The following is a 144,179-nucleotide window of genomic DNA, read 5'->3' on the forward strand; positions in this document are numbered from 1 at the left end:
GCATCATCATAGATGAGCATCTGTCGTTTCAACAGCAAGTAAGTAACAGAAGTAAAGTTAATGCCAAGGTCAATGCATTTCGCCGTTGTCGCCACCTTCTCAGTGCTAGAGCCAAGCGAACTTTCTATCTTGCATTTGTCCAATCTACCCTGGAGTACGCGAGCAATGCGTACGTGCACTGCCTGCGACAGACCACCTATAACGCTCTTATTAGCATCGCGAATTGGGCGATCCGCACTGTCTTTGGCTTCCCTCCCTCTGCCTCCATCCAACCCATCTTAGCTAGACAGCACCTAACACCGTTAAATATTCGCTATGCTGCCAACCTCTATGTGTTTCTACATAGATGCATAAATGCTCGTGCTAGTCCCCTGCTTTGCCGACTTTTCACTCCTCGTGCTGTCTCATCCCGCACTGCTAGAATTACCCGTTCTCAGGAATTGCTCGGCCTGGTACTGCCCCATGCCAGATTGTATTTTGGCTATCACTCTGTATCTTATCTTGGAGCTGACCGATGGAACGCCCTCCCTGCCGCGATTCGCACCACATCCCTACCTGCTGCATTTCGCTCCGCTATCTTCACGTGGCTAGGGCACCCTGTAAGAAGACCATAGGTCTGTGGGGACTGCCCTAGTAAAATATGAATAAATAATAATAATAATAATAATTTGAAACTCGAAATGTTGAGCCATAAATAAATGTGGAAGAGAAAAAGACATATGGATACGAGTTAAGAGTAACTCTCAATCAATGTAACATGCATCCGAGTTTCAAATTGCACACCTGATGAGCCGTCACGAACCATACGGCGAAACGTACGTCGTGTGAAACAACTTGTTTTGTAGTCAACTAGTCCATCACAATGTCATGCATGAGGAGTACTGTAGGAGTTTGACTTTCGGCTTGTACAATTCGTTTTCGCAAAGCTTCCCTTTCTTTACTTATCTTTGATATTTATGACCCACCCAAGTTGGGTGGTGTGCTGCTTTGCTGCTTCGAATTGTAGTTAGACCGCTTTGTCAACCATCGTACTGGTCTCGTCATCGTCCAGTAACAATCGACATTCTTTGTTCCGTTGGGACTGTATCTTTTGCTCGTTTTCGTTGCGCTTGCCTTCCCCTCTTTGGTCTTTCCATAACCTTGAACCTTCCAAGTTGGAAGGCTGTCGGTTAGCGCTACGGAGATGTGTTGAAGCTAGGTGTCAGGACGTCGAATGTTTCGGTACTCTGTCAGTTTTGTGCCTAGTTATTGCACTTTCTGACTGTATATAGTATCATGTTACAGTGATGGAGAGTTACTCTTAACTCGTATCCATATGTCTTTTTCTCTTCCACAATAATAATAATGTTATTATTTGTAAGAAAGGGTTTGCTCCCCACACCACACTTCGTATTATTATTACTGTATTATTATTATTATTATTATTCAAAGGATCAGTCGGGGAAGTGAACTGCCTGAAAAGAGAAAAAAACGCCAGACCCACCAGGACTCGAACCTGGGACCCTGCTTGTCATGAGCAATGCTCTAACCACTGAGCTATGGGACCAGGCTGAACCTAGAAGGCGCTGACAAGTTTTTCACTCCAAAGGCAGCTCACAACACGTGCCACACATACTGATGGCACTTGGGTCTTTTTCCCTCCCCCAGGGGACCAACCACGGTCAGTTTCTGGAAACTACCAGAGGTGAAAGAAAGTGATTAAATTTGGAAAGGATTGGGAGAACTTCAAATTCAAAGGATCAGTCGGGGAAGTGAACTGCCTGAAAAGAGAAAAAAACGCCAGACCCACCAGGACTCGAACCTGGGACCCTGCTTGTCATGAGCAATGCTCTAACCACTGAGCTATGGGACCAGGCTGAACCTAGAAGGCGCTGACAAGTTTTTCACTCCAAAGGCAGCTCACAACACGTGCCACACATACTGATGGCACTTGGGTCTTTTTCCCTCCCCCAGGGGACCAACCACGGTCAGGTTCTGGAAACTACCAGAGGTGAAAGAAAGTGATTAAATTTGGAAAGGATTGGGAGAACTTCAAATTCAAAGGATCAGTCGGGGAAGTGAACTGCCTGAAAAGAGAAAAAAACGCCGTTTTTTCTCTTTTCAGGCAGTTCACTTCCCCGACTGATCCTTTGAATTTGAAGTTCTCCCAATCCTTTCCAAATTCAATCACTTTCTTTCACCTCTGGTAGTTTCCAGAAACTGACCGTGGTTGGTCCCCTGGGGGAGGGAAAAAGACCCAAGTGCCATCAGTATGTGTGGCACGTGTTGTGAGCTACCTTTGGAGTGAAAAACTTGTCAGCGCCTTCTAGGTTCAGCCTGGTCCCATAGCTCAGTGGTTAGAGCATTGCTCATGACAAGCAGGGTCCCAGGTTCGAGTCCTGGTGGGTCTGGCGTTTTTTTTTCTCTTTTCAGGCAGTTCACTTCCCCGACTGATCCTTTGAATTTGAAGTTCTCCCAATCCTTTCCAAATTAATATTATTATTATTATTATTCACTAGTTTGAGGGAAAGAGACAAACGGAAAAAGTCTGAAGAAAAAATTGACTGTCACCACCAGGACTCGAACCAGGGACCCTCGCTTGTAGCTAGGGATGCTCTAACCACTGAGCTATGGTGTAGTCGTCATCCCAGCAGAGACTGTTCAACAATTTTTTCAGACTTCGTAACTCACACTTCCTGTGAATCCACACAGGCGGGTGGGACGCAGCCCTCACTGTACCCACACACTTCACGTACACTCTAGCACGCGGGGAGCCCTAAGTCATTATCATTTATTATTATTATTATTATTTGAAACTAGGATGTTGAGCCATAAATAAATGTAGAAGAGAAAAGGACATATGGATAAGAGTTAAGAGTAACTCTCCATCACTGTAATATGATTCTATATACAGTCAGAAAGTGCAATAACTAGGCACAATACTGACAGAGTACTGAAACATTCGACGTCCTGACACCTAGCTTCAACACATCTCCGTAGCGCTAACCGACAGCCTTCCAACTTGGAAGGTTCAAGGTTATGGAATGACCAAAAAGGGGAAGGCAAGCGCAACGAAAACGAGCAAAAGCTACAGTCCCAACGGAACAAAGAATGTCGATTGTTACTTGAAGATGGAGATGTGTTGAAGCTAGGTGTCAGGACGTCGAATGTTTCAGTACTCTGTCAGTATTGTGCCTAGTTATTGCACTTTCTGACTGTATATAGTATCATGTTACAGTGATGGAGAGTTACTCTTAACTCGTATACATATGTCCTTTTCTCTTCGACATTATTATGATTATTATTATAAAACTGGTTTTGAGGGAAAGAGACAAACGGGAAAAGTCTGAAGAAAATATTGACTGTCACCACCAGGACTCGAACCTGGGACCCTCGCTTGTAGCCAGCGATGCTCTAACAACTGAGCTATGGTGTAGTCGTCATCCAAGCAGAGACCATTCAACGTTTTCTTCAGACTTCGTAACTCACACTTCCTGTGAATCCACACAGGCGGGTGGGGCGCAGCCCTCACTGTACCCACACACTTCACGTACAAACTAGCACGCGGGGAGCCCCAGGTCATAAAATAATGACTGGTTTTGAGGGAAAGAGACAAACGGGAAACGTCTGAAGAAAAAATTGACTGTCACCACCAGGACTCGAACCTGGGACCCTCCCTTGTAGCCAGCGATGCTCTAACCACTGAGCTATGGTGTAGTCGTCATCCAAGCAGAGACCATTCAACGTTTTCTTCAGACTTCGTAACTCACACTTCCTGTGAATCCACACAGGCGGGTGGGACGCAGCCCTCACTGTACCCACACACTTCACGTACAGACTAGCGCGCGGGGAGCCCCAGGTCATAAATAATTAACTGGTTTTGAGGGAAAGAGACAAACGGGAAAAGTCTGAAGAAAAATTATAATTATTATTATTGTAGAAGAGAAAAGGACATATCGATACGAGTTAAGAGTAACTCTCCATCACTGTAACATGATACTATATACAGTCAGAAAGTGCAATACTAGGCACAAAACTGACAGAGTCCTGAAACATTCAACGTCCTGACACCTAGCTTCAACACATCTCCGTAGCGCTAACCGACAGCCTTCCAACTTGGAAGGTTCAAGGTTATGGAATGACCAAAAAGGGGAAGGCAAGCGCAACGAAAACGAGCAAAAGCTACAGTCCCAACGGAACAAAGAATGTCGATTGTTACTTGAAGATGGAGATGTGTTGATGCTAGGTGTCAGGACGTCGAATGTTTCAGTACTCTGTCAGTTTTGTGCCTAGCTATTGCACTTTCTGACTGTATAGTATCATGTTACAGTGATGGAGAGTTACTCTTAACTCGTATACATATGTCCTTTTCTCTTCGACATTATTATTATTATTATTAGTATTATTGTAAAAGAGAAAAGGACATATGGATACGAGTTTAGAGTAACTCTCCATCACTGTAACATGATACTATATACAGTCAGAAAGTGCAATAACTAGGCACAAAACTGACAGAGTACTGAGACATTCGACGTCCTGACACCTAACTTTAACACATCTCCGTAGCGCTAACCGACAGCCTTCCAACTTGGAAGGTTCAAGGTTATGGAAAGACCAAAGAGGGGAAGGCACGCGCAACGAAAACGAGCAAAAGCTACAGTCCCAATGGAACAAAGAATGTCGATTGTTACTGGACGATGACGAGACCAGTACGATATTTGACAAAACGGTCTAACTACAATTCGAAGCAGCAAAGCAGCACACCACCCAACTTGGGTGGGTCATAAATATCAAAGATAAGTAAAGAAAGGGAAGCTTTGCGAGAACGAATTGTACAAGCCGAAAGCCAAACTCCTACAGTACTCCTCATGCATGACATTGTGATGGACTAGTTGACTACAAAACAAGTTGTTTCACACGACGTACGTTTCGCCGTATGGTTCGTGACGGCTCATCAGGTGTGCAATTTGAAACTCGGATGTTGAGCCATAAATAAATGTAAAAGAGAAAAGGACATATGGATACGAGTTTAGAGTAACTCTCCATCACTGTAACATGATACTATATACAGTCAGAAAGTGCAATAACTAGGCACAAAACTGACAGAGTACTGAGACATTCGACGTCCTGACACCTAACTTTAACACATCTCCGTAGCGCTAACCGACAGCCTTCCAACTTGGAAGGTTCAAGGTTATGGAAAGACCAAAGAGGGGAAGGCACGCGCAACGAAAACGAGCAAAAGCTACAGTCCCAATGGAACAAAGAATGTCGATTGTTACTAGTGATGGAGAGTTACTCTAAACTCGTATCCATATGTCCTTTTCTCTTTTACATTTATTTATGGCTCAACATCCGAGTTTCAAATTATTATTATTATTATTATTATTAACTGGTTTTGAGGGAAAGAGACAAACGGGAAAAGTCTGAAGAAAAAGTTGACTGTCACCACCAGGACTCGAACCAGGGACCCTCGCTTGTAGCCAGCGATGCTCTAACCACTGAGCTATGGTGTAGTCGTCATCCAAGCAGAGACCATTCAACGTTTTCTTCAGACTTCGTAACTCACATTTCCTGTGAATCCACACAGGCGGGTGGGACGCAGCCCTCACTGTACCCACACACTTCACGTACAAACTAGCACGCGGGGAGCCCCAGGTCATAAAATATTAACTGGTTTTGAGGGAAAGAGACAAACGGGAAACGTCTGAAGAAAAAATTGACTGTCACCACCAGGACTCGAACCTGGGACCCTCGCTTGTAGCCAGCGATGCTCTAACCACTGAGCTATGGTGTAGTCGTCATCCAAGCAGAGACCATTCAACGTTTTCTTCAGACTTCGTAACTCACACTTCCTGTGAATCCACACAGGCCAGTGGGGCGCAGCCCTCACTGTACCCACACACTTCACGTACAAACTAGCACGCGGGGAGCCCCAGGTCATAAAATATTAACTGGTTTTGAGGGAAAGAGACAAACGGGAAACGTCTGAAGAAAAAATTGACTGTCACCACCAGGACTCGAACCTGGGACCCTCGCTTGTAGCCAGCGATGCTCTAACCACTGAGCTATGGTGTAGTCGAAATCCAAGCAGAGACCATTCAACGTTTTCTTCAGACTTCGTAACTCACACTTCCTGTGAATCCACACAGGCCAGTGGGGCGCAGCCCTCACTGTACCCACACACTTCACGTACAAACTAGCACGCGGGGAGCCCCAGGTCATAAAATAATGACTGGTTTTGAGGGAAAGAGACAAACGGGAAACGTCTGAAGAAAAAATTGACTGTCACCACCAAGACTCGAACCTGGGACCCTCCCTTGTAGCCAGCGATGCTCTAACCACTGAGCTATGGTGTAGTCGTCATCCAAGCAGAGACCATTCAACGTTTTCTTCAGACTTCGTAACTCACACTTCCTGTGAATCCACACAGGCGGGTGGGACGCAGCCCTCACTGTACCCACACACTTCACGTACAGACTAGCGCGCGGGGAGCCCCAGGTCATAAATAATTAACTGGTTTTGAGGGAAAGAGACAAACGGGAAAAGTCTGAAGAAAAATTATAATTATTATTATTGTAGAAGAGAAAAGGACATATCGATACGAGTTAAGAGTAACTCTCCATCACTGTAACATGATACTATATACAGTCAGAAAGTGCAATACTAGGCACAAAACTGACAGAGTCCTGAAACATTCAACGTCCTGACACCTAGCTTCAACACATCTCCGGAGCGCTAACCGACAGCCTTCCAACTTGGAAGGTTCATAGTTATGGAAAGACCAAAGAGGGGAAGGCAAGCGCAACGAAAATGAGCAAAAGCTACAGTCCCAACGGAACAAAGAATGTCAATTGTTACTGGACGATGACGAGACCAGTACGATATTTGACAAAGCGGTCTAACTACAATTCGAAGCAGCAAAGCAGCACACCACCCAACTTGGGTGGGTCATAAATATCAAAGATAAATAAAGAAAGGGAAGCTTTGCGAAAACGAATTGTACAAGCCGAAAGCCAATCTCCTACAGTACTACTCATGCATGACATTGTGATGGACTAGTTGACTACAAAACAAGTTGTTTCACACGACGTACGTTTTTCGTTGCGCTTGCCTTCCCCTCTTTGGTCTTTCCATAACCTTGAACCTTCCAAGTTGGAAGGCTGTCGGTTAGCGCTACGGAGATGTGTTGAAGCTAGGTGTCAGGACGTTGAATGTTTCAGTACTCTGTCAGTTTTGTGCCTAGTATTACACTTTCTGACTGTATATAGTATCATGTTACAGTGCTGGAGAGTTACTAATAACTCGTATCGATATGTCCTTTTCTCTTCTACATTTATTTATGGCTCAACATCCGAGTTTCAAATTATTATTATTATTATTATTACGAAGTTGTGGTTGCGACTTCGGCGATGATTTGTAAGAAAAGGGTTGCTCCCCACACCGGAGCTCGCGCTATTCCGCCGACTTTACTTGACACTTGACTGACTCACGACTGCCATCCAGAGCACACGAGAAGTCCATCGAACCTTCGACTCGGAAAACCTGCAAGAAAGCACCACTCCCTGCTCAATACACAGTGTTTCGGGGAATTCACCCCTCATCAGTTGAGCTTGAGTAGGCTGAGGAAGATTGTGCCTGAAGATTACCACTTATATAGTGCTCTCCAGGCACAAACATCACCAGGGATACAATCTTACAGAGACGCTCCGTTTCCAGCGCGACAAACACCTTGTGAACACCAGATAGCAGCGTGAGTCAGTGTCGCTCCTGGACGGTGAGACAGACGTCGAGGACCCTCCGTCATTCGCAACGCTGTCACCTCCAAACCAACTAGTCGCAAGCCCGCGCTGGGCACAACAGTACGAAGTAGTGGTTGCGACTTCGGCGATGATTTGTAAGAAAAGGGTTGCTCCCCACACCGGAGCTCGCGCTATTCCGCCGACTTTACTTGACACTTGACTGACTCACGACTGCCATCCAGAGCACACGAGAAGTCCATCGAACCTTCGACTCGGAAAACCTGCAAGAAAGCACCACTCCCTGCTCAATACACAGTGTTTCGGGGAATTCACCCCTCATCAGTTGAGCTTGAGTAGGCTGAGGAAGATTGTGCCTGAATATTACCACTTATATAGTGCTCTCCAGGCACAAACATCACCAGGGATACAAACTTACAGAGACGCTCCGTTTCCAGCGCGACAAACACCTTGTGAACACCAGATAGCAGCGTGAGTCAGTGTCGCTCCTGGACGGTGAGACAGACGTCGAGGACCCTCCGTCATTCGCAACGCTGTCACCTCCAAACCAACTAGTCGCAAGCCCGCGCTGGGCACAACAGTACGAAGTAGTGGTTGCGACTTCGGCGATGATTTGTAAGAAAAGGGTTGCTCCCCACACCGGAGCTCGCGCTATTCCGCCGACTTTACTTGACACTTGACTGACTCACGACTGCCATCCAGAGCACACGAGAAGTCCATCGAACCTTCGACTCGGAAAACCTGCAAGAAAGCACCACTCCCTGCTCAATACACAGTGTTTCGGGGAATTCACCCCTCATCAGTTGAGCTTGAGTAGGCTGAGGAAGATTGTGCCTGAAGAGCACCACTTATATAGTGCTCTCCAGGCACAAACATCACCAGGGATACAAACTTACAGAGACGCTCCGTTTCCAGCGCGACAAACACCTCGTGAACACCAGATAGCAGCGTGAGTCAGTGTCGCACCGGGACAGTGAGACAGACGTCGAGGACCCTCGGTCATTCGCAACGCTGTCACCTCCAAACCAACTTGTCGCAAGCCCGCGCTGGGCACAACAGTACGAAGTAGTGGTTGCGACTTTGGCGATGATTTGTAAGAAAAGGGTTGCTCCCCACACCGGAGCTCGCGCTATTCCGCCGACTTTACTTGACACTTGACTGACTCACGACTGCCATCCAGAGCACACGAGAAGTCCATCGAACCTTCGACTCGGAAAACCTGCAAGAAAGCACCACTCCCTGCTCAATACACAGTGTTTCGGGGAATAGCGCGAGCTCCGGTGTGGGGAGCAACCCTTTTCTTATTATTATTATTATTATTATTAAAATTGTTACGAAGTAGTGGTTGCGACTTCGGCGATGACTTGTAAGAAAGGGTGAATTCCCCGAAACACTGTGTATTGAGCAGGGAGTAGTGCTTTCTTGCAGGTTTGCCAAGTCGAAGGTTTGATTGACTTCTCGTGTGCTCTGGATGGCAGTCGTGAGTCAGTCAAGTGTCAAGTATAGTCGGCAGAATAGCGGGAGCTCCGGTGTGGGGAGCAACCCTTTCTTCTTCTTCTTCTTATTATTATTATTAGTATTATATTAACTGGTTTGAGGGAAAGAGACAAACGGGAAAAGTCTGAAGAAAAAATCGACTGTCACCACCAGGACTCGAACCAGGGACCTTCGCTTGTAGCCAGCGATGCTCTAACCACTGAGCTATGGTGTAGTCGTCATCCCAGCAGAGGCCGTTCAACATTTTCTTCAGACTTCGTAACTCACACTTCCTATGAATCCACACAGGCGGGTGGGACGCAGCCCTCACTGTAACCCACACACTTCACGTACAAACTAGCACGCGGGGAGCCCCAAGTCATAAAATATTAACTGGTTTGAGGGAAAGAGCCAAACGGGAAAAGTCTGAAGAAAAAATTGACTGTGACCACCAGGACTCGAACCAGGGACCTTCGCTTGTAGCCAGCGATGCTCTAACCACTGAGCTATGGTGTAGTCATCATCCCAGCGGAGGCCGTTCAACATTTTCTTCAGAATTCGTAACTCACACTTCCTATGAATCCAAACAGGCGGGTGGGACGCAGCCCTCACTGTAACCCACACACTTCACGTACAAACTAGCACGCGGGGAGCTCCAAGTCAGAAAATATTAACTGGTTTGAGGGAAAGAGACAACCGGGAAAAGTCTGAAGAAAAAATTGACTGTCACCACCAGGACTCAAACCAGGGACCTTCACTTGTAGCCAGCGATGCTCTAACCACTGAGCTATGGTGTAGTCGTCATCCCAGCAGAGGGCGTTCAACATTTTCTTCAGACTTCGTAACTCACACTTCCTATGAATCCACACAGGCGGGTGGGACGCAGCCCTCACTGTAACCCACACACTTCACGTACAAACTAGCACGCGGGGAGCCCCAAGTCATAAAATATTAACTGGTTTGAGGGAAAGAGACAAACGGGTATTATTATTATTATTGTAAAATAGAAAAGGACATATATTATTATTATTATTATTATTATATGACCCAAAGGCAAAGTGCCTATCGAAGGGTTCATTTGATTGACAGAACAGTAGATGTGTAGCGTTGGCACGCTGGTGACTTCAAACCGTATAGCGTTTAGTGTTTAGAGTAAAGCATATCCCCGTACTGTATCCCCATACGTTAGCGTATCCCCGTACATTAGCGTACGGAGTCTGCCTTTGTATCAAAGCTGCTGCTCACGATTCTTTTATAGCCAGTTAGTTAATTAAGTAGCCAGTTAATTTCGTTTCCAGTACATTTCAATTGCCAGTTACAGTGTGTTCACTGAGACCCTTGTATTTTTGCCTCCGAGAGACTGCAGCCCGCTACAGATGTATGTACAAAGACAAGTAGGGATTGATGAGGAGAGAAATGGGGAAAATCAACTGCAAGGTGGCGGAATTCCGTTGGTTGCATAAGCATGGTCAGCTGTAAATTTCCTGAGGGCAGCTTTGAACTTATAGAGCGAGGCTTCCGATGCTAGACTGGGGGGGGGGGGGGGGGTAAACAGTTCCATAGAATAGCAGTTCGGAACATGAAGAGAGACTTAGACAATGATTTAAGAGAGCATGTCTGAGAATACCAAAGTATGTGTGCAAGTGGATCTCTCCGATTTCGCTCAAAATTTGCAGGTAGGTTCCCTTTGGGGTGTGGATCGATTGTGCAAAGCCCTTGAAAAATTTTCTGAAGGGAACCTTGAAATTTGCATACCCCTCAAAAATGGCCGAAATATCACATTATTTATGGGTCTAGAAACGAGTCACGCCACGGCGTATACGAACAAGCTATGAACAAAACTCCATCAAGCCACCATTGCCTCACCTTAGAAGAGTTCCTGGAGCAGTACCGCTTAGCCACGCCAGCATCCCAGAAGACGAGGTCCATCACCCCCTGACGCCACAAATGATCGTCTTGAAAATAGCCAATTTACAAGCGCTGGCAAAACAGCCAGCTACGTCCTCAATTGGCCAGAACTATACACCGGCAGATAGTAGAACACCTCTTCTAGCGCTGAGGACATGTCCCCCATCTTCCTTTTGGGGTTTTCTTGAAATAAACTTTTTTGAATTTTTCCACTCGACCATGCTGAAATACGGCCAAAGTCATACCTGCGCAGGAAAGCTCGCCCCTCCGCGACGTCTCCTCAGCAATTTCTACTCCAACACTACTCCCAAGGCCGCAGAACAAAGTGTAGTGTTGACTCTGACAAGGAAAAGCAGCGGTGAGCACTTGTCACTCCAAACGACAAGCTTCTCCTTGCGCCACCAATAATTTTTTGTGCGACTGTTGATGCAAAAGTGACTGAAGGCCTGAGCGCAGTTTTTGAATTTTATTGCAAGATGCACTGTGAAATCACGTGCCTTGTGACGCAAGAATGCCAAGTCGCGTGGCCCACGGCTCACGAGATTTCAGAGTCACCTTCGTCAAGTGCGCTTGTTACTCGCCTCGCCTTGAACGCCCATTGGTCTGGAAGTGATCACACTTGTGTTGTTACTGCGCTCAAGAACACGCTGACTTTGTTGTAGGCCTACAAACCGGGACTTTCCCTGACCAGTGAAATGATGATGAAATCACATTCTTCATGACGTAAGAAATCTCTCATGCAGTTCACGCGACAAGTGCGTGCAGCCAGTGCTGCTCGCGTGCCAGTCAACACAAAGGGATCGAGCTAGCCGCTTTTGTCGAGCATCGACATGAAAACAAGGGACTTTTACTGTTGGGCTATGTTCTGGATTGCAGGAGGTAAGTGTGAAATACGAATAACTCTCCATGCTGTACGGGGCATATTTCAACGGCTTGCTGCCTTTGCAACACTCCTAGGACAGTTTGTGGGGGCTCTCAGCAGTTCAAGCAGGAAATGAAGCTCATCTTACCTCTGCCATCATGGCCTGTTCCGAGTAGCGTTCCAGGCACATTCGCGATCGATGGCCGCGTATCGTGATGCAGGAAGCGTCATCCTACGTCACAGAGCACGCGATTTCACCGTGCATCTTGCAATAAGGCCCCCGCAACCATGCGATAACACATAACGTTACTTATTGTTTGTTTGAAAGGTTTGCTCCCCACACCGGAGCTCGCGCTATTCCGCCGACTTTACTTGACACTTGACTGACTCACGACTGCCATCCAGAGCACACGAGAAGTCCATCGAACCTTCGACTCGGCAAACCTGCAAGAAAGCACCACTCCCTGCTCAATACACAGTGTTTCGGGGAATTCACCCCTCATCAGTTGAGCTCGAGTAGGCTGAGGAAGATTGTGCCTGAAGAGCACCACTTATATAGTGCTCTCCAGGCACACACATCACCAGGGATACAAACTTACAGAGACGCTCCGCTTCCAGCGCGACAAACACCTCGTGAACACCAGATAGCAGCGTGAGTCAGTGTCGCTCCTGGCCGGTGAGACAGACGTCGAGGACCCTCGGTCATTCGCAACGCTGTCACCTCCAAACCAACTAGTCGCAAGCCCGCGCTGGGCACAACAGTACGAAGTAGTGGTTGCGACTTCGGCGATGATTTGTAAGAAAGGTTTGCTCCCCACACCGGAGCTCGCGCTATTCCGCCGACTTTACTTGACACTTGACTGACTCACGACTGCCATCCAGAGCACACGAGAAGTCCATCGAACCTTCGACTCGGCAAACCTGCAAGAAAGCACCACTCCCTGCTCAATACACAGTGTTTCGGGGAATTCACCCCTCATCAGTTGAGCTCGAGTAGGCTGAGGAAGATTGTGCCTGAAGAGCACCACTTATATAGTGCTCTCCAGGCACACACATCACCAGGGATACAAACTTACAGAGACGCTCCGCTTCCAGCGCGACACTTGTTTGTTTGTTTCTTTTATTTGAATTCGTTTAGAGCACAGGCAATTCTGCCTTCTCACCAGAGGAAAAACCTCCGGTTCCTGCTAAGAACGAATATAATACTATGAAAGAAGGAAATATTAAAAAGAATCATAACATGATAATTCCAAAGCCCAAAGTTTCTATATAATTCAAATGGGTGTGTGTATGTGTAAGCATGCAGTGAAGAAAACACCGAAAACACATGCAGTAATGTTTAGGGATGCCGAGCAAGGTGGTTACAAATTACAATTAATTCTGTTCAGAGCCAGTTGAAAGGCAACCGCCGCACTGTGGAGGCGAATATCGCTGGGAAGGGCATTCCAAAGAGTGCTTCCCGCAAATGTCAATGACTGACGACCTGAAGGTCCAGGAAGGTAAGGCACTTGCAGTAGCCGCTGCTCCTGTCCTCCAGTAATTCGGCGATCATCCCGGGATGCTTGGCCTTTGTTAGCCATCAACTGAAAGTAGGTGCAGAAAAGAGAACTTGCAAGATCATGGTAGGCAACAGAAAACAAAAAACAAAACCTTGTAGTTAAAAATGTGAGTTAGGGATCGAATAGATAAGCGCACGAGGAGGGGGGCTGTGGATGCACGGCTGGAGAGTCGGAAATTGCACGAATTCCGGATTTGCTGGATTTGATTAAACGACTCTGCAGCTGCAGTGTGAGCGACGGGAAGAATGCATTGGATGCGTACGTTAGTCGTGCTTGCACAATGCCAATGTACCAAAGTCTGCGGGCTCTTATGGGCAGAGATCGCCCATGGCGCCATAGCTGGCTGATGGCGACTGACGCCTTCTGCACAACACTGGAGACATGTGGCTGCCAGGATAGCTGGTCATCAATGGTTACGCCAAGGTATTTGGCAGTGGAGGTAACAGTTAAGGCTTGATCCTTACATTTCACGACTGGTATGTCGCCAGTGAATCCCCGAGGTTGAATTACCATGACTTGGGTTTTGCCGGTATTCAGCAGAAGCCCATTTTCGGAGAGCCAGTCAGACAGACGTGTCACAGCCGTAGTCAACGTCTTGCAAACAGTGTCCAGATCTGAATCAGAATAATCTAGGATGATGTCGTCCGCGAACTCCTGTTGAACAACAATGCAAGGTATGACGTCGGAAATGTCACTCGTGTAAAGGCCAAAGAGAAGCGGCCCAAGAACACTGCCTTTGGGCACACCTCTTGAGCATGGGACTGCATCAGAGAGAGCCTCACACACCTTGACACGCTGAGTACGACCAGACAGATAGCTAGCCAGCCCTAACAATACTCTGCCATTGACTCCCAGGGTGAATAGTTTATCAATCAGACGTTGATGTTGGACACGGTCAAACGCTTTTTGACATGTCAACCATCATAATACCTGTGTATTTTCGCTCTTGTTTGGCCAACAGCCAACGGTTGGCGGATAGAACTAATGCATCTTCGGTAGAGTGCATTTCTTGTAGGCAAACAGACTGCTAGGTAATATTCTATGTTGCGTGAGGTATGCTGTGAGTTGCTTCTTTATAAAGAACTCCAAAATCCGGGACAGAATAGGGAGCAATGACACTGGTCTATAGTTAGTAGGGGATGTTGCATCGCCACTCTTGAACAGTGGACTAATGTGTGATGTTTTAAAACACACTGGCACAGTACCTGATGTCAAGGATGCATTGACTAGGGTGGTAAATGGAGGTGCCAGGACATCTGAACACTGCTGCAGTACAATTCCAGGAATGTTGTCACTCCCAGATGCTTTGTGAGGACTCACAGTTTGCAAGCATTGTGCAACATCAGACACGCTTACCGGCTGAAATGTTGAGAAGCTAGATGCAGAGGCTGGACCATGTGGTATATGCAGCTCAGGTGTCCGCATAGGGTCATGCACAATGTCTCCAAACAATTTACTGAGTGACTCAAGCGGCGCTTCAGGTTCTTTCCGTGTCTTCTGTCGGCCTGTGACATCGTTCATGACAGCCCAAAGTTGCCGTTGATCTGATGTATCACATCTCTTAGTGAAGTACAAGTTGCGCAGACTCCTGTCCAACTTCTGTGCTTTGGAGCGAGCTGATCGGTGTGCTTCTTGAAGGTTCTGATCAGTTTTGTCTCGGAGCCAGAGACGATGCGCCCGGTTCCGTTCACGAACACTTGCCACTAACTCATCTGTAATCCAGGGGCAAGGACGTCGAGATTTGCCGCGCCGTTCCCGAAGTGGAGCATGATGCGCCCGGTTCCGTTCACGAACACTTGCCACTAACTCATCTGTAATCCAGGGGCAAGGACGTCGAGATTTGCCGCGCCGTTCCCGAAGTGGAGCATGATTGTCTAGAGTGGTCTGGATTCCCGCAGTGAGTGACGACGCAAGCACATCCACGCAGACAGAGTCACAGGTAGTTAGCGTCTTCTCCAGGTCACATGTAAACATATTCCAATCCATTTTGTGCAAACAGCGAGTCTTGCGCAGATGCTGTCCCTTCAAGTGGTGACTTGCTGAAATTGGCAGCCTTGCAAGTATTGCAGAGTGGTCACTGATATCCAAATGTATGGTCTCGCAAACACCCTGGATCGGGGTGGTAGACAAGAATAGATCCAGTAGTGTGGCAGTACTGCTGGTTACTCGGGTAGGAGATGTGACGTGGTTGCGAAGGTTAAACTGGTTGAGTGCATGATGCAAAGGAGTCACAGCATGGGCATCATTAAGGTTTACGTTGAAGTCTCCTACTAGCACAGTTGTGGTCTGCGGTCCACTGCAGGCAGTCTCTAGGTTTGGCTCCAGCCCATCCCAGTAGCCCGCAGATTCACTAGGTGGTCGATAGCAGCAGCCCAGTAAGACCGTCTCATTGCCTGGTCAACCTGGGGCTAGAATCTCCAGCCACAGCATCTCCAGCTCACACTCGAGGTCACGTCTTCGACGGACTTGCAAGGACGTATGACAGTAGAAGGCAACACCGCCTCCTTGCCTGCCTTCCCGACCTTTGCGGAACACACTGAAATGAGGAATGTTTACTTCTCCGTCTGTTACATGGGCTGACAGCCAAGTTTCCGCAACGCCTAGGATGTGTACTCCATGGGTTGAGATAAAGTCCTCAATTTCTGCTACTTTTTCTCCTAAGGCTACAGACATTTAAGAAAGCTACACTGGTCATGATCTAATACGATAATTATGGTGAGTTCGCCAACTGTCATATGCCGGTCGTTGCTCTCGTTGTTACCCATGTCCTCCTGTTCCATGTCCGAGTCGGTCAGTAGCTCATTTCCTGAAAAGTCAACAAGGTTTTTTGGCACTCTGAAGGTTTTCCGTCCCTTGGCCACCATAAAGCCTCCCTTGTCATCTGGAGGGCAGTGAGCAGTTCCCAGCTCCTTGTTAAGCTGGTCTGGTTTGGCTGATTCCTGACAAGGTGAAGAAACTTGAGGTGTCCCAGTTTCAGGTGCTGAAGCTGTACTAGCTGCATCAGCGTACGGACTGGGCCTCCTGGCCTGGTGGGTGCAGAGTTTGGCGATATTTAGAAAAGCGATCCTGTCAGCTTTTCTACTATTGTGTTCACATGGCAGAAAAACGACATCGCTATGCTACGTAAGTTTCTACGTAAGGTGCTCGGTATTTCACTTAGGCTACGTAAGTCTCTACGTAAGGTGCTCGGTATTAGATCTACCACCAACCCGTGGTAGCCGCGTGCTGTGCACGTGCACGGCAGACATTGTGTTCAGTGCAGTCTAGTCTGCGGATCCGTGTTCGGATGTGCATGCGCGAGGAACTTCCTTCTTTGGAACTGCTTCTTGCATGAGCTGTTTCGGATATTTCGTCTCCTGGCCTGGCTTATTTCGTTTCGGCGCTGCTGAGACCTCCTTTCGCGGAATATTACTCAATGACAGGTGAGTTGACCAGTTTCCTTTGATTCATTTGCTTGTGTTGACTCTTTCATTTACGAAAAGTGTGCTGATTTTGGGCGGAATGCAATACAATTAATGGAAAAGCTGACAGGATCTCTTTTCTCAATTTAGCTTTTCCGCTGCCGAGGCCTCCTTTTACGGAATGCTCGATGAAAGGTGATCTCTGAGTTGACCGGTTTCCTTCGATTCATTTGCTTATGCTCGCCCTTTCATTTACGGAAACGTGTGCTGATTTTATTCGGATTTAGATCCATTTTATCTCTTTGTCCTTGTCTACAGTGTGCGAAGAACGCGAGTTCACCTTCTTGACGGGAAGGCTTATGTTAGATGTGTTGTCGAAATACTCATGTTCATTGCACATTGGTACGTTACAAGTAAGGCACTGGTCAGTGGCATACTATCGTTGGCAGTTCCCAATCTGGAGGGAAAGGTTCAAGGACTCATTGACCGAGTTTGCCAAATAAATTCGCATATCAGGGAAAATCTCCATTGTGGAGAGGTTCAGTAACTTGTTTGCTTCATACGAAACAAGCCAATGGGTGTAGTCTCGTCTCGTGAAAATCTTGTACTTGTATGATTGGATTTGTTTACTCGGGTCTGGGCTGTTTGATTTGTGAGTACCGCCGAGATTGCACTGCCCCAAATAAAGTTTCGTGCCACCAAAGCAAGAATTACGATCTGCAATCTGTTTGTAGTACCTGTTGTACCTGCAAGAATGTGCAGTACATGTATCATACTTTCTCTGTTGCTGTTTCAGTTGCCGTCATGTTGCTAAGAAATGTTCAGTAGAGAGATTCTGCAAAACGAAAATTCGAACGAAGTTTCGCGACAGTCCTTGCGGAAGTGTGTACAAATTTTTGCACGAACTTTGCGTTCTGCACATTTTCGTAGTTTGCGCGGGCCAAGTGCACGTACGCCATGACCCGATCTCACGAAATTTCCTACGCCAGTTCATTTCGCGTTCCCTGCAAGTATCGCGTCCAAAGTTGCGAAAGTTCGTGCGAAGTTTCGCACTTCATGATGTAGAGCGAAAGTTTGTACGCATTTTTGTTTTGCAGAACCTCTCTAGTGACTCATTTGTTTCTTATCCCATGGTACGGTACTATAGGCCTGTTTCAGCCAATCAGGAGCCTTGCTGACCGGGAAATAATAGCCAATACAATCCCGCGCGGGATGATATTCATTATTAACTGGGTTCACTTTTACCGTACCTACTACGGTGCACCCTGCATTGGCATGCCCCCACCCCCTCTCGATTCGATGCAATGCATCTTGCCACTGGAGTCCTTTGGATCAGAACCCAGGGACAAAATGCACTACACAGAACCGTGAGAGGGTGAGAGCATGCCAATGCAGAGTGCACCGTCGGTACAGTAAAAGTGAACGGAGAGAACGTACCTCCGCGACTACGTCCAAAACCAGATTCCACACAAACAAACAACGAAGTGCATCAGTTCTCATTCACTCTTTGTAAACTCGAAAACTACACAAAGTATCACCATCCGAGTGAAAATTACTACATGTAATTGCAAGGAGAGATACCGCAACAACTCGAAAAGTACAAGACGTGAAAGTGAGAGGAAAAATCTTGTACAGAACATTCAACAGTGTGAAAGAAGAAGAGCTCAGCAATCCATGTGTGATGTAGATAAGATATGGATGCAAGATGCGACCCGCACTGAGTGATTATCATGACATCGTATCCAGCACGATTACCACAAGAACAATCTAAAACGTAGATGCTGCTACAAATCCAGTATGCCTAACAAGATAAACGTTCTTCTGATTGCATAGTGGCCGATAGTGATACAACCAAGAGTCTTGATACAACGAAATGCACTTTACTCACTGGTGCCTATGTCCGACGATATGTACAATGTGGTTACTGCCTGCACGGACAGTGTTCAGCAAGGATCCCAAACCGTTGAAAGTTCCACGCCGATCCAATGACAAGGAAGTCAGCACCAGCATCCACAATGACGTTGTTTCTCACCGTGACTTGAAGTATGGCCCTTACTTTGAACCAAATGACTATGTATCATAACAGTGCAATCTTCGTCAATTCTCTAGTCTAACTACAAAAATGCAGCTTGTCTCCCGAGCTCCATCGCTCTCAAACCTTGACTGGATTGAAAAGAAAGGCAGCATCTTGTTTTTGGTATATCTGTACCTTGGTTGCGTTCTGAATACCCAAAATGCGTAGATGTACCTGGGATAAGTAGGATATTGACCCGCGTACTCGGGTGTTACCGTACCCTCATATCATCCCTCCTGCTACGCAGTCGGGATGATATTCGGGAGGTAACACCCTCGTACTTGGGTAATATCCTATACATACAAGACGAGTCAATGAGTCAGTGTGGCTTAGAATCTTTCGCTGTAGAAGAAATCTATTCGTATGTCTATTGGAGAAATAATTGTATTCACTAGTTATAAAATTGGTTAAGACAAACTCACAGAATAAATACCATCGGCCCCTTGGTGTTCGTTCTAAAGAGGTTCGACTGGATACCATTCATACTCACCAAAAGATGTGTAAGATTTTATTATCATAGAGTGCCGTGTTTATCTCTCAGTACCACCAACCATAGCCTTGCCCCTTTTCTCCTCAGGATCAGTGTAGTTGTTGGAACGAGGTGTCGGACTCAGCAATGTATTTGTTTACATTTTAAAACAGAGAGGTTCTGTGAAACTCTGAGTAAAAACACTTCCTCTGTCCTCCTATTGTTTGTGTTTACATTTTAATGTAGAAAGTAAAAGGACATATGGATACGAGTTGAGAGTAACTCTCCATCACTGTAACTTTCTACATTTATTTATGGCTCAACTACCGAGTTTCAAATTACATTTTAATACATGTTTATTGTTCCTCCTTTGCTGTGTTGTTTTAGAAAATCGTGGACTAGCAGTTTGAAGTCATTGAACTATTTCCAAAAGTTGTATCGACATCAACAGGATTACGATTTCAGTGCAATATGATGCCGGATGACCTTATCACAATAACCCATGATTATAAACCATTATAAACACAGAATCAACAAAAACATCTGGGACACGCACCTGGCGCATGGCTACATTTCTCAAATAAATCTGATCGAGGGTGGGGAAATCTGAAATATCTGAAAGGCAAGACAATTTTATAACAGAGTCATGAAATTCTGCAACAGCAACATGCGCAGAATAACCTCCGTATAAAAAAAGTATCACTACCACTACTCACATGTTTCCCCGCAGAAGAACATGTATTATCATTTATGCTAGTGCCATTTCCTGCAAAAAAAGGCTTGCATATCAATGCGTATAATACGGTATTGATCAGGGAGCCCTACACATGTGTGTAGGGCTCCCTGATATTGATATGATGTGAAGGCCATCATTTACATATTGATACATAGCATTCCATTGATTGGTGACAGAAAAAAACAAAAGAACTTATAGCAATAAAAACTGCTTTATGGCAGTTTTCTAAAAAAGGTTATTGTGTTCTAGTCCATGGACCCGTCTAAAAAGTAAGAAATTAACGAAATGTGATAGCTGAAAATCAAAATTTCACACAAAACCTCACAATAATCCCACACTGAATGAAAAGCTACATGTAGAAGACCTTTTCCCCTCGTGATCCTCTTTCCTATGCATGCATGTTGCCAATTGTTGGTGCAGTACAAGTTTAGTGTTGGAAGCAGCATTTCAAGTGTTGTGATTATTGTGAGGTTTTGTGTGAAATTTTAATTTTCAGCTATCACATTTCGTTAATTTCTTACTTTTTAGACGGGGTCCATGGACTAGAACACAATAACTTTTTTTAGAAAACTGCCATAAAGCAGCTTTTATTGCTATAATGAGTACTGGAGCCACACTTGTACCACGTGGGAACTTGACCCTGTGCCAAACGCGCAGTTTCTGACGGGACTCAGACAACATGATGGTGGAGGGTACGATAGCTGTGGGTACTAAGGCTGCGTTTACACGGAGACGAAACGAAACGAAACGGAACAAAACGGAACGAAAACAGGCTGGCCTCGAATCGTTTTCAAACCGTTTACACGAGAACGGCAAATCGTTTTGAACCGTTCACACGAAAACGGAAAACGGGCGATCAGGCTGGAGTTAGCACTTGCTGGCTTGGCGCAAGGGCGGGAAGTAACACGTTAGTTGGAGTTGGAACGTGCTGGTGGTCGCAAAGGTCAGGTATTTCCCGCGAAATATAGTCCCGCGCGAAATGGTTTCCATGACCGCGCTCCGTTTCCAATCGTTTTCACTGTTTTCACCGTTTACACGAGAACGAAAACGTTTTGAAAACGTTTTGAAAACGTTTCAAAACACTTTGAAGTGCGTTTCCATTTCGTTCCGTTTAGGTATCGTTTTCGGGCGTTGTCGTGTAAACAATAGTAGTAAACGCAATGATTTCGTTCCGTTTAGGTCCTACTTCGTTGTCGTGTAAACGCAAATCGTTTTCAATCGTTGTCGTGTAAACGCAGCCTAAGTTTACGAATGTAGTACCAGTTGTGAAGGTGCAGCCTTCCACAGCCTTTGTTTCCCGCTTCGGAACACCAATGACGGATCCAAATTTCTCCATCGCGGACGTAATGGCGGACAGTGGGGTGTCATCCGCCACACCAAATATATGCACGGACACAACTGCTCCATCACCAACTACTAATACTAGTTGTTTTCCTTCAAATTCTAACCCTCTGGACAACACCTCGTCCCTAACGGCAGTGCAGGAAAACGAAACTCTACAGAATCCGCGCCTTCCACTCAGATCCACCTGCTTGATATCATCAGGTCTTACACCACCTGACCGAAGAAGTCTGATGAAAAAGGCATGATCCTTCGAGGACCACCCTTCATTCAGCTGAATGGAACAGATTCTAGACATCTTTATAACAATTCTACACGCACTCTAGCCAGTTTCTGCAGAAAAAGATATCACTATCGGAGCTCAAAAGTTTGCTTCCACTCCCCACGCGTACGGTCTCTTCTGTGTGGCCTCCATGATCCCGGAATGGGCATATGTGGGGCTAAAATGCCCAACCACGAGATTTTCCAGAGCTAAAAAAGCTTTACCACACGTCACTGAACAAAAAAAGTTTTATTAATTAACTGGCTTGTATACATTTACCTGACCACATCGCTATAATCATAACGTTTTTATGTAGCGATAGTTATGTAGCGTTAGTGCTAAAAGTATTACGTGTCTACACAATCACAAAATCATGCGCCTGTACAATGCATAGTGCTCAAATGCCCGGAATGGGCGTAGCGTAGTACGCAAGAAGGACACAAAAGGAGTAAAATAGGGCTGTTTCGTTGTTACTCAGAGTTTCATGGCAAAAAACAATCATCATCAGACAACATCTCATGATAATGATCGTAGCCGATTGTTGCCAAAAACCTGGGATTTCCCGATATTATCCACTATGAAACTCGTTATGCCGCTCAAACCTCATATAATTCTCGTTTTGTTCCTTTCTAATGCTCCATACTGCTCTGATGCTCGAATAGTCGTATAATGCCGAATATAATGCCGCCATTATCCGCTGGACCCTAGTGGTGTGAGAGCAATAGCAGCGGCTGGTAAAGATTGCTTGAAGCGAAGAACTGCAGGTTCCGCTATGGATCCACCGGAACAAAAGAATAAACAGTTTCAAATTGACGCACCGAAAATTATGATAAAGGTTGTAAAGGCTAAGAATGTGAGAATCACTGGTGAACGTATCAAAACCCAATACTATTCTGAGGGATCTATTGAACAAACGGACATACTTATCATAGTTCGAAGTAGAACAAAGAGAATGGATATAAGCCTTGCTTGCATACTCAAAGGTTGACTGAACAAAGAGCGTGGATATAAGCGATGCTTGCATACTCCAAGGTTGAATGAATGACACTTAAATAGAAGGTACGCCGAGTATGGTATGGCAGAAGATTGCGGGATAAGCGGTGGGCACCACGTTGTCCGGTGACAGAACCTACAAGGTTGTCTATTTGTGGGCCTAAAGTCAAGGTTTTGTCAAGTACAATACCAAAATATCGAGCACACTGCGTGCGGGGAACATGGACACTATCAACGGTGACAGAGGCAGACATCGGGACATCGGTGGTCTTGCGGTGGAGCAGAATTTAATTTCATTCGCTTTCCTTTCAGATAATCCGATAACTTCATAAAATCACCGTTCAATTTGTCCACGACTTCTTCAATAGTGTCACCAGCTGCATACATGTTAACGTCTTCAGCAAACTGAAGTACAGATGAGTTTGGTAACCGTTCGTGATGCGCCTTGGGTCGTGTGTCGGAACGCCCAGGAGTATTTGTGGTAAGTGTGTGGTTGGCATCCGATAAATATTGTGTAGTTTTGTGTTGCAGATTGACAAAGAATGCCATCCGGATCCTCCGCTGGCAATGGGGATTTAGCCATTGCCATTTGCTTCTTGTGTCTGACTGCCACTTGTTTTAATTTTCGTATTCTACAGACCACTGATTCTACTAAGAATGTCATTGCATTGATCTCAAGTGTAAGTGATTCCACTTGGGCATGGTGCCTCTTTGTGAGTGCGGGCAATTGAGCAACACCATGTTGAAAATTGATCCAATTTGATTTCTAATTTTTCTAAGCACTCGCAGACTCCATTTCAGCCACTCACACATTACAGGGTACCTCCCTTCAAACTCTCCAACTACGGTCTCTTCGCAACATAAGTTCACTTCACTTCCAAAAATAATAATATTAGATATAAATGGAATGGACCAATTTTCGGGCATGGCCCATCTTCAGGGTGAAAAACCTTTCAACTAAAGCCACAAAAACCTTTTTTTGAAGAACATTGCAGAAAGGCCAAAGCGCAAGCGCTGGAGACGCCATGGGGAGAACACTATGCAAAACACCACCCACAACAAGCAATCACATCTACACCCATCACCAACGCATTAATTCTCGCCAAACAGCCGTCCCTTGTGAATCGTCGAATACGTGAAGCAATGTTCACTCGTGATAGACGTCCAAGTGTTAACGGGGATCGTGGCTGGAAACTGCTGGACACAGTGTGAAATTATTGTGTTAGATGTTGGTGTTGTAAATTGTGGTAGACTGTGATGTTGCACGATAAGATTTTGATGTTTATGTGTGCTAGCTGATTATTATAGTGCTTAGCAAATATTTGTCGTCATCTTTGTCTTCACACCCATGGATCCAGCTACATTGCATACTTTGCATTCTAATCTCCATGTCGGACTAACACATATTCACACTTACAGACACAGATTTCCACTTGTCTCCTTCGCTCCTTCCCTTTCTACCAACACACTCCACCATTGCTGCTGGTAACCGCACTTCTCGTGCTTTCCCTTCCTTTCGCCCGACAGCTTTCGCCATTGCTGCTACCCTCCATACATACAAACATTTCCAGCACTACCGCACCACACAGCATATCTACTTGTTTCAGTTTTTGTTGGCTTTAGTTGAATGGTTTTTCACCCTGAAGATGGGCCATGCCCGAAATTTGGTGCATTCCATTTATATCTAATATTATTTATTATTTCCATTTATATCTAATATTATTTATTATTTCCATTTATATCTACTACAGTAATATTATTATTTTTGGAAGTGAAGTGAACTTATGCAGCGTGGAGACCGTAGTTGGAGAGTTTGAAGTGATGAACCCTGTATTGATTTCTAATCGGAAGTTGGTTGGTGAGCCAATATAGTTAGGATAAAGAAAGGTAAAAAGGACAAAAATGTTACGAGTTATGACAAACTTTCCACCAACGTAACTAGATCTTATACAGTCAGCAAGTGCGACAAAATGGCACAAAACTGACAAGGAGTACTGAGACATTCGGCGACCTGACTCCTAGCTCCAACACTTCTCCAAGGTGCAAACTAAAACCCTTCCAACTTGGAAGGCTCAGGTTCGGAAAGGTCCAAGAGGGGAAGGAAAGCGCAACGAAGAAGAGCATGAGCTACGCGTCATGGCAACAAAGAATGGCGAAAGTTACTGAATGATGACGAAACTAGTAAGTCTATTGAGCAGACCGGCCTTACTACAACTCGACGACGCAAAGCAACATACCACACAACTTGGGAGGCTCAGGTTTATGTAATAAACATAGAAGGGGAAGCTAAGCGAAGACGAATTATGACAAACCGAAACGCCAACATCCTACTTAACTCCAATATCATGTATGATGGACTAGTTATGTACAATAACAAGTAGTTCCACACGACATACGTTTCGCCGTATAGGTCATGACGGCTCATCAGGTGTGCAAATTTGAACTCGGTTTGTGAGCCAATATAGTAAGGATAAAGAAAGGTAAAGGACAAAAATGTTACACGAGTCATGACAAACTGTCCACCAACGTAACCAGATCTTATACAGTCAGTAGGTTGTTAGTTTGCACCTTGGAGAAGTGTTGGAGCTAGGTGTCAGGTCGCCCAATGTCTCAGTACTCCTTTGTCAGTTTTGTGCCATTTTGTCGCACTTGCTGACTGTATAAGATCTAGTTACGTTGGGGGACAGTTTGTCATAACTCGTAACATTTTTGTCCTTTGATTTCTAATCGTTCGACAATGCACTCGAAGCTTACCAGGAAGTCTTGTACCTCATTCGGGGGCATGTGCCAGGCAATAAACCGGTCCGCATCGTGCTGCTCATGTTGCAGATTTCGCAATATGCATTGAAGTTGTATTTCTCGCCTGCCGAGGGCAGCGAGATAGGCGAGAAATGTTTTCTCGCGAAACATTTCCAGCTGCAAATATGGCATCTGGTGTGTTCTTTATTGTCGCTTCTTTTCCTGACTTCTTCAGCAGTTTTGAGTCTCACCAGTGTCCCTGCCCTCCCACCCTTCATTTCTGTGCATATTATCATTGCTGGCTTTTTTATCACTTTTTGCCGTGATGTGCTTGCCATGCCTACATTATGCCTAATCGCCATTGGGGATATACACCCGTTTTTTCCCTCACAAATGCGACCGTCTGGGAGAGGTTTTTTCCAAGCTGGCTCGGTCCAGGAAAATTAATCTGACGGTCCCAAGTGGTTCTGGACCATGGCCTATTTCTGCTATCCACTGACACCCCTATTCTATGTGAGACACACTGTTCTCAGTCCTTGCTTCCATACCTCACTCGTTATCCGGTTTACAGCTGGCTGCGGCCAACTACCTTTAATTAATTATTTTGTGTGTTGTCGCCATTGCTGTCTATGTGTATGTGCCAGTATATGTGGAGCGAGAAGCGAGCAGCTCACGGAAATCAGTTGCACCGGTAGGGTGACCGTATCCATTTTCAACTTACCAGTATCACTATTGGCGTCTGACTCTTCATTGACTGACCCAGACGCTCCTCGTTCCGTCGAGGCAATGGGGTTTTGGCACTAAATTTTCATGTCGTGACTCGCAACATCATTGCATCTCCAACCAACGGACATGAACTAAATTAGAGAGGTTCCAGAGTACGATTTTTCGTGTCAAAATTCGTAGAGGCGCTACGGACTTTTTATAAGTCGTTTTCGAGCAGTAAAATGCACCGCAGTACGGAACTTATGTGTTTGCCGGCATTGCCTAGGTTACGATAGCAAACACGTCATATCCCCACTCTTTGCATTTTAATTTGAAAATTTGTACCGAAATCAAAACTTCTCGCGGAAAATCGATGTTTCTCGCGCCCAATTTGTACACAAAAATCTTTCTGCATTCGATGACGCAAAATCTCCATACGATACATGGTACCATGGTTCGTATGAAAGCCAGTCCACATGGATTCTCCGTGCCGATCGTCTGAAGTACGCCTGGAAAATATCCGTAGCGTCCATACGGAGTTTGGCACGGAAAATCATACCCGGAACCTATCTATTAATTTGTTGTTGTTGTTGTTTATTTTACGCAGCAGATTCTAACGGGCAAGTTGCCCAATAACAAGAAAGCGAGTGCAAAGAAAGTAATAATACTAATAAAAGAAATAACAGGGGGCAGCAGAAAATGAATAATAGCTTTAAGAACTCAGACGGTGAGCCAAGGAACAAATTTACAAACAACGTTTCTTCATTATTTTATGATTAGGAAAGTTTCTTTCTCAATAAAGATCCAAATGGAACGGAAACAGGGCAGCTGCATCTACAGGCATCTGTGCACAAAGATCATGCCTTAAAATGGCGACCACAACTTTCATTGACGTGGAATGGTGGAAAAAGGAACTAGTGAAGTGACAAAATAGAAATGCAGAAGAAGTAGCAGTAAGGAGAGCGAATCGCTAAAGTGCACTAGCCTACAGCTAAAGTGCACTAGCTTACAGCTAAAGTGCACTAGCCTAGTATTGGCTGTAGTTAGTGAACACGTAGTCACGTAGGCAAGTGATCACGTCCACATACACATCATACCAATGCGTCATCAGGGTCATGCATAACAAACAAACAAAAAAACAGAAAGGAAAGTCACGCGCGAGCAAAACAAATCAAGAGCCCGAGACTACTCACGGCACGAAAACATAACGAAGAATTTGTTTGAGAACGAAATGCAAAGACTAGAGAAACGAAGACTACCTCCGAAGCTACTTTGAAGTGGAATGGAGTCAATCCTTAGAAATGAAGATAGGGAACCAGAATTCTGCTAACCCAAGCGTGGAATCAGCCACAATGTAAGAGAGAGAGTAAGAGAGCACAATCATTGTCATGGTATATACGAAAACACTAATGTTAATCATCGTCATGTAATTCAAAATAGAAATGAGTTATTCCGAATTTATTTTTATGTATTTTATTGCTACGTTCGCGACAAAGGTTTGTGGGAGATTGAGGGCCTGCTAACAAATCCGAGAGCGGCTCAAGAATGCATGCACAATCCGGGATGAAGCGTCGGTAGAGATTGACTAAACCCAGAAAGCGAGGTAGAGAGCAGAGTGAGTGTCTGGAGCAGGGTAGTCCACCATGGCCTTGACCTTCTCTGCCAGTGTCTCAATGCCACCGCCGGCAGTGGCTTTGACATTGTGACCCAGGAATGTCACGGAGGGCTGCATGAAGACACACTTGCTTGCAATGACCACCAGACCATACTCTGCCAAGTGATGGAAGATGGTCTTCAGATGCTTGAGGTGTTCTGCTGTCGAGCGACTCACTACCAGTAGAATGTAGACAGTTGACAGTCAAGCCAGGAACAAATAGAGGCCACCGCTGGGCAGGGCAGCTTCAAGATGACGCCTCACCATGTTTCAACACTGTACCAAGGACAAATAACAAGAGAGAGAGAGAGAAAGAGAGAGAGAGAGGGGGGGGGGAGAGAGCAGAAAGGGTAAGAGATTGACACGCAGACACACCAGCCGGCCCACAGATATGGTATTCTGCAATAAAAAGACAGGCAGAGACAGAGGGGGAGGGGGGGGGATTTTAGAAGGGAAAACGGTTTCATCTCCAAATTAGGTTCCCGCCCTCTATTCGAAATCTATAATTTTGCCAGTTCAAGTAATCCTTGGAAGCAGAAGAGTTTTTCCCAGCCGTGGTGCGACTCACTGTGAATTGGAAACTTGTGGTCTGGCTTGAGAAAACATGGTTGTGGCAAATGGGATTTTGGCTTTGACCTCTGGTGGCTCTCATCTATCCTCCCCCCTGCTGACCGCTGATCATGGGTGTTGGGGTCCTACGGAAGCGCAGGGTTGTAGTGAAAGGGGGGAGGGGTAGGGGGACACAGCCCCCCCCCCCCCTCCCCGCCTACTCTGTTTGCTCACGCTTCAGTGAAAAAGTGCTGCCCGTCCTCATTATCCGATTTTTGTGTTTCTTCATGCCATTCAATGAAAATGCAGCCGATTGTCAGTACTACATTTGTACAGGGTTCATAAAGGCACATCTGTCTGGGGTGAAGTCAAGCGTTCGATTCGTACGTTACATTTCGCGTTGCAAGACAGTTATTTGGAAAATGGGAAAATCGGTTACGGGGTAACTGTTTTCCCTGCCCCCCCCCCCCCTCCCCCCTCCCCCTCCTCCTCTCTACTATTTTGACCTGGCTATAACAAAAAGGCGGTTCAATGCTGAGACGACAAGCTAAGGTGCAGGCAGGATCCCAGCACAGACCGTTCATCACTTTCTCAAACAAACTTGACCACCGGTGACACCCCCCCCCCCCCCCATCACCCTATCCCTTCTCCCTGGCCCCGACCCGGACCATGTCACCAAAATACCGTATAACAATGATATGAGTCATTCTTGGTTAACTCACTGGAATGTTGTCTCAATCCTTTTCTTCTTTTCGGGATTCAGGTCTAGCGCAATCTTCTTCAACTCGGCCAGGGTGATTTCACGCGTTGCAGCTTGGTCCACGGCCCACCTGATAACACCTTGCATATTATCCGGTATGTTAGTGGTGCCAAGGTCGTTTCTCACGATAAAGTCTTGCATGTCGTCTTTGAAATCGTTGCTGTATTCTGGGTCAATCAGTATTGCAACGGCTTGGGCAAAGTCCTCTGGACACACAGGAGAACAAGGAGGGAAGAGAAAGAAATACAGCATTTCTCAGAGACATGTCGGTAGCCTATTCACGTTCCCAATTCATGGCCTCACACCACAGCAAGTCTAAGCACAGGGACTACAAGTTACGTTATAATGTATATAGTCCGGTTCCAAGTCTTTATTTGGTACAGTAAAGAGGTGATAGGAACTTAGCAAGTAGGAACAACAAAAATAACAACAAACAATGTAATGTATTTAGTGACACAAATATCTGGATGCGGATTATACTCCGGAAAATATGGTGCGTGTTTTGTCTTCGATTCTACATAGATAGGCAGCAACATACTTACCACGCTTAAGGCGGCTGATGCACCGTTCCATGCTTCGGCTGAACCTTCGAAAGTCAGAAATTTCTGACAAAACTTTCAGTCTGAAAGATGACAACATGAAAAGACAACATGAAAAGGCGTCAGATGCCGCTTCTTTACGGATGGAGAGGAAAACTCAGATTCACCAATTACAGTTTATGGGCAAAGGTGAAAACCCATTTTCTGCGTCAGTGTTGCCCTGTTTTCCACAACTCGTGTTCCCAACTCACTGTGGTGTACAGCACAGTTGAAGCAATCCTCTTCAAGTCTGGACTTCATCATGATACATATACCTGTCATTGCACAATCATGGTCAGAGAACTCACTCACTGGGCCGGCCTGACTCATTATGTTCGAAATGGTGCAGTACATTTCACTGAACTTTACCAAGGACTGATTCAACTGTTCTATACTTCATTGTAGAGCAATGCATGAGTAGAACTTACAGTGGTGAAGTGGATAGGAAAGTACAACAACTTCCATCAGCAGCGTGATGCTCGTGGCCTGATACATTCAACAGGAAAGAACAGAAAACAGAATATAAAAACTATCAATGTCTCTGTGCAGACAAATTTGATTATAGGAATGGGTATAAATTATGAACTCATTTCATAAAAGTTAAGCATAACACACATTCCCAACCAGTCATGTATTCACTATCCACAGAGACAATGACTCTTTTTTTTCGTACAGAATCTCCTGCAAACTGAAGTTCTCTTTGAGACCTGAGAAGCTCATACTTCTTCGAAGTAGATCAAATGAGCCTCTAGATGCAAAAAAGCGGCTTATGTCATTCTTGAGCATTTTGAGTGATCTATACCCTGGCATTGCTGTATCCCAGCAGATCACTTTGTAAAAACACCTAGGTCTAAAATTGTTATGTTTCACAGAGTTATAGATGTTTCAAAAAGTGAGTTATACATGTACATCACTTTATGCGGAAACGCACACAACTTTAAAATGCATTTTTCTCAGTACTGCGTGAAACGACATGAGCGTGGATGTTCGCAAGTTGTACTTATTGTAGTGTTGAGATACCCAATTCAAATAAATCAATACAATACAATACAAAAATAGAAAAACCCTCTTTTCCGATCTAGAGGCTCAAGTTGTGTTGCAAGATAGTGTGAAGTAGACATTTGCACACAAGTAAACTAACACTAGCATACAGGGAGCACACATAGTGTATTGAGAACATTCAACTTTACCAGCATCATCTTGGCGAGCAGCAGTGGACTGACTGGCTTGATCAGAGTGTGTCTGGCTGCTCGAAGGAACGCTCTCTGCCCAGTCTGATTGAACAGTAGAATAAGTGAAATTAAAAACTAGCCATGTCTCTGTGCAGAAATATTCGATTATAGGAATGGGTATAAAATCCTAAAGGTTAGCATAACACACATACCCAACCAGTCATGTGTTCTTTATGCACAGAGAAAATTATTCTTTTTTCGTATAGAATCCGATGCAAATAGAAGTTCTCTTTGAGACCTGAGCAAGCCCATAGATCAAATTGTGTTGCAAGATAGTGTGAAGTAGACATTTGCACACAAGTAAACTAGCAGTAGCATACAAGGAGCACACATGGTGTATTGAGCACATTCAACTTTAAATAAGCGACGAGGAGATAATAGCTTTCCCTGATGAGTGTGCCATGAGAAATGATTAGGAAATTTTGCATTTAGATTCATTATAATTATTATTCTTTTTTTTTTGTTTCGTAACCTCTGCCTCACTTATACTATTCTTGACTTGTTGTATCGGTTAAAGTTTTGTTTTTTCACGGCTGAGAGTAGCGAAAGAGTGCAGAAAACGTATTTTTCACTCACAAATATTTTCGTGCATTTGCTCTTGTTCTGCGCAACTCCGTTGAACCTGCCATCGTGGTCTTTGTTTTTCCTCGTGGTAGTTGAAGTTTTCAAGTGCTCCAGTTTTTAGTTTCCACTCGCAGCCACACAACACCACAACTCAACTTATTATTTTTTCATAGTAGATCTACAGTGTAATAGTCCAGGAGAAAGAAACGACAGTGCCGTGCACCGTCTATAATGAATCGGTCCAGCCTACAAAAGGTCCACATCGCCTGATTGGGCCTGCAAGCCGATGCACCAGTAACCTCACGTTTTTGGGAGAGGCAGATCGATCTGCGAAAGGCGGAAACAGCTAAAACGAGCTGAGCGTAATCCGAAACACACCAGCAAGTAATAGTTCCCGGGTACCAGGTGGAGCAGAGTCACCTTTGACAGCTACACAAATCAGTAGATCTACGTTTTGGACGACCAGCAAAGATTTTGGAAGTAAAATTTAGCTGACAAAACAATTGGTCACGCCGTTCCGACATGTCGAGTCGACACCTACCTGTACCGCAACCATACTCCTCAAAGGCTTCAGCGAGTCCTTGAGAGTTTTCCGTGGGCGCAGTGATGAGATCGAGAGTCTACGGAGTCGGTGATGAGCGCTGTCGATCACAACATCGTGTCCCAAATGGTGGCAAAGCTCCTGGCAGAGGTGACACCGGAGTCATACTGAAGTAGTTGTCTGATATCGTGGCGAAGGGCAGCAAGGTCGTAGCTGTCTGTTGACAACACCAACCGGAGTTCACTGGGACAGCCAGCCAGTTTTCCGCACATGGACCGGAGAGAAAAGATAAGTATCAGTACTTGAGATTGTGGATGTTTTTTCGATGATTTACAAAGTACATAATCATGTAGTTGACACGATCGAAAGGGGTGTACATGCCGTCGTATTCAAGGGAGCAAACAAACGCCCAGCCCGTACCGCCCTAGGCCCTACACAGGGTGCATGATCAATGTCACGGGACCATCAGAATGTTATGGATGTGCAGAGCGATATATATGACTGTATCGTGTTTGTAGAGGCAACCATGAACAACAAGAGTAGATAGTTTGTCAGTCTGAGTACAAACATCGGGCAACAATGGCATGGCAGTACATGTTGTCCATGTCAAACATCGTGCAAAATGCTAGTAGATTTCCGGCCAGGTGTAATCGGGGTGTAACAGATTTCGACGTCCGCAGCCATCGGACACACAAGCGGGGACAATTGGCCGGCAGGACGAGACCAATGTTTGTTTGTTCTTTCACGGGTGGGGTCCACCAGACATGGTTCCGGAAGAGATTCACGCAAAAGTTGACTGCTTGCTGACTTCAAACTTGTGTTCCTGAGGTGCCCATCCACCTCACTCACGTCAGATTATTAGTAGTATTATTCACACATTTCTACCGAATGAGTACGCGGCTAAGCAGTACAGGGAGCCAGCATATGTTCTCTCAGCATAAAAGCAAGCAAAGAATAAGGAGTACATGGGCAATGGAAACAGTTCCAAAGTACAGCCTGGGATTGTATGAGTGCAAACAAGTACGACAATAGTCATGGGCTATTGCAGCAAGCGACAACAACACAACAGATAATGGGACAGCAACCGCAGGGGGGCATGCGATGTTGACCAGGGGTGGGAAGCAGTACTGTCCAGGTTTCCTTCGTCCAGAGAGTAAGACTAGGGTTACCGAACACGCTCAATATAAGTGTACGTTCCAGACGGAGCGATAACTAAAGCGGCAGGTAGCGCGTAGTCCTCACTCGGTCGCTGCAGTCTGCAATGTGCGAGGTGAGGTAACATGATGGCACACTGCACAACTCCACTGTTGTAACGCCAAACCAATTCATAAAAGTTAAGCCACCACTTTGATTGTTTAAGGTGTGCGAGACACCCCAGTCAGCTGCCAGGCCAAGTCAACTGGTTAAAGCTTTACGTATCTTGATCTCTGTGCATGCCGTCCTTATGTTTTCGGTGTTGAATCTTAATGAAGTATTTCTATATTTTTTCCTCTTGCTGTCCTTTCAGTACCAAGCCAGTACCTAGGCCGTGGAACAGACACCGGATCACCCACGACGGGACATGATGCAAGCGATTGGGAACGGCCTTGTGTGGTGTATAAATGGGTAACCCGGCTTGCCATTATTTAGTGTGTATGTGAGTGATAACAGAGTGAGTAAGAAGCCCGATGGGCAGTGATGACACATGATTGCGTAGGGCTTGATGCCATTAACATGGAGAAGCCCAATGGGCAATGAGGACACAAGATTGTGTATGGCTTGATGCCATGATGAGGGAGAAGCCCGATGGGCGGTGATGACACATGATTGTGTATGGCTAGATGCCATGATGAGGGGGAGGGAGAAGCCCGATGGGCAGTGATGAGTATGGCTTGGTGCCATGATGAGGGAGAAGCCCGATGGGCAGTGATGACACATGGTTGTGTATGGCTTGATGCCATGATGAGGGAGAAGCCCGATGGGCAGTGATGGCACATGGTTGTGTATGGCTTAATGCCATGATGAGAGAGAAGCCCGATGGGCAGTGATGACACATGGTTGTGTATGGCTTGATGCCATGATGAGGGAGAAGCCCGATGGGCAGTGATGACACATGGTTGTGTATGGCTTGATGCCATGATGAGGGAGAAGCCCGATGGGCAGTGATGACACATGGTTGTGTATGGGTTGATGCCATGTTGAGAGAGAAGCCCGATGGGCAGTGATGACACATGATGGTGTATGACTTGATGAACGATCATGTGGTTATGAATGATTACAGACATGTTGAAACGGAAAGAGAGTTAGAGTGAGAGTTACATAGAGGTATGTGGGTTTTTTATGTCTCGCAACCGGCTTTTCACCCCGTTTTTGTCGGGGCACGCGGAGGAGTGTACGTGCACGGGCAGTACGTGTGTGTACAGTATGTGTGTGTGCAGTACGAGTGGGTACAGTGAGTGTGTGTGTGTGTACAGTGAGTGTGCGTAAGGGTGCATGTGTGTGCAGTAAGTGTGCGAGGGGCGGACATGTGCATTCGATACAGGATTCCTTCTCTTGCAGGAACTGAACGGACGTCCAGCCCAATCACGGAAGTACAGGACCTCACATTGAATTTACTGCAGTACTACTCCATGATGTAGCACTCGCAACCTAGCAGGGGAACTTTCGGGCATTTCGCAGAGATTTTGTCTGCTCGGAGTGCTCTGCTGATCATGTTATCCTGGCTGATGTGTGCTCGCCCGGTTGCCGCCGGCCCCAACCTGGCCTACTAGTGATCATCCCAGGGCAAGTCTGGCCGGGTCTCCATAATGTTCATAGTACCTATACATTTGGCCACAGATGGTGTGCCCAAGACTTTGGCACACTGGCGCCATGCGCCACACTGCTCGTTTTCCTTGTCCAAATCTTTGTGTGCTGCTCTCCTATCGGCCTCACTATCCTTTACATCGTGAGTGTGATTGCTCTGGTAGACCACTACCCCATGTACTGAACAGTCGCTTTGTGAGTGAAAAGTTTTGTTTTTTTCGCGGCTGAGAGTAGCGAAAGAGTGCAAAAAACGTATTTTTCACTCACAAATATTTTCGTGCATTTGCTCTTGTTCTGCGCAACTCCTGCCATCGTGGTCTTTGTTTTTCCGCGTGGTAGTTGAACTTGCCCGCCCACCCACCCTGGTTTCATGGGAGTCGTCCGCTGTTCTTCTTGACAATCTATACCTATGTGTGTGGCTTATGATTATGACATACACCGGTTATTACATACCATTTCTTGCTATATCTATTCTTGGGTCCGATTGGCAGCGGGGCAGGAACTAATGAAATAGAAAGGTTTTTTGGCCGAAAGGCGTGTTTTTCCTCTAGCCCCGTTGAGCGGTCGCGGCTAGGAATGTAGGGAGTCATTGTTTTTCAGGCGCTCCCCTGCTGTCCAGTCACCCATTCTCACCACTGGCCATGCTGTTCACTGGATTTCACGGCTTTTTCTCCCCGCTTGCTGGCGGTTCTTTGATGGATTTAGATATTTTTCGGCTATTTATCAATTATGTGGCTGCGAGTGTGGTTTTTTGCTTCTACTCATTTCTGGAAAACCACCACGGTGGTGAGTGCGATTGCTCTGGTAGACCACTACCCCATGTACTGAACAGTCGCTTTGTGAGTGAAAACGCGTCTTTATCGACATCAAGTTTTTAAGTTGTGCATTCGCCTCATAATGCAAGCTGCCAGAACACTCTGGTTGACTTTGCTATGAATGAAGCCACAGTTTTCACATCTGACAATAACGAGATTGCTTCAACACTTCTACACCTAGGTACCTGACAATAACGAGATTGCTTCAATACTTCTACACCTAGGCTCCTGGCGTGGTATTTGCATTCACGGTGCTTGCAATGCTTTTCTTTTCTCCAGCACATTTCAGGACAGGATGATACAGTTTGTTTTACATCACCAGGCATACACATATGGGATAGGTGTTCAATGAGATTGGTGATCAGTCTACTCATGATTAGTCACACACGTTTAATCAACAGACTTGTGATAAGTCACGCTCCAGTGACTCATGCACTCAACATAAGCTAAGCACTTTCGAGAGCAGGACATTAAATTTCTGGACAGGCAAGCGCAGCGAGGTAGGCAAGAAAATGTTTCTCTGGCAATATTTTTCTGTTGCAACTATGGCATCTGATGTGTTCTTAACCGTTGTTCCTTTTCCTGGCTTCCTCAATCAGGTTTGAATCTCATCAGTGTCCTTGCCCTTCCAACCTTCATTTCTATGCACATACATCTTGCTTTTTCAAACTTTTCCTATGATGAGCTTTGCCTGCTTCCATGATGCCATACAATCACCATTGGGGACATGCACCGGGTTTTCCACCTCACTACTACGTGCTTTGGCGCAAGGATTTTCTCCGGCTGGTGCGGTCCAGGAAAATTAATCTGACCGTCCCACGTGCTTCAAGAAGCAGCGCTGGTCTGCATTGTGACCCGTTCTTGTAATCCTCTTACATACCGTCTTCTTTCTATTTAAAACATTCTGTTCTCAGTCACTATTTCTAGACTTCTCTCGTTATCCAGTTCACATCTATCTGCGGTCAACTGTCCTTCAATTAGTGTGCTGTTCCTATTTATGAATATGACTGTCTGTAAAATAGAGATGTTCCAGGCTGTCCAAGAGAGTGCTCAACACCGAGAGGCAGAGCCGGTTCAGACAATATGAGGACAAAGAAAGTGTTTTAACTTGAGTTTCACGCACTAAGCGATCATCAGAAACAGTTACTATTTTCTGTTTGTCTGTCTATATGTAATATTTATAGACTTATAACTCTCCATATTCACCCTATCGTCCCTACAGCCCAACAAACGAGTCATGTTGGTCATACATGTACATGTACGCAGAACTAACGTAAGTCCTTGTTACTTCACTACCGACTGGTATCGTCTTGAATGAATCGGAGAGCGACGTGTTCTTGACAGAATCTTGATCAAGTTTGTTAGGACAGATTGTGGACACGTACTGGTGCATGTGGCACGGGACGCGACGACCTTGGAGAACACGCTCGAGCCAATCACCTTGGAGAACACACTCGAGCCAATCACCTTGGAGAGCACGCTCGTGCTTTACGTGAGCCAATCATCGTCGGTTTTGATGAGAAGATTTGACCAATCTGTGAGCATCATTTTCGGGAGTTGGTGAATAGACAGCAATCTAAGCAATTCTGCTCTCCCTTATTATCTTTTCAGGCAGCGCTGCGGAGCTGTTGTGTGCCATAGAAAAGTTCTACGCCAACGTCCATAAACAGAACATTTCCGAGTACAAACGAAATTCCTTGCTTGTCGCTCGACCTACAATCCATCGACATGCCGAGTGTACAAAACTTTGTTTGCTTGCTGGCTGATGACTTGTCACCACCTGGTCACATGCGGATTTCATTTGTACTCAGAAAAGTCCTGTTTGCGTAAATTAGTGTAGAAATGTTCTACGGCACTCGCCATCTCCGGTGCGCTGACTGAAGAGAAATCAAGCGCAGCACCGAGTACTGCTCTCTTTACAGTAAGTATCAAAAAGTGGTGAATATAAGTGGTGAATATCTAGCAATATCCACCACTTATGTAGCTGGCCAATTGCATGTGGGTGAGTATGGAATGAAGTATAAGCCAGTGTATAAAGAGCAAGAAGGTATGTATTTTGAGTATGTATATAGCATACAGACAGACTAAGAAAACAATAGTAACAGCACACACTCTTGATCTCTTAAAATAGCATTCCACTCAGCCTCCGGCATATCAACCCCAGACGAGATTTCAAAGCAAACATCCTACAACTTGTCATCTCTTCCGTATGTACTTGCTCACATTGCTCAGCACATCTATAGCTCCATTGCGCCCAGCCTCTATGATAAACTCCCTATTACCATCGCTACTGCCTCAGCAAGCAGCTAAACTTTGATCTCTCTGAATCTGATCCCCGTGCCTGTAATTATTTTTCTCTTATTGACCACAGGCCATCGTGAGAATAAAATTTTTCAACCGCAAATTGAAGGGCAGTTGAGTGCAGATAGATGAGAACAGGATAAAGAGAGAATTGCTTTGTTAAAAGGAATCACGCACCTGTTTGTCCCGGGAGCTCCGCTTCATCCTCCTCATACAGGTTTGCAATGCGTTCGTATGTTGACCACATGGCATGGCTGAAGATACACACACACAAACACACACACACACACACACACACACACAAACTCACACACACATTCAAAACGAGCAAACATGCAACATACTGACTATTTTGATGACATAACAATCAATACTTGCACACGCATGCAGATGCCCACATTACTGGCCGCACTCCTGCGCGCATTTCTGCTCACACTCTTGCCAACGCCCAAACTCCTGCCCACACTCCTGTCCGCACACTTTGCCCATGCTGCCCCTGCCCACATTGCCCATGCCCACACTGCCCCTGCCCACACTTCCTTGCCCACACTCCCTGCCCACACTCCCTGCCCACACTCCCCCGCCCACACTCCCCAGCCCATACTCCCCTGCCCCCACTCCCCCACCCACCCTTCTCTACCCACACTCCCCTGCCCACACTCCCCTGCCCCCACTCCCCCACCCACCCTTCTCTACCCACACTCCCCTGCCCACACTCCCCTGCCCACACTCCCTGCCCACACTCCCTGCCCACACTCCCTGCCCACACTTCCCCTGCCCACACTCCCCTGCCCACACTCCCCTGCCCACATTCCCCTGCCCACACTCCCCTGCCCACACTCCCCTGCCCACTCTTCTCTACCCACAGGCCCTGCCCACACTCCCCTGCCCACACTCCCCTGCCCACTCTTCTCTACCCACACTCCCTGCCCACACTCCCCTGCCCACATTCCCCTCCCCACACTCCCTGCCCTCACTCCCCTACCCACACTCCCTGCCCACACTCCCTTGCCCACCCTTCTCTACCATGGCTCCGGGTTCACGGATATGTGTTTACTGGCCGACATTATGCCATCCGTGGTTAGTGCACCCACACAGTCACTGGCCACAGTGTGAGCGGGCCTAGCTTCCCCAAAAGACCCCCTTTCAGAAGAACAGTGTACACTCTGCTCACACTCCCTGCGAACATTCCCTGCCCACACATCTCTGCGCGCATTCCTGATCACACTCCTGCCCACACTCCTGCCAGCATTTCTGAACACGCTCATGCTCCTCCCCTCACTTCTCTGCTCGCATTCTTGATCACACTCCTGCCCACACTCCTGCCGCAACTCCTTCCCACACTCCCTCCCACGCTGATCAGTCCAGCCCGCCCTCCTCAGTCCTGCCTACACTACTGCCTACACTTCTGCCTGCACTACTGCCTACACTACTGCCTACACTACTGCCTACACTACTGCCTACACTACTGCCTACACTACTGCCTACACTACTGCCTACACTACTGCCTACACTACTGCCCACACTACTGCCTACACTACTGCCTACACTACTGCCTACACTACTGCCTACACTACTGCCTACACTACTGCCTACACTACTGCCTACACTACTGCCTGAACTACTGCCTACACTACTGCCTACATTACTGCCTACACTACTGCCTACACTACTGCCTACACTACTGCCTACACTACTGCCTACACTACTGCCTACACTACTGCCTACATTACTGCCTACACTACTGCCTACACTACTGCCTACACTACTGCCTACACTTCTGCCTACACTACTGCCTACACTACTGCCTACACTACTGCCTACACTACTGCCTACACTTCTGCCTACACTACTGCCTACACTACTGCCTACACTACTGCCTACACTACTGCCTACACTACTGCCTACCCTACTGCCTACACTACTGCCTGCACTACTGCCTACACTACTGCCTACACTACTGCCTGCACTACTGCCTACACTACTGCCTACACTACTGCCTGCACTACTGCCTACACTACTGCCTACACTACTGCCTACACTACTGCCTACACTACTGCCTACACTACTGCCTACACTACTGCCTACACTACTGCCTACACTACTGCCTACACTACTGCCTACATTACTGCCTACACTACTGCCTACACTACTGCCTACACTACTGCCTACACTACTGCCTACACTACTGCTTATACTACTGCCTGCACTACTGCCTACACTACTGCCTACACTACTGCCTACACTACTGCCTACACTACTGCCTACACTACTGCCTACACTACTGCCTACACTACTGCCTGCACTACTGCCTACACTACTGCCTACACTACTGCCTACACTACTGCCTACACTACTGCCTACACTACTGCCTACACTACTGCCTACACTACTGCCTACACTACTGCCCACACTACTGCCTACACTACTGCCTACACTACTGCCTACATTACTGCCTACACTACTGCCTACACTACTGCCTACACTACTGCCTACACTACTGCCTACACTACTGCCTACACTACTGCCTACATTACTGCCTACACTACTGCCTACACTACTGCCTACACTACTGCCTACACTACTGCCTACACTACTGCTTATACTACTGCCTGCACTACTGCCTACACTACTGCCTACACTACTGCCTACACTACTGCCTACACTACTGCCTACACTACTGCCTACACTACTGCCTACACTACTGCCTGCACTACTGCCTACACTACTGCCTACACTACTGCCTACACTACTGCCTACACTACTGCCTACACTTCTGCCTACACTACTGCCTACACTTCTGCCTGCACTTCTGCCTACACTACTGCCTACACTACTGCCTACACTACTGCCTGCACTACTGCCTACACTACTGCCTACACTACTGCCTACACTTCTGCCTACATTTCTGCCCGCAGTTCTCTTCACACACTATACCACACACCAGGCTTTAGGCTGTACACCCGTTCATGCACTCACCACAATATGCTGAAGTGATAATTTGCAAAAATTGTCGTTAAGCGAGCAGTGTAGGGAAATAATTGCCACTGCCTACTGACCAGTACTTTGGCCGAGTGGTTGTGGGCTTGCCTGCGAATCGCAAGGTTCTAAGTTCAAGACCAGTGCTGACACCAGTGAGGGTGTACTGTGTTAACAAATACTGTGATGCAAGCGTGAACCACTTTACATGCAGTTATAACTGCTCTGACAACCACTGTCAACTGTGTACTCACTACACTGTATTCGTAGTGAGGGTAACATAGATGCAGCTAACAAGGTTTGCACCTTGTCGGGCATTGCTTGTGATACTTACTACGTCATCCTCACTGTCACGTGCTGCATCTGCCACCCTGGTATCTCAGGCATGGTGGTGGCATTGTACAAGCAAAACTTCCTAAACTGTGTTTCTCAACACAATTGTATAGCCAGTTTTGTTGCGCAACTGCGATCTTTTCTTTCTTCTGATTATGTACTTCAAATAGGGAAATGAGTTTTTAAAAGGATCTGGGAACTACACAGCTCAATAAGACCTTTCTGCCTTCTAGGGATGACACCGCCGCCACATGAAGAGACAACATGAAAACACCACATGAAAAGACAACATGAAAAGACCACATGCAAAAGCGTCAGATGCCGCTTTTTTACGGATGGAGAGGAAAATTCAGATCCACCAATTACAGTATATGGGCAAAGGTGAAAACCCATTTTCTGCATCAATGTTGCCCTGTTTTCCACACCTCGTGTTCCCAACTCACTGTGGTGTACAGCACAGCTGAAGCAATTCTCTTCAAGTCAAGACTTGATCATGTTACATATACCTGTCATTGCACAATCATGGTCTGAGAACTCACTCACCGGGCCAGGCTGACTCATTATGCTGGAAATGGTGCAGCACATTTCACTGAACTTTACCTAGGACTTATTCAACTGTTCTATACTTCATTGTAGAGCAATGCATGAGTAGAACTTACAGTGGTGAAGTGGGTAGGACAATACCACAGAATCCATGAGCAGCATGACGCTCAGCATGGCCTGATACATTCAACAGGAAAGAACAGAAAACAGCATATAAAAACTATCCATGTCTCTGTGCAGAAAAAATTGATTATAGGAATGGGTATAAATTTGGAGAATGAAGTTGAAGACACCACTGCAGCTGTACTTATGGTTGATAAATATGGTGGTAAAGACACACCTGGCAATATGGGGGTAAACACACGCCTGCCAACACTGGCTCTCTATTCTGCAAAGTTCTGGCAGAGAGCTCTCCTTCTCACCACCACCACCATCAGTTCGCGCCTGGTGCCTGGTCGATGCATGGCTGGCGGTATCCGGCATAGCAGGCTGGTACATCAAGTAGCGCATGTCACATAGATGATGACACAGCAACGACATACACCGATGAGTCCAGCGGGGAAGAAACGTACGTCGCAATCGAGCTATGTCGTTGCTGTGTCATCATCTTTGTGCTATGCGCTACTTGATGTACCAGCCTGCTATGCCGGATACCGCCAGCCATGCATCGACCAGGCGCCAGGCGCGAACTGATGGTGGTGGTGGTGAGAAGGAGAGCTCTGTGCCAGAACCTTACAGCCTAGAGAGCTTGTGTGGGCAAGCGTGTGTTTACCGCCATATTGCCAGGTGGGTATAAATTGTAAATTGATTTCATAAAAGGTAAGCATAACACACATTCCCAAATTGTCATGTATTCACTATCCACAGAGACAATTACCCTTTTTTTTCGTACAGAATCTCCTGCAAACTGAAGTTCTCTTTGAGACCTGAGCAAGCTCATAGATCAAATGAGCCTCTAAATTCAAAAAGGTGGCGTATGTCATTTTTGAGCATTTTGAGTGACCTATACCCTGGCATTGCTGTATCCCAGGAGATCACTGTAAAAACACCTAGGTCTAAAATTGTCATGTTTCACAGAGTTATAGATGTTTCAAAAAGTGAGTTATACATGTACATCACTTTATGCGGAAAACACACAACTTTAAAATGCATTTTTCTCAGTACTGCGTGTAACGACATAAGCGTGTATGTTCGCAAGTTGTACTTATTGTACTGTTGAGATACCCAATTCAAATAAATCAATATAATACAATACAAGAATAGAAAAAAACCTCTTTTCCGATCTAGAGACGCAAGTTGTGTTGCAAGATAGTGTGAAGTAGACATTTGCACACAAGTAAACTAACACTAGCATACAGGGAGCACACATGGTGTATTGAGCACATTCAACTTTAAACAAGCGACGAGGAGATAATAGCTTTCCCTGATGAGTGTGTCACGAAAAATGATTAGGAATTTTTGCATTTTGATTCATCATATTATTCTCTTTTTTTGTTTCGTAACATCCGCCTTACTTATACTATTCTTGACTTGTTTTATCGGCTGAACGCGTCCTTATCAACATCCAGTTTTTAAGTTGTGCATTCGCCTCATAATGCATGCTGCCAGAACACTCTGGTTGACTTTGCTATGAATGAAGCCACAGTTTTCACATCTGACATTAACGAGATTGCTTCAATACTTCTACACCTAGGTACCTGACAAAAACGAGATTGTTTCAACACTTCTACACCTAGATACCTGCCAATAACGAGATTTCTACACCTAGGTACCTGAAAATAACGAGATTTCTACACCTAGGTACCTGGCGTGGTATTTGCATTCACGGTGCTTGCAATGCTTTTCTTTTCTCCAGCATATTTCAAGACAAAATGATACAGTTTGTTTTACATCACCAGGCATACACATAATTATGGGATAGGTGTGCAATGAGATTGGTTATCTGTCTACTCATGATTAGTCACAGACTGTTAATCCACATACTTGTGATAAGTCACGCAATATAGACTCATCCACTCAACATAAGCCAAGCACTTTCGAAGCCCGGACGTTTAAAAAAATAATTTCTTGACAGGCAAGCGCAGCGAGATAGGCAAGAAAATATTTCTCGGGCAATATTTTTCGGTTGCAACCATGGCAACTGATGAATTTGTTTATCGTTGTTTCTTTTCCTGGCTTCCTCAATCAGGTTTGAATCTCATCAGTGTCCTTGCCCTTCCAGCCTTCATTTCTATGCACATAAATATTGCTTTTCAAACTTTTCCTATGATGTGATTTGCCTGCTTACATGATGCCATACAATCACCATTGGGGACATGCGCCTGGTTTTTACCCTCACTGCGCTTCGGTGCGAGGATTTTTTCCGCCTGGCGCGGTCCATGAAAATTAATCTGACCGTCCCACAAGCTTCAAGAAGCAGCGCTGTTCTGCATTGTGACCTATCCTTGCAATCCTCGTGCATACTGTCTTCTTTCTATTTAAACAATTCTGTTCTCAGTCAGTATTTCTAGACTTCTCTCGTCATCCGGTTCACATCTATCTGCGGTCAACTGTCCTTTGATTAGTGTGCTGTTCCATTTTATGAATAGGTCTGTCTGTAAAACAGAGATGTTCCAGGCTGTCCAAGACAGTGCTCAATACCGAGAGGCAGAGCGGGTTCAGACAATAAAAGGACAAAGATAGTATTTTCACTCTGAGTTTCACGCACTAAGCGATCATCAGAAACAGTTACTATTGTCTGTATGTATATTACTATTGTCTGTATGCCTGTCTATATGTAATATTTATTATTAATAGACTTATGCCTCTCCATATTCACCCTATCATCCCTACAGCTCAACAAACGAGTCACGTTGGTCATACATGTACATGTACGCAGAACTAACGTAAGTCGTTGTTACTTTACTACCGACTGGCATTGTCTTGAATGAATCGGAGAGCGATGACTGTGTTCTTGACAGAATCTTGTTCAAGTTTGTTAGGACAGATCGTGGACACGTACTGGTGCCTGTGGCGCGGGACGCGACGACCTTGGAGAACACGCTCGAGCCAATCACCTTGGAGAACATGCTCGAGCCAATCACCTTGGAGAACACACTCGAGCCAATCACCTTGGAGAGCACGCTCGAGCCAATCACCTTGGAGAACACGCTCGAGCCAATCACCTTGGAGAGCAAGCTTGTGATTTACGTGAGCCAATCATCGTCCGTTTCGATGAGAAGATTTGACCAATCTGTAGGCATCATTTTCGGGAGTCGGTTAATAGACATTAGCCCCATCCCTCACACAAACAAGTCAACAAAGAGGCATCTTTGGATTGAGGAGTGCTGGTTTCGAAACAACTGGTTTGAAGCTCAAAGTAGAGCTGGTGTTAGCTCAGAGCAGAGCTGCTGTTAGCTCAGAGCAGAGCTGCTGTTAGCTCAAAGTAGAGCTGCTGTTAGCTCAAAGTAGAGCTGCGGTTAGCTCAAAGTAGAGCTGCGGTTAGCTCAAAGTAGAGCTGCTGTTAGCTCAAAGTAGAGCTGCGATTAGCTCAAAGTAGAGCTGCTGTTAGCTCAAAGTAGAGCTGCTGTTAGCTCCAAGTAGAGCTGCTGTTAGCTCAAGGTAGAGCTGCTGTTAGCTCAAAGTAGAGCTGCTGTTAGCTCAAAGTAGAGCTGCGGTTAGCTCAAAGTAGAGCTGCTGTTAGCTCAAAGTAGAGCTGCTGTTAGCTCAAAGTAGAGCTGCGGTTAGCTCAAAGTAGAGCTGCTGTTAGCTCAAAGTAGAGCTGCTGTTAGCTCAAAGTAGAGCTGCTGTTAGCTCAACGTAGAGCTGCAATGCTAAATGGATGTAATATAGCGCAAGGCAGAGCCGCAGCAAATAGCTAGATAACACCAGTTGTGAGAGTGGACCCGGTTAGTGGGTACGATAATATTATGATGGTGTGAATAAGTTGGATAGGGAGGGATGGTGGGAAAAGAAACACTGCTGAAGCACGATCCGTTGTCTGGAAGAGCACAACAGGGCAAGCAAGATTTGTTTTTCTTTTCCGCAAAAAATGGGCTGGTGCCATTTGTGATTACGCAGCAAAACAAAGCGCATGACGTCAGTCTTGAATGCAGTACACAGCAATGCAGTGCAGTGTGTGCGCTAGTTCGGATTGTTGCTAACAAGTACTAGCACAGCTAGTACACCATTAGCCCCATCCCTCACACAAACAAGTCAACAAAGAGGCATCTTTGGATTGAGGAGTGCTGGTTTCGAAACAACTGGTTTGAAGCTCAAAGTAGAGCTGGTGTTAGCTCAGAGCAGAGCTGCTGTTAGCTCAGAGCAGAGCTGCTGTTAGCTCAAAGTAGAGCTGCTGTTAGCTCAAAGTAGAGCTGCGGTTAGCTCAAAGTAGAGCTGCGGTTAGCTCAAAGTAGAGCTGCTGTTAGCTCAAAGTAGAGCTGCGATTAGCTCAAAGTAGAGCTGCTGTTAGCTCAAAGTAGAGCTGCTGTTAGCTCAAAGTAGAGCTGCTGTTAGCTCAAGGTAGAGCTGCTGTTAGCTCAAAGTAGAGCTGCTGTTAGCTCAAAGTAGAGCTGCGGTTAGCTCAAAGTAGAGCTGCTGTTAGCTCAAAGTAGAGCTGCTGTTAGCTCAAAGTAGAGCTGCGGTTAGCTCAAAGTAGAGCTGCTGTTAGCTCAAAGTAGAGCTGCTGTTAGCTCAAAGTAGAGCTGCTGTTAGCTCAACGTAGAGCTGCAATGCTAAATGGATGTAATATAGCGCAAGGCAGAGCCGCAGCAAATAGCTAGATAACACCAGTTGTGAGAGTGGACCCATGAAACCAGCACTCCGTTAGCTAAGCACTATTGACGCATAGCAAGGGTCAATTAATGTCAGCACAGGCAAGCATTGCGCAGCTAGAGTTCAGTAGCTCGTTACTCACCCGAGTTGGGGATCATGGCATCCATGGCACGGCAGCAAGCCGGGACGATAGCTGGCGCTATGCGCTTGTTGTAGTCTGGATGTAGCATAGACACGCATCGCTCTTTCCACTGACCTGCCACTCGGAAGAAGGAGTCGGGGGGCACTAGCCATAGCAGCGGTGGTGGCTGCACCAATGTGGACCGAATGCCCAGAGTAGTTCGACTGGGATGGTACACCGGCCGCAGCGACAAGAGACCATACTGTTACTGTGAATGACTGCCTGGTCAGCTGCTGTCTGTTCGAGAGTGCGAACAAGAGTTGCTCCGGTCCCTCGCGACGAGTGACAAATGGGTAGCTAACAATGGCACGGACCGGGCAGTACGGCGGTACAGACGGGCCAATGTCACTAGTTACGCCTTTACCGAATGGGTCCATCTTGGATGAAAGCAGGAAGAGTTGCAGGCGTCCATCACCAGGGGAGCTAGTACAGCCCCGTGTGATGCCATTAGTGAATTCAGCGCACCGAAGAAATCCAAAGAAGCAGCATGGCGGCTTGGTAGAGCAGCTTTTCATGGCCATTCAGGATACTACTTTTCCGGCGTGCATCCGTCAGGTGTCGTAGGATTGGCATAGTTATAGGAAGGCGAGGGGTGAGTGCAGCCGTACCATGGCATCGCTGGATGCCCTTCAACACCCTCTTCAGAAGCCACGCATCTACTAAGGGGCCGGCAAACCCATTCTCAAGGTGGGCTTTATGCACCGCACTCGCATACACAGATACAGTTCAGGGCACGCTGATCATAGTTCACGCATGAATGTGTGTCCAGGAACGATGACTCGGGCAGCAAAAGTGAGCTTCCCCAGGAGGGACTCGAGTTGACGCTGGCCGATGCTGCGCTCGCTGATAGTAGCCATGAGTGGCGCACGGATCTCGGACAGCTTGTCCTCTGGTAGCCGAGCTTCGTGGCGCTCGCAGTCTAGGACAATACCAAGGAAGGTCAATGATGGTGATGGCCCTTCGAGCTGGGATGGAGCAAAGAGGAGTGCCGAGATACGTGAACGCCCGGAGGGGGATGGTGAGTTGCTGGTTGGCTGCAGCCAAACCAGTGGAGATATCGAGAAAGTCATCGAGGTAGTGAAGCCGGTGATCTATAGCAAACTCGTGCTGCATGATCCAGTTGACTGCTGTGGCTACTGAGTCAAAGACGGCTGGGCTGGAGCGGAGGCCGAAAGGCAGAAAGCGCTCGTAGTAGTAGGAGCCTTCCCAGCGAAGTCCTGACGGCGGACTGGGATCTGCCGAAATGCACTGCGTACATCGAGCTTGGACAAATACACAAGCTGTGGGCATGACATGATGATGTTGATCGCGTTGTCAATGCTCGCGTATTGCAGAGAGAGCGGCTCGGCAGGAATGCTGTCGTTTGCGCCGGTGCCTTCCGGACTAGACAGATGGTGGATCATTCGCGGCTTGCCGTTCTTTTTGGGGATGGCACCAATACCAGAGCGGCGCATGAACTGAAACGGAGGTGACGGAAATGGGCCTGTGGTCTCGCTGCGGGCGCAGGAAGCAGCTAATTGCTCGGATATAAATGCCGAGTGAGTGAAAGCCAATGGTAGATTATTAGAGAAAACCGAAATGTCGTGTTGGCCGGCAGATCCAAGAGTAAAGCCACGGCGCAGGCCATGGAGAACATACGCAACACATGATTGATCTGAGTGGTTACGTAACAGGCGGGCAAAGTGGTCAGCTAGCAGTGTGGTGTCTGCAGAGTGTATAGGAAAGAAGCTACGTACCGAGTCAAGCGATTCAGTAGCCATTCTGCTAGGAGCGGCGGGGTGGCCGATTGGCTCCGCGCTGCTGCTGGTTGCACATGATGCATGGGTGGTCCTTGCCACACTGGCTGCAGGTGTGGGAGAAGCGGCACGACGACGAAGAACAGCGACCTCCATTGAAGTTGCGGCAGATTTCTTGGCCGTCGCTGGTATGGTTGTGACCACTGGAGGTAAATGCTGCTGGCTTCGGGACGAAAACGACACAAACCGCCCCTGGATGGACCGTCTTACATTGAGCGCATTTTGGGTGTGCATGGCCTGTGACAGCTATCTGCCATAGGTTCTCGTCGATGGTGTCCAACCTCTTCGTGCCTGGTTACTGGGCCACGAGCATCCGCAGCTGGCGGTCGTACTCTAGCCATGCGCTTGGGAAGAACTGGCAGTTAGCAGTCAGGATCAACTGCTGGTACGCAATCAGTTCAGCAGTGCGGTGAAGGGCAGCAGCCGTGATAACAGACATGTATGTGGTCCATGCCTCGAGCCGGGTAGCTACATGTGTAATTATCGTGAACCTTGCGACGCACCCGCTTCGCGTCATCCGACTCAACGATATTTAGTTGGCTATCGTTATTCGGGCTGTGCACCAGCCGGAATGTTGGGCCGGAAGTGTGCAAGAATTTCAGGCAACAAACTAGTTACTTGAAAAATCTACGAACTCCCCTCGCAAGATACGTTCTTGCACAGCCTTGGGTACAGCTGGTGAAGGTGGCTGATCGGGTGGGTTACAGGAGCTTGGCCTGGCGTAGTGGCGGCAGCTGCCGCATTGCCTTGGCCTTGGGTGAGGAGCGGCACAATGCTCTCCGATAATAATAAAATGGCGGCCGACAAAGCCGACTACACCTCGTCCCGTACGGGAGCGCAGAGATCCGTTCAGCCCGCGTCACCTGAGCTGGCGGAGGAAGCATTGGTGCACGTCGGGCTTCCGGGCTCGCGAGCCGTGTCCGCACTGTCATGTTGCTGGTTCTCTTGGCCGGAGCAGACCTCACTACCAAGGGCTAGTTGTGCCAGCAAATGGTCCTGTAAAATACTTTTACTAAGTTTCCTTTCGGATTCAAGCCGCGCTGAGAAGGCTCGCCGCGGAGGGCTTGGCAAGGCATTGCCTTGACAGTGTCGACAGTAAGGTCAGACATACTGAAGAAATACAGTGTCGAGGTGACACTCGGGCTGGCAGCAAAGCTACGAAAGGAAAAGAAACACTGCTGAAGCACGATCCGTTGTCTGGAAGAGCACAACAGGCCAAGCAAGATTTGTTTTTCTTTTCCGCAAAAAATGGGCTGGTGCCATTTGTGATTACGCAGCAAAACAAAGCGCATGACGTCAGTCTTGAATGCAGTACACAGCAATGCAGTGCAGTGTGTGCGCTAGTTCGGATTGTTGCTAACAAGTACTAGCACAGCTAGTACACCAGCAATCTAAGCGATTGTGCCCTCCCATATTTTCTTTTCAGGCAGCGCACCGGAGCTGTTGTGTGCCCTAGAAAAGTTCTACGCCAACGTCCATAATCAGAACATTTCTGAGTACAAACGAAATTCCTTGCTTGCCACTCGATCCTCAATCCATGGACATGCCGAGCGTAAAAAACCTTGTTTGCTCGCTGGCTGATGACTTGTCACCACCTGGTCACATGCCGATTTAATTTGTACTCAGAAAAGTCCTGTGTGCGGAAGTTAGCGTAGAAATTTTCTACGGCACTCGCCATCTCCGGTGCGCTGACTAAAGAGAAATTAAGCTCAGCACCGAGTACTGCTCTCTTTACAGTACGTATCGAAAAGTGGTGAATATAAGCGGTGAATATCTAGCAATATCCACCACTTATGTAGATGGCCAATTGCATGAGGGTGAGTATGGTATGAAGTATAAGCCAGTGTATGTAGAGCAAGTGTGTGTAGAGCAAGAAGGTATGTATTTTTGTGTGTTTTTGTGTATGTATATAGCATACAGACAGACTAAGACAACAATGGTAACAGCACTCAAATTGAAGGGCAGTTGAGTACAGATAGATGAGAACAGGATAAAGAGAGCAGTATTATGTTAAAAGGAATAACGCACCTGTTTGTTCAGAGAGCTCCGCTTCATACAGGTTTGCAATGCGTTCGTCCGTTGACCACATGCCATGGCTGTAGATACACACGCACACGCACACGCACACGCACACACACACACACACACACACACACACACACACACACACACACACACACATAATTATATACAAACACACACACACACACACACACACACACACACATACAAACTCACGAACACATTCAAAACGAACAAACATGGAACATACTAACCATTTAATGACATAATTCGATACTTGCACACACACATGTAGATGCCCACATTACTGGCCGCACTCCTGCACGCATTCCTGCTCATACTCTTGTCTACGCCCAAACTCCTGCCCACACTCCTGTCTGCACACTTTGCCCACGTTGCCCCTGCCTACACTCCCAGCCCACACTCCCTGCCCACACTTCTCTGCCCACACTCCCCCACCCACACTCCCCCTGCCCACACCACACTCGCTGCCCACACTACTCTGCCCACACTCCCCCTGCCCACACTCCCTGCCCACCCTTCTCTGCCCACATTTCTCTGCCCACACTCCCTGCCCACACTCCCTGCCCACACTCCCCTGCCCACACTCCCTGCCCACACTCCCTGCCCACACTCCCTGCCCACACTCCCCTGCCCACACTCCCCTGCCCACACTCCCCTGCCCACACTCCCCTGCCCACACTCCCCTGCCCATACTTCTCTACCATGGCTCCGGGTTCACGGATATGTGTTTACTGGCTGACATTATGCCATCCGTGGTTAGTGCACCCACACAGTCACTGGCCATAGTGTGAGCGGATCTAGCTTCCCCAGTTGACCCCCTTTCAGAAGAACAGTGTACACTCTGCCCACACTCCCTACCCACAATACCCTGCCAACACTTCTCTGCGCGCATTCCTGATCACACTCCTGCCCACACTCCTGGCGGCACTCCTTCCCACAATCCCTCCCACGCTGATCAGTCCAGCCCGCCCTCCTCAGTCCTGCCTGCACTACTGCCCACACAACTGCCTACACTACTGCCTACACTACTACCTACAATCCTCAGTGCTGCCTGCATTACTGCCTACACTACTGCCTACACTTCTGCCTACACTTTTGCCTACACTACTGCCTACACTACTGCCTACACTACTGCCTACACTACTGCCTGCAGTTCCCTTCACACACTTTACCACACACCCGACTTTAGGCTGTACACCCGTTCATGCACTCACCACAATATGCTGAAGTGATAATTTGCAAAACATGTCATCAAGCCAGCAGTGTAGGGAAATAATTGCCACAGCCTACTGACCAGCACTTTGGCGGAGTGGTTGTGGGCTTGCCTGCGAATCGCAAGGTTCTGAGTTCAAGACCAGTGCTGACACCAGTGAGCGTGTATGTACAGAACTATCACATGTCACATGTTGCACGTTGATACTATTAGTGTATTGTAGTTACGAATTGTGTACAGAACTGTCACATGCTGCAAGGGCAGTATTGTCAAGACCTGCTAGGTCGCTTGCAATATTGGTGCGGTGCGTATTACTGCTATGCATTTCGCGAGTGTAATATTTATTTGTTAGTCTGTTAGATCTGTTACATCACGAGTGCATATCCGTTACGTCTACGTCGAGACACATTTTACGATATAGTAATTGCTATGCGTGTTCGTACCACGACATGTTCACGAGCGGAATATCTTGTGAATCGTGCTAATTTATTATAAGTAGAATTGTTGACACACTAATTTGGTTGCAATGTACATGTACTTACTAGTACTTGATCCGTTGCATTATCGCCATCCGCGGCAACTCCGCTACGATCTACTTGGCGAAACTTACTCTCGCTGACAGGGTGTGCTGTCACCCTGTCGCTGGGTGCAAGCACCCCTTGACAGACACTGTTTTCACCTCCGTAATCAACAATTCTTTAGTCTTTCACTTCAGCACATTGCTAGTTTCTGTTTTGTTCTGCATTCAAATTATGATTGCTTTTCTTTTTGTTGCACCTGCACTCCGCGCTGCACGTGCACGCGGACTTTGGCAGTCGCCATAATAATTATTAGTATCTCTATGGCTACGGCATGCATTTTCTGTACGCTGCATTTTCTCTCTATGCCACGTCGTTGTGTACATGCATGCGGCGCAAGCCAATGCACGCACGCAGGCACGTTTTGCTGAGAACAGCGATTTGAGAGAGAGTTTTTGTCAAGTTTTGAGAGAATGGTGGTTAGCTTCTTGCCCAGATTAGTGACAGTTGTGGTTGTTGTTTGCCTTTTCGTTTTCCTGGTTTCATTCTCTGCATTTTTAGTTGTGTTCCATGTCTGCATGTTGTTTTCCGAGTGTCAGTTCACTACACCAGAGTTCGAACAATTAGAATTTAATACAGTCTTCACCGAAAGGGAAAGAGTCCTAAACAACTGGTCCTTCGAGCCGGATCTCGGACTGAGCTTGTTCTGTAGAGTGTAGTAGTATGTAGACATTGTAGTAAAGTTATAGTGCTGTGGAACGTAAAGTTAGCATCATGTCCTCGGCGTCAGCTCCGCGTACGAGCCAACGCTCAACCAAGGGTGTGCCACCATTGAGATATGGACACGAGGAGCCCGAACTCGCCGCGGCTGCGGATAAAAGGAGCTCGGTGTCCGCTGTCCCGTCCAGGGCCAGTAGCGGTTCCCAGCTCAAGGTCGAACTGAAAGCTACAGAGCTGGAAGCGGCGGAGGAGCTCGCCACCATGGAGTTAGATGTAAAGAAGAGGGAGATTGAACTCCGCAAGGACATTTGGGCCAAAAAGTTGGCGTTAGAGGAAGCAATAAAAACGGAGCAGCTGTCCCAGAGGAGTTCCTCGAGGCGGCGAGGGCATGGGTTGACTGCGGAGGCACTTGCCAAGTTTGACGATGCCTTGCAAAGATGTGGCAACACTCGTGTCGTCCCGGCCGCAAAGTGCGTATCATTGAGTTGTGTGGAACAGGGTCGCGTTGTCAAGCCAGCAGGGCAAGCTGGTGCCGAAACCCGGGGATATGATAGCCTTACTGAACAGACAGCAGCAGTGGATGGCGCGCGGAACATGGACTGGAGAATGTCAGCCGCAAGGCAGTCAGCTGGCACGTCTGAGGCCTCCGAAGATTCTGCAGTGTCATTCAGTCAGGCTCAGCAGCCAAGGCCAATCTGGCACTCAGCTGTGCGGCATCCAGGAGCTGCAGTGCAGCACACGATGGCAGTGCAGCAAGGAAAGCGAGCCGTGCACCATCACCACGCTTCAGTGCATCAACCAGTAGCAGCTGCCTCGTACCTAGTGCGGCAGCAACCAGTGCTCAATCAGCTACCTGTAACCGTTGCGGGTGCACTGAGCATGCCTCAGCCGCAGCCACAGCCACCACAACAGTCACAACCGCAGCAGACGTACAGACCACAGCCTCGTCGAATCGTCGAACATCAGACGCTCCCACCCGACATGGCCCGCGTGCAGAAATGGGCAGACGGCATACCAGACGGTTGGCGCCAGGGCATTCGCCCGGCACAAATAAAACCGTTGGAGTTGCCAAAGTTTAATGGGGAAGAGAACAGCTACATGAAGTGGCAGCAGCGGTTTTTGCGTCTGGTGGACGAGGACCCATATGTGTCCGACCACTACAAGATGGCTCGTCTTCGCGGAGCAGTGGCCGGTGGAGCAGCAGAATATCTGATAGCGGACTTGCTGGACGGCGAGGGTGCGTACCAGTCCGCAATGGCTGAGCTGGATGCGTGGTATGGTGGCAGCCAGCGCGAGCTCGAGCGCCAGCAGAAAGAGCTGTATGCACTGCCACGCATTCAGCACGACAAAGACACCGCCGCTCTGCAGACGCTCGCCATCAAGCTCCGCAACGTGCTGCTAAACATGCAGGCGGGCCACATCATGTCGGGAAGAGAGATGTACGTAACGGTTACACAGAAACTGCCCCGCAACCTTCTGCTGCGCTACATTGAGCGTTATGACGACGCCACTGGTAACGTGGATGACCTGTCCAGATGGCTGCTGGATAGAGTGCATCGCATGCGCCAGGTCGATGCTCGCATTGGGGACGTCTTGACGGTCAAAAAGCCGGAGAAAGCGGCTACAGGGCGTACGCAAGGCCACAACACCATGGCCACCGTTCCAGCAGCTAGCAGCAGAACAACGTCGGCCTCGGCACCAGAGCCACGAACAACGGTGTGCCCGGTGTGCCAGGGGCATCATGCCCTTGCTGTATGTGCTGAGCTGCGCAAGATGTCGGTGCGCGAGAGGTGGGGAGCGGTCAAGCCCCTGTACAGCGTTTGTACGAATTGCCTACAGACAGGGCATCGTTCAAATGACTGCTCTGCTAAGCCATGTGATGCGTGTGGACGAAAACATAACAGTTTGTTACATGTTTGGAAATCGGCCAAGCCACACATTAATATCTCTACTACTGACGCCAAAGACAGACACACAGCGGTCAGCAGTTCGACACAGGCAGCCAGGCAGCGCACAGCAACGCCAACAGCCAGCGTGCCGTCAGCAGGTGCGGCACTGCACATCCTGCAAGAGCCAGCTGCGCCTCTACGCGCGTCCGGTGGAATGGCGTTCATGACCGTGTCTGCCACACTAGTCAACAAGGACCGCCAGATACAGGTGACCGCCCTGCTCGACTCAGCATCATCAACGAGTTACGTCACCGAGTCTGTGGCCCAGGAGCTTGGACTTACGGGTCCTCAAGAGTCATTGCAGACCACAGTACTCGGAGGGAAGACAGTTAGTGGTACCCGACCACACATCAATGTCGGTGTCCAGACTCAAGACGGCAGACTGGCCCAATTTAGTGCGTGGGTGCTGCCAGCTGTAACGCCAATGAGTACGGTGGACTGGGCCCAGAACAGCGACACGTTGGCAGGAAACATCGAATTCCAGCCGTTGCCGTCTCCCACAGTGGGCATTCTGATCGGTCTGAATGCAGCAGAGCTGCACACGTCACTGGAGGAGCGCAGCGGCCACTCAGAGAACGGACTGATTGCCCGGCGCACACCACTCGGTTGGGTGTGTTTCGGCCCCTTGGGGAACAACAGTACTGCACTGCAACATACCTGCATCGCCCTGTGCACTGAGCCTGGCGTACAAGAAGAAAGTAAGCTCGATGAGATCGTTCACAAGTTCTGGGAGACAGAAAAGGTGGGCACGGAAGCGGCAGCATCCAATGTCGAGACGCCATCGCCAGCTGATTGCCAGGCCGAGTTACACACCAACGACACTGTGCGGTATGAAGACGGGCGCTACACGATGTCCATTCCATGGGCGAGCAGCCAGTCACAGCCTCAGCTGACCTCCTACCGCATCATGGCCGAGCAGCGGTTGAGGTCCTTGGAGAAAGCACTGGACAAGCGACCAGCAGTGAAGAAGCAGTATCACGAGGTCATAAACAGTCATATTGAGAAAGGCTACGTCAGCATGGTACCTACTGAGCAAGCTGACGGAGAGGACCAATGGTATCTGCCGCACTTTCCGGTGGTACGCGACGATAAGAGTACCACGAAAGTCAGAATTGTCTTTGACGCAGCGGCAGAGTGCAACGGTGTCTCGATTAACGACGAGATGTTGACCGGTCCAGCGCTGCAAAACGACATATCCTCTGTGCTGCTGCGCTTTTGTATCGAGCCAGTTGCTCTGGTAGCGGACATCGCTGAAATGTTCCCGCAAGTCGTTCTCGCAGAAAGTGACAGGAAATACCATCGTTTCCTGTGGAGGGTGGATGGAGAAGTCTGTGTGTTTGAGTGGAACCGGCTAGTGTTCGGCATAAAGGCATCCCCCTTCCTGGCAGGCAAGGCGGTCAAGAAGACCCTGGAACACTTTGGTGACGGGTACTCTGCAGCAGCGGTGGAAGCCATCGACAAGTCCACGTATGTGGACGACCTGCTGAGCTCGGCTGCATCCGACGAAGCTGCGCGCAACACCCAGCAGCAAACGCAGTGTCTCCTAGCGCAGGGTGGGTTCCACTTGCGGAAGTGGTTTTCGAACAGTGCAGCCGTCATGGAGCCCATCCCAGAGGCCGACCGCGCCAAGGAAGTGGTGTTAAACTTGGGTGAGCGAGATGCTCACAGCTGCCTACCAACAGTGAAGACACTCGGCGTTAGCTGGCATGCACAGTCCGACACGTTCACCTTCCGCTACCAGCAGACCAAGCAGAGCCCAACGAAGTACTCGGAGGGAAGACAGTTAGTGGTACCCGACCACACATCAATGTCGGTGTCCAGACTCAAGACGGCAGACTGGCCCAATTTAGTGCGTGGGTGCTGCCAGCTGTAACGCCAATGAGTACGGTGGACTGGGCCCAGAACAGCGACACGTTGGCAGGAAACATCGAATTCCAGCCGTTGCCGTCTCCCACAGTGGGCATTCTGATCGGTCTGAATGCAGCAGAGCTGCACACGTCACTGGAGGAGCGCAGCGGCCACTCAGAGAACGGACTGATTGCCCGGCGCACACCACTCGGTTGGGTGTGTTTCGGCCCCTTGGGGAACAACAGTACTGCACTGCAACATACCTGCATCGCCCTGTGCACTGAGCCTGGCGTACAAGAAGAAAGTAAGCTCGATGAGATCGTTCACAAGTTCTGGGAGACAGAAAAGGTGGGCACGGAAGCGGCAGCATCCAATGTCGAGACGCCATCGCCAGCTGATTGCCAGGCCGAGTTACACACCAACGACACTGTGCGGTATGAAGACGGGCGCTACACGATGTCCATTCCATGGGCGAGCAGCCAGTCACAGCCTCAGCTGACCTCCTACCGCATCATGGCCGAGCAGCGGTTGAGGTCCTTGGAGAAAGCACTGGACAAGCGACCAGCAGTGAAGAAGCAGTATCACGAGGTCATAAACAGTCATATTGAGAAAGGCTACGTCAGCATGGTACCTACTGAGCAAGCTGACGGAGAGGACCAATGGTATCTGCCGCACTTTCCGGTGGTACGCGACGATAAGAGTACCACGAAAGTCAGAATTGTCTTTGACGCAGCGGCAGAGTGCAACGGTGTCTCGATTAACGACGAGATGTTGACCGGTCCAGCGCTGCAAAACGACATATCCTCTGTGCTGCTGCGCTTTTGTATCGAGCCAGTTGCTCTGGTAGCGGACATCGCTGAAATGTTCCCGCAAGTCGTTCTCGCAGAAAGTGACAGGAAATACCATCGTTTCCTGTGGAGGGTGGATGGAGAAGTCTGTGTGTTTGAGTGGAACCGGCTAGTGTTCGGCATAAAGGCATCCCCCTTCCTGGCAGGCAAGGCGGTCAAGAAGACCCTGGAACACTTTGGTGACGGGTACTCTGCAGCAGCGGTGGAAGCCATCGACAAGTCCACGTATGTGGACGACCTGCTGAGCTCGGCTGCATCCGACGAAGCTGCGCGCAACACCCAGCAGCAAACGCAGTGTCTCCTAGCGCAGGGTGGGTTCCACTTGCGGAAGTGGTTTTCGAACAGTGCAGCCGTCATGGAGCCCATCCCAGAGGCCGACCGCGCCAAGGAAGTGGTGTTAAACTTGGGTGAGCGAGATGCTCACAGCTGCCTACCAACAGTGAAGACACTCGGCGTTAGCTGGCATGCACAGTCCGACACGTTCACCTTCCGCTACCAGCAGACCAAGCAGAGCCCAACGAAGCGTTCAGTGCTGAGCGGGCTGTCGACTGTGTTCGACCCGAGAGGCCAGATCGTGCCATTCACGATCCGGGCACGCATTCTTTTCCAGGACTTGTGTCTACTCGGTGTTGGCTGGGATGAGCAACTCCCTAGCGCAGAGACGAAGAAATGGCAAGCCTGGTTCGGTGAGCTGTCAGCTCTCTCAGGAGTTCAGGCTCCACGCAGCTTCAAGGCACCAGGTGCACCAGAGAGCCAGCTGTCGGTTCACACCTTTGTTGACGCATCTGATCGAGCTATTGCCGCGTCAGCATACGTGCGTGCAGTGGACGCTACCGGCAACGTCAGAGTAACTCTGGCAATGGCCAAGGCAAAGCCAGCTCCAATTCGCCGACAGAGCATCCCTCAACTTGAGCTACGTGGTGCGGTACTCGGTATCCGCGTGAGCCAGCACCTGGAGCAAGCCATTGGGATACCCATTAGCCAGCACACATTCTGGACAGACTCGATGAATGTGCTTGGCTGGATCCGCAACCATAGCAGGCGGTACAAGGTTGACATCGGCAAAAGAGTATCACTCATCCAGGAAGTGACCAGCGTCAAGCAGTGGCACCACATCAGCGGCAAGAATAACCCAGCTGACAAAGCGACGCGTGGCCTACTAGCAGAGGACTTGGCCAACGACACGTTGTGGTGGAACGGTCCTGCCTTCCTATCCAGCGCACCAGAGGATGACTGGCCCAAGCTTCCAGACTCTGTTCCGACAGCCGAGTTACCTGGCCAGTTGAAGCGGATGATTGAGGCCACACTAGTCACGGTACCAGCAGAGGACGAGCAGCAAACTAGCCGACTCAACCCGGTCAACTTTAGCAGCTGGCTACGACTTGTGCGGGTCACCGCATGGTGCAAACGTTTTGCGGACAACTGCCGACACCGCCAAGCTCAGCCAGCAGACCCTACAGCGCAGCAGTCATCCAGCGCTACATCCAGCATCAGTGTCGCACGCGATGGCAGCCGTCCGACTCGCAAGGCCTTGAAGCGAAGGCACGCCCTGCCAGCAGTAGAAGTGCCCGAGCTCTCAGTGAGCGAAGTTCGCAATGCTGAATTCCACTGGTTTGCCAACGCTCAGCAGGACTCTCACAGTGACGTCATCAAGGCCCAGCGCAGCGGTCAACCATTGCCCAAGGCGCATGCACTTAGCCATCTGATGCCAGAGTGGGATGGAGACGCGAAGCCAGGGCTTCTCCGCATGAACGGGCACCTGAAACCGCTCAACATTTGCCCAGTGGAGCCCGGCGACCCATCATCCTGCCAGGCAAGCACCCTGTTACGGCTCTATTTATTGCGCATGAGGATGTGAAGTGCAAGCATGTGGCTGGAAAGAACCACTTACTGGCAAACCTCAACGGCGAGTTCTGGGTGGTTGGTGGTCTCGGCGCTGTCAAGGCTCACCGACGTTTCTGCCCTGGCTGCAAGTTACAGTGGGCCAAGCCAGCTGAGCAGTTGATGGCGCCGTTGCCAAGCTTCAGAACAGCAGAACCTGTACGTGCGTTTCACCGAGCGGGCGTGGATTTCGCAGGGCCATTCCTGACGAAGCAAGGTCGTGGCAGGGTCAAGACCAAGCGCTATCTGTGCGTCTTCACCTGCCTCCAGTCAAGAGCAGTGCACCTGGAGATGGCATACTCCCTCCACACTGATGGTTTCCTGCTGGCTCTGAGTAGATTTGTGAAGCGACGCGGTCGACCGGCTCTGATTGTGTCGGACAACGGCACAATTTCGTAGCTGCGGAAAAGGAGTTGCGGGATGCAGTCGAGCAGCTGAATTCCGGCAGAGTGAGCGCTGCACTCGCATCGGAGCACATCGAGTGGCGTTTCAACCCCCCACAGGCGCCCCATCATGGGGGCGTGTTTGAGTCGATGGTGAAGTGCGCCAAGCGTGCGTTGCGTGGAATCCTGGAGCACGGAGACTGCACAGACGAGGAGCTGAGTACGGCGTTCATAGTTGTGGAAGCATTCCTCAACACCAGGCCGCTCACGACGATAAGCTCAGATCCGAGTGACCTCACCCCACTCACGCCACAGCATTTCCTCACCAGCCATGCCGACCTGTTGCTGGCACTTGAGGAACTGGCTGATCAAGCTGATCGCGTGAATCCAAGACATCACTGGAAAGCAGTTCAGCGACTGAGTAAGGACGTCTGGGACAGGTGGCTGAAGGAGCTCGTCCCAGCGCTCAACCTGCGTCAACGATGGCGCAATCTGCACCGCAATGTACGTGTTGGTGAAGTAGTGCTATTCTTGGAACCTGGCACTCCGAGAGGGAAGTGGCCACTCGCGAGAATACTGCAAGTGTACCCAGGCAAAGATGGCAACGTACGGGCGGTCGACATTCTCGTCCGCGGCAAGACCTATCGCCAACCAATCAATGTGCTCGTCCCACTGGAGGTGGATTCTGAGTAAGCCACCTGTACTATGCTCGTTCCGCAAGAGGTGGATTCTGAGTATGCTGTGTTCGTGTTAGTATTGTGCTCGTTCTGCAAGAGGTGGATTCTGAGTATGCTGTGTTCGTATGAGCTCGTTCCGCAAGAGGTGGATTCTGAGTAAGTTATGTTATCTCTATTGCCTCACTCAATCACTGTTCGTGAGGGAGGGTGGTGATGTACAGAACTATCACATGTCACATGTTGCACGTTGATACTATTAGTGTATTGTAGTTACGAATTGTGTACAGAACTGTCACATGCTGCAAGGGCAGTATTGTCAAGACCTGCTAGGTCGCTTGCAATATTGGTGCGGTGCGTATTACTGCTATGCATTTCGCGAGTGTAATATTTATTTGTTAGTCTGTTAGATCTGTTACATCACGAGTGCATATCCGTTACGTCTACGTCGAGACACATTTTACGATACAGTAATTGCTATGCGTGTTCGTACCACGACATGTTCACGAGCGGAATATCTTGTGAATCGTGCTAATTTATTATAAGTAGAATTGTTGACACACTAATTTGGTTGCAATGTACATGTACTTACTAGTACTTGATCCGTGGCATTATCGCCATCCGCGGCAACTCCGCTACGATCTACTTGGCGAAACTTACTCTCGCTGACAGGGTGTGCTGTCACCCTGTCGCTGGGTGCAAGCACCCCTTGACAGACACTGTTTTCACCTCCGTAATCAACAATTCTTTAGTCTTTCACTTCAGCACATTGCTAGTTTCTGTTTTGTTCTGCATTCAAATTATGATTGCTTTTCTTTTTGTTGCACCTGCACTCCGCGCTGCACGTGCACGCGGACTTTGGCAGTCGCCATAATAATTATTAGTATCTCTATGGCTACGGCATGCATTTTCTGTACGCTGCATTTTCTCTCTATGCCACGTCGTTGTGTACATGCATGCGGCGCAAGCCAATGCACGCACGCGGGCACGTTTTGCTGAGAACAGCGATTTGAGAGAGAGTTTTTGTCAAGTTTTGAGAGAATGGTGGTTAGCTTCTTGCCCAGATTAGTGACAGTTGTGGTTGTTGTTTGCCTTTGCGTTTTCCTGGTTTCATTCTCTGCATTTTAGTTGTGTTCCATGTCTGCATGTTGTTTTCCGAGTGTCAGTTCACTACACCAGAGTTCGAACAATTAGAATTTAATACAGTCTTCACCGAAAGGGAAAGAGTCGTAAACAGTGTACTCTGCTAACAAATGCTGTGATGCAAGCGTGAACCACTTTACATGCAGTTATAACTGCTCTGACAACCACTGTCAACTGGCTACTCACTACACTGTATTCGTAGTGAGGGTAACATAGATGCAGCTAACGAGGTTTGCACCTTGTCAGGCATTGCTTGTGATACTTACTAAGTCACCCTCGCTGTCACGTGCTGCATCTGCCACCCTGGTATCTCAGGCATGGTGGTGACCTTGTACAAGCGAAACTTCCTAAACTGGTTGTGTTTCTCAACACAATTGCATAGCCAGTTTTGTTGCGCATCTGCAATCTTTACTTTCTTCTGATTATGTACTTCAAATAGGGAAGTGTGTTTTTAAAAGGATCTGGGAACTACACAGCTCAATAAGACCTTTTTGGTTTCTAGGGATGACACTGCCACATCAAAAGACCATATGAAAAGGCTACATGAAAGGCGTCAGATGCCGCTTCTTTACGGATGGAGAGGAAAATTCAGATCCACCAATTACAGTATATGGGCAAAGGTGAAAACCCATTTTCTGCATCAATGTTGCCCTGTTTTCCAGACCTCGTGTTCCCAACTCACTGTGGTGTACAGCACAGTTGAAGCAATCCTCTTCAAGTCAGGACTTCATCATGATACATATACCTGTCATTGCACAATCATGGTCTGAGAACTCACTCACTGGGCCGGCCTGGCTCATTATGTTGGAAATGGTGCAGTACATTTCACTGAATGTTACCTCGGACTGATTCAACTGTTCTATACTTCATTGTTGAGTAATGCATGCGTAGAACTTACAGTGGTGAAGTGGATAGGAAAATCCCACAGCTTCCATCAGGAGCGTGATGCTCAGCATGGCCTGATACATTCAACAGGAAAGAACAGAAAACATAATTAAAAAAACTATCCATGTCTCTGTGCAGAAGTATTCGATTATAGGAATGGGTATCAAATATTAAAGGTTAGCATAACACACATACCCAACCAGTCATGTGTGCATTATCCACAGAGAAAATGATTCTCTTTTTTTCGTATAGAATCCCATGCAAACAGAAGTTCTCTTTGAGACCTGAGCAAGCCCATAGATCAAGTTGTGTTGCAAGATAGTGTGAAGTAGACATTTGCACACAAGTAAACTAACACTAGCATACAGGGAGCACACATGGTGTATTGAGCACATTCAACTTTACCAGCATCAGCTTGCCGAGCAGCAGTGGACTGACTGGCTTGATCAGAGTGTGACTGGCTGCTCGAAGGAACGCTGTCTGCAGAGTCTGATTGAACAGTGGATGCAGTAGCGCCGGTGGAGACCGGCTGGATGGCTTGCACCCGACGCTTCCGGAATATGTCCGGGTAATCGGTGGCCAGCTGCAGTGCGGAGAGTAACAAATATACAAACAAGCGACAAACATTGCGCTGACATCAACATCAGCTAGTGTCCATATCATCCACACCACTGAGAATCAAATCAACGAGAGGCACACGGCCAGCACACGGCCAGAACACGACCAGCACACGACCAGCACACAACCAGCACACGACCGAGAATGCATTGTGAAATGTGTAATGGTAAGTGATAGATATTTTGTTAGTAAAATTGTGAGACAACTTGCAAACTTCAGCAGAGAGACAGAGAGACAGAGAGAGTCAGATAGAGAGACAGAGAGACAGAGAGAGTCAGATAGAGACTGAGACAGGGGGGGGGGATACTGAGAGATCGAGAGAGAGACAGAGAGAGAAAGAGAGAGAGAGAGAGAGAGAGAGAGAGAGAGAGAGAGAGAGGAGGGAGAGAGAGAGAGAGAGAGAGAGAGAGATAGAGAGAGAGAGAGAGAGAGAGAGAGAGAGGCAGAGAGAGACAAAGAGACAGAGAGACTAAGAGAGAGAGGGAGAGAAAGAGAGAGAGAGAGAGAAAGAAAGAGAAAGAGAGAGAGAGAGAGAGAGAGAGAGAGAGAGAGAGAGAGAGAAGGGGGGGAGAGAGTGAGAGAGAGAGTGAGAGAGGGAAAGAGGGAGACTGAGGGAGACTGAGAGAGAGACTGAGAGAGAGGGGCATACACAACAGGCGATCACACTCACCAGTTCTTCATGCTGCCGTAGCACGTTGCAGATCTTTGCAAAGCGCTGGGCGTTCGGTGATTTCACTAGCAGCTGGTGAAGCTTGGTTGAGGTGTGATGGTAGTCGGTAACTGCCCAGCTGTGGACCAATGCTGCTGCAGCGTGTAGATGATTACTGTACACACATGATGAAGATGATGATGTAAGGCCCAGGCAGGTGGCTAGTGCAGGCAGGTCGGACTCACCAAGGCTTTCTCGGACGGACTCAAAGGACTTTGCAGAGAGCAGTGAAGCATGGTTGACCGGCCATTCGAGAAGAAGCGGGGCACGATCAACGTAACTGTAGGTAATGGAGAGAATACCCTGTGTAGCTACGGATGATCGGACTTGCTCTGCATCGTACACAGCGAAATCAAACTTGGTGCTTGGCTCGTGGAGGTGCTGACGAATAGAAGCAGAGCTGAGGATGCTCGTGGAGTAATTAGTGCCCGGACTATACTGTGCAGCGAGCCTCTCAAACACCTTACGCAACAGAGCCAGCAGACAATAGCCATCTAGCGTATCTTCAACAGGCGCATGGACAACAGCAACAGCTTGGCGCAGGCTGTCCGTGACGGAGATGCAACCACGGGCTGTGGAATGGACTGGAGTCACTACCACCAGATTCTTCCAGAGCTCAGCAGGAATGCCGTGAAGCTCGTGGAAATAGGCGTACAGCTCTGTCTGCAGCCGGATAACAAGAGCAGTGGAGAAGCAGTGCTGAGTCGTGAAAGAGACTCCTGCGCACACCGACCGAGGTGATGAATCTTTCTTGGCCAGTGGGCCGAGGCAGTTGTCAGCGGTCGGAAGACGGCTGGGTGCCAGGATCCTTTCTTTCTCCTGGAGCAACACACCTAGCTGTATTACCATCTGCAGCAGCAGAGGGCCCTGACCTTCTGCTCCTTCGCAGCTGTTAAGCTTGGCCAGGACTTTCTGGACCTTTGCAACACCATCTTTGAAGTGGAGCATATCTTCGTCGTCAAGCCCAGGTGGTGCGAAAATGAGACCAATGACCGTGGAGAGCAACCAGTTGGGTCGGTTAACAATGATGTCGTCCAGCTCAGGTGATGAGAAAGAAACAATCTAGAAACAAAAACACGATATGCAAACCCATACACACAGCAACACACATAGTTGTAAGCCGACGCACGATATATGCCCAAACATGGATGCACACACATTCCACACGCATGTGCAGACAGGATATTAAAAAAGCCAAATACCTCCAAAACAAAACAAAACGAAGCAAGTCAACCAGTCAATCCTCGACGTGTCATGACAGCACACCTCGCCTGACCCCACATTGAGTGGCAATGAGAAACTGTTGAATGAACCATCCTAAGTTCAAAATGAACAAACATGCAAAAATTATACTGACCATATGTCATTTGTATACAATAAATGAGGAGGCCTTGGGTTTATTAGTCATAAACCCAAGGCCGGAGCATTTATTGTATTTAGAATCAACCAGTAAAAACTCCTACTCAATCTTCAACAACAAAATTAGTGGACAGCTGTTATTTGTGTTGCTATGACAACTCGTGTGCTGGACGAGTATTTGTTGTCATTGGTTCAATTTCTTTTACTCTTCATAGGCTATCAGATCATTTTCCTTATTCGGTCTATTTATAACCAGTATCTATAATGAGAGTGTGGTCTGTCTCCATGGTTACCGGTGTCATTTCATAACTATAGTCACTGCTCCTTGTTAGACCTTATCTGGAAGGCCCATTCTTTCATATTCCAACAGCAGCCAAGGGAGCTAGCTCTCTTGGTTATGCGGACTGGGTCCGATCCTGAAAAAGCTGTTTTTATGAACTGTTTTTATGAACTGTTTTTATTGGATAGGATATGATTATGTTGAATAAACGAGGTTTGTGTCAATGGGAGATTGACTTGGAGTTTTTACGAGTTGATTGTAAGATGACATAAATGAATACATGCGCACACAAAATGGACGTAAGGGAAACGGGTACAGATGCCCTGGCTTGAGTTGCGCGGAAATCAGTGCCGTAATCTCTCATGGACACAAATACAACCCTCTTGTGCCAGCCAAAGCAGGACTAAAAATTTCAAACTTTGGAGCAGGGTGCAGGTTTTCGCGCTCTGAGGGTCCCACAGTTTCTCGCCAGGAACACCGGCATCAGGCCGGCCTGGTTTCAAACATTAGGATTTAGGTATTAGTTTGTAGTAGTAGTAGAAAACTAGGTAGGCATCTGATAGCGTTGGGTCACCTCCGCCATGCCTCCAACTAAATCTGCCGTTCGTGGACTGGCGGATTCCGAGGTAAAGCTGTTGTGCTCCCTCCCCGGGATCGAGTCGTCGGTAGTAGATGTGATGAAGACGTTAGCAGCATTGGTAACGGAGTCCGCAGACCACGAAGAACGACTGAATAACAGAATTGACGACTTATCGAGGCAAATTGCAGGGCTGAACGAGGAGGTTGTCGCCCTCAGGGAGTCCGCCATTGCTTCTCCTCGGCCTGCCACAGCTGACGAACCCCAGAGAACTCGTACTCCGCAGAGTCGACGGCGTACCCGTACGCGCAAGGGCCAGGCCCAGGATGCCACGCGGGACCAGTCCCAGGATGCCACGCGGGCCACGACTGATGAGGGCGACGTGCAGCATGCTGGCCAGCGCAACTTGGAGCTGGAGGACGACGACAACGAGCCCCAGACCCTGGACATCATTGCTGACGACAGCTGGCAATTAGTTGCACCGGAACCCCCCAGGGCCAAGAAAACAGTAATCTTTGTGGGCAACCTAGGTACAAACTGCTCTGAAGAGAGCATCAAAACTTTCGTGAAGCGGCGCGCTGAGGCAGTGGGATCAACGGCCAGTGTTCACAACAGCAGCATCCACACAACGCAGACGGGAAAGGTGTCAGCTAGGATTTGTATAGATGCCACAGACCTGAGCCTCGTGACAACTCCGGACTTCTGGCCAAGGCCTCTATACGCCCGGCCATGGGAGTACCGAGACCGCCCGAAGCCCAATCGACAACACTCTGCCGGCGCTGCGAGAGGTGACCCTACACTGGATGGTGCTGACAGCGCTGACAGCGACAGCACGGCATCTGCTGGCACCCCGCAATGATCAGTGGAGCTCCGCCGCTCCGCTGGCTGGTGACCAATGCATTTGGCCTCACCAACAAGCTGGGAGAGCTGCAGCATGCACTGCTCAACGATAACGTCGACATAGCGGTTATCACAGAAACGAAGTTCTCGACCCAGACCGTAGCCTCTGAGACAATATTTCCAGGATACTCGCCTCCCATCCGACGTGACCGGGATGCATTTGGTGGCGGCATTGCTGTATGGGTGAAGTCCGGCCTCCCAGTAGTGCACCTCGACCAGATTCCCACTGATGACCACGAAGTCCTCTGGCTCGCCGTGAGTCTTTCCACGCAACAATCTGTTGTTATCGGTGATCGGTGCCTTGTATCGGCCTGGATCCTGTGCGGACAACGACACCTGTCTGATTGAGTATCTTGGACCTGCACTAGACGTGGCCCGCACTCACGGCACTCACATAGTGCTAGCTGGGGATTTTAATGTCCATCACGAGACTTGGCTCTGCAGCAGCAAAACAACTGTAGCTGGAGAGGCCTTAGAAGAATTGTGTGCTGAGCATCAACTCCACCAGCATGTCTTGCAGCCGACTAGGGGTCTGAACACCCTGGACCTCATCCTCTCCAACATGCCCGTTCCTATCGACACCACTGTCAAAGCGCCACTTGGTCGCTCTGACCATGGGGTTGTTCTTGCCGACTTTTACCTCACCCCTGATGCTGAGCAAGCTACCTCCAGGACTGTCTGGCGCTACAATCAGGCAGACTGGGGGCGCCTGCGGGCCTTCTATCGCACTACTGACAGGTCCACCATCGTGACTGACGACCCTGAAGAGTCCTGCAGGAAGCTAAGTGACGTCATCTCCAGTGGCATGCAGAAATTTATCCCCGCCAAGCAGCTTGTTACCCGCCCAGCAGACCCCAAATGGTGGACTCCTGAGTGCACCACAGCATTGAGCACTAAAGACAAGGCATGGAAGGCCTGGAGACACAATATTTTCAGCGAAGCCCACAAGGCTTGCTTCATGCGCTCAGTAGAAGATGCTATCCTCGCGAATGTGCGAGCTCGCACATCCTGGGAACTGAGAGTTCGTCGGAAACTGTCACGCGGAGGCCTGAAAGACAAGCAATGGTGGTCGGTGCTCAAATCTGCTGCTGGCGCCAGTCATGGCTCGTCTATACCATGCTTGGTAGATGACGCTGGTCACCAACTCCGTATGAATGCTGCCAAAGCGAACTGCCTTGGTCGCTACTTCGCCAATAAATGTAGCCTTGGAGATGATGACTTGGGCCCGGGGGATCTCCCTCATGTTCGCCAACCCGGGGTCACCCCACTTAGCCGAATCCACTTCCGCCTGCAAACAGTGAAACGCCTCCTGAACCAGCTCGACGTTGGCAAGGCGTCCGGCCCGGACAACATCCCTGCCCGAGTGCTCAAAGAGTGCTCCCATGAACTTGCATCGCCTCTCACGTCTCTCTTCGCCCTGTGCTTCCGTAAGGGGGTCCAGCCAGAGGCTTGGAAGAGTGCTCGAGTTGTGCCAGTCTACAAGAAGGGCAGCCTATCCAACCCTAAGAATTACCGCCCAGTCTCCCTCCTCCCCATCATCTCCAAAGTGATGGAGCGTATTGTGAACTGTCAAATTGTGAATCACCTTGAAAAACATCATCTCTTGTCAACCAAGCAGTACGGATTTCGCAGTGGCCTTGGAACAGCGGACCTACTAGCAGTGCTTGGGCATGATTGGTCGCTGGCAGCTGGTTCTGGTGGCTGTGCCCACGTCCTGGCTGTCGACATTGCTGGTGCGTTTGACCGCGTGTCGCACCCCGGCGTCCTACACAGAGCGGCCACTCTCGGTATTGGCGGTAGCCTGCTGCAGTGGCTACGGGACTATTTGCGGAATCGCACACTAAGCGCAATCGTCAATGGACAGGAATCTGCTCAATTCCAGATTAAAGCTGGCGTACCCCAAGGCAGCATCCTGGGACCCACCTTATTCTTGATGTATGTCAACGATGCTGAGACCTGTCTTTCCCCATCAACACGAATGGGTGTGTACGCAGATGACACCACGCTGTACACCATCATACGATCCAGACATGACTCTGCTGGCAGTATTGCAGACATGCAATCTAGCCTGGATCGATTGAGTAGCTGGGGAGAACAATGGCGGATTCGCTTTGAGCCGACAAAGTCGCAGCTGCTGCATATTGGCCACCACCGCAACCCCTGGCCACTCCCAGACCTAACGTTCGGAGCCCATGATATTCCCTGTGGGGACGAGCTGAAGCTTCTGGGAGTGACCTTCGACAGCAAACTCACCTTCAGACGCCACCTCCGCAATGTTTCTCTTCGTGCCGTAGCCCGACTAGGATTTCTGCGTCGAGCATCAAGTTTCCTTGGTCGTGAAGGACGCTTGACAACGTACAGAGGCTTCGTACGCCCTGTACTCGAATACGCACCATTGACATGGATGGGCGCAGCCAACTCTCACCTGCAAAGTCTCGACCGAGTACAGCGGAAGGCCCTTGCTATCATTGGTCCTGACGCCTTGCTGCAGAGCCTAGCTGCCCGCCGCCAAGTGTACGCTCTCACGTACATGTACAAGCTAATGTGCCTTCAAGACCATCCAGATCTCTCTGCGCTCGTGCCGCCTCGCCAGGAAGCTAGCCTCGTCCCGCGGACAAGGTCGCAGCTCCGTGTCCGCCACCAGCATCAGCTACAAGCAGTGCTCCTCCCTACGGCCCCCAACTTTCTCCAGCGTTCGTTCCCATATGGTGTAGTGGATGAATGGAACAGGCTTCCGCAAGACATGTTTCCGGATCCGATGCCCCAGTTGAAGTCTCTCCAATCCTTCAAGACGAAGGTCCATCGCCACTTGCGTCAAAAGAATTGGCTCTGGGCTACGGACTCCCTGTGAGGCTATGCCACCCGTCAATGAGCAACTACCCTCGTCCATCATCTCTTTCTTGTTTTATATTTATTTCTCTTCTCATCTCTTTCTTGTTTTATTTCTCTTCTCATCTCTTTCTTGTTTTATTTTATTTATTTATTTCTCTCTCTCTCTCCCTCCCTCTCTCTCTCTCTCTCTCTCTCTCTCTCTCTCTCTCTCTCTCTCTCTCTCTCTCTCTCTCTCTCTCTCTCTCTCTCTCTCTCTCTCTCTCTCTCTCTCTCTCTCTCTCTCTCTCTCTCTCTCTCTCTCTCTCTCTCTCTCCCTCCCTCTCCCCCCCCTCTCTCTCTCTCTCTCTCTCTCTCTCTCTCTCTCCCTTCCTCTCCCCCCCTCTCTCTCTCTCTCTCTCTCTCTCTCTCTCTCTCTCTCTCTCTCTCTCTCTCTCTCTCTCTCTCTCTCTCTCCCTCTCCCTCTCTCTCTCCCTCCCTCCCCCCTCTCTCTCTCTCTCTCTCTCTCTCTCTCTCTCTCTCTCTCTCTCTCTCTCTCTCTCTCTCTCTCTCTCTCTCTTTCTCACTTGATCTCCCTCCCTCCCTAGCTGCATTCCTAACGATGCCTGGTCGTAGGCTATGATTCCGAGACCTCCGGTCGGATGAGCCTCGCCAACCACATCGGCACATCGCCCCTACTCCCCTTTGTCTTGTTGTCCAGCGTCATTTTTTTTCAGTTGTCCTCTTCCCCTGATTATTAGTAGGGCTGTGTTTTTTAGTAAAAAAAAAAAAAAAAAAAAAAAAAACTATGCAGCACATCCTCATAGAAACTCACTGTTGAAGATCAATCCATCAAAGGTGTAAAGCACAATGCACCCGTTGGCAATCATTTCTTTATCAACCTAAAGCCAGCAATCTGTAGGTGATGTCCCCTGCTGTCAAGCCCCAGCTAGCCATATTGTGCACAGCAACACACTAAACCTGTCCCACAATTTTCACTTCACCTTGAAGTTTCCAGCAGCCTTACACCTACTAGTATCGGTGTGTAGCTGGTCTAGCACTGAATAATAGATAATATAGGATTTCAAGGCCAACATGAAGCTCGTGTTCTAATAACTGCTAATTCTTCAATATTTACAAGTATTTATTTTTGATTTGTTTTAGTTTTCTGCCATGGCTGGCTACCGCCCCCCTCCCTCCATATTGGCCTATATTCTCTGGCCATGGGAAGGTGAAATAAATAAATAAAAAATAAAAACTACAGCTAATGGCAGGATGGGCATCGTAATGTTCTAGATATGGACTTTAAAAGAAGTAGGAACAAATCAAACCGGTTACATCTTTCCCTCAAACCAACGAATAAGAACACATCCAGTTTAGGGGTTGTTGCAAACGTTTTTTTGTTGTCCCTGAGACGAGCATCATTCGTTGGAGGGGTGGGGGGGGGGGGGGAGCAAAAATCGCAAGTCGACCGACACTACGGTCAATTCATCGGAAACTGTTCCGCTGGCTTTTGATAGTTCGATGTGGGCCGAATTGAGGATCAAAAACCCACTTTAAATCTCAATAATCTCGTTCTGGGTTTGGGATTTGCTTCTCCACATATTTTGCCATGGCATACCTGTCAAAATTTTGTAAACCTGGCTTAATTTCTATTTCCCTGTTTTTGGGCTTTTCTGCCCTCAAATGTGGCAAGGAGTTATTGCACGGGTCACACAATGCAGGATGTACTGTTGTTTTCACGATATCTACAACTATGTGAGGGAGACACTAAAAAGGTAGGGTGCCAGTTTCCAATAAATCGGGGAAAAAATCACAAGTCGACCGATACTATGTATCTAATATTGACTGAGTACGAGGTCAATATAGGAAATAAAAGCCGAGTAAAAGACCGAGGTGAAGCCGAGATCTTTTACGAGGTTTTATTTCCTGTACTGACCAAAATTAAATTTCACGGTTCGCGTGAGACTCGGCTAGAAGCCGGGCTTTCCGCATCCGTAGGAACGCCACCACCCTTCAAGGATCAAGGCGCAGATGCAGCTCCTAAAGCGGTGGGAGGTGAGTAGATCTGCTCACCAGCAAGTGGTGAAAGACCAAAAATCCCATTCACTGCATCCATGTTTTCCTCGTGCCAGACCACGAGTTCCCAATTAACTGTGGGTCGCAGCAAGGCTGGAAAAAATCCTTCCGCTTCCAAGCAGGGCTTGAACCTGGTACCCTCTGTTTCTCAATCATGATCTTAGACCATCACACTATGCCTGCCTGCTGCCTGACCAAGTACAAAGTCAATATTAGATTTATCACGACAAACAGTCCGTATTTCAAATTCCACAACGATACCCTCATGAATCCCCGTTTTATGATTGCACAACTGTTGCACCACCACCTACTCATGCAGTGACAATGCTGCACTAGGCACCGTTCAACTGCGCAACCCCTAAGCAGTCAAATATAAGCAGTCAATATAGCCCTAAGGAGTGAAATATGCAGGAATATTTGACTGCTTAGGTATGGCAAAAATCTATGTGAGTCAATACTAAGGGAGTGATAAATATATGTACATGACTACATATACATGCATGCAATTTTCATCATCCAGCATAGCAAGCTGCGTTCCTTTCATAGGGACTGGAGGGTGTGCGAGTAAGAAATGAGCGATGTTCATTTCAGGGACGATAAAACACTTTTGCAACGACCCCTTAGAGATGTACATGACGTACATGACATACATCATAACATGAAATACATCTACTGCAAGTAAATTGAAATTACTCTATCTGCGGAGTATGTACATACCAGCCCATACGCATTGAGGATCTTGCGATAGCGACGGATTTGTTCGGTGTTGATGCTGTCTTCATCGTCATCATACTCTACGTGGCTAGCAGCACACAACTGTCGACAGAACTCCAGATTTGTTGAGAATGGCTCTCGGATGTTGTCATGCAGTTGTGCCAGTATTTCCTCTGCCTGCCCGAGCACTTTGGGTTGCTTGCAAGATTTCTGAACATGCACATCAACACAGTGGGTAAAGTACTCTCTGTTCACAAACATGATTAAACCTTTTTATCGTTAATGATGTATGTATACGTCACTGAGAACGAACCCAATTCACTAATGACGTATTCCTCCGTCAGCAAAACTTCATTCCATATTTATTATTTACAGTCGCTGACTTTGGTTTTTTTGTTCCGGATCCTTTACAAGTTGCCAAAACACTAATTAATTATGGAGATCGCCAAGTTCTTTGCCCGAACTGTGAACTTGACGACCTCCACAGTGACAAGTCTGCCTGCAGGCAGTGGAAGAATACCAAGTCGTCGAAGTTGAGATTGGGACTTTGAGTCGGCTGAATGGCGACCCGAATGTCAAACCCTTTTGGTTTCCCCTGCGCTGCTAACACACGTGCATTGATTTGGGCTGTGTGCGGACGTGCAACATCGTGCTGGTACGGCATGCAGCGATGGCCGGCTTCTTTGAGCAACGCATCTTTAAAACTGTTTCCCATTTTCGCACTGCGGTGTCGTCTGGGCCTGGATAGGGTTGTGTTCTGGTGCCGATTTTCGAAAGAACTCCACACATAATTATACGTATATTCTATTTTATACTTTCGATTAAGTTTTCCATCAGTCCGATTGGTATTGTTGCTAACGGCTTTTGTTTACGTCACTTCTGTCAGTTAATTGTATTGTATCACTCTTCAGACATCAAACCTGAATGGCATAAGCGAAAACGGCACCCCGCCACCTTCGTGGACATGCGTTTAATAATAACAATAATAATAATAATTAAAAAGCTTACGTGGACGTACAAATGTAATTAACGCAATAAATAGCGTAAGCTGCGCACTCAGATACTAGACATGAAAACAAGTGTTGCTGAAAGGAACAGTTTTATTTATGGCTCAACATCTGAGTTACAAGTGTTGTTAATCGTGTTTGTACTGAGTGCGCAGCTTACTCTATTTATTGCGTTAATAATAATAATGGTAATAATTCAAGGCAAAATGCGCGACGGCTGTACTAAAGGCAGGAAAGCACGCTGCATCTGAGGAGATCCTATTACCTGACTGCTCATCTATCAGGTCGCTACAGCCAGAAAAAAACGTACAAATACCATGGATTCCTTGAAGCTGGAGGTGTTGACCATTCAAGTATGAAGACGAACATCCTGCAGGAGTACAAGTGGCGTGTACGACGAGTACTCCACGCAGCTCTAAACGGCCACAATATCATCACAGCCTTCAACACCTGGGTTGTGGCTTTGATATGGTATAGTGCTGGTATCTTGGCATGGATGCAAGACGAGTTGAAATCTGCTGACCGAAGAACGCGCAAGCTTATGATTATGAATGGAGCTCTCCATCCACGCGCTGATGTAGCCAGTATGTACGTCAGTCGCAAGGAGGGCAGACGTGCTTTGCAAAGTATTCATGATGATGTCACTATGGAGAAAAGCAATCAGCAGCGTTTTGTGCATCAGTCAGATGAGGAGCTCCTGAAGGTGGCTGCGCCCATTCTGTGGCCAAATCTGGATGCCCCACCGGACTCCTCACAGTTGGTGAAGTGTCCCTTCAAAAAGAACACCTCTTGTCGTGGACCCAGAAACCTGTGCATGGACAGTTTGTCCGGCAAACAGAACAACTGACCAACGAGAACACCTGGAGCTGGCTGACAAAGGCTGGTCTCAAGAAGACCACAGAGAGCCTGATCACTGCGGCACAAGACCAGGCCTTGGCAACTAACCTGCTCAAGGCCCAAATCTTCTATCAGGGCAGAAGCCCCCTGTGTCGAATGTCTGGGATGCAGGCGAGTCGATTGCCCATATCCTATGCGATTGTTCAAAGCTCGCTGGACGGGATTACTTCGAGCGTCATAATCGGACGAGTGCTCATGGACGAGTGCTCATGGATAATTCAAAGGATGAATCGGGGAAGTGAACTGCCTAAAAAGGAGAAAAAATCACCAGACCCCCAGGACCTTGTCCTGGTGGCTGAGTAGATCAGACTCACAGCCACGTGGTCTTGGACAACAAATCTGTTTGGCTGATCCATATTTTCCCTTCGGCAGGCCATCATCCAGGCACCATCCCTGCAGCTTGCCACTTTCTATGCCACACATTATTTTTGTGAAGGTCATTCTTGGAACATTGTTTAGGGTTGCTTTCCAGTTTGAATAGTTCTTTCATAACCAAATCCACAATTCACGGGAGAGGTGCAAGTGCGGATCACCACAAATGATGATAAACTCTGCCTAATGCACTGGTGTGCATTGCAGTTCTATCTCTGTCTCTCTTTTACTCACACTCTCACTCTCTGTCTCCCTAACATTTTCTCTCCATCGTTCTGTGCATTTTTCTCTTCATCACTTTATCTCTCCTGATCTTTTCACTATCCCCCAGTTTCTCCACTAGTATTAAAATCTGGTTTACAGTTTTACTTACGCTCAGGATATCTCTGCAGACCTCAGAAAGTTTGACTCTCAGGCGATCGAAGTCTGCGTCATTGACGGTGGCATTGATAGCAAAGCGTCCTCGAAAGTGGAGTTTATCACCAAACTCCTTCTCGACACTACTATAGCTTGTGGCAAGCTTTGCAGCAAGTTTTCCATGGTCCTCTTTCTTGATCTCGTCGCGGAAGGTCGCAATGATCATGACATTGAACGGCTGGTCTGTATTTACAACAATAAGAGATGGGAAACGCAAACAAAAAAAAATAATATATATTTGTGGTGAGGAGATTAATTTTGAGGAAAGGTGATTTTAAGCAACACACTCTCTGCAACATCATAGCATGCAGCTAAAAAATTGGTCAAAAGAGTGTTTTAAAGCAATTGTACTAATGCTACTTCAAATGAATTGGCGACCGATAGTACGTACTAGGGTGTTATGAGCGGCCTCGAAGATATATCTCGTGATTGAGGATGGAACCATGCCTGACCTCCATGTGTTCAGTCTCGTGCTGAGAACCTTGGCAATCTACTGGAGAAGTGGCTGCACAGGCCAGTCAGAAGTGAGCGCTGCTGTTTCTGCGACAAACAAAGAAGAAGCAGCTAATGCCGACCAGGCTGATTCTATTATCAGATCTCTGGAGAGCGAAGTCTGGAGATGGAGAAGACAGATGCGAGTTCTCTGAAAATCTTGGGCTCCATCGGGCATAGACAATTTTTGTATGGACATTTCGGGCGTTGCTCAATTGGAGAAGAGAGAAGAATATTTGAACCAAGGGCACGGCTCTTCCATTCAAGGCTCTCAACAATAAAGGATCTGAACGTTTTCGATCCAGAAGCTGTATGCTGTTTTCTCACTTGTGGACTCATTCTTGCAGAAAAGATGAGGCGGGACTATTCCATGCCCAAAAATAAAATAATTTATTTGTTTCTCAAACACAAAGCTCACTTTCCCTGACTGCATGTATGTGCACGTGGCAAGTCTGTGGACTTGTGCCACGTGATTCATGTAGCACGATAGTGCGGGTATCCAGTAGACTGGTAGTGGTACATAACTGTATGCACAGACCATAGTGCTCTGTGTGGTAAAACTGTTAACCACTGCACACACACAGCGTGAAAAGTCCAACTCTGGAAAGTTCGGAATAACTTGAAGATTTGTAACATGTCCACTATCCGTGTACGCACCCATGTGCCATGTGTCGACACTCTTATCTCATTTTCTAGACCACCTCCGTGTGAACATGCATGGGCAAAAGGAAAGGCCCAGTACATTGAGCAGTGCATGTTCAGCTTGATGTGCAGTAACAATTCGTTAGTACAGTGTACAGTGTAGTGCACAGCACTTGTGAATAAAACTGTTTGTTCATGTGAAAATCAGTCTGATTTCACGTATCCAAAATAACGCCGCAACCCCATACGCTCCGGGGCCCATATTGACGCACATGTTCTGGACCCGTCTACCAAAGGTCCCCACGGGTTGCATGGGTATCCGACTACCCGTGTACACCAATAACACACACATAAACACACACACACACGAATGCACTACCACACACACACACACACACGCATGCACACACACACACACACACACACGCATACGCACACACACACATGCCTTGGACCTTGGACCTTGGACGCGCTGCCATATTCTGGCTATGCGGACCCCATGGGGGGTTGAGCAGGTTCGGAACAGTAGGGGCGATGACGGGATAGGTCCTGTGGTCTACTGAAACGCCGACCGCAATTGCAAACGATGCAGAAGGAGCTACGGTATGTGTTGGTTGCTCTGGCCGAGCCACGGCTGCACTTGTGACGTTTCATGCCTTGGCGCGATAGCACACAGCGGTTGCAGCGGGCGCAGTGGAAGCTGCAGCGTTCGCAGGACATATTGTTTGTAACCGGTGACTCAAGTGTGTCAGAAGATGCCTCTGCTGGTGATGTTGCTGGCGAGCACTTGTGTCGGGCAAATCCACCCTTGCTCCGGAACCATCTGTCGCACTGATCGCAGTGACAGCTTCCTGGCTGTTGGCTTACGGGTAGGGCACGCGTAGCTGTACACTTGTGTCGCTTCCTGTCACTTACACGACTGAAGGAGCGGTGACAAGTTTGGCACACAACCGGTGATGGTCGAGGTCTGTTCTGCTTGTCTGGCAGACAACGGTAAGCCTGGCGCCATTTGGAGCGAGAAGAGGTGGCCACTTCATACCAGTCGTCAAGTGGTTTGACGTCACTCCGAACACAGTCTCGCCACCTTTTCCGCGGACCATGGGCAGGTCTCTTGTTTGGAAACGAACCGAACAGTAGAGCTTTCGGGATGCGCTCATCCTCCATCCTTGCCACATGACCAAGCCACTCAAGGCGACGTCTGCTGAGACGACACTCCATGTCCAAGGTATCTCCCCAGCGCTCCAGAACTTCAACATTAGTTATCCTGTCATTCCATACATCTTGACGACTGATGCCCAGAATGGTGCGGACACAGGAGATGAAAGACAGACAACGCATGAACATCAGCCTGTAGCGGTACCCAGCATTCGGACCCATAGAGCAGAGTCGACAGCACACAAGCATTGTACACTGACCGTTTGATGGATATTGTCAGTGTTACATCGTGGAATATCGATTTCTTCAGAGCGCCAAACGCTTTGGCAGCTTGTGCAATCCGGGATGTGACATCATCATGACATCGGCCGTTGCTGTGTATGTTGGATCCAAGGTAACGAAAAGACGACACATGGGCAATCTCCATAGTTCGAATCGCGAGCGGCTCTAGATCGTCGTTAGAGATGTTGGGGCCAGAGACCATGAACTTGGTTTTGGTGGCACTGACGGTGAGGCCAAAATCGCTGCATACATCCACAAATACCTCCAAGGCTGAAACTGCGGCCTGGCGTGTCGCGGCCACAAGAGCGGAATCATCAGCAAACTGACACTCTGTCAGCTCCAGGGATCTATCACGGCGGCTACGGTGGTGGAGTAGCTTCCCATCTGGCTCGAAGAAGACCTTTGCGCCTACACCAGGGATAGGCTGCACGTGCTGGCGCCAACAATGCATCACTGCCCACATGAAGATGTTGAATAGGACAGGGGCCATGCAACATCCCTGCCGCAAGCCGTTCGTCACAGGGATGGGGTCAGCTTCAACATTCGACAGACGGAGAGTTGCGGTCATGCCGTCATGGAATGCACGGATAACAGCGATCAGCTTCTCGGGGACGCCAGCTTTTCGCAGTACTAACCACAGACACTCTCGCGGAACTGAGTCATAGGCTTTCTTCAGGTCAATGAAGATGAAGAAACACTTCTGCTTATGCTCGTAGCTCTTTTCGATTAGTTGCCTTGCCGCAAAGATCATGTCAGCACACCCGCGTCCTGTGCGGAAGCCGCACTGAGAGTCTGGTAGCACATCGTCTAGTTTATCAGCAAGTCGGCTCTGGATGACGCGAGCAACCACTTTACCAATAACGTCGAGGAGAGCTATGCCTCGCCAGTTGTCACATTCTGCAAGGTTACCTTTCTTGGGGATAGGCACCAGCTGCGCGTTGAACCAGTCGCCAGGAACACTGCCACTGTCCCAGACTGAATGAAGAAGCTCCAGTAGGTGGTCAGTAAACAGATCTGGACAGGCTTTGAGCATCTCCGGCAGGATTCCTGACTGACCTGCAGCTTTGCCACTTCGACATTGCGTGATTGCCTGCTGTAACTCCAACAGATCAGGCGGCGCAACCAAACTATCCAGACACGGCATTTGTGGAACACAGTCAAGAATACTGGAATTGAACGTACTTTGCACATTCAGAACACCAGAGAAATGACGGCCCCAATGTTTGGCCTGGTCTTCGGCAGATGCACATGGATTTCCATTCTCGTCGTTGATCGCAGCAGTTGTGATGCGGGTCGGGCCTTGTTCGACTGTTTGTAGTGCACGAACACATTTCCACACAGTTCGTCCTGAGAATCTTTGTGCATTGGCGAGCTCTGCCTTGGATGATATCCAGTCACGTTTAGCCTTCCGCACTCCGGCACGCGCTTGACTGCGAGCCTGTTTGAAAGCAGTGTGATCCCTAGGACGTTGATGTTGAAGCCAGAGCGCGTGCAGCCGATTCCGTTCCTGTAACAGAGGTTCAATAGTCGGGCCACTGTCCACATACCAATCAGGTTGTTTACGCTTGCGTTGACCAAGAGTGTCCGTTCCGGCAGTGACAACAGCATCGCGGAGGACGTTCCACTTTTCATCTATTGGATCATGCGGGCGCCAATGTGTTGATACGAGAGTGGACACCGCGTCTTGATAAGCAGACAACGGGGTGGCGCCATCATCAGGGTTGTTGTTTGCATCGGCAGAAAGAAATAACGTTATTACATATACACACATGCACACACACACACATACACACACACACATGCACACACACACACACACACATGCACACACACACACACACACACACATTAACAAGAACACACATTGCTTGGGTGGATGGTGCGCGGCCGGCGAAATTGAATTGCATTTGCCCGGGGGGGGGGGCAAGTAATAGTAGGGTTGGCTAGAGCCAAGAGCCCACTGATGCATTCAATGGAGAAATGGAGAACCGCTGGGCACCGTTTATTGGGGTTAACTTTATAAAAGTAGGCATGTGAGGATAAATATGGGAGTGGGAGGGTGGGAACGAGAAACAAATAAACTGACAACCAGTCACCACCATGAACAATTCTTGAAAAGAGATTGTCAGCAAGGGAGCAAGAAAAATGGGTCGCCATTTTGCGTCATGGTAAACGGACCTCAGTATGGTTGCTGACGTCATGGGCACGTTGTGTGCGCTGGGGTAAATGTGAGTGGCAGCACTGACAGTTGTGCGGCACCATGCCTGCGCGAGGACACAGGGCAGCAGAGACAGTTGTGCGGCGCCATGCGCCCGCAAGGACATGGGGCGGCAGAGGTAGGTGTGCGGCCCCACGCGCCTGCGAGGACAAAGGGCGGCGGAGACAGTTGTGCGGCACCATGCGCATGCAAGGGCATGGGGCAGCAGAGGCAGTTGTGCGGCACCATGTGCATTCGAGGACATGGGGCAGCACGTACCCGTGGCGGTGAGTTGCAATGATGCTAGCTGTTAATGAGCATAAACGCTGCGCATTAATGCGACATTCACAAGAACACGCATTGCTTGGGTGGATGGTGCGCAGCCGGCGAAATTAAATTGCGTTTGCCTGGGGGGCAAGTAATAGCAGGGTTGGCTAGAGCCAAGAGCCCACTGATGCATTCAATGCAGAAAGGGAGAGCCCATACAGGCCGGGCACCGTAACCCTAGGCAGACAGACAAGGGTCATAATAGTGGCCTGCAAATGTGAAGGCTAGCATGTGCGTCTCTCAACATTCAAATTATGGCAACGCGGATTCCGCGAATATTATTACCTTGTGTTCTTACTTCTTTGGCAGCCGGGGACTTAGATCGGTGCCTCAGCCAGACCGGTTGGATGTGGGTGTTTGCGCTCCAGGAGTAGCTGTTGATCGACCAGATCCGTAGCTGCTGGAGAGACGAAAGGGGCAATGACCCGACCCCATCGGGTGTATTATACGGCAGGCTGAGCAGGATGGTCGCGCCTGTGCAAAGCTGTCACAGGTTGTGGTCAATGAGGTCCCAACTGTTTGGTGGGGTCACGTGCGGCCAGTTGCCGGAAATGCTTATTATATTCAAGCCAGGCTTCTGGGAAGAAGCGGCGGTTAGCCTCCACCACGATTGACTGGTAAGACAAGAGCTCGTCTGTTTGATGTGGGCGGCTTGGAGTATGGTGTCACAATACACTGTAAATGCCTCGATCCAGGTTGGCAAGTCATGAACATGTCGAGTTCTCGTGCGGAAAGGGTCATCTGTGCGCACCACAACGGGCAAACCGTCTTTCATTTCTAGGCGCAGCGACTGCGTTGGCTGGGGCCTTATCCCACCAATACCATCAGACAACAATTCACTTAAGTCCACAAACTCTCTAGTGAGTATCCTGTTGAGTACTTGGCGGGGCAGGGAGGATGTCGGCAGGGCTGCCTGCACCGCGGTGGCCACCGGTTGTGCCGAGCATGGCGCTGCCGCCGTGGGCGCTGCTGGTTGTTGAGCCGCGAGGATGGCTGGCAGGGTCTCCGATACGACATTGGCCACGACGACCCGCAGAGTGTCCAGGTCCACACCGACTCCGCTCGGGGTGACATGGGGGAGGTCGTGTGGTCCGCGAGCAGATTCTCTCGCTCGCGATCCGCGGCGGATTCATCGATGTCGGGCTCACATTCATTGAGGGCTTCCGTCAGGCGTTTGACTAAATCAGTTCTACGGCCGGATGAACCCAGGCCGCGGGTGGACAGCTGTGCCCGGAGCTGCACGACTGTGAAGGACGAGACCTCGTCAGCAGAGATATTCGCGGCAGGATCCATGTTCATGGGCAATGGGAAACAAATGAACTGTCCAACGTCAACGAGAAACAAAAATAATTGACAACCAGTCACCACCCTGAACAATTCTTGAGAAGAGATTGTCAGCAAGGGAGCAAGAAAAATGGGTCGCCATTCTTGCGTCATGGTAACCGGACATCAGTATGGTTGCTGATGTCATGGGCACGTTCAGTGCGCTGGGGTAAATGTGAGTGGCAGCACTGACAGTTGTGCGGCACGATGCCTGAGCGAGGCCACAGGGCAGCAGAGGCAGTTGTGCGGCACCATGCGCCCGCAAGGACATGGGGCGGCAACGGTAGGTGTGCGGCCCCACGCGCCTGCGAGGACAAAGGGCGGCGGAGACAGTTGTGCTGCACCATGCGCATGCAAGGGCATGTGGCAGTTGGGCGGCGCCATGTGCATTCGAGGACATGGGGCAGCACGTACCCGCGGCGGTGAGCTGCAATTATGCTAGCTGTTAATGAGCATAAACGCTGCGCTTTAATGTGACACACACACACACAAACACACACACACACATACCTGCATGCACAAACACACACACACACACACAGTGCCCTCCCTGCACCAGTATACAGAATCAAACACATGCCCCAATCATTCAATCATTCATTCATGCATGTACTGTCATGGACATGGAAATCCGGTCGCACATCTAGCGGCCCCAGGGCACTCGCCATGCAGCCGTGGACAAGCGGTACACATATGCATTTATGCGCTGCAGCGCGCTGGTCGCATCGGATCAACATGTGCAGTGCACGCAGCGTTCTGTACGCGCTGAGGGCGCCGGCCCCGGTCATCAACTGAATTTCCATGCCTGCTACAGTACATGCTGAAATACGGATCAACAGACACAATCTTTTTTAACAAAAATGCATTTGATGAAATATCGCACTGACCTGATGTTACCGATGGTGGCATCCTGCTCAAAAACCGACCAGCTGTGGTGGTTATGCTTGTTGTTATCAGTTTCTCGTCCCATTTGCTATTGACAACAGCAAGACCGAGGCTTGGTACTGATGTGGATAGGCAGAAAATGTCGTGTGTCGCTGAAAACGCGTCCTGCCCAGCGAGATCTTTGATACGCAAATGCTGACCACGCTCATCAGTGAAGTTGGACATCTGGATGCCTCGGGTTCGTTTCGAGTCGTTCGATGTGCCATTGGTGCCTATGTTTCTCAATGTCTTGATCAGTGTGGACTTCCCAACAAGTTGTTCCCCGCTAACTAGAACAACTAGAGTGTTAGCGTCCACTTGGCCTTCGGAATAAAATTCCTCCAGCTGAAGGTAAGTCTGCGTACACAAGAACAACAATTAAAGAAAAGGGGGTTTGTCAACTTACAACTGCTCTATGCAGTTGCTATTCACACTTGGCGCATGCGCTGGATGAAAATTCGTTATCAGTGACGTAGTGTTCATCTGTTTGACAGTAAAGTATTCGAGGAGAACATTTCTTAAAGGGGAAGTATACCCTAAAATCAAAGTTTCACCAGTTGTAGTCTTCGAGGCGCTGAGCCGAATGGTCTTGGTCCGAGGACGCTGAGACGCTCCCTTCCTCCTTTATTCCCAATCGAACTCGCGCACTTCCACCGAAACTGGGCGACTGCGCCCTACTAGATAGGGATTTGTATGAAAAAGTCACTAAAAACGCTGTTCCGTTCTTATAAAAGCACGGATGACCGCGATTGGTCCGTATGTTGTAGTCTTTTGGCCGCTGAGTCGACTGGCTTTGGTCTGAAAAGGCTGCGATGCAGCGTTAGGCCCTTATTCCCAATCGAACACAGTTGAGTTAGCGGTCACTTGCTCATGCGTACACCAGTTGCCTGGTCACCGTGCCTGCACTGGCCGCAGGCTACAATTTTCACATCAAGGTTCAACACAAAGATTCAAAGCAGGGGGTCGTAAGAGGCTTTTACGACTCCCTGGTTCAAAGGTTCAACTTAAGTGACATAAACGGGCCCAAACAGGCTGTAAATTAGCACGTGACCGCTTACTCAGCCGTGTTCGATTTGGAATAAGGCCGAACGCTGCATCGCAGCCTTTTCGGACCAAAACCAGTCGACTCAGCTGCCAAGAGACTACAACATACGCACCAATCGCGGTCATCCGTCCTTTTATAAGAACGAAACGGCGTTTTTAGGGACTTTTTCCATACAAATCCCTATCTAGTTGGGCGCAGTCACCCAGTTTCGGTGGAAGTGCGCGAGTTTGATTGGGAATAAAGGAGGAAGGGAGCGTCTCAGCTTCGTCGGACCAAGACCATTCGACTCAGCACCCCGAAGACTACAACTGGTGAACTTTTTATTTTAGGGTATACTTCCCCTTCAAGTGGTTATGTATTTTTTTATAAGTCAGACAGTATAAATGAGAAGATCAGCTTGTACATATGCTATATGGGTCTTTCGGCAAACTGCATGCACAGCACACATGTACTTGCCTGTATTTAAACACATGCAGGAAATAAATCTATGAAGATTCTCGCTACTTGTAACATTAGGATGGTGGACATCGAAAAATTGAGTTGGTGATAGCTTTGTGAAACGTATTTAAAGTACAGACGACTTTTTACCATATGCACGGATTGAAAACGAAACTTCATCCTTTGTTTAACAATTATTATGTAAAAAAAAGAGAAGAAATACATGACAAAGAGTATGCAGCAACTATCCATGACTGTTGGGTGGTGTGTTGCTTTGCTGCTTCGAATTGTAGTCAAACTGCATTGTCATGTTACTAACTGGTCTCGTCATCGTCCTGTAACAGTCGGCATTCTTTGTTGCCGCGGGACTTAGCTTGTGCACATTTTTGCTGCGCTCACCTTCCCCTCTTCGGTCCTACGTAACCATGAACCTTCCAAGTTGGAAGGGTGTTGTTTTGCGCACTGGAGATGTGTTAGAGCTAGGTCTCGGGTCGCTGGATGTCTCAGTGCCCTGTCAGTTTTGTGCCCTATTATCGCACTTTCTGACCGTTTATCATCTTGTTACAGTCGTGGATAGTTGCTGCATAACTCGTTCTCATGTATTTCTTCTCTTTTTTTAACATTTTATTACTGGCTCTGTATCCGAATTTAAATTATTATGTACATAACACCAGCGAATGACCTCAATTGTCACGATACTCTCCATATCAACGGGACACTTGGAATACTCAGTATGACATATAATCACTTTACCTGAAGAGCTCGGATTTTGAGCCAATGTAATCATGGAAAAGTAAGGAAAGGACAAAACAAGACAAAATTTTACTAGTTATGACCAAGTGTCCAGCAGTGCAAGCAGATAATAATTATACCTTCAGCAAGTACGACAACAGTGCACAAAACTGACAAGGAGTACTGAGACATTCAACGACCTAACACCTCACTCCAACACATCTGAGAGGTGCGAACCAACAACCTTCCAACTTGGGAGGCTCAAGTAAGGAAATATCCAAAGAGGGGAAGGAAAGCGCAACTAAGATGAGCCGGGGCTCTGTCCCACAGCAACAAAGAATGCCGAACGTTACTGGATGAAGGTGATATTAGTAAGACAATTGGACGTACCGATTTTACTACAACCCAACGATGCAAAGTAACAGACCACCCAAATTGGGAGGTTCAAGTTTATAGGGTAAACATGGAAGGGGAATGGACTCAGATGGAGAGCCAAGGTTAAATTAATACAAAAGAGAAAGACCAAGGAACTACAAGTTACACTATACTGTCCACTAACACCACCAATTACACAGTGTCGTGCAATGTTATGGCGTGAGCTGATTGTTTAGTAACTGGTGGTGTCAGTGGACAGTATAGCGTAACTTGTAGTTCCTTGGTCTTTCTCTTTTGCATGGAAGGGGAAGCTGAGCATTCCTTGTCAGTTTTTCAGCTAAGTACTCCTTGTCAGTTTTGTGCCCTTTTGTCACACTTGCTGACGGTATAATTATCTGCTTACATAGATGGACAGTTAGTTATAACTCATAACATGTTCTGCTTTCCCTAATTACCTGAAGAAAACGAAGGTTGTGAGGATGAGCAGTCGCCTTGTCAGCGGCATGTCGAACAATTTCCATTACCTACATTGCCAATAGAACACACAGGAAACACAATGACAGATGTAAAAGTGGGAATAGGGAAGAGGAGAGAATCGTCCGTAGAGAAACATGGTTGGAGTGAAGTGAGGTGGCAGGAAAGACGGTCACGGACAGGGTAGCATGAGCAGAAGAAATACTTGTCTTTGTGGCTATTGACATTATATACGTGTATCCGTAGTACATATACATGTATACCTGTAGGGTCACAGAGAATACTAAGCTAGAATCCCATTACAGGACATCCCGTCCAGCCTTGTTATCAATTTTGCGTCCCATAATGCTTCTTAAATATTAGTGCTGGAGTGCGCGATTCTGTATGAACTCGAACGGCTCTTATCCGGGCTCCTTGGGACTGTGCACTGCCCATATCTCGGATTTTCCCGTATCTCAGGACAGCTCGTCTACCATGTGAGCCTGGATCAGCAAAAACCATCACATGTGTAACATTTTCAAAAAATATTAAGTGCTCCAAATTGCTCCACAACTACTGATATCCAGTCTTAAAGGGGAACTCCACGAAAAAATGAAAATTTGATAGCCTGTAGAGTTTCGGGCGCTGAGTCGAATGGTCTTGGTCCGAAGTCTCTACGAGAAAGCGTTCTTGGGATATTTCAATTTTAGCCACGCCCCACACCAATGTATGTGTGACATCATTGTGGCATGGTGCGAAAATACTTGGATTTTGAATCTCACTTTCTTCAGGACGAAAGTCACTTCAGAAAGTAGTTTGCCAAGTCACCTGAGCCCCTGCAATGCCAAATTGTTGTGTTGTTGGTAGTGCCAGTATCATATCATCCTCCTGGGGTTAGTTTTCTCAGATTCCCAAAGGATGGAGACCTGGCAAAGCGCCGAGATGTTGCAATGCGTCGTGAAAATTTCAAGCCTATTTTCGCAGCACGAGCTATGTTTGCTCGCTGCATTTATGATCCAGAGGGACTTGAGAGCTGAGTTTTGACGAGTACGCCGTCCAGGAAAGCCCTCATCAGTGAAACAGTGCCCTCCGAACCGTGAGCCTCCAGCAAAGCGAACTCAACAAGCTGCAACTGAGAAAGCAGGGCGAGATAGGTTCCATCAGGATCAGAAGAGTACATCACCCCATCAACTCCGACTGCAGCTAGCTGATGAACCCCAGTAACTTTGCGCATACCAGTACTCAAACTGTGCACATCTGTCATCAACTGGGACGCAAACAGACAGACCCCCAGCAAGTACGAAGGTTACAGAACTGTTTGCTTGCGATGTGCAGGCAGCATGCACGACGAACGGTCTCACCAATCCTGCCAAACTGAACCAGTGTAAGTTGATTGCGTGGATATGTCTCTATTTATAACAGCTACCCTACTTCTAGGCATGGTTGCTTGAATATCATATCACTCAGAGCAGTAGTTAGAAGTCTGGACAGCCTAGGAATAGTGCAAGTAAGGTGAAACAAAATTTTTTTACACTCCGAGTTCCACGCTTCATATCACTCAGAGCAGTTGTTAGAAGTCTGGGCAGCCTAGGAATAGTGCAAGTAAGATGAAACAAAAATTTATTACACTCCGAGTTCCACGCTTGCGGGATCACCAGGCCAAAAAAATCTAATTTCGAACAAGGAATGGGTTCTGGTTGTATGCGAAAGAAAAGTAAGTGAAGACTTATTGTGCAAGGAATACAGTGGGAACTACACATATTACACACATGCACTCACACCTTCACCCACATGCGCGCGCGCGTGTGCGTGCACACACAAACACAACAACACGCACACATACGCACCCACATACTCAAACTCCCTCGCACGCACGCTAGCCTAAGGATAGTACATATGCTGTAGTAGTGGTGTACTTAGTGAAATGACTATGTGTACATCTAATGACGCCGCCACTCCACGCCAGAAGACAACAAACATCTGCTGAACATGTTTGCTCCCGTCTCTTATGGGCCACACAGGGAATGAAACGAACAATGCAATTGAGAACAAGAGTCGTCCTGTGCGGTGAAGTTTCCATTTTCTCATACAGCAGTTATTGTCTAAGCAAGTGTGTACAGAGATGTCTTGGTCAGAAAGTACAGATGTCTTACTCTCCTGCCAGAATTTGTGCATAATTTTGGTGTACGCTTGCTTGACCCCACGCTTGTACGTTGCATGCCATGGGACGAGTTTATTGACAAAGTCTATCGCTTGAAACGATAAAGTATGGGTTTGGGTGTGATCGAATGCATCCATGGTGCTCATAAACTGTGTGCAGTGCTCTCTTCACCAACAGAACACTATCATACTTTGCAGATCTTGTACCAATCCAAGGGAAAATGACAAAGACAAAATAATGTGTTTGAGTCATGAATGAAAACTTGTGATAACTACTGGCACTATAGTACAACGTTGTTCGTGCTATGCCTGGCAACAGTAAGTTACACAAAACATTACGCACATCGATCATCACAAGATAAGTCAAGACATACTCGGAGCAAAGAGAAATTAGTTTGTGTCATGCATGAAACTTGTGATAACTACCAGTACAATGTTATTCTTGTGCGACGCCTACTGTAGTGCGCCTGACAATAATAATTTCCCCCCAAAAAATAAGTGTATCATGATGCTGATACGCGATCCTCACAAGACAAGTCAAGGCAAGCTAATTGAGGCTTACCTAATGTCAGACTCTTCTGTCACTGGCATTGACGGCTTCTGCATGTCGAGGTAACCTCGAAGAGCAGTGGTGGGCACAGCCTCATGCAAGGATACGATCTCGTAATCTGCGAGGTCCGCTACGCAAGAAACCTTGGGCCGTCTTGTCGACAGCGACGGCAGCATCCTACCAGCAAAATCATTCCCGCGGGCTGGGCATGGCTATACACTTTTGTCCACGCTCGCACCAGTCAGAGTCCCAAACGAATCAAGTGGCCAAGCTACTCGTCTTCTGTCGGACGCAGCTGCTGAAGTATCTTCTTCCTCAACATTTGTTACACGCGATGGCTGCTCCTCAGCAGAGTATCTGAGCTCCCTGCCCCAGCCATACGCGGCGGTGGGCTGTTGGTCGTCTTCACTGGCCTCGGCATCGCTGCCTTCATTGCTGGGGACAGAGGATTGTTCGGAATCGCTCATCTTCCCTTGAAATACCAACTAAAATTAGTGCTTGTAGATTGGCGAAGAGAAACGACTTTGCCACGATGACGTAGGCAGCCCGTGATGACGTAGCCAAATGGCCGCATGACGTCAGGGCGCGGCCCTCGTTTTTGCAATTTCAAAGTGAAATATCTCAAGAACGCTTCGTCGTAGAGACTTCGGACCAAGACCATTCGACTCAGCGCCCGAAACTCTACAGGCTATCAAAGTTTCATTTTTTTCGTGGAGTTCCCCTTTAAGAAATTTTAGATCAATCACAGCACCGTAAGTGGGCAAATATTGCGGTACACCACACCTCTGTACAAATGTTGGAAGTGGTATTTCTGTGTAAGATACAAGTATGAGAGTTGGTATGTGTCTGATCCTGTTAGGCCATGCCATCACTCAACTGGATGAGAAGGAGGAATTTTATAGTCCTTGGGGGTGTACTCAGACACTTGCTTGTCCAAGTAATTAATTGGCTTCACTGACTATTAACGTATCTAAGGGCATATGACCAAGAGAGTTCCAGGGGCTGATATTGCATATGACCAAAAGAGTTCCAGGGGCTGATATTGCATATGACCAAGAGAGTTCCAGGGGCTGATATTGCATATGACCAAGAGAGTTCCAGCCGCTGATATTGCATATGACCAAGAGAGTTTCAGGGGCGGATATTGCATATGACCAAGAGAGTTCCAGGGGCTGATATTGCATATGACCAAGAGAGTTCCAGGGGAGGATATTGCATATAACCAAGAGAGTTCCAGGGGTTGATATTGCATATGACCAAGAGAGTTCTAGGGACCGATATTGCATATGACCAAGAGAGTTCCAGGGGCTGATATTGTATAATGACCAAGACAGTTCCAGGGGCTGATATTGCATATGACCAAGAGAGTTCCAGGGGCTGATATTGCATATGACCAGGAGAGTTCCAGGGGCTGATATTGCATATGACCAAGAGAGTTCCAGGGGCTGATATTGCATATGACCAAGAGAGTTCCAGGGGCTGATATTGCATATGACCAAGAGAGTTCCAGGGGCTGATAGTGCATATGACCAAGAGAGTTCCAGGGGCTGATATTGCATATGACCAAGAGAGTTCCAGGGGCTGATATTGCATATGACCAAGAGAGTTCCAGGGGCTGATATTGCATATGACCAAGAGAGTTCCAGGGGCTGATATTGCATATGACCAAGAGAGTTCCAGGGCGGATATTGCATATGACCAAGAGAGTTGCAGGGGCTGATATTGCATATGACCAAGAGAGTTCTAGGGGCGGATATTGCATATGACCAAGAGAGTTCCAGGGGCTGATATTGCATATGACCAAGAGAGTTCCAGGGGCTGATATTGCATATGACCAAGAGAGTTCCAGGGGCTGATATTGCATATGACCAAGAGAGTTCCAGGGGCTGATATTGCATATGACCAAGAGAGTTCCAGGGGCTGATATTGCATCCACACCAGGCTCTGTACTGATGCTCTCCAAGCCCTTCACTTCCATGAAAACATATCTGCACACACGGAGTGCAATCCTAGTGGCTGTGACTACTTAGCACACAGGATCATAAGCTACATACTAGTATTAGGTGCAGATACAATCATCGTCATTGTCATTGAGACATTGTTACCTCACTCAACAGGAACATATTTCTGAATTGTTTTGGGAGATGCTGCATGGACCAAAATACATGTTTCAAGGAACAAGTTGCTCAGCGTCCAAGCCAATGAAGCAACTCTTGTCTTGCGCTAGTACTCGTTGCTCTTACAGTCGTGAATCGAGACGCTTTTGCTCTGCATCGTTACTGTCGATATCTGACAAACTTACTAGTGAAGGAGTCGTTCATCGCTCAACAATATCCACTTCGTCGTCATTCTCATCAGCGCTGCTTTCTTCAACACAAAATCTGCAGCCTCGCTGAGTCGCTTTGCGGCAGGAGAGAGTCGTCTTCCGGAGCTCCGCAGCTTTCACTTGACTCCCAGTCATCACCAAAAAAATGTCGTGTCATGATTGGCGTCAACGACGATCGATGCGCGTGCGATGCTCGCGTCCTGCGGTCGTACTTATTCGCCCGCCAAGCACAGGTACGTGGGGTTTCCCAGTCGTGTCTCCTCACTTGCCTGGGGCTTCCCTAGCTAGCTAGTCACTGACAAACAAACACGGGCTTGTCAGGCGGAAGAAAGACTAGTGACAAGAAAAACAGAAAGGTGATGGCTTAGTGGTTAGGTCTGCGACATTTCTTTCGCTCGACTTCACTTTTTGATCAATTTGATATCAAACACAAGCGTTTTCACTCACATAGCAACCGGGTTGTACATGGGCTAGTGGTACACCAGAATGCACGCTCTACGAAGAATACAAGACCACGATGGCAGGTGGGGGAGAGTTGCGCAGTGGAAGAGCAGCAGAGCACGACAGAAAAATGGTGAGTGAAAAATACGTTTTTTACACTCTTTCGCTACGCTCAGCCGTGAAAAAACAACACTTTTTGCTAATCCGGGCTCATTGTATAATACCAGTCTTTGAAGAAGTTTTTTTGGCACATTTTCCGCGTATTCAGGATAAAGAAAATAGTGCATTAATGAAAATGTGTGGATTCCACAGGTGGGCTGTGATAAATTGACACTAGTGTACACGAAAAATAATCCAAACCCCCAAATTCGAAGCAGTTTGGCCATAGGAACTCAAGCTAATGGTGCCCGGTAGAGAGGCGTGCCAGTACCTGAGGCATCCGGATAAAAGACGTTTGAGTGTACTCATTGCTTTTAATATTTGCAACTATTGCACCCTTTCCGCAGTCTTAGTAAACTGCATTGTAGCCATTCATACATTATTGCACTCATTCCAAACACCCACACAAGGACGTTTCTGCTGCGAACGTCACTTTTGGGTCACTAAATGTTTGGGCATAACCTATCATTAGTTTGAACCGGTAACCTGAAACTGAGCCAAGCCTGAATATTTGGTAAATCAAAAGCAGTGTTTGCAGCAGAGAGACAATGTGTGAGTGTCTGGAGGGAATAGAGTGATATTGTGACCTCATTGGTTACGCAAGTTTTCGAATGGCAAATTCAGTGGGACCATTGTCATTAGGTTTAGGCTTGTTTTGGAACTCCACTCTAAATAAAGCCAAACAACAACAACAACTGGAGAAGAAGGTGGAATTTTATAGTCCTTGGGGGTGTACTCAGACACTTGCTTGTCCAAGTAATTCATTGGCTTCACTGACTATAGCGTATCCAACGGCATATGACCAAGAGAGTTCCAGGGGCTGATATTGCATCTGACCAAGAGAGTTCCAGGGGCTGATATTGCATATGGCCAGGAGAGTTCCAGGGGCTGATATTGCATATGACCAAGAGAGTTCCAGGGGCTGATATTGCATATGGCCAAGACATTTCCAGGGGCTTATATTGCATCCACACCAGGCTCTGTACTGATGCTCTCCAAGCCCTTCACTTCCATGAAAACATATTTGCACACACCGAGTTCAATCCTAGTGGCTGTGACTACTTAGCACACAGGATCATAAGCTACATACTAGTACTAGATGCAGATACAATCATAAGTCATTGTTACCTCACCCAACAGGAACATATTTTGAATTGTTTTGGGAGATGCTGCATGGACCAAAATACATGTTTCAAGGAACAAGTTGCTCAGCGTCCAAGCCAATGAAGCAGATCTTGTCTTGCGCGAGAGTCGTTAATCGAGACGCCATTGCTCTGCATAGTCACTGTCGATATCCGACAAACTTACTAGTGAAGGAGTCGTCAACAATATCCACTTCGTCAGCGCTGCTTTCTTCAAAACAAAATCTGCAGCCTCACCGAGTCGCTTTGCGGCAGGAGAGAGTCGTCTTCCGGAGCTCCGCGGCTTTCACTTGACTCCCAGTCATCACCAACAAAATGTTGTGTCATGATTGCCGTCAACGACGATCGATGCGCGTGCGATGCTTGCGCCCTGCGATCGTACTTATTCGCCAGCCAAGCGCAGGTACGTGGGGTTTCCCAGCCGTGTCTCCTCACTTGCCTGGGGCTTGCCTAGCTAGCTAGTAACTGACAAAAAAAACCCGGGCTTGTCAGGTGGAAGAATTACTAGTGACAAGAAAGCCAGAAAGGTGATGGCGTAGTTGTTAGATCCGCAACATTTCTTTCGCTCGACTTCAACGTCACTTTTTGATCAATTTGGTATCAAACACAAGCGATGGCTTTCGCTGTTCCGGGCTCATGTACTTTGACAGTTTTTGAAGAAGTTTTTTTTTGGCACATTTTCCGCGTATTCAGGATAAAAAAATAGTGCGTTGATGAAAATGTGTGGATTCCACAGGTGGGCAGTGATAAATTGACACTAGTGTACACGAAAAATAATTCAAACCCCCTAATTCTAAGCAGTTTTGCCATAGGAACTCAAGCTAAAGGTGCCCGGTAGAGAGGCGTGCCAGTGTCTGAGGCGTCCGGGTAAGAGACATTTGAGTGACTCATTGCTATTAATATTTGCAACTATTGCATCCTTTTCCGCAGTCTTAGTAAACTGCATTGCAGCCAATTATACATTATTGCACTCATTCCAAACACCCACACAGGGACGTTTCTGCTGCGAACGTCACTTTTGGATCACTAAATGTTTGGGCATAACCCATCATTAGTTTGAACCAGTTACCTGATACTGAGTCATGCCTGAATATTTGGTGAATCAAAAGCGGTGTTTGCAGCAGGGAGACAATGTGTGAGTGTCTGGAGGGAATAAAGTGATATTGTTACCTCATTGGTTACGCAAGTTTTCGAATGGTAAATTCTTTTTGATGTATTTTCTTTTCTTCTAAGTTGCGCTTACCTTCTTCTGCTCCTCTGGGTACTTGCTCTCAAGATGGCGGATAATTGCCCTTAGTCTAGCCGCAGGCTGAGCAAGCCAGCTCTTATTACTTGCTACTGCAGAGTCTAGGCATGTCATGTTGTCCTGGTAGAATGAACAATGGTCAATCAACAAGAAAGTAAAACAGACCTCTTAGTAAACATTGCACTTAGCTTTGTAAACCAGAACAAAAGTTGATTGTGAATACTTTGCAGATTCAAGAAACTAAAGACTTTTCTAATGCTCGTTCTGAGAATTATCACAACTCCCATTAACCCTTTGAGAGCCGCCCCATACTTGAATGTGTAGAATTCTACACACTCGACTGTGAGACTTCAACAGGCTGTAACTTGGTCAAAACTAGCTCAAATTCAACCATCCAAATATCTATGTTGAAGAGAAAACTCTCAGCGTGCCGTAGAACCCATCCGGGAAGCGCTGCGAACAACGGCTCCTGAGATTATAACACATTATAATAGCGGAGCCAAACTATGTCTTGTGATCAGAAAATTAAATTAAAAAAATTAAATTAAATTAAATCAGAAAATTGTACAATTTATTTAATGCATACTTCAAGTATGGTATTGGTCAGAGAAAATAATGTAATTCGTCATTGATTGACTCGCCTTGTTGAGTTGTACTTAGACCGGCTTGTCAAATGGTCTTACCAATCTCCTTATCATCCTGTAATCTTTCGACGTTCTTTGCTCCCGAGGGATATACCTCGTGCAAATCTTTGTTTCGTTTTCTTCCCCTCATTGGACCATTCCACACGTAAGACTTCCAACTGATATATGAAGGTTGGTGTTTTTCAATTTGTAGATTCATTGGAACTAGGTGTCACGTCGTTCAATGTCTCAGTACTTCTGTCAGTTTAGCATCTTGTTGTCACACTATCTGAATGTTTATGCAGTATCCCTGCCTTGCTTGATTGTAGCTGACTATTGCAGTATCCCTGCCTTGCTTGATCGTAACTGACTATTGCAGTATCCCTGCCTTGCTTGATTGTAGCTGACTATTGTAGTATCCCTGCCTTGCTTGATTGTAGCTGACTATTGCAGTATCCCTGTCTTGCTTGATTGTAGCTGACTATTGCAGTATCCCTGCTTTGCTTGATTGTAGCTGACTATTGTAGTATCCCTGCCTTGCTTGATTGTAGCTGACTATTGTAGTATCCCTGCCTTGCTTGATTGTAGCTGACTATTGTAGTATCCCTGTCTTGCTTGATTGTAGCTGACTATTGCAGTATCCCTGCCTTGCTTGATTGTAGCTGACTATTGCAGTATCCCTGTCTTGCTTGATTGTAGCTGACTATTGCAGTATCCCTGCCTTGCTTGATTGTAGCTGACTATTGTAGTATCCCTGCTTTGCTTGATTGTAGCTGACTATTGCAGTATCCCTGCCTTGCTTGATTGTAGCTGACTATTGTAGTATACCTGCCTTGCTTGATTGTAGCTGACTATTGCAGTATCCCTGCCTTGCTTGATTGTAGCTGACTATTGCAGTATCCCTGCCTTGCTTGATTGTAGCTGACTATTGCAGTATCCCTGTCTTGCTTGATTGTAGCTGACTATTGCAGTATCCCTGCTTTGCTTGATTGTAGCTGACTATTGTAGTATCCCTGTCTTACTTGATTGTAGCTGACTATTGTAGTATCCCTGTCTTGCTTGATTGTAGCTGACTATTGCAGTATCCCTGCCTTGCTTGATTGTAGCTGACTATTGCAGTATCCCTGTCTTGCTTGATTGTAGCTGACTATTGCAGTATCCCTGCCTTGCTTGATTGTAGCTGACTATTGTAGTATCCCTGCTTTGCTTGATTGTAGCTGACTATTGCAGTATCCCTGTCTTGCTTGATTGTAGCTGACTATTGCAGTATCCCTGCTTTGCTTGATTGTAGCTGACTATTGTAGTATCCCTGCCTTGCTTGATTGTAGCTGACTATTGTAGTATCCCTGCCTTGCTTGATTGTAGCTGACTATTGTAGTATCCCTGTCTTGCTTGATTGTAGCTGACTATTGCAGTATCCCTGCCTTGCTTGATTGTAGCTGACTATTGCAGTATCCCTGTCTTGCTTGATTGTAGCTGACTATTGCAGTATCCCTGCCTTGCTTGATTGTAGCTGACTATTGTAGTATCCCTGCTTTGCTTGATTGTAGCTGACTATTGCAGTATCCCTGCCTTGCTTGATTGTAGCTGACTATTGTAGTATCCCTGCCTTGCTTGATTGTAGCTGACTATTGTAGTATCCCTGCCTTGCTTGATTGTAGCTGACTATTGTAGTATCCCTGTCTTACTTGATTGTAGCTGACTATTGCAGTATCCCTGTCTTGCTTGATTGTAGCTGACTATTGCAGTATCCCTGCCTTGCTTGATTGTAGCTGACTATTGTAGTATCCCTGCTTTGCTTGATTGTAGCTGACTATTGCAGTATCCCTGCCTTGCTTGATTGTAGCTGACTATTGTAGTATCCCTGCCTTGCTTGATTGTAGCTGACTATTGTAGTATCCCTGCCTTGCTTGATTGTAGCTGACTATTGTAGTATCCCTGTCTTACTTGATTGTAGCTGACTATTGCAGTATCCCTGCCTTGCTTGATTGTAGCTGACTATTGCAGTATCCCTGCCTTGCTTGATTGTAGCTGACTATTGTAGTATCCCTGCTTTGCTTGATTGTAGCTGACTACTGTAGTATCCCTGCCTTGCTTGATTGTAGCTGACTATTGTAGTATCCCTGCCTTGCTTGATTGTAGCTGACTATTGCAGTATCCCTGCCTTGCTTGATTGTAGCTGACTATTGTAGTATCCCTGCCTTGCTTGATTGTAGCTGACTATTGCAGTATCCCTGCCTTGCTTGTTTGTAGCTGACTATTGCAGTATCCCTGCCTTGCTTGATTGTAGCTGACTACTGCAGTATCCCTGCCTTGCTTGATTGTAGCTGACTAGTGTAGTATCCCTGCCTTGCTTGTTTGTAGCTGACTATTGCAGTATCCCTGCCTTGCTTGATTGTAGCTGACTGCTGTAGTATCTCTGCCTTGCTTGATTGTAGCTGACTATTGTAGTATCCCCGCCTTGCTTGATTGTAGCGTATCCCCGTATGTTATCATTTGTAGTTTGTTGCCTATAAAAGCTGCTGTTCATTTCTGTCATCACAATATTTTTTAACATAATAAACCAGGTGGTGTACGTGAGGAAGTCTAAGTAAAAGTTAATAAGTATTAAGCACTGTGCCTCCACTCGGCTACCTGTTACATTTTATTATCTCGTTACATTGGTGGATCATGGTCAAAATTTGTAACATTTTGGCCCCTACTCTTTAACATGAAAATATTGTTTCGCCACCCAAGATTAAAATTTTATTACTGTTATCAACACATTGTCTCACCGTCTTCCTAACTTTGCACAATACTCACCATGTATCTATCTCACACATCGCTAGCGTTATCGTTCTTAACCAATAACAATTGTTGCTGTTTTGACACATTCATTTTCTGGTTTCTGAATGCATACATTCTTAGCTTGTTTCCCATGTTCATTTAGTCACGACTTTCCACTCATGATTGTGACAAGAAAACGTTCTGGACTTAAAGGGGAACTCCGCGAAAACATAAAATTTAAATCCTGTAGAGTTTCGGGCACTGAATCGAATGGTCTTGGTCCGAAGTCTCTACGAGAAAGCGTCCTTGAGATATTTCAATTTCATCGCCAAGTCGCCTGAGCCCGTGCGATGCCAAAATGTTGTGTTGTTGGTTGTGCCAGTATCACATAATCCTCCTGGGCTTAGTTTTCTCAGTTTCCCAAAGGATGGAGACCTGGCAAAGCGCCGAGATGTTGCAATACGTCGTGAAAATGTCAGTCGATTTTCGCAGCACGAGCTATGTTTGCTCGCTGCATTTATGATCCAGAGGTACTTGAGAGCTGAGTTTTGACGAGTACGCCGTCCAGGAAAGCCCTCATCAGTGTACCAGTGCCCTCCGAACCATGAGCCTCCAGCAAAGCGAACTCAACAAGCTGCAACTGAAAGCAGGACGAGGTACGTATACTCAGGATCAGAAGAGTACATCACCCCATCAACTCTGACTGCAGCTAGCTGATGAACGATATTATCCCGATTATGTTGCGCATACCAGTACTCAAACTGTGTACATCTGTCATCAACTGGGATGCAAACAGACAGACTCCCAGGAAGTACGAAGGTTACAGAACTGTTTGCTTGCGATAGCAGGCAGCATGCACGACGAACTGTCTGACCAATCCTGCCAAACTAAACCGGCGTAAGTAACAGTTGATTGTGTGGATATGTCTCTATTTATAATAGTTACTCTACTTTTAGGCATGGTGGCATCACTATCATATCACTCAGAGCAGTTGTTAGAAGTCTGGACAGCCTAAGAAAAGTGCAAGTAAGGTGGAACACAAAATTAATGTATTACAACTCCGAGTTCCACGCTTGCGGAATCACCAGGCCCAAAAATTCTAATGTCGAACGGGGAATGGGTTCTGGTTGTATGCGAAGGAAAAGTAAGTGAATAACTATTGTGCAAGGAATACAGTGGGAACTACACATACACATGCACTCACACCTTCACCCACTTGCACGTGCGCATGTGCTTGCACACACACACAAACACAGCAACACACACACACACATACACACACACACATACTAAACTCACTCGCACGCACGCTAGCCTAAGAATAGTACATATGCTGTAGTAGTAGGTATATCACCGTATTTTTTCTTTCATAGTAAACCAGGAAAACTGTTTGTTTTCGGGAAGAACTACAGTAGAGGAGATAGCACAGAAAATTTGGATGAAAAAATATTGAAGGGTACCAGAGATATGAGGCGTCAAAGTCATACGCCAACCTTCATCATGATGTGTTCAGAATGCCATACTGCTGTGGCACCAACAGGGTTTTCCGGAATCGCTTGCAACATTACAATATTGTCAGAATGCTATGAAAGCTGGCTTGTAGGTGCAATATAGGTGCAATACAGGTTGGTTAGTCCTAATGTTGACAAAAATATAATATTTCGGCAAGCGATGACCAATGAGAACGAGCGCGGTGGATGTAGCAACAACCATAGGAAGAATGCTAAATCCATTGAACACGAGTTCCATTTCTATGAAATTGAAGTGAGCACTGCTGGCTATGGTTGTATTATACATGTACAAAATTTAATAATAAATACAGTAGTTTGGTCTTCAGATGCCCAACTTTACTGCGGCTGTCACACAGACTTGATCAATCATGTATATGTACTAGTACATGTACATTTACATGTAAAATGCACAATAGTGAAATATGCGTACAATCCAATCACTGACGCGATCCATTTCAGAGCAGCACTTTCTTTCTGGTTTCAAGGCGAAGAGTCGAATACAAAATCATAGCTCACTTTGTTGCAATAGCGAAAGTCTCCGTCAGGTGCAATCTTTCACTAGGGCCAACAAATCAAATCACCACTCCTAGCGCTTGAACATATTGGGTCCAGAAATTCATTCATTTTGGGCGACTAGGAGGTGAAAGTCTTGAAAGTGGATGAAGAGCGATCCCCAGCTTGAGAAGAAAGCACTATTCTACATAATGCGAGGTCGCTGAACACGATGGTGGGTGTTTCCTGGCCGTGTACTTCCTCCAAACAGATGAAAAATCCAATTGAAAACTACACTCCTCACAACAAAAAGCTCAAAGTACAGTTGCCCACGCAAGTGCGGCACCAAAACGAGCTGGAAGACCCCAGCTATCAAACGCACCAACTTTCAACCTTGAAAAAGAAAGCAGGACAAAGCAGTTGGAAAAAAACTGGAGCGAAGTCCATGGTGCCACCGCTACCATACTAATGTACGTGACCCGCGTGAAGGCTGTTTTCAGCTGATTTGTCACGTGACTGAACTCCCTAGTAGTAGTGGTGTCGCCAGTGAAACGACTATGTGTACATCTAATGACGCGGGATGAGGGAATGAAACAAACAACGCAATTTAGAACAAGAATCGTCCTGTACGGCGAAGTTTCCATTTTCTCGTACTGTTGTGCACCCTCTGGTTCTCTGAAGTATCAGGAACGAACGACCACACGGCACGAGGACAACTATTCATTCTCAACAGTATATTTTGACTTCCATTGAATCTAACTAACACTAATAACACCAGCTATTTATAGCATGCAAAAACAGTGTACATGTATACTCAAAGCATACACATGTAAAACATGACATGACAGCGTATACAGGAAAACGCACACAGCGCAAATAGCGTACGCCATGCAGCAAACATTAGCAGTACGGCGGAGTCGAGATACAACATCGCAACGAATACAATGTCATAAGCCAGAAGGCCTTTCCCACTTGAGAACTGGTGGTTTGTAACACTTAATAGTATATTGTCTAAGCAAGTGTGTTTTCTCAACAGTCTTTTCGCCATGCAGGTATATCACAGCGCCATGCCAAAATACATTCTGAAACGCATTCGTTTCTCAATTCTGGGGATGATTGGACGCGCACATCTCGCAGCTCTTGACGACATCAATGTCAACCGTCGCCACAGCACAAACAAAAAGACTGCGATAGGAAGGTATAAAGTCCAGTTCTCAAAGCATAAAGAAGACTATGTGGCCAAATAGATAATTATACGAAAGAAAGAGTTATGAGATTATTGTCAAGCTCATGTGTGAGGTGGTAGCAGTTGCAAATGGCAACCTCGATGGTCCTGCCTTGGAGAAGCGCATTTCCCTGCCTAATCTCGGGTGGAAGCCTCCTGAGAAGGCTGAGGTGGATATCTTTGCCTGATGGTATTCACAACACAGGCTGGAAGACGACAACGAACGTGCTTGCCCAATTTGCTGTGTACATACAGTGTGTACTGCCTGTGTGCCGCATAGCGTAGAGATCTACAGAAACATAGAATGTCATAGAGAGTGTGTATGCTGAGTGCTTGTACACATACCACATTGCTGGACCGTAATAATTATTATGGTTAAGTGACTATACTATAGTCAAATACTCATTTACTCTACATATGCACTGTATTACACCTACCGGTACCTACCTGCACATTCAGTGCGCGCGCCATAATAATTTAGTGTCCACTGGTACAAAGATGGAGGTTCTTCTAGAATTTCCAATAATTGCTGATTTCAAATTTAATTCCAATGATCTGGTGGATGAATTCTGATTAGGACACGTTCAATTACCTACTAGTACAGAGATGTCGTGGCCAGAAAGTACAGAATCTGATGTCTTACTCTCCTGCCAGAATTTGTGCATTATTTTGGTGTACGCTTTCTTGACCCCACGCTTGTACGTTGCATGATATGGTATACTAGAGAACGGGTGTATTGGCAAAGCCTATCGCGTGAAACAATAAAGTATGGGTTCGGGTGTGATCAAAGGCACCCATGGTGCTCATAAGCTGTGTGCAGTGCTCTCTTCAGCAACAGAACACTACCATACTTTGCAGATCTTGTACCAATCCAAGGGATAACGAAAGATAAAATTGATGTGTTTCAGTCATGCATGAAAATGTGTTTTAACTACTAGCACTATAGTACAACGTTTTTTGTGCTACGCCTGACAAAAATAAGTAAGTTACACGCAAAACATTACGCGTAACGATCCTCACAAGACAAGTCAAGACATACTCGGAGCAAAGCTAAATTGTTTTGTGTCATGCATGAACTTGTGATAACTACCAGTACAATGTATTTCTTGTGCGAAGCCTACTGTAGTGCGTCTGACAACAAGAAATTTCTCCAAAAAAATAAGCGTATCATATAGACGCACGATCCTCACAAGACAAAGTCAAGACAAACTTATTGAGGCTTACCTAATGGCAGACTCTTCTGTCACTGGCATTGGCGGCTTCTGCATGTCGAGATAACCTCGAAGAGCAGTGGTGGGCACAGCCAACTGCAAGGTTACAATCTCGTAATCTGTGAGGTCCGCTACGCAAGAAACCTTGGGCCATCTTCTCCACAGTGACGGCAACATACTACCAGAAAAATCATTCCCGCAGGCTGGGCAGGACGATACACCCTTGTCCACGTTCGCACCAGTCGAAGTCCCAAACGATTCGAGATTCTGGTGGCCAAGCTACTCGTCTTCTGTCAGACAAAGCTGCTGAGGCATCTTCTTCCTCAACATTTGTTACACGCGATGGCAGCTCCTCAGCAGAGTATCTGGGCTCCCTGCCCCAACCATATGCGGCGGTGGGTTGATGGTGGTCTTCACTGACAACAGCATCGCTGCCTTCATTGTTGGGTGTAGAGAATTGTTCGGAATAGCTCATCTTTCCTTGAAATTGTACTTCAAAGTATACTAAAATAATGCACCTAGATTCAGACCGTGCCACAATGACGTAGGCAGGCCGGGATGACATAGCTTAATGGCCACATGATGTCATGGCGTGGCCCCAGTTTTTGCAATTGCAAAGTGAAATATCTCAAGAACGCTTTGTCGTAGAGACTTCGGACGAAGACCATTCGACTCAGCACCCGAGACGCTACAGGATATGAAAGTTTCATGGAGTTCCCCCTTAAAACATCTTTGGTTGCAATGTTTATGATATGAGTGCGCACTTGATTCCATTCATCGCCATATTATGATTGTTATTTCCACGCTGCCAATTTAACTAAAAGTTTGACTTACATATCTCCAGGCAAGAAGATCTGAACCCTTTTGAAGCAGAAATTCTATAACCTCCGGATTGCCGTATTCACAGGCTGAGTGCAATGGTGTTTCTTGAAGCTGGAGTAGGGAGAGGTGAGAACGTTGGAGATATTTCGTTTTGGGGAAACAACAAGAGGAGGGACACAGAGACAAACGACCACATCATTGATCACGGCAAGAGAGAGAGTGAGAGAGAGAGAGAGAGAGAGAGAGAGAGAGGGAGAAGGAGAGTGAGCAAGGGAGAGAGCTAAAATGTAGATAAAAGGCCTGAGTGCGTATGACCAATACAGATGCACAAGCAGCTGCTATACAGGAACTCGTCAAGCTTTGTGTACTGGGTGCAGATCAGCAAGAGAAAGGATTTACTAAGAAACAGTGTACGGAAGATGGGGACCTAACAGTTTGTTCAGGTTCTGAACAGAGTACTACTACTAGTAATCAGGAAATGTCATGCATCATAAGAGACCATGTCTGAGAATACCAACATATGTGTAGAAGCTGATCTGTCCTTTCATTTTGCTCACACTCCCGGAGGTAGGTTCCCTTTGGGGTGTATATCGACCGTCCTAAGCCCTTGGAAAAGCTTCCTTTAAAAGTTAGAACCTCAACACAATGCGAACCAAGGAACATAATTCCCCCCCCCCCCCCCCCCCCCAATAAGATGTCGGGATAATCCCTTCGGGAGCCCTTCTGGCTTCACCATACCGTAGTTCCGCGCATATAAGCCCATGGGCCTTTATCCGGATATAAGCCCACCTCCGTTTATAAGCCCATGGGCTAATAAACAGACCCAAACACCGTAGTACAGCATGTCAGTGCAGACTACATTGCCAGTACCGGTACCTACAGTAGGCGGACAACCGCGCACGGACTTGTACTTTTTCGCGTGCCAGCTGCCTTCAAAATTCGAATATAGGCCCAGAGCTAAAAAGCAAACCATTATATTTTTCCCAGAAAATGCATTATTTCGTATATTAGCCCCTGGGCTTATATGCGCGGAACTACGGTAGCAGGGAGGTACTGCCGTTTGGTGACTCAGCATTTATGGAGGTTAGTGTCCTTGCAATCGAATAGCATCTGGCCAGGAGGAGGATACGCAAAGCTATACAAAATCGGGACATGGGCCCGAGAATAAATGACAACGCAGGATTGAACCTCCTGTAAAGGCATTCCATTCCTGGCACAAATTACTGGCCCAGTACTTGCTTCTCCCGGATAGTGAATTCTTTTTCTCCTTCCATACACTGCTGTTGCCAGCACCTGCAATCATATACACATGCTCATATTTGTAAAAAGTAAAAAGAACCAAGAAACTACAAGTTGCACTATAATGTCCACTAACACCCTCAGTTACTAAACAATCAGCTCATGCGATAACATTGCTAGCCAGTTAGTTGTAGAACGTCAGTACCATCGGTCAGTGTCGTGCAATGTTATCGCATGAGCTGATTGTTTAGTAACTGGTGGTGTTAGTGGACATTATAGTGTAATTTGCAGCTTCTTGGTCCTTTTTACTTTTTATAAAATAATCCTTGACTCTCCATCCGAGTTCATACAATACATATACATGCATATATTCTGCTTGCTGCATGTGGAATGTTTTACAGTTGTCACGTATCATGCTATTGCTGTACCAGTTTTGTGTTTGTTTCTGATGTTTCCTCAACCACTTTTTCTCTCTCCCCATAGTTCATGCATGTATGAATATTATCTCCCCACAGCACTGTTCATTATCAAACCTTTCCCAATAGTGCCTGTACAGTCTATATCCAGCCCACTGATAATGGTGCATAGCCACTCCGTTTTATGTGATTATCAGCACTGCTTGTTGTACTGTTGTGCATTATCATACTACTACGCATTCGTTCCTCATGTTGTATTCACGTCAGCTGACGTCTGATGCACGTAGTTGCGGACACTGTACTGCTTTCATTCCTCACGTTGTATTCACGTCTGATGCGCGGAGTCGCGTACACTGCTTGTTGTTGTTGTAGAAGTTTATTTAACGTCGCACCACAAACAGGCGATTTCGCCTCCTTTGATACACGTGGACGACAGAAGGAGTGAGAGAGAGGGGGGGGGGGACAGAAGTATGGAGAGAGGAAGGGTAGAAATAAATAAGCAATCAACCTCAGGGCTACACCAAAGCAAAAACGGAATGGGAACATACTATAAACAAAATAGCTTCATACATTATTGCAAAACACGTTTACTATTCTTCAGTCCGCTATACCACAGAAACACACCAGCCGAAAAGCATTTAAACGGAGCCATGATGCGCTTTTAGCAGGGCACAGAACTGAAGGTGGCTGGGCTCGGAACGGAGATCAGGCGGGAGCTGGTTCCACATGACTGCGCCGATGAACTGCATGGTCGCTCGACCCGCAGGACCGGGCCAAAAAATGGTACTCGAACGAGGTGATGTGCTGCTCCCCGAGTGCGGTCACCAGTAACTCTCACGAAGAAGCTGGTGAAGAGGGAGCTAGCTCGGGAGAACAGACAACGACGGACAAAGATGCTTTCACTTGTCATGTTGTATTCACGTCTGATACGCGTAGTCGCGTACACTGCTTTCACTTCTCATGTTGTATTCACGTCTGATGCGCGTAGTCGCATACACTGCTTTCCACTTCGCATGTTGTATTCACGTCTGATGCGCGTAGTCGCGTACACTGCTTTCGCGCGATCTTTTGATTTGAAAGTTTTTTTGAACCTCCGCTTCTGCTTCGAGAGAGGCAGAACTTGCCTTTGTACTGTAAGATGATTTCCAGCAGAGTCAGAGTAAAACATTATAATACAGTCTTCTAAAACAACGAGTCGTGTGCTATCCGCAGGCATGTTCGAGTAAGAACAGTGCCCATGCCCAAATTCATTCTTGATGTCCTTTTTGCTATTATCATTTCTGATGATGGGTATTTTATGACGGAAACAATAAAATATTTTCCTGATATGATTCTACGTGAGCCAGTGCTGCTCACAATCCACTTTCACTAATGAAGGTGAGTGACGCGTCCTACAGGTTCCTACATCTAGTAGTTGTTTGCTTTACAAAACCGTATTACGTTCTGTCCTAGGATTCCTATTTCATGTGTATTAGGCCACACCAGGTTATTTCTATGTTTCATGTCACCGCGCGCGTATCTTTTCAAATAGTTCATGTTGTGTTCCCCTGGTGCCACGCAGGTGTCCCTTGTGGGACAAGACAAAGACTGATCATCTACAACGAGCATGCGTGTAATAGATGAGAGAGAGACAATAAGGAGAGGGACAATACGTCGACAAACACTATAGTAACATCTCCCTTTCCTGGCAAGAAGGGGGGGGGGGGGCAGAGACAGAAACGACGTATATATACATTATGTCCTTTTCCCCGGAAGAAAAAAGTACAAGGAAAATACTATATATTTAAAAAGTGCAAATCAACGAGATTGAGCGACGAGCTAGGGCCTACACAACATACGGTAAGTAGCAGGGCATGCCTAGCATTTGCACAGCTACACTTTTGTTTGAAACAATTAAAGAAGAATTTCGAGGCAAAAAATGAAGAGATCGAGAGTGAATAAAGAAGCACGCGCGTCCAGGACTCTCACGTTTGGCAAGGCCATCGCAGAGAGGTACAACGTCTGGTTAGACTACAGCGACAGTAAGAACAAGATGTTACTGCGTGAGAATGTCTGCACGTCTGGTGTTCAGCGATGTACGATTGAGAATGTACATATACCGCAAGTGAACAGGTCAAAACAAAACAAATGAAACACAAAGAGAAAATGAGCTAGAGCTAACCATGCGCCTGACAGTTCCTTCCTTCATGAGTCAGAGTCGATCCGGAATGCTCAAGGTCGAGGCACGTACATACCGTGACACCTCTATCTCTACCAGACGGATCGGTTGAGCACGGCATGGGGACATGGCGATCAGTGCTCAACAGCAGGCTTATCGAAGCTGCCAAGAAATAGAGCATGCAGGACGACAAACTGGCTGGACAGGGACGATGGTCAGGAGAGACAAGGAGCAGTGGCGTGACAGCTGATGAAGAATAGAGTTCACGAGGAGAACAAAACAAGTAGAGCGTAGTGCATGCCGGGCATGACTGGACTGACATTTAGTGTTAATAAGACTGACGACGACGACACATGACGATGACGACGATGACGAGACTGTCCCGGAGCTGGGGATGCTCGAACTGCTGGCTAGAGGCGGAGGGTTCTTTCCTAATTCTACAGGTGTAGGAACCACAGCTGCCACTATGTTGTGTTCGCTTGGTGCCACGCAGGAGTCCCTTGTGGGTCAAGACAAAGACGGATGTAATTACAATGAGCACGCGTATAATAGATGAGAGAAAGGCAATACGGAGAGGGACAATACAGCGACAAACACTATACGCAACAGTTGACAAGAAAAGAAAAAAAACACCCAGATGAGTTACTCGATGGCTGTTCTGGTGAACATTCTCTAGCCAGTATCAAAACAAAGGTTATCAGCTTCTCGATAATCTTGCACGGCGATGGTACTACAGTAGAGAGTGTGACTGTGCGAGCGATGAAAATTCTATTTTTCCGAGCCGTACGGTAGGGCCTGTTCAACAAGCGAGCAGAGATTCCAGGGTGTCAAGGACTCCGAGATTTTCCTGGACCGTGATGGAGAGGAATTCTACCGAACTCATGTCAAAGTACAGAATGAGCCATCCATGAAGCTTGTTGCCCCATCGCTCCAGCCCAGTCTGCCAACTGTACTGTGGAGACTTTTTTTCGTTTTGGATAAGAGATACTGTGAAACTGGAAAGTCCAACTACCAAAACTTTTAACGTTTTTGTAATTTTGGCATGATAACGTGCAGAAAATTTAACGATGGCTACCTGGCTACCCATCTGTATGTTTTTTTGAAATAACGAAAAATAATTGGTCGTTAAAACATTTGACATTGTGACTCGTTAGACTTTCCGGTTTTACAGTAGTTCAGTAGTGCAGCTATTCTGTGTGCAACATGGCTCAGTACACATAGAATGGAGTTTTGTTTTTTTCCTCCATTTCTGTTTTTCCCCTCCCATATGCGTGCCTTTTCCAGGAATATTCCGATGCGAAAGAATACTTCCTCCGCGTCATCGAAATTGTCGCAGTTTGACTAGTGATTTTACTGACAACTCCATAAGCTAAGTCGTACAAAAATTATTGATCATAGTCTGAAGTCACATACACCAGCTTCTCCGGAGTACCACAGGGGTCAGTTCTCGGGCCTCTGTTTTTTGTTCTCTACGTCCGTGACATTGCGAAAGAGCTGTCCCCATACAAAGTTGTGTCCCTGCAATTTGCAGACGATATCTCAATTAGATCTAGCGACATGAGCACGGATGAGGTGTCCCAAAATCTCTCAAGTGCTGTCCAGCACCTCGCCGATTGGCTTAGGAACCGCGGTCTTATCTTGAATGAAACGAAGACACAGGTCATGTCGATATTGCCAGTACAATCTCAAACATTTGACTTGCAAGTGCAATGTAATGGACTGCCTCTGCCACCTGTTTGCTCTGTGAAATATTTAGGTCTCCACCTTGATGCGGACATGAGCTGGAACACCATGGTCGACCACGTCGCAAGGGGTGTCGCGTCAAAAGTTGGCGTGCTCAGACGATACGCTACATTCCTGCCTTTTCAATGTCGCATAGCCTATTCTCGTTCTTTCATTTGATCACACTTTATGTATGCCGCTTCTGCTTACTTACCATTTCTCACGGCGTATCAAAGTCGACAGCTTAATGGGCTCTTCAGGCATGCTGTACGCACAGTCTGTAGGGTACCTCCGCGGACACCCAAAAGGCAATATTCTTACACGCATGACCATCCAAACATTGACCACATACACCAACATGCACCTTCTGGTTTTTATCTGGCGTTGTCTCCATGACTCCTCTAACATCAGTATGTTGTTCGCAAACTTTTTCACCCGCAGTAATTCCACTCAAACTCGTTGTGGGCACAGCAATTTACTGATTGTCCCAGCCAACCCAACTGCATACCTTGCCAAACGTGTTACCTATGCTTGGACCATCTTATGGAACCTGCTCCCCACTGTGGTCAGGCAAGAAAGAAAACGCAATCGCTTTAAGTCAATGGCTCTTGCCTTTTTGCTTGCCAGATAAATAAGCCTCTTTATAAATGTTGTATGCACTGCTCTTTCCGTTATTTTTTTCATATGAAAGTCGCAACTCCTGTTTTGAGTGGTTTTTCTTCTTTCTTTTTCTTTCCCTACTAGTTGCTGTTACACTCACTGATCCTTATGCACAGATCTACAGCATTCCCTCACTAGTGGGACCATTGTTATTAGGCTAGGGTCTGTTTTGGACTTTCCACTCTAAATAAAGGATACAAACAAACAAACAAAGTCTAGAGTAACGTTCCAGGACAGTAAGGCTGAAAGGTTCACACGGAGATGAAGGTGTCGCTGACGTAAATTGCCGAAAGGTTTTTTTGCCAGGAAGGTTGTAAGTTGGTCGCGCCTCATGTCAAATGCTTTGACTTTCTCCACAGCACAACAGCTGCTATGCTTGTCGTCTGCTGGCTCTGGATGATTTCTACTTCACCACCAACACAGTAAGAATACACAATCGTTGCGAGGTCGTTTGAGTACCGTCGGCAGAATCACCTCGAACTTGTAATGAACTTTTTTTTTAGCCGTGGGATGCCCATTCAATTTAGCTGTGTGGTCACTGCTCATGCAGGTAAGTGTACTATCACGTCGAACGTGCACCCTTTTTCAGCATCACTGGTAGATTCACTCAGTATCTGCACATGCATCACTAGCTCTACACTACTGTGTACACGCAGAGTCTACACGGCCCTTGCAGGTACAGTACTGACTGTCTCAGCATTCCTTGCATGCATTAGTTTGCTGATCCCCCTCGATGTTTCTCCAAGCGCTGCTGCTTTTTCCACGAAGTCATTCTCACCCCAGCTCAGGTAAAACAATGATCAGTTTTTGAGTGAATGGCTATACTAGTAAGCATGAGAAATGTGCAGATTGCAATGCCTGACTGATCTTAGTGAGTAGAAAGTACCATCGCAGGAACATCAGCGAAGACATTGCGTCTAGTTCAAAATTTTCAGTTTCCAGCGACAGAAAATGGAACTTTGCTGTCACCCTATACTGATGACTATCGTCTATGTCCGATTCCTTAACTGTGGTACAACTGCTGGTGATTATATACCCCGTTTTATTTCAAAAGTCAAACTGCGACAATTTTGATGACGCGTAGGAGGTAATTAACTTGATGTGACTTTTTTCTCATTTTTTCTAAAACAAAGCCAAGTTCGCGTACATTTTCGCAATTAACGCATCCAGTTTAGAAGACATTTCACATGAGGTATCAAGCGTTTTTCTTCCCTTTCTCTCCAGGATTATACAGGGAATGGCTGAAATGAAAATACTACAACATATAGCGAAAATGTCCTGAGATATAACTCTCGTGACAAGGTTGAGTTCTCAGAAGGAGATATGATATAACAACAACAGCGTAGTGAAGAAATTATGTAGCATTATTCACACATCGACGAGGAATAGCATCAAACAATTGTACAGACAACACATTTTCTTTCTGGAAACAAAGCTCAGGATAAAACTTAAGTTTGTACAACGCTTCTAACACAGCCGAATGCAATGGACCTCTACCACGTGACAGTACTGAGAAAACGTCATTACAGTACGACTCCCGACAATTAGCATGCGTGGACAGATGGATTTTGATAGATGAAGTACCACTCTGGGCTTCTTTCTTTGTTGTCCCCTCCCGTGTCCATCTCTCCTCTACGTGACATCACAGTACCCATCTCATGGCCTGGTGACGCTCATTGTCCCTTCAGCTGCATCTCCTCCCGTATTATTCTTCATGGAGCTTCTCACTCTAGCTTCTCTAGTCTCAAAGTTCTGGTTTCATTACGCGGTCTTCCACAATGTCTAAAATCCACTGTTGTTATCACTTCTATTGTCATTGTAAGTCGGTCCTTTCCAGTACGTCTTCACACTTGGCTTAGTGTTGGAACGTTCTCCATTTGTTAGTGTTTGTCTTCGTTTAACATGTATATTACTCCGTATGTCGTAATTGGACACTGCTCGATTATTCTTACCTTGTGCGTTTCACTATTTGTAACGTGGCTCCTCTGCTTCAGTTTTCGTTCTATCTCTCTGGCAGGGGCAGCCAACACTTGTCTGGTGGGTGCCAGCATCCTCCGGCAGTTGCGCTGGGACTCTACGACACATTCTTGTTCTTCGATAATTAGAAATCTGCCTTTCTAGTTCTTCGCTGTTTGAACGAGAGAGCTTGGAAGCTCAGGGCCCTACGCTATGCTTTGTTACTTAGCTCATCGTGCATGTTGTGGGAACTGATGGAAATGTTTCCTGGAACGGCGCTGACTCTGCCGAGCACGCGCGTTCTGGAGTCGACGGGATCTGTCTGCCGACGTTTCCTGTGACCGGCGCTGACTCGCCCGTTCACGCCTATTTTGGAGACGACGGGATGTCTCTTCCAAAGTTTGTTTTTACTGACGCATCCTATCACCTATTCGGCAACTAACATCCATTCTAATTTCATTTCCTCCTCGTCTCCCTATTTCTTTCCAGAAAGTCTCTCTATACATCAGGGAGTCGTACTGTATTGGCAGCTACCCTAACGGGTCACGCCGCCCACCACCCGAGCATGGGTATGATGAGGGACAGTGGCAACAGAAACAAAAAAACAGCAAGCAGGGAGAGAAAGCAAGAGAAAGACGGCGGTAGTAGTACATCTGGTGTGCGACGTATAGAAAAGAGAGATGACAAGAGATGCGCACAAAATAGGAAACAATAATTATTTTTCAGTTCCGAAACAATCAACCCGGTGATGGAGTGTGGGCACCCGAAGTCCCACCTGGACTCCACTGGAAGAACATCCCACGCAGGGATATCAGCGATAGGCCAAGCGTTGAAAAACAGCCATGAGGACACATCGTCTAGAAGTCCACCGCGCTCGAACTGAAATTGCAGGCTCAAACAATTTCCCACGCGGCGTCAGGCAGCGTAACTCTTCTCCCTGCATCACCATCCATCTCCAGCAACCGTCTCCACTCACAGCTCATGCCTCTGCCACCACTGTACTCCTCCGAGCATCGCAGTTTGAAACCATTCGGGGGTCAGCTACACCACCGCGAATGGAGAGACGAGGACGACAACGGTCGTGACTGAAAAGACACTGCCTTGGCGAAGGCGTCGCGGAACCCTCGCCCCAGCAAATTCAGAAATACGCCAGGGGCAACTCTGGTGGACCCAGAGCCACCCCCTAGGCAAGACTAGTAAGAGGAACGACTGAAACCTCAGATTAAACGGAGCTACGAAAAGTGCAACCGTCCCCTTCAAGCACAGTTGCAACACACAGGGAGTCGTATACATGTACATGTACATAATATTGTGGCCAGCTGTTTGTAGCCAGCTGTGTTTGATGGTACGGTACGGTACGGGACAGATACGGGAGCCAGCAAATGGCCAGCTGTGCGATACGGTACGGGACAGATACGGGATAGCGCCAGGCGTGACACAAACAAACAAACAAACAAACAAACAAACACCAAATTAAAGCTGTGTGGACCCTGGCTAGCGCCAGACGTTACTGAAGTAACGTCTTCTGCATAGCTACGGGAATTAATATTTATTTGTGCTGTTTCTTGCGGCACTCGCTTTTGTGTAGATTTGACCTTTTTTGCATGTCCGCGTGAGTACAGATTACACCATGCATTATTTTCTGTCACATGTTTTGCTTTGCGCATCTCGCTCAAGATGTTTGAACTGCGCCGCCTGGCCGATTTTCTTTGCTTGCTGTTTTCTTTGCCAATCAAGCGTGGGGACGATACGGTGTCGTCCTCCTTGGCTGTGTGTCCGGTACGGGGCCGGGTACGTCCGTCCCCAGCTCTCCGTTCTTTGTTCTTTTTGAATTAGATTCTTCAATGGTGTTTTGAGAACATGTTTGGTAATACAGTATTCTAAATAGATCGATGCCTCCAATGGTTGTGTCTAATGTCAGTGTGCGTTTGCGAGGGAACCGGTGAAACATTTGGTCCTTCGAGCTGGATCCGACAAGTTTCGACTGGTAGTGTCAGCGGTGGTAATGGCGTTTCCGCCACCACCAGAGTTGCCCGGAATGGTAAAGCGAGCGCAAGTGATGGCGTTCGCTGTGCAGCAAGTTTCAGCGGAGGTGTTTGGTCTCCACCCCGACAACTACTCGTCATGGAAACGACTAGTAAGATTGATGGCCTGGTGCTACCGTTTCATCAACCGGTGTCGTCGACGTCATTTTAGCACGAGAGGGGATCCGGAAGCAGCAGTTACAGCAGTCGACTCTGTGGAGCTGAAGTCTGAGGAGCTCCAGCGTGCCGAATGTCACTGGTATGCGATTGCACAAGCAGAGAGCTATCCCGCTTCGTATCGGCAGCTGACGTCAGGGAAGTCCCTTGCAGCGAATGACCCGCTGCTACGGCTGAATTCAGTGCTCGACAAGGACTGCCTGTGTGTGCTACGCGTTGGAGGTCATCTGAAGACTGCCAGCCACTTGCCTGAGCATACCCGGCATCCGATAATCTTGCCCCAGCACCATCGCATTACTCAGTTGATAGTCGACACCGAAGATCGCAAGTGTGATCACAGTTTGGGCCCAAACCACCTCTTGGCAAACCTGATGCTGCGGTTTTGGATCATCCGTGGCAAGGTTGTCGTGCAATCTCACCGTGCACACTGCGTGCTCTGCAAGAAGAAGTGGGCCACTGTGGCTTTGCAGCAGATAGCACCGCTCCTGCTATTCCGAACAGCTCGTCAGGGAAGCCGCTGCTACGGCTGAATCCAGTGCTCGACAAGGACTACCCGTGTGTGCTACGCGTTGGAGGTCGTCTGAAGACTGCCAGCCACTTGCCTGAGCATACCCGGCATCCGATAATCTTGCCCCAGCACCATCGGATTACTCAGCTGAAAGTCGACGCCGAAGATCGCAAGTGTGACCACAGTGTGGGCCCAAACCACCTCTTGGCAAACCTTATGCTGCGGTTTTGGATCATCCATGGCAAGGTTGTCACACGATCTCACCGTGCACACTGCGTGCTCTGCAAGAAGAAGTGGGCCACTGTGGCTTTGCAGCAGATAGCACCGCTCCCGCTATTCCGAACAGCTCCACCGTACTGGGCATTTTCAAGAGTGGGAGTTGACTATGCCGGTCCGTTCCGGACAAAACAAGGACGTGGCAAGACCCAGCTCAAGGGGTACCTCTGTGTCTTCTCATTTTTGCAATCATGAGCCTGTTTTCGAGATGGCGTATGGCCTGGACAACGAGTCGTTTCTGCTAGGATTCACCCGTTTCTGCAAGTGCAGAGCCGTGCCAGCTGAGGTCGTGTCAGACAACGGGACGAACTTTTTCGGTGCAGAGCGCGAGCTAAGAAAAGCCGATCAAGCGCTAGGTTCTAATGAAGTGGCCGCAAGTATCGCCAGCCAAGGAGTTCACTGGCGCTTCAATCCACCTCTCGCTCCGCACTTTGGCGGCGTATTTGAGTGTGTGGGGTCAAGGCAGCAAAGCGCGCAATGATGGCAACTCTGTCCAAGGCCAATCTCACTGATGAGGAACTTGTAACTGCCATGGTGGGTGCGAAAGGCCTACTCAACTCGCACCCGTTGACCGCTGTCCGGATTGACGTGGATGATGCCGCACCGCTAACACCGATGCACTTCCTAGATGGACAGTGCGAGCTGACTCCGCCACTCGAAGAAGTCGCTGAGTTGCACCCGCAGCGTCGTTGGCGGCTCCTCCAACAGCTCCTACGCGAGGTATGGCGGTGATGGCTTCGAGAAATAGTGCCTCGGCTGAATGTGCTTCAGCTTCAGCAATGGTCTCGACGCAGCCGCAACATCAAGTCAGGTAACATTGTCCTCTGCATTGTGGCTTGCCGCCAGTGACTATCCAGATATGTTGATTTTATTGTATGCTTTTTCTCATAGGTTTGACAGATTGGTGCCGTAGTGTACTCCAGTCGGCTTCGCTCGAGCTTTGTTGCGGTCGTTAATGAAATTACTTGTTTCTGTACTCCAAGCATCCTCTGTAATATAATGGATATTGTCTCTCTCTTCCTCTGGCACGCACCAAATAATTCGGTAACGAGAGTAGCGCCGCCAACCATGCCCGATTTGTAGAGTGTGGTATAAAGTGTTTTCTTAACTGTATCTGGTCAGGCGTAGTTGTACAATCGAATATGCTCCAGCTTGTTGTAATTGTGCTATTTCTTTACACCTCTACAGGCAATGTTTGCAATTCCAGTACTTTATGCGGGGTAGGGTACTACACTAGTTCCGCTTCCAGTATATCCATTGTACAGCGTCGGTGCATTATTTGTGCGGCAGTGGATGAATCTACAAACTCGTGTAAGCAAAGCTATCTTTGTGAACGCGCGTATGGCACACTGTGTGCTGGTGGCATAACTGTGTTTCGGAATGAGTGTTCTCCGTGTTTAGAAGAGTATCTCTTTGTCGTTGTTACTCTAATCGTGTGGCACATACACACTACAATTCTACGAGTGCTAGTTTGAAAATACGTTACGAATTTGAGCAATTGTTACGTTGTACAGCAGGTACAAACAATTAATATTTACATACTCACCGGATTTCGTTTCGGAGTCCCCCGCTGTGACTCAGCTAATTTCTTTTTCGTTTGCCTTGTATTGTCTGACTAGGAGCGCTGCCACCCGTCGGGTGCAAGCACCCTTGGACAGAAGCACTTCACTTCACGACAAGTGTTCATTTTCGTTTTCCTCTTCTGCTTCTGTTGCACAGTTTGAACTTTGAATGTGTGCTTTTTTCGTACTCTGCTCTCGATCAAACTAGTCGCTGATCGATCTGCATAATTATTTATCTCCCGTTGCCATGACTGGCATTAGTACAGCGTTGCGTACTCACTCACTGCTTGGCACGCTTGCAGCGCGTCTTTCTTCTGTTGCAACCCAGTGCCTGCGTGCACGGTACGGCATTTGTGATGCCACATCAGCGTTGGTGTGTCGTTGTGCTTCGTTGTTGTTTTCTTTTCGCTGAGTGTGGTCGTTAAAACTGAGAAAGAACGGATCGTTGACAAGGCGTGGTTTTGATGTGCATACTATTGGTGTCGGGGTCCCAACGCATCCCAACACTCAACAGTATGCTATCAGTTATAGTTACATTACATTATATTACTGAAACGGAAAGCCATCTTTGTCTCCAACCAAAGCAACAACTCGCGGAGCAACCAAAGAACAACTAAACTGAAAGAAGAACCACATGGTTCAAAACCAATACACAAACCCGGCCTGTATCGCGTATGCCAGCGACACATGCATGAAAGCAAGTACAGAATGCAGAAAAGTAGGAAAAGTGCGTAGCGTTCACACCTGTATGCTAACCCGCACTACAACTCGCGTACTATACAAAGGACTAGTACTGCGCAGTAGGCACGCATTCAAATAAGCTGTAGACATGCATGCACTGCATAAATCTCCAAGTCCTTGTGCAAACTGTGCAGTGCTGCAAAGGTACAAGTAAATAAATATCAAACAAATATCAATGTGCAGGTCAGCGACATCCTCCCCACCAAAACCTAGTGCAGGTTTTACAAGTCCAACCATTGCCTGTCGCTATACGCTGGGCGAGCGGAGAAGGTAGCGGATCATCCCACTTGCCTTGTTCCTTCCAGGCCTCTTGCAGGAGGATCTTGCCTGTCAATACTGCGTGTGACACCGAGTCGAGCGGATCAAATGTCGCTGCTATGCACTTCAATAGGGTGTGCCTCGTCCATGTCTTCCAGAGTGGCAGTTGACACTGCATCGCTACATGAGAGGGAGAGTGTGTCGGCTGTCAAACACTAGGCGGTGCCGAGGGCATTGCCTGTAGCTGCTGAGGTGCTATGGCTGTTGCTGCTGCCACTGCTGCTGCCGCTGCTATTGTTGAAATCACTGCTACCATTGCTACTGTCATCATGAAGCAGGGTATGTTGTTTGTTGCCACACTTGCTGCAAGTAACACTACTATCACACATTCTCCGGCTGTGCCCTGTCCGCAGGCAACGATAGCAAAGGCCATTGGTTTGCGCATGCTCGCGCCGCTGAGCAACAGGCATTCTGTGGAGCTTGTTCTCATCATCCGCAGTGGACAGCGTGAAGCACTGTGCTGATGCACCCTCGGGCTCCCAGGCCATGGGTTTCTGGTCGGACCCAGAACGTACACCATGGGCTTCCTGATACGCTGTACCCAGTTCCGTGATCTCTTCCAACGTTTTCTCGCCGATCTTGTTTTCCAGCAAGTACGCACAGAGGTCAAGCGAGCATCCCTGGAGCACAAATTGGCGGACGATTGCCATGAACATCTCACTGTTCCCACTGCTCTGCTTCTGGCCCTGCGGCCCTCCAGATAGCGATGCCCACTCTTGCACCTGTTGCACTACATGGGCTACGTACCGGAAAAACGTGTCCTCCGTCTGCTGATGCAGAGACAAGAGCTCAGACCACGTCTTCTCGGCAGTCTTGAGTAAACTACGTGTCACTTGAACTTTAGCGCTTTCATAAGTTGTGACATAATCCAGCACCGGTTCAAGCTTTGTCCCCATCGCAGCCGAACGGAGGGCCAACAACCATGTCGATTTTCCGTAGCCATTTTGCTGAACAACAGCCTCAAATGTTATCAAATAATGCCGGATGTCCTGTTTGTCGGTGTATTTTGGCACGTCCAACTTGTGGGGGCGCTTCTGCGCGTCGTTACTGCCACTACCACTCGCAGCCTGGAGTTTTTCTATTTCTTTCCTACTGTCCAGCTCCTTCTCAGCGATTCTCTCTGCACGCTCTTGTGCTCTCTGGTCCCTATCGGTTGCTTCGGTTAGCTTGCGCTCCACGAAAGAGACCAGTGCCTCGCCAGAATACCCGTAATCCTTGCCAAGCTTTAGGTAACTCGTCTCCAGCTTCATCCATCCAAAAGCCTCAGCGCTTCCACCAGCACCAGGCGATTTCTCTTCGGCTTCGGACTCGGCCATGCTAAGCTAGCACTCTACGATGCACGATTCAAATTTTACTGGGTGGTAGCCAAATATTGGTGTCGGGGTCCCAACGCATCCCAACACTCAACAGTATACTATCAGTTATAGTTACATTACATTATATTACTGAAACGGAAAGCCATCTTTGTCTCCAACCAAAGCAACAACTCGCGGAGCAACCAAAGAACAACTAAACTGAAAAGAAGAACAACATGGTTCAAAACCAATACAAAAAACTCGGCCCGTATCGCGTATGCCAGCGACACGAGCATGAAAGCAAGTACAGAATGCAGAAAAGTAGCTTGCATGAAAAGTGCGAAGCGTTCACACCTGTATGCTAACCCGCGCTACAACTCGCGTACTATACAAAGGACTAGTACTGCACAGTAGGCACGCATTCAAATAAGCTGTAGACATGTACTGCATAAATCTCCAAGTCCTCGTACAAACTGTGCAGTGCTGAAAAGGTACAAATAAATAAATATCAAACAAATACCAATGAGCAGGTCAGCGACAATTACAGTGCGTATCGGTTAAAAGCGTGGTCGTGTAAAAGAGTATACTGCCTACAAGAATGAACTCTCATGTTTTTATAATCATAACATGGATTTCCTGTGCACATTTATTCTTACAAGCAATTTTATGATACAGTAGAATATATTGCTCCTGAGAATGGACTTTGTGTAGCAAAACATGCCAGATCAGTACAAAGTATATCGCCTGTAGTAATAACATCCGTCCAAAGCAGTTCTGATCTGACTCGCGTTGGGTCTGCAGGTTCAACTATTGTGGTCATGTAACTCATGTTGCATAGCCACATGGTAAGCCTATGTGACTGTGACCAGCCGCATGCACAGCAGCACTACCTTGTATGTACGATGATCTTCCTGCCTCTGCGCACATGCACATGATATATCACACTTGATTTATCGAGTGTAAGAAATATCGGAAATAAGAATAGAAAGTCGTTTTTCAAACACCCACACTATAACCCATACCTACTGTACTATTACGTATTAGTAGATTTTACCAGCACTACACTTTTCATAACCAGAAGTTCGCAAAAAACCAAGGTTGAATTTTTTAGGGAGGTGCACATGCCCCCCGTGCCCATCACGGGTGACACCCCTGTCCTTCGATCCGGATGGTGGACTTAGAGACAGAGCGAGCTGAGAGCGAACAGTGAGTTCGAAAAAGCAGGAGATTAAAAGGCATTCCACCAGCAAGGGATGAGGCAGAAGGCTTCGAATTCCCTTCGTTGGCAGCCAGGAAAACGGCAGATGCCAGGTCTGTAGGAAGCGCAGAATCAAGTAGGTCAGGTACTAGTAGTACATCCAGAGCAACATCGTTCTCACGACGACAAGCGAAGATTCAGGCCGCTGCGAAGACGTTACGGCTTGAAAAGGAATTTCTGGCAAAGAAATTCGAACAAGACAAAAGACTGGTGGAGCTGGAGTTGGCCGAGGACCTAGCTAGGCTCTCCGATGAGGAAAGTGTTCCAGACGACAGTAGCCAACATAGCTCCTCAACTACAAGTGTGCGCTCAAATCGTAGCGGTGCTCTCTCGATCTCCAACTGCACTTCTGGATATATGAACGCTGTGGATGAGCAGTCAGTGCAGGAAGTGGAGTCTGACAGCCGACGACGCAGTAACGTTAGTTTGAGCAATCACAGAGGAGATTGCGTCCAACCTGCAGTAACTGTCGTACCCCAGTCTGAGCTGACAAGACCTGCCAGGTCACCACCACAACATCCTGTACACCGTGTACAGGCCAAGCTTCCACCTATCATGAATGCTGCAGCCAGGAGCTTAAAGCCAGCAAAGGCTGGTGCAGCCAGTAGAACGCACCTTGACTCTGATGCGCCACACCGGTCTGTTATCGCACAGAATCCAGCCACCCATCCCCATGGTCCAGAGGATCCCACTGCATCTGCACGATACATTCAGAACTGGGTAAACAGTGTGCCACACAGTGCTGGGTATGTTGGTATTCTGCAGTTCCGGATAAAGCCGCTGGAACTGCCCAAATTTAATGGCCAACAGGAGAGCTATCTTCTATGGCGCCAGCGCTTCATGTGTCTCGTAGACGACGGTCTCATGTAAACAGAGGATTATTAGATGGCACGGCTGCGTGAGGCGCTGGATGGTGGGAAGGCTGAAGAACTTGTCAGTGGCATTCTGGACGGCCCTGGGGCATACAGTGCCGAGCTGAACGAGCTCGACCAGTGGTTTGGTGGCGACAACCGGGAGCTGGAACGCCAACAGCAGGAATTAATCGGCAGTCTCCGAATCTCTCGGGTGGATGACACAACAGCTTTGCAGCGACTCGCAGCGACTCGCAGCGACTCGCAGTGAAGCTGAGAAACGTCCTGCTTAAGCTGAAAATGACCAACGTCGCACCCGGACGCGAACTGTACATAGCAGTGTCTCAGAAGCTCCAAAGACGGATGCTGTCCCGATTCCTTGATCGGTATGATGACCATAGCTGGATGCGGAGGTGTTGTCTACCTGTCTGCTGAAGCAGGTGCACAGAGCACAGCAGGCGGATGCGCGCCCCGCACTGCCCAGAGAAGCCGCCACAGCATCTAACCGCAAGCCGTACGACGTCCACAGCAGCAGAGCGCCCAGCTCAGGTCGGCACGCAACCCAACATGCATTCCATGCCTCGAAGGGTAAGCCAGCGAAGACTCCCAATGCATGTTTCAAGTGTGATGGGAATCATCTCCTGAGCCAGTGCCCCGCCTTCACAGCAATGTCGGTACGAGAACGCTGTATTTGCTGCTTGCGACCCGGCCACCATAGCATGTCCTGTAGTGGGTCCACCTGCGCAAAGTGCAACGGCAAGCACCATGCACTGCTGCATTTCGACAAGTTCAGCAGCAACAAGCTTCAGCAGAAGCAGTCTAATAGCAGTAACATTCAGGGCAAGGTAGACGTTAGGGAGCACGTTCTGCATGTGTGCCGCCCGCAACCACGACGAACGTCTCTCCCTGCCATATCATTCATGACAGTTCCGGTCACAGTTCGCAACGGAAGTCAAGAAACCGTATGCAGAGCACTACTTGATCCTGCTGCCACCAGCGCGCATATCAAAGCCGCAGTGGCTGAAGCTATCGGCTTGACTGGAGATCCGGAACCGCTCCAAGTGACCACACTTGGTGGCAGCCAGATGGAAGCCATGCGCAGACGTACACCGGTGACCATTCAAAGTACAGACAGCAGCTTGACCCACCAGATCAGCGCTTGGGTTCTGCCATGCGTCACAGCCGACACCGTGGCAGTCGACTGGAGTCAACACCAAGATGCCTGGACGCATCTGCACGGCATACCATTCCCAACTATGGACACCTGCGACATTGGTCTGCTGATTGGTGTGGATGCTGCGCCACTCCACACAGCACTGGAAGAGCGACGAGGCCCCGATGATGCGCCGATTGCCCGTCGGACCCCGCTTGGTTGGGTTTGCTATGGCCCCACAGGTACAAGCACCAAGATATCCCAGTCTATCATCACGAACTGTGCCACTGCCGCTGTACGTTCAGAGATGACCTCCTCTGGCACAGAACCGCGTCTGGATGAGCTCGTCCTCAACCTATGGGACACTGTGTCCATCGGTGTTGTGAACGCTGACCAGCGATACCGCACACCAGCAGAACGTGAAGCGGAGGAACTGGCCACGGCTACCATGCACCATGATGGGCAGCGGTACGAAATCCGCCCTCCCTGGATCCGCCCAACTGGTCCGAACATCACATCAAACCGCGCTCAAGCTGAACAGCGCTTGAGAGGTCTAGAAAAGACCCTGTCAGCCAAGCCAGCGATCCAGGCAGAATATCACCGCGTCCTTGCAGCACATCTGGAGAAAGGGTACATCCGGACTGCACCTGAACTTAAGCCATCGCCGCCGCAGACTACCAGCACCAGTGGTACCTGTCACACTTCCCAATCGTCCGGGAGGACAAGACCACCAGCAAGATTTGTGTTGTGTTTGATGCCGCTGCTGTGTGGAAAGGTCGCAGCATCAACACAGAAATGCGCACGGGACCACGCCTACAGACCGACATCGTTCGCATCCTGTTTCGGTTCTCTGCTGAACCAGTAGCTAGCGTTGCCGACATCAGTGAGATGTTTATGCAAGTAGAGCTCAAAGAAGAAGATCAGCGGTTCACTCGGTTCCTATGGCGTGCCAGCGCAGACGATGATCTACAAGTGTATGAGTTTAACCGGTTGGTCTTCGGCCTAAGAGCATCACCCTATCTCCCCGACAAGGCTCTAATGCAAACTGCACAAGATTTCGCGACCGACTCGATGCGCAGCAACGACCTTCTCCAAGTGGTCGAGGAGAGCTTCTATGTCGACGAACTTCTGGACCCTTCCAGTCAGCTTCTGTGGCAATAGAAACAGACAAGTTTTCGAGTGCGGATGCAGTTTTAGGAGCTCCGCTCCTATCAGCCTTTCCGAGTCTGTAACTGTAACCTACAGGAGCTGTGACTTGTACTGCGGACTATGGCCACCAATGAGCATGTCGACCTGGCCCTTCTGACGTTCGACTGTCTACAAAACCTGGCCACCCGGACTGGCATCCCGAAAGCGGACTCCTTCTCACGGCCCGACCTGGTGGGAGCGCTCCGGAAGGAGGGGATTGGGTCCCACCCCATCCTGGAAGGTATGACCGGTATAGGACATGTCACGACTGCTTTGGCCGCATTGTCCTCGACAATAATGGACCTGAATAAAGAAATAGTGGCAATTAGGGTGGGAAGAGATGATGAAATTGCTTCCTTGAAGCTTGAAATTCAACAGCTGAGGCGGGAAATGGCTGACCTGCGAGATACTAGCGTACACACACAGCACGCCATGCCACACCAGTACAGCGACGTAGTACTAGGAACCGCCACACAAACTGCAAGTGCACGTGCGAGGCTCAGCACCACAACGGGCAGGTCTGTACCAACGTACGGTACACACGCCGGCAGTGGCAGCCTGCCAGGAGAACCGCGTGTGCCACAACCCAACACTACTACAAGTCGTAGTTCCAGCCCCGCAGCAGGCGTGCATGCATCCCGTAGGTCCAGCACTACTCCAAGTCGTAGCTCCAGCCCCGCAGCAGGCCTGGATGCATCCCGTAGGTCCACCGATACTGAACAACAAGTACATGAATGGCAGGAACACCAGGGCAGACGCACTCGAGCCGCCCAGAGACAAAGGCACGCGGCAGATACTAGTAGTCAGTCCCAGCTAGCTCAAAGCATAACAAGGCGGGTGGAAACATCCCGCTACACCAAGCCGGCTCGTGATAGCGAGCCGGCAGTAGACCTCACGGCATCACCCCGGGCCAAACGCAAAGTGTTTTACGTTGGCAACGTGCAGCCACACTGCTCCGCATCATCAATTGCTGAATGGTGCTCTGCCCGAGGAGTGCAGATTCAGGAAGGTGTCATATTTGCATCCAAGCACTTCAGAACTGCCTACGCACGGGTGACCATCGAGGCAGCTGATGAGAACACAGTCGGTGACAAAGGGTTCTGGCCGGATGCTCTTTCGCACACGGTTAGGCCCTGGCGTTTTGCCGCGGACAGTTTTGACACCAGCAATGCCAACCAGGCAAACAACGTCCTCTCCTCAGGCTCAGCATGATGGCGCGACCACAGCTGAATCCACTGGCTCGGCCCTACTTCCCCCCTTGCCAGGGTAAACTGACCTTGCTTTCCGTAAATTGCCGCTCAATCGTTAACAAATCTGCCGAACTGTCTGTCATTGCTGATTTCAACAAACCTGATGTCATCTGTCTAAATGAAACATGGCTAAATCCAAGCATAGCGCTCACCATCTCCGGTTATACCACATTTCGTCGCGACCGACCACCTCATGATAACAAATCCGGTACGGCAACCAGAGGATATGGTGGAGTTGCGATTCTTGTCCGGCAAAATCGCTTCGGAAGAGTCCAAGTTCGCGACGACCTTGCTCGTCCGACCTGTGAATCCGTATGGGTTGAGCTTCACCCAATCTTAGGCTCCCCGACACCCATCCTCGTCTGCTGTACCTACCGTCCGCCCTCAGTCAAAACCACGGAAATAGACCACTTCTGTGATATGCTAGCTAGTGCTTTGGTAACCGTTCCCATGTCATCGTACCATGTCATAATGGCTGGGGACTTCAACAGTAAGCACAAACGGTGGTGCCCATCGGATTTAACGTGTCCTGCTGGGGCGGCACTTTTTCTTTTCGCACCCTTACCTGCTTCGGTTTGGATCAGCTGGTGCAGAGTCCAACGCACACAACATCTTCCGGAACACAGTCATGTCTAGACCTTGTCTTCACGAACCAACCCCTGCTGGCGACGGACGTTCACACAGCTTGCGCTCTTGGCTCCTCGGACCATCTCATGGTTTCATGCCAGTTCGCCGTCTCATTGCCCTCGGATCCAGACCTGCCACTTCCTTCTCGCAAACCGTTCCCATATCGCTTCCGTCGAGTTCCCTCTCAGTGCTGGGACTCTATGAACGCTGATTTCTCCTGCCACGACTGGTCGTTTCTGCAACCAGAAGGCTCTCCAACTGTTGACGCCGCGGTAGATCACTTTGCAGCCGTCCTTGAACGAGGGTTCCAACAGCACCTCTCTAACTTTGCTATCGGCTACAACAACCGGAAACATTCCAACCCAACATCCTCGACATCTAGTCCCCCATGGGTGACACGGTCCCTCGTATCTGAAGTGAAGCGCAAGCGTGATCTTTTCAGCATCTACAAGAAATTCCCAACGCCGGTTAACCGGGAGGCTTACCGAGTTCAACGCAACTTCGTCAAGCACCTTTCTCGTACCTCACACCGCTCCTTTCTAAACTCTCTTTCTGCAACACTCTCCTCCCCCGATCGCCCATCACTCCACCAATTCATTCGCAACCAGTGCCGCGGGACCTCCCGCGCGCCAATCCAGTACCTGACGGACTCCCATGGCAACCGCCAGCACGATGTGAAGGCGATTGCAGACACACTGAACAAGCAGTTTGTTTCATCCGGCATTCCGGAAGATCCGAATTGGGTCATTCCATCGCTGTCCCCAGCCCCTGAACTTAGCGCACCACTCACACGCGTCGTTACCACGACTGCTACCGTCTGTAAGCACCTCAAACTCCTGAAGAATTGTAAGTCCCCTGGCGAAGATGGCATACCCAATGAGGTTCTCAAATGGCTTGCGCCATCTCTGTCCTATCCCTTGTGCCTGCTCTTTAACATGTCATATCGTACAGGAGTATTTCCGTCCGTCTGGAAATCTGCTGTTATCGTCCCGATCTATAAGAAAGGCCAACGCTCTCAGGCTGGCAACTACAGACCAATCTCTCTCCTTCCCGCTGTGTCCAAGGTCTGTGAACGTATATTCTTTGAGTCTCTGTACTGCCACGTCACCCCAGCGCTTTCACCATCTCAATCCGGTTTCTGCCGTGGAGACTCCACAACTTTCCAACTAACACGTCTAGTACAAGACATCTACACCCAGCGGAACCTCAGGCGGCATGTTGGCATCGTGTTCTTTGACCTAGCGAAAGCTTTCGACACCGTCTGGCATCGTGGTCTGCTTGAAAAGCTAGAGTCCGTCTTCTTGGTACACGGTCCAGCCCTGCAATGGCTCTCATCCTATCTTTCCTGCCGCCACCAGACTGTCAGAGTATCTACCTCCCTATCAGACCCATTACTAGTCGTGTCTGGGGTACCCCAGGGGTCCATACTTGGGCCGCTCCTATTTCTACTGTACGTTAATGACTTGCCAGCCCTTGTACCAAATGTAAGTCTTTTTGCTGACGACACTGCTCTGATGTGCTCCGACAGCTCGGCAGACAACCTCACGGCCTCCATGCAGTCCGGGGTCAACGCTACAGTAACATGGATGGAAACCTGGAAACTGAAGCCTAACCTCGCCAAAACCGAGGCCATGTTCTTCTCTCCCTCGCCCCCCACTCAACTTCTGTATTTTCCTGGTCTAAATAGTACACCTATTAAAGTTGTTAACGAGCACAAGCACCTGGGCGTTATTCTCGACCGCCAACTCTCCTGGTCTCCACAAGTCCAGTCTGTGTGCAAGCGTGCGAGTGCGTCCTTAGGTATGCTACAACCCCACTGCCAACACTTGAATGATAACTGCAGAAAATTGTTCTTTAAGTCGTACATTTTGCCTATATTTGACTATTGCGATATAGCTTGGTGCGGGTTGTCTCAGACTTTACTCCACAGACTGGAGGTACATCAACGCTTGCTTCTGAAAATTCTGTTTCGAAAAGACCAAACATTTGCCTCCCTTTGTCTTTATAAACTTGCTTCCACGCACCCTCTTCTTGCCCGACATCAGCAGCATCTTTGTATCCTTGTGCAAAAAATCTTCCTAGCCCAAGTCCCGAAACATATTGCCAAGTACAACTGGTTTGTTACCACTAGACCAACACGCAATGCCTTATCACTGCCCCGAGCTAGTTCCTCTCTGTTTTTGAAATCCCCTTTCTTCTCAGCATACTCCCTTTGGTCTAACCTGCCTACTAGCATTAAGACATGCCAGGATATCAGGAAATTCACAGTCCAGCTTTCCACACTGTCTCATCCGAAGTGATCCCATGTATTATTAATGTGCCTCCCTTTCTTTTTCTCTCCCTATCTCCTTTCCCTCTCTGACAGCATCTTTCTTTCTTTTTTTTCTTTTTTTCTTTTTTTTCCCTTTTAGCTTGCCGTGGTTGGCTATCACCTGACCTCTCATGTTTATTGGCAGTCTTCGGACGGGCCAGGAGATGTTGAATAAATAAATAAATAAATAAATAAATAGATGCCCAACAACAACTGACACAGCTACCACAGTCCGGTGGTTTCTAGCTTCGCAAGTGGCTAAGCAACTCTACCGAGGTGGTTGAGTCGGTGCCAGAAGCCGACAAAACCCCGCAGGTGTCCCTGGATGTCAACAGTAACCAGCACTGCACTCTACCATCGTCTAAGACCCTGGGCGTCATGTGGCTTGGACGTATTTTACCTTCCGATATAAGGCACCAGAGCCGTCCCAGCAATTAACCAAGCGATACGTTCTTCGGCAGATGGCAATGATCTTCGATCCAAGAGGTCAGCTCACACCGTTCACGATGCGTGCACGAGTACTGTTTCAGGAGGCATGTGTCGCTGGATATGGTTGGAACGAGCAGCTGAATGACGACGACACGGCCCGTTGGAAGCGCTGGCTATCAGAGTTACCCGAACTGGTACGGATCCACGCTGACCGATGTTTCAAGAACACCGATCCGGATCCAACCTGCGAGAAGACAGAAGTTCACACGTTCGTCGATGCATCGGATGCAGCTACAGCAGCAACCTGCTGCGTCCGTTCTGAATATCCAGACGGACGCGTGAAGGTGACACTGGCATATGCTAAGTCGCGGCCAACTCCCATCAAGAAGCTAAGTATCCCAAAGCCCGAGCTGAATGGAGCAGTCCTTGGAGTACAGCTAAGTAAAGAGCTGGAAGCAGCGCTGAAGATACCATTGACGGAGCACCGTTTCTGGACAGCCAGCCTCAATGTGTTGTACTGGCTGAGATCCCACAGCCGACGATTCAGCACAGATATCGGGGTAAAAATCTCGGAGATTCAACGTGCCACATCACCTCTGCAATGGCAACATGTGCCCGGTAAGATCAACCCGGCAGACCTATACACACGAGGAATGCCAGCAACCTCGCTAGCAACAAGCAGCACATGGTGGACAGGACCAGAGTTTCTGTCCAAGCCATCGACCGAGTGGCCGCAACGCGATATCACCGTCCCAAGCAAGTTTCTAGGAGAGACTAAGCGACACCAAGCGCTGACGTTTGTCGCCGAAGCCACGGTACCTAGACTGCGTCCCGAGAACTTTTCTTCTGCAACCGACTGAAGAGTGTCACGGCTTGGATATTCCGGTTCTCCTCAAACTGTCGAGGTGCGAAGAAGGGGGAAGAATCTGAGGGCAGTGATGCGGTCTCTCATGTAGCTGTGTCGTCGGCAGAGAATGTAGCAGTTCCCGAACTGTCGGCAACTGAAATACAGCGAGCAGAACGGCACTGGATCAGCATTGCCCAGAAGGAGTGTTACTTGGCCACTATTTCGACCTTGCAGCGGGAGCAAAGTGTTAGGCCCTTGGACCCTTTGCTCCGGCTCAATCCAGTCCTAGACACCGCTGAACGGCCATTTGTACTACCCGTTGGAGGCAGGCTGCAGCAGGCATCAGCAATGTCGGAAGGTACGAGGCAGCCACTTATACTGCCGTATCGGCATCCAGTATCTGACCTCATCATTGCCAATGAGGATCGCAAAACCCACCATGCGTCGACACGAATCATCTGTGGGCCAACCTGACAACTTCGTATTGGCTGATCAAAGGCAAACAAGCGATCAAATCGCATCGCCTGCGATGTAATGGCTGCATTCGGCAGTGGAGGAAGCCTGCAGACCAGCTCATGGGCCAACTTCCTGCCACTCGAGTTGCTATAACCAAGCAGGCCTTCCAGCATGTTGGAGTAGACTTTGCAGGCCCATTCCTAACCCGTCAAGGTCGTGGATACTCACAATTGAAGCGCTATCTCTGCCTCTTCACATGTCAGGAGACACGAGCATGCCATTTAGAGATGGCCTATAATGTGTTTTTGGCCGACTTTGTAAGCGCCGCGGAGCACCACGTCTAGTAGTGTCAGACAACGAAAGTGAGCTGCGTGATGCCCTTGAAGCTTTTGACCGAGGTCAAGTGGTCACCTGTACAGCGACAAAACAGCACACGTCGTGGATGTTCAACCCACCCCGGGCACCACACCATGGCGGCTCCTTCAAAGCGCTTGTCCGGTCAGCCAAGCCAGCAGTGTTCGCTATGCTGCATTCTGCTAACTTCACTGATGAAGAGCTGCACACTGCCTTCGTTCAGGCAGAGGCCTTGTTGAACAGCCGGCCACTGACCACAGTTGGATCAGATGCTGATGATCTCGTCCCGTTGATACCTCAGCACTTCCTCATTGGCCACATTCAGGTACAAACGGCCATAGAAGCGGCACTAGCTTCTACGACACCCGCACACCCGCAGAGACGGTGGAAAGCTGTGCAGGTTGCTGTGGATCACATCTGGCTACTTTGGTTGAAGGAATTTGTGCCCACGCTTAATATCCGACAACGTTGGAGAATGCGCAGACGGAACATAATGATTGGTGACATGGTATTGTACATGTCACAGGACACTGCCCGTGGAATGTGGCCTCTCGGCAAAGTGGTGGATGTTTTCCCCGGAGCAGACGGTCTCGTGCATGTGATGGATATCCTTGTCAAAGTCAAAACGTATCGGCGCCCGACCAACTTGCTGGTTCCACTTGAGGTAATGCCGGAGATGCCTGCCAAGTGAAATCTCTCTCTCTCACTCTCTCTCTCTCTTTTCTCTTTCTCCTGTTTACATCAATAATCTCTCTAATCTTAGTTCTTCTCTCATTGATCATTCTCCTTCCACCATGCCATTCGAGCAGGAAGGGGGATATGTGCAGCCTATATCCAGCCCACTGATTATGGTGCAGAGCCACTCCGTTCTTTGTGTATATCAGCACTGTTTGTTGTTCTGTTTTGCATTATCATACTACAACGCATTCGTTCCTCATGTTGTATTCACGTCAGCTGACGTCTGATGCGCGTAGTCGCGTACACTGTACTGCTTTCATTCCTTATGTTGTAATCACGTCTGATGCGTGTAGTCGTGTACACTGCTTTCACTTCTCATGTTGTATTCACGTCTGATGCGCGTAGTCGCGTACACTGCTTTCACTTCTCATGTTGTATTCACGTCTGATGCGCGTAGTCGCGTACACTGCTTTCGCGCGATCTTTTGATTTGAATGTTTTTTGAATCTCCGCTTCTGCTTCGAGAGAGGCAGAACTTGCCTTTGTACTGCAAGATGATTTCCAACAGGGTCAGTGTAAAACATTATAATACAGTCTTCTAAAACAACGAGTCGTGTGCTATCCGGAGGCATGTTCAAGTAAGAACAGTAGTGCCCATGCCCAAATTCATTCTTGATGTCCTTGTTGCTATTACCATTTCTGATGATGGGTATTTTATGACGGAAACAATAAAATATTTTCCTGATATGATTCTGCGTGAGCCAGTGTTGCTCACAATCCACTTTCACTAATGAAGGTGAGTGACGCATCCTACAGGTTCCTACATCTAGTAGTTGTTTGCTTTACAAAACCGTATTACGTTCTGTCCTAGGATTCCTATTTCATGTGCATTAGGCCATACCAGGTTATTTCTATGTTTCGCGTCACCGCGCACGTATCTTTTCAAATAGTTCATGTTGTGTTCGCCTGGTGCCATGCAGGAGTCCCTTGTGGGACAAGACAAAGACTGATTATCTACACTCGACTGATTATCTACGTCTGATGCTCGTAGTCGCGCACACTGCTTTCGCGCGATCTTTTGATTTGAATGTTTTGAATCTCCGCTTCTGCTTCAAGAGAGGTAGAACTTGCCTTTGTACTGCAAGATGATTTCCAGCAGAGTCAGAGTAAAACATTATAATACAGTCTTCTAAAACAACGAGTCGTGTGCAATCCGGAAGCATGTTCGAGTAAGAACATAATGGTCCTTCAGGGGCGTCACCGGACCCCTTTTACAGGGGTGCACACGAATTTTGTACAGGAAAACACGAAAAAGTTCGCTGATAGCAGGCCCGTCACACCGACTTTGGAGGTGGGGCGGCCATAGGGTACGGGGGCCTTCCCCGGGGAAAAATTTCAAAATCTAAAGCCAATTGCAAGCGTTCCCGGGCATTTGGTGCCATTTCAGTGTAACTGCAATGACAGATTTTTTGATTCTGCAACAAGCCAAGAAGACGCTACGATCGGGGACAAGAATTCTTCATTATCATCCCCCGGGAAAAAATTTCAAAAATTGAAGGCAATTGCAAGCATTTTCAGGCATTTTGTGCCATTTCAGTGTAACCAGTGTAAGTAGTGTAAGTAGTTTACGAGTCGTACCGCCTACTGCCTTAATGGTCATGTACATGCACTCGCTACATGCACTCACGCCGCGTCACGCGATCGCGGCTGCGCAGTACAACTAGTTTTAGTGCATGCAGTTTATTACAGTCGGGGACAACTACGTGATTATAGGCTCGACACAGGTTGTCTCGGGATGGGACGGGAAGTTTATTTGCCAGTTGGTGTGAGTGGGCATTACATCTTTGAAACGTACTACGGGTGGAGTGGCCCGTTTGGTCTTGGGGCTGCTGGGGTGGCAACATATTCTGTAGAAGGGGATGTGCATTTGGACAATGAATTTTGTACAGGAGGCAAAGGTAGGTTCCCTCACCAATTAGGCGATGGCCACCCCGTTGCACGGCAGTGATGCGAGCCAGATCGGTTTGTGTTGAGCTCAAACACATGACCATGCCATACTCCAGCACCGGGCGGACAAAGCGCTTGAAGATCACACAATGGCACCTGGAGTCCATCACTCGAGAGGGATTCCGGGGAAGCCGAGATGCTACGATCCTCAAATAGCCAACTTGGAAACATTTACCAGATTTCTTGAAGACATTGGACTTATGAGTAAGTTTGAGGTGACGCAAGAAAACTCATTATTGTTTTCCAGGCTAAAGAAGCTAAGGAAAACTGCTGGCTATGTTTACAGGACAAACCTCAGGCTCTTCAAGAATATTCTGAAAAGTTAAGGTTTTGAGAGTAATTTCAGTAACTTTTCCTCAGGTGATATACAAGGAAGAGCAAACAAGAGCAAATACAATGAATTATGAACTCGGATAGTGAGCCAATTCAATTATGGTGATGAAGGAGAAGGACATTTTAAGACAATCATCTGACTAACTGTCCACCAACCACCATTTTGTGGCACTCGCTGACTGTATAAGATCTGGTTACGTTGGTGGACAGTTAATCATAGCTTGTAACAGTTTGTCCTTCACCTTTTTCACCATAGTTTAAATGGCTCACCATCCGAGTTCAACTGATTTACACCCAAAACAGCGCAACCATAAACGGCGCGTGTTCATATTAGCACCCCCAGTACAGCGCGACCTAATGTGACACGGTGTCACTACAGCTCGTCTCATCTCTTGCACGCCCCATTTTGGCGCGACCAATTACGTTAACTTCCGAATATAAGCCAGCTCATTACACACGTGACCCATAATCTGCAGGCTCATGTTAGCAAGAGTGCATAACCAGTTTTATGTACTCTTGATGTTAGTATTACCATGGTGGATATATTGGTTTTATCGATTCTTGTCGGCTCTATCGAACACCAGTTTGTGAAGAAAGACTATGATGCCTTTGCTGGGTTAGAAATTTGTGGCACCGCACTGTTGACATCTGTAGATATCTGGCTGGTTTTATCAACATGAACTACTCACGTAGAGAAATTTCATGTTGTTTCTAGAGTGAAGAATCTTATCATCACCCTCTGGCAACTGCTCTCATCTCCGACTTCTCCCACAAATGAAGCGAAAAGGCAAAGTCTTCTCTCCCAAACTCTTTCAAAGCCACAAATCAATTTTACTGCGCTTGAAAGTACATGATTGCACTCGTATCCACTATCGGATGGAGTGTAAGGGCTAGAATACTGTCACTAATATTATTATTACGAAGTAGTGGTTGCGACTTCGGCGATGATTTGTAAGAAAGGTTTGCTCCCCACACCGGAGCTCGCGCGGTGTGGGGAGCAAACCTTTCTTACAAATATTATTATTATTATTATTATTATACGCATTCCCGCGTTGAAGTGTAGCAGCAGTATGCTGCGTCCACAGCTTCGCTTACGCTTATGCATGCATAAAAAATCGATAGCACTCGTTTTGCACTCTTAACGATCGATATGCGAGTTATCGGTATAATTGTTTCAGCCCTACTTATTATTTTCTTTTTCTGTTTTAATGACAATCCATTGAAGATTACCATTTTCGGAAAACCAAAAAATTTAACAGTGAACTGTTTTTTGAGACGATCATTGCTTGTTTTGAGTTGATCATTGCCTTCTAGAGTTGAATACAACCTATTTGTATCTGGACCTGTTAACGTCCATCCAGGCAATATCGCCATTTAATACTGAACTGGTGTTTTTGAGTCGATAAATGCTTTTTTTAGTTCATCATTGCTTTCTAGAGTTGATTATAAATTGGGTCCAGGCAATATCGCCCTTCAATACTGAACTGGCCATTTCGAGTTGATCATGATTTAAGTCTTTGACAAGTCGAGTGTCCATCTTTTGGGTTTGAGTGTAAATGAGTCGACCTGTATTGAGCGTGCGCGCTGACGGGGTGGTCTGTTTTGGGGATGTCCAGTTATGGGGATGGGGCTTTTGGGGGGCGCTGAAGTCAACGGCGCTGTTTTGGGTCGCGCTCATGTGGGGGCATACCGTTCAACTTTGCACACCTCATGAGACGTCATGACCTATACGGCAAAACGTAAGTCGTGTGGAAGAACTTGTTGTTGTACATAACTAGTCCATCACATTTACGTGATAGTGGAGTTAAGTAGGATATTGACGTTTCGGTTTGAGACAATTTGTCTTTGGTTAGCTTCCCCTTTCTATGTTTATTACATAAACTTGAGCTTCCCAAGTTGGGTGGTCAGGTGTTTTGCGTTGTCGAGTTGTAGTAAGGCCGGTATGTCCAAGAGTCTTACTAGTTTCGCCATCATCCAGTAACTTTAGGCATTTTTGTTGCCGTGGCGCGTAGCTCGTGCTGTTCTTCGTTGTGCTTTCCTTTGCACAACTCTGGCTCTGCTTTGGCTCTACTTGGAGCAGCTAGATGGCTCGCAGCTGAGCCAGCAAATGACTCCGCTTGGAGCAGGCGATTACGCCATAGGACACGGCCACTAGGGATCTTAACGAAGTCCTGTAAATTGCATAATATTCGCGCGGATAAATGTTCGCTATTTTTTGGCGAGAAGAGCGTAACGCGAATATTAACCATCGCGAAATCTAACTTCAACAATGGGTGTATGTAAGTGGCCCCAGTGCTTCACGAACTTTTGCCATCCCAAACTCGTTGGTTTTAAGAAATCACGAAAAATTAGTGACTCCGATATTGGGCGGTTTACGGTAGTCGTGCCGACTGCCAATTGCTACAATGACGCCACACATGGACCACAGCTTGGTCTGGTAGTGCTGAACATCAATGTGGGTGCCAATCCATAGAGAATGAAGAGAGTGTGCCGATTTGTCATAATGTGTTTTCCGGTCTACAGAGTCCACAGCGTCATCAGATGCAATTCAGTGCCGATCAAAACTAGCACGGTCGGAGAGCATGAACGACTGGAGGGACTGGCCGAACAACACTTGGGCGGAACTGCTGCCATTGGAGCGTGGAGTATTGCGCCACTCCAACAGGCCGCGTTGGAAGGAGTTTACATCCAGATCTCCATTCCGGGTCGTCTTCTCAATGAGCATTTTTGCTGCAGTTTCACTGCTGATTCCGCGTGACCGTTGGATTGAGGGTAGTGTGGGGTGGAAAAGCACTGGTCCACACCCCAACGCTTGCAGAACTCACGTCCACGGGAAGCGGCAAACTGCGGGCCTCCATCTGTAATACCTTGCGCGTTACGACAACATCTCAAAACCAACGGCCGAAGTGACAGATGATGTCATGGGAGGTAGCGGTACGGCCAATTCGAGCTACACATGGCCGGCTGGACAGATGGTCAGAATATTCCAGGAACTGCCAGCCTTGGCAGGAGAAGAGATCTGCGTAGGCATACTCCAATGGAAATGTCGGCTATGGCTCGTGCATCAATAGAGTTGGCCTTTGGTCATCAGACGTTGGAGCCGAGGGCTCTCAACCTGGTCCAGTGTTTAGGTGTTCAATATTGGTACAAGAGGCTGATGGTCAACAACTACATGAAACGACATGCCAGCAAGATAGGTGTGGCATTTTCGGATGGCCATCCATGCAGCGTCAACATATTTGTTTGCTTCTAGCTCATGCTAGGTGGTCACCCTCCATTTCTCACATGAAATTGTCTTCCATACGGTAGATTGGGAAGTTTAGCTCTGCTCCTCCTAACCAGCATTGGCTTCACGTGTTCCCGCTCATTACAAGTCAGCTATGGCTCCTCATTAGCCAGCTGCGGTCCATTGCTGGGTATTTCACTTCAAAACTATTATAAGTATATTGCGGGGATTCCCGAGCTAGTTGCAGGCAGCGGTGTGGCGTTGCTTTCCAGCTTGTTTAACATTAGCTTGGCAATACAAGTTACTCAAAGCAACGCACTGTCTCCCCAAAAGGTCGTTATTGTCTATGATAAGTTCGAAGGCATGAGGGATAGGGAAAGAACTTTAAAATATAACTTAAACCTCAAAAATACGCCCAACCCTCTGCTGCCAACGAGAGGAAATTCAAAAGCACAACACGGATGCCTGCAATGAACAAAAAACTGGTGCTACATTGGCATACCGGAGTGTTCTCCCCATGTGGATTGGTAGATTGGTTTTGTTCAGGACAAGAAAGTACACCACTGGAAATTCAACCAACCAAGTTTGACTGAGACTTCTTCATGCAGATTTACACAAACCACCATTATTGTACGGGTTACGCACAAAGACATGACTGATTGTGCTGTTCAACAATCTTACCCGCCACTGGAAGTGTAACATTGTGCAGGTGTACAAAATACCAAAGAATTCCAATCTAGTAGCCGGTTGCTTTACAGAATCATAATTGTGTTCGGTGCGATTTCACATGAAAATATACACCAAATCTCATCAAGACACTGGACTTATAAGTATTTTTGAGGTGACGCAAGGAACTCAATAGTGTTGTTTAGGCTGTTGAAGATAGTGAAAACTGTTGTTCTCCTTTGAAAATGTTCTCCAATTGTGCTTGTATTATTGTGCGTACAACAAATGAACATGAGACCTGGCACACATGCACCGGACTGGACCATGTACACCCGTATAATCTTTCTTTTCTGTACATACACTAACAAGGATGCACCAGGGATATCCTGACTTACATTATTCTTTGGGTCCAACGAATGTCCAGAATTAAGTAGATACTCTGCTACGGAAACATGACCATTCTCTGCTGCAATGTGTAATGGTGTGCTGTCAATCTGGAAGTAGCATGGTTGGTTGGTTGGTTGTGTTTATTAGAAGCATTGTTAATGAATACAAACCACGTACACACAAATACACATAAACATACACAAACACACACATACACATGCCAATTCCCACACACATAAAATATGCATATGCATATTTTATGTGTGTGTGTGCGTGTTTTGTGTGTGTGTGCGTATGTGCATAAACGCACACACACTCACGCACACGCACACACATACACACACACGCACACACACATGCACACATAGACACACACACACATACATACACACACAACCATGCATGCGCAAAAAACACACACACACACAAAAAAAACACAGCGAGTGAGTAAAGGTAACATCGGCAATAACATAGGAAGCTCTGCATCATTATCAATGAAGATTTCTTTGGGAATTGATGAACAATTTCCTTGGAGACAAGAATACAATTTTCACTAGTATACTTTCACACCTGATGTATGACAGTCTTACCTTTAGCGGCATATGTTAGCTATGTGGCCGACTGGGTATAACGTTAACTGCTCTCTCTCGCGTCTTGATTGCAACGCACTGAGCATGGCTCTGCTCTTGGTTTGAACGGCTAGTTCATGGCTCAAGCCGCCGAAAGCAGTCTTATTTTTGGGTGGTATTTGTTAGGTGGCCTGCAAAGCACTCCATTAGCCTTTGAGCGGGTCACTTAACTCCAGGTTACCAGCCCCGCCGCATTCGTCCTACCATACGGTTGTCAGGGTGTAAACGTAACCGTGTTAGCAGCCTATCCACATTTGTCCTACCATGTGGAAGCATGGTGTAAGCCTAACCTCTTTGCTGCCCCTTCCACATTTGTCCTACCATGTAGAAGTGCGGTGTAAGCCTTACCTCTTAGCTGCCCCTTCCACATTTGTCCTACTATGTGGAGGTGCGGTGTAAGCCTATACTCTTTAGCTGCCCCTTCCACATTTGTCCTACCATGTGGAGGTGCGGTGTAAGCCTAATCATTTCACCCACTGTGAGTCCCGCTCTAGCCCATACCTGGTCTTGAATGTCTGTGTGTGCAGTGGGATGTTAATACTAGATAAGAGAGAGGCAATACGGAGAGGGACAATACAGCGACAAACACTATACACAACAGTTGACAAGAAAAGAAAAAAACACCCAGATGAGTCAATCGATGGCTGTTCTGGTGAACATTCTCTAGCCAGTATCAAATCAAAGATTATCAGCTTCTCGATAATCTTGCCCGACGATGATACTACAGTAGAAAGTGTGACTGTGCGAGCGATGAAATTTCTATTTATCAAAGCCGTACGATAGGGCCTGTTTACCAAGCGAGCAGAGATTCCAGGGTGTCAAGGACTCGTGATGGAGAGGAATTCCACCGGACTCATGTCAAAGTACAGAATGAGCCATCCATGAAGCCTGTTGCCCCATCGCTCCAGCCCAGTCTGCCAACTATTCTGTGTGCAACAGGGCTCAGCACACATAGAATTTTTCCTCCATTTCTGTTTTTCCTCTCCCATATGAGTGCCTTTTCCAGGAATATTCCGATGCGAAACATATACTTCCTCCGCGTCATGGAAATTGTCACAGTTTGACTAGTGACTTGTCCCTTGCTCCTGACAACTCCATAAGCTAAACCATACAAAAATTATTACACAGGATGATAGTCTGAAGTCAAGAGTAACGTTCCACGACAGTTAGGCTGAAATGTTCACACGGAGATGAAGGCGTCGTTGTCGCTGATGTAAATTGCAGAAAAAATATCGTTCTGCAAATTTTCCAGGTTGTAAGTTGGTCGCGCCTCAGTTCAAATGCTTTACAAGAGCTGCAATGCTTGTCATCTGCTAGCTCTGGATGATTTCTTCTTCACCATCAACACAGTGTGCAAATGGTGCTTGCCTCTGCGCCTGGAAGTTTGGATTTGGAAGCTTTAGCCGAGATGGCCGATCGGGTTTTCGAAGTGGCTGAGTTGTCTGGCACCGTCCATACCCTAACCCGACGTGGTCGCTCACCATACAGTCAACATGGTCAGCGCTTGTCTCGCTCCAACTCACCGGCTACTGCCAAAATTGTCACTCAATACAGAGTTGGCACACCAGACCATCAGATCTGCCGTTACCATAAGAAGTTTGGCACGCAGGCCAACAGATGCTCCCTGCGCCTATCTATAGGGAAACACCCCCGCCAGCACCTAGAGGCGAGAGGCTGCGCAACTGGTCGCCGCCTACATGTCAAGGATCGCCTGTCCCAATCTGCCTATTTAATCGACACTGGTGCCGAGGTGAGTGTTGTGCCACCAACACCTCTCAAAAGGCGTTGCCAGTCAGCATACCGGCTCCAAGCAGCTAATGGCAGTGGAATAGCCACATATGGTCAGCGCTCCATGACGGTGAATCTAGGTCTTCGGCGGCAGTTCCAATGGGTATTTATTGTTGCAGATGTTCAACGTCCAATCATTGGTGCCGATTTCTTGGCACATTTCAACCTTTTGGTCGACTTGAATGGCAACCGTCTCCTGGACGACAGTACCAGTTGAACGATATCAGTCATAGCCACAGCATACAGTGATCCGACGTGTATCCTGCCTACTGCTGACAATCCGGACTTTGCTGCAAATCTCGATGAATTTCCCGATGTCATGCGGCCGTGCACTCAGCCTGACCATCCTGTTCAGCATCAGGTGACGCATCATATCGTGACTTCTGGCCAGCCAGTGCATGCTAAGCGACGTCGCCTGGCACCTGACCACCTTCGCACAGCAATCCAGCCATTGCCTGGATTGTGGCAATGGCAACATGGATGATGTTCTCGTTGCGAGCAGGGACATGGAATCCCACAGAACCCATTGCCAAGCAGTTCTCCGACGCCTTGCCGACAATGGTTTGGTCATCAACCCCGCAAAGTGTCAGTTTGCAGTCTCAACCGTCACTTTTCTCGGCCACCGTATCACCAGCGGCGGAATCTTCCCTCTGGAACAACGAGTCACTGGCGTGCGTGATTTCAAACCTCCTTCTTCCGTCAAGCAGTTGCCCCGCTTTGTCGGCATGGTGAACTTTTACCGAAGGTTTATTCTTCACTGTGCCGACCTCATGAAGCCGCTAGACCTGCTGCGTGGTAGGAAGAAACATGACACCTCGTTCAGCTGGCCTGACACTGCCGAGCATGTGTTCATAGCTGTGGAGACCGCCCTCTGCAACGCCACTCTCCTCTGATACCCTGCTCCGGATGCTCCAATCAACATTATGGTGGACGCGTCTGACTTCTGCGTTGGTGCAGTGCTGCAGCAGGAAGTCTCCGGTCAGTGGCAACCAATCGCTTTCTTTTCCAAGAAGCTGAGTCCCACACAGTGTCGCTATCACACATTCGGTCGTGAGCTGCTAAGTATCTACCTCGCAATTCGGCAATTTCAGCATCCCTTGAAGGGTTGTTTATTCCATATCCTGACAGACCACGAGCCGCTGACATTTGCTATTAATTCCCGTAGCTATGCAGAAGACGTTACTTCAGTAACGTCTGGCGCTAGCCAGGGTCCACACAGCTTTGATTTGGTATTTGTGTGTTTGTGTGTTTGTGTCACGCCTGGCGCTATCCCGTATCTGTCCCGTACCAAACCGTACCATCAAACACAGCTGGCCACATACAGCTGGCCGCAATATTCAAATAAGGCTTTCAATCGCAAGATCATAACGTGAAGCAACTTAGAAGAATGGGTATGAATGCGAAGTGTATGGAGGAATGCATGTAGGGCGATAGTGCGGGTTCGAATCGCAGGATATGCCTGAAAATTTTATAACATCCCTATGCTTTTTTTGCCATCATCAAGGCGGTAGACGGTGTTGTATTACCCTGGATCGTACCTGTCCCGTACCTACAAGTATCCCGTACCGTACCGTACCATCAAAGACGCCTGGCCACAATGCATATTCAAATAGGGCTTTCAAATGCAAGATCATAACGTGAAGCAACTTGGAAGATTTGGTATGTATGCGAAGTGTATCGGGGATGCATGCAGGGCGCGTGATAGTGCGGGTTCGAATCCCAGGTTATGTAAAAAAAAAAAAAGGATTTTTAAAAAGAATTTATAACATCCCTATGCTTTTTTTGTCTAGGTCATCAAGGCAAAAAAAGCATAGCGTAGGGCCCTGAGCTTCCAAGCTCTCTCATCTGTCCTCTTCACGTCATTCACCTCGTGAGCTTTGTCAGCTGTCGTACATTGCAGAGTTTACGACCGACATTCGGTACGTGAAAGACTCGGAGAATACTGTCGCCGATGCTCTATCCCGCCCTGACGTCGATGCTGTTAGCCAATCGCACGCTGGTGATTTCACCGCTCTTGCCACTGCCCAAGAGACTGATGCTGAGTTGGCTACCTAAATGTCGAAGCCCGACTCAACACTCAAGCTCCAGCGCCTTCCAGAGCAAGGCAGTTCCTCCCTGCTTATCTGTGACGTGTCTACCGGTGTAGTTCGCACATTTGTGGCGCAGAAATTTCGCCATGATATATTTCTGTCTATCCACAGTCTCAATCATCCTGGTGTTCGTGCAACCTGCCAGCTAGTTTCTGCTCGCTTTGTACGGCCATCTATGCAGAAGGATATTGACACTTGGACCAAGGCCTGCAACTCGTGCCAGCGCGCTAAGGTCAAGCGTTATACCCACTCTGCTATTGGTAGCTTTCCTGTGCCGGATCAGCGTTTTTGATTTCATCCACATCGATCTCGTTGGTTCTCTTCCTTCATGCAACGGCAATCGTTTTCTCTAAATCCCGACAAATGCCAGCTCAAGCAGTTGTGAGTCAAGTACCTGGGACACATTGTCAGCGAATCCGGTGTGAACCCCGACCCTAGCAAAGTATCCGCCAGTGAAGACCTCAAAGAGCCTACGAATGTTCTGAGCTCCGCCGTGCCTTGGGTCTGTTCACATACTTCTCCAGATTCATCCCGGAATGGGCTACGTCAGCTCCCGCACACCGACACTGAATGGTTCTGGGACTCTCCGCAGCAGGACGCATTCCGTCGGCTGAAAGAGCTCGTCGTTTCAGCCCCGTGCTCAATGCACTATGACCCCAAGCGTCCCATAATGTTCAGTGCAGATGCCAGAAACTATGGCATTGGTGGTGTTCTTCTGCAGAAGCCCGATGGCGACTGGCGCCCAGTGGCCTACGCCTCCCGTTCCCTGACCAAGACGGAACAAGACTACAGCAGTTCGAAAAGGAATGCCTCGCAGCGATGTGGACGTGCAAAAGGTTAGACCAGTACCTCTTCGGCGCTCCCCGGTTCATCGTGCAGACGGACCACAAGCCACTAGTGCCACTGATCAGCACCAGAGATCTGCACAAGGTTCCCATCTGATGCCAACGAATGTTGCTCCGCTTCATCCGGTACGAAGTCCATGCCATACATGTTCCCGGCAAGGATCTGGTGGTGGCCGACACGCTTTCACGAGCGCCAGCATCAGCGTCAGTTGACAATGTTCTGCAAGATGACATCGGCATGGTTTTATCAACTACTGCCGAAGATCTCACGAGTCGATCCGTTCTCGCCGACCTAGCCAAGGCTACGTCTGAAGATCCCGTGCTATCCAGTGTGATGCGCTACGTCATCCATGCCTGGCTTGTTACCGTTCCTGACGACATCAAGCCGTTCCATCGTGAGCAGGGCCAGTTGTCTCACATGCAAGGTATCCTGTGCCACGGCTTTTTGCTGGTTGTTTCGTCCGTGCTACAGCCTGAGATCCTCCAGAAGCTGCAAGATGGCCGCCAAGGTGTCACAAAGAGTAAAGCCCGTAGCCGCTTCTTGTCGTAGAGGTATCTCTGCCGAGGCGTACGTCGCCAAGTGCACTACCTGTATCAAACAGCGCCATCAGTCTCCAGAGCCACTCCAGACAACTCCATTCCCCGAGCGTCCATGGCAGCGTATCGCATCGGATCTCTGTGATGTCGACGGCCACCAGTACCTGATCACTGTTGAGTATTCCTCCCGTTACATTGATGTCGCTTGTCTCTCATCGACTACGTCACGAGCCGTCATGACTCACCTGAAGAGCATATTTGCGGTCCACGGCTATCCGGAGACCTTCGTCAGCGATAACCTCGATCAATTCGATCAATGTTTCGCAGCCAAGTCGCTCTCCCCTCTGCCATTGGGAGCGAAAGTGTGGGTAGATGACAAGCACGAGGGAACAGTGGTTGAGCAACTCACCGATCGCTCCTACAACATCGCTACCTCATCCGGTCTTCTGTGAAGTTGCGCCAGCAGTACCACCGGCCGTGCTAGTCCCGCAACAACAGCCTGCATCTATGCTACAGCCAACTCTCCGTGCTCGCAAAAAAAATCCAGCCACCGCAGAGATTGATCGTTACCATGTTACTCTCTCTGGCTTCATACTATTGCTCTCCCGCACATTGAATAGTTCTGTTCTATATGATTTGCTATGTACAACCCGTCTTGCATTTGCTCCCTAACAGTTTCTTCACCAACTGTTGTGTTTCTCTCTTTGAATTTTTTTTCCAAAAAGCGGGAGATGTCATATCCTGTACTATAATGTTGTCCTTTCGCCCATTCACGGCATAGTCCTTCCCCTGTCTGTCACCATGTATAGATGGTACGCGACCTCGCACTACCCCCGTGCTACGCACAATACCATGTTCTGCTGGACAACATCATGCGCTGCTGGGCATGGCGTCCCTGACTCTTCACTATATCTACACTCATCTGTATGTAAAATAGACCACTTCCTTATGTCAGTACATGACACAACAGTTTGCATGACCTCCGATTGACTTGTACGCATTTCCCGTACGGTAGAGTTCATTTATACACCCCGTGTTTGTATACATCTCCTAGGTTCAGTGTATCTGCTCATATACATGTATGTCCCTGTGCGGACTGTACCATATCTATGAATTTCCATTAAACGCCTTCTGTCTCTGCTTATTGCTTTTTCCTTCTGTCTCCCTCTCTCTCTTTCTCTTTCTCTTTCTCTTGGCTCTTTTCCTTTGGCATTCATTCTGTTTGGTAACACTTTTCTTTCTCCTCAATTAATTAAGACTACAGTGCAAATCTATCGAGCACGCCAAAATGTCATACAGAATCGACCGACAGACATTAGTGGTGACCCTGGATGGCAACCCTGTTGAGATCCTAGTTGAAACAGACCTCCAGCTTCAACGTCTAGATGGACATGTGTCTCTTCCACGCGTGCATGTGAAAGCAAGTGTTGTCGGACCACTCGCAGCTGTTGGCGCATACGTACATCTCTGCGCAGACGTAATTGCTGGCATCGGAGGTGTCAGCATAGGCTATGACGAAGCAGGCGAGTTCAACCCAGCTACATTTGGCCCGGGCACAGCAACTTTTGGTATCACAGCAACAACCGTGTGTGCCGGCGAACACCCCGCATGCCATGTGACCATTACGAGGGATGATATAGGGGTAATGCTAGAAGCCGACCACATTCTAATCCGATGGGATCAAGACACCAAGCAGTGGCGCCGGTAGGACGGACGGACAAGCGCCACCATGGCCGATCGGATCAGTCATTTGCCAGTACGCATACAAAGATCTGTTCGATGGTCAACAGGCTCAACCCTGTGCAGAAGTGTATTCGTGGGTAGACAAGGGTTGGCTAGTAGAGCTTGATGAGGCCACCCACGGATGCGTTGGAGACTTCATTCCACTATTGACGAAGAGCCAGAAGGCTAGCACTCCGGTACTTCCGTGCCTAGACTACCATGGCCTGAATAACCTGATCCACTCCAGGCCCGGTACAGATGCGCTCGCATGTGCGGAGAAGATCCGTTAATGGCGGAAAGTCGGAGAGCAGTATGAGCTCATCGACATACACAAGGCTTACCTGCAAGTGCACGTCGATCCTGCTTTTTAACGCTACCAGGTAGTCGTGACAAGCTGTCCGTGATGACGTGAGTGTGCCTTGGGCTAGAAATTGCCCAGAAAGTTATGTTACACGGCCTTGGCCTGAGGTGGACAATTATGTTGATGATGTGCTGACGCCAGCATCGACACGAAAAGCAGTAGCTGCTGAACTGGCGTGCTACAGCCTGCCCACAAAGCCACCAGAGCTACTGTCTATTATTAAAGTGATAGTTTGGGAGTAGATATACGATACTAATGATGTATTTAGAGCAAGTAAAATTAATAGTATGCAGGTGACTGGTGACTGGAAATCAAGTCAGGACCCACAGTTCAAGCTGAATCTGGTGCAGCAGCTTGAGGTGCGGTGGCGAAGATGTTTGTCAGGTGCATCCGCCATCGCCGTCTATCAAAATATGACTAAGCCGTCAACAATTTGGAAACTTCCAAGATTTTCAACCAAAAGCAAGAGGACAAAGCCGGGACTCCGATATGCAACAGGACTCAAATCAAACAAATCGCTCCACGCTGACTGTAATCTGGTATAAGTTTGAAAGCGCAGTTGCCGCCCGGAAAACAGCAGAGAAAAGGCACCGAAACCAGTGAAC

At 47.9% G+C, this 144,179-nt stretch overlaps 4 protein-coding genes across 4 annotated transcripts in view; 2 read left to right on the forward strand and 2 right to left on the reverse strand.

The window, feature by feature from the left end:
• Window positions 1-27,004: 27,004 nt before the first annotated feature.
• LOC135829449 (uncharacterized) lies at window positions 27,005-93,996 on the reverse strand. Its single transcript, XM_065341853.1, has 16 exons — window positions 93,878-93,996; window positions 85,859-85,927; window positions 82,777-83,170; window positions 75,428-75,654; window positions 72,782-72,988; window positions 64,023-65,123; window positions 63,140-63,317; window positions 62,748-62,808; window positions 50,655-50,722; window positions 42,014-42,074; window positions 38,220-38,296; window positions 30,996-31,079; window positions 30,234-30,291; window positions 29,770-29,849; window positions 29,190-29,433; window positions 27,005-28,194 (listed from the first exon to the last, which is right to left on the reverse strand). Exons 1-16 carry the CDS (start codon window positions 93,992-93,994, stop codon window positions 28,179-28,181), a joined length of 3,042 nt encoding a protein of 1,013 aa, XP_065197925.1. The 5' UTR covers window positions 93,995-93,996; the 3' UTR covers window positions 27,005-28,178.
• A 26,414-nt stretch (window positions 93,997-120,410) lies between these two features.
• Window positions 120,411-122,005, forward strand: LOC135829145 (uncharacterized). The gene is made up of 2 exons (XM_065341550.1): window positions 120,411-121,533; window positions 121,620-122,005. The coding sequence occupies exons 1-2, from the start codon at window positions 120,411-120,413 to the stop codon at window positions 122,003-122,005; spliced, it is 1,509 nt and encodes a 502-aa protein (XP_065197622.1).
• Window positions 122,006-126,687: 4,682 nt separating this feature from the next.
• Window positions 126,688-127,509, forward strand: LOC135829146 (uncharacterized). Its single transcript, XM_065341552.1, has one exon. It carries the CDS (start codon window positions 126,688-126,690, stop codon window positions 127,507-127,509), a length of 822 nt encoding a protein of 273 aa, XP_065197624.1.
• A 6,152-nt stretch (window positions 127,510-133,661) lies between these two features.
• The window catches only part of LOC135829147 (ankyrin repeat, PH and SEC7 domain containing protein secG-like), a 238,460-nt gene continuing 227,942 nt past the window's right edge, over window positions 133,662-144,179 (reverse strand). Inside the window, exons 11-12 of the mRNA XM_065341553.1 lie at window positions 135,611-135,709; window positions 133,662-133,766 (exon numbers count right to left, since the gene is read on the reverse strand). Of these exons, the coding sequence (XP_065197625.1) occupies window positions 133,662-133,766; window positions 135,611-135,709 (204 nt within the window). The remainder of the gene's footprint in view (window positions 133,767-135,610; window positions 135,710-144,179) is intronic.

Source organism: Sycon ciliatum, chromosome 13 (assembly GCF_964019385.1).
Source record: "Sycon ciliatum chromosome 13, ocSycCili1.1, whole genome shotgun sequence".
Classification (NCBI taxonomy): Eukaryota; Metazoa; Porifera; class Calcarea; order Leucosolenida; family Sycettidae; genus Sycon; species Sycon ciliatum.

What these genes read in the sequence shown, in the direction of transcription:
- LOC135829146 (XM_065341552.1), top strand. Translation starts at nt 126,688, where the DNA reads ATGATCTTCGATCCAAGAGGTCAGCTCACACCGTTCACGATGCGTGCA.
- LOC135829449 (XM_065341853.1), bottom strand. Translation starts at nt 93,994, where the DNA reads ATGACATGCCTAGACTCTGCAGTAGCAAGTAATAAGAGCTGGCTTGCT. An exon ending in TGCTCGGCAAGCTGATGCTG is followed by an intron (nt 62,809 to 63,139) that starts GTAAAGTTGAAT and finishes TGAATGTATCAG; the next exon opens with GCCATGCTGAGCATCACGCT. An exon ending in GTCCTACCCACTTCACCACT is followed by an intron (nt 38,297 to 42,013) that starts GTAAGTTCTACT and finishes GTGTATCTTCAG; the next exon opens with CCATGCCATGTGGTCAACAT.
- LOC135829145 (XM_065341550.1), top strand. Translation starts at nt 120,411, where the DNA reads ATGTCCTGTAGTGGGTCCACCTGCGCAAAGTGCAACGGCAAGCACCAT. An exon ending in GCAGACTACCAGCACCAGTG is followed by an intron (nt 121,534 to 121,619) that starts GTACCTGTCACA and finishes CTGTGTGGAAAG; the next exon opens with GTCGCAGCATCAACACAGAA.